This window comes from Filobasidium floriforme (assembly GCF_021052385.1).
Source record: "Filobasidium floriforme strain CBS 6241 chromosome Unknown HD553scaffold_23, whole genome shotgun sequence".
NCBI classification, from domain to species: domain Eukaryota; kingdom Fungi; phylum Basidiomycota; class Tremellomycetes; order Filobasidiales; family Filobasidiaceae; genus Filobasidium; species Filobasidium floriforme.
In genome coordinates this window covers 494,924-623,289 of record NW_025763644.1, presented here as the reverse complement: position 1 = coordinate 623,289, position 128,366 = coordinate 494,924, and the positions used below count along the sequence as shown (strand labels likewise).

Genomic DNA, 128,366 nt, shown 5'->3' with positions numbered 1-128,366 from the left:
ACCCTAACCCCTAACCCCTAACCCCTAACCCCTAACCCCTAACCCCTAACCCCTAACCCCTAACCCCTAACCCCTAACCCCTAACCCCTAACTCCTGATGAACTCGACGACCTTCGCATGTGCCTGTTCAGTCTCGACCGGTGACTCTTCCTTGCCTGAGTACCGCAACCAATGGTCGACCCCAGGAACCGCCACCAGTTCGACGTCGACACCCGCCTTCTGTAGCTGATCCCTGGTCGTAACGGATTCTTCGAACGGGACCAGCTCATCCGTCGTCCCGTGTACCAACATCGTCGGCGGGAACCCCGATCCCATTCCGAGTCCTTCAAAGTAGATCTGGGGGAACAAGCCGTGATGCTTCTCGGGGACGACCTCTTCAGCCTTCTTACTGTCCGATCTCCCCCAACTTCCTCTTAGTTCACCTCGAGTGCCACACAACGTATCCGATAGTGTCCCACAACGGTTCCACCAATCCCAAATCGGCTCCCTCTCTAGATCGTTCTCCCACCCTTTCAAGCGTTTCTCCGCTGGGTAAGGCGAGTCCGAAATCTCCCCCCTTGCATATAGCCGGCTTATAGTATCAAAGATCTCAGAGTCCGTGTCGTTGTCGTCCCCCTGCGGTCCTTCAGCCCGTATCCATGGACTCTTGATGACATCCCCACCCATCCCGAAATACGAAAGCAATCCTACGCATCCGAGCTTCGACTTCCCCTGCCCAGACCGAAGATTCCTCTCGTGCAACTCGATCGCAGCTAGTCGAGCGACATATCCTCCTCCCGAGAAGCCCGAGACCAGAACCTTGTTCAGATCGGGGTTGACCCCGGCAGGCAGAGCGGCCAGGAATCGATCGGATTCGAGGTAATCGAAGAACGACCTGATATCCTGCAAGATTTCGTGCCCGGACGTGGGGACGAGCAGACGGTGTCCGGGTTGTACGAGGATGTGGCCGTCGTCCAGAATAGCCTCTATTACATTTTAACCCCTGAACGAGTGAGACCTCGAGCACCCCATCGCGAGAATCGCCAACATACCTGCGACTCACGTTTGACGGTAGGAAACACGAAGTCCATATCCCTCGACCCAGTAAACATCCCACCCGGATGATAACTGATCACACCTCCTCTCTGCCCACCATCCGCAAGTTCAGACCGGCATTGAGGCGAATAATGAAAGTTGGCAAAGAGTTCCAGACCTGAACGGGTCGTCGCATATCGATTGACGTGGATGATTGTGGTCGAGGCGAGCTTGTTCATGCTGCGATCGTGCTTGCGTTCCCGTCGTGGGCTTTTACGAGGTACAGGACGTATAACGACTAAGATGCACTGAATGCTCTGCTATTATCGTTGTGTAATCGTGAGCACGATTTTATACTGGCAAGTGGTGAGGTTACTTGTATCTTACATACTCGTCGGCGTGATCCTGCCTCCTTCGAGGTCGACCTCGCGCTGTAACTTATCGATGGACCTCGACTCTTACTCTCGATGCACTCCAGCTGTCCAGACTCGTCACATCGCCATGCTATGCATCTATATCGGAACATACACCATAATAGCACATTGATCACTGTCGACCATCTCCTCGTCGTTCCTGCTCCTCTGCGTAAGTCAGCAGGTCGGTATACCCTCGCGGTCCAGCCGAGTAAAAAGTAGGTCGATCGTAATGATTGACAGGGAGACCTTCAAACACCCTCGCTGGCAAGTCCGGGTTGGCAACTACCAGTCCACCCGATTTCAAGTCTGAATCTCAGTGACCTTCGCCTTATCTTTCACACGGAAACCTGTAGCTCGTCGGACTGACTGAAATATCGACCAAACACGGCCACATCTCCGGTGCGCTCGACCCATTCGGCGACATCCTCTGGGGTATGTCCCGAAGCCGAGAGGATCACCGTCGGATTCTCCTCAGAAGGACTTTCTATGCGTGGGCTGGACCTGGCGTAGTCCGATGGACTCGTAAAGGCCGAAGTGTCTTGTCGACGTATGATGGCTCGGAACTGGGTCGACACCGTAAAAAACCAGAATCCTCAGATTTGGCACTCGGAGTCGCTCGTTCTCGTTCGAACGGAGGATATGATACGCACGATATCGTTGCTCTCTACGATACCCTCTCCGACATTCTTGTCAGCTTCCATGCCGGACCAGGAAGACTGTGCTTCGACCAGGTGGATGTACTGGAAGACGAAGTGCGAGTTGAACGCAAGTGATTCAAGGCGAATCTTATAAGCTATAGACTCGGAAGAAAACGTCAGGTCTAGAATGTCCAGACTCACACCGAGCTCGGGATGTTGTTTGACGATGGCCTTGACGAACGGGACAAAGGTCGCATACGGGTCCTGAATGAGAGAGAGACACGATTTTGGCAGGACTTGGTCAGCTTGGAGGTCCTTTCTAGAGATCGACTCCTCGATCTCGAAACCCTCGAGACCTCGTTTCAGTCGTTCCGGGACAAGACAAGACTCACTTCCTCCAACATGTCTTGATGCCTCCCCCAAGGACTGAGTCGGATGCCGACTTTCTCTTGTCCAAACACCTGGGCCACCGCCTCGAGTGCGCGTAATCCAAACTTGATCCTGTTCTCTACCGGACCTCCCCAGCTGTCGGTACGTTTGTTCGAGACGGATTGGGTGAACTAGGAAGCAGCGAAGGGGACCCGTCAGCGAGATCGTGGCGTGCCTCACGTCTATCACAGACGTCGCCGGGGACTTACCTGATCTATCAAGTATCCATTCCCACCTAGGATCTCTACTCCATCAAACCCCGCCCTTTTGGCATTGGCCGCTGCGCTGGTATAACTCCGCAAGTACCGTTCGATATCCTCCTCGGCCATCTGCCTCGAATCCGGCGTATCCGTCGACAAGGTAGCAGGATGAACACCTCTGATCGGGTTGGGCGACGGTGCGACGATCGGGATATGAGGGAAATGACCTCCGTTGGCCCGTCCGAGGGCCCCGAGTTGGAGCCAGATGTAACCGCCTTTGGCGTGTACGGCGTCGGTGATTTTGCGCCATCGAAAGACCTGGACGGTCAACAGGAGACCAAATTGCGAATTCAGGTTCGAGTCATTAAGAGACACGAACGTCATGGACACCATTGTCATCTCCTCGAAACCTCCTCACCTGTTCCTCCGAATAGATACCCGGCGCGTTGGGATAACCTCCAGCCTCTTCCGAGATGACGGTCGACTCGGTGATCATCAACCCGCCCTTATTCGCACGCTGACCGTAATACTCGACCGCCATGTCCGTTGGAGCCAGAGTGTCTGGGTCGTTTCGAAAACGGCTCAGCGGGGCCATGGCGATCCGGTGTACGGTGAGAGGTCGGTCGGAGTTTGGGCCGATCGTGACGGTCTGCGTGAGACGACCGGTAGGAGCGGGACGTGCGGGGTAGTAGACCATTGTATAGATGCAAGATGAGGTCGATCGTGAAGTGTCGAGTAGGTAATCGGCAGTTGGTGCGGGAAGATGCGATGTCGTGTATATGGCGAATGTCATTGATGTGGAGCGTTTGCCGCTGTTCGGATTTCCCATTCGATTATTTGCGCCAGTGACCTTATATCTGCCAACATCCTATCTCGAGGGCGAAAAGTTGCCCATGAAAACCTCCCAGATCGTCCGCAGACAGATTCGAGGATGGTTGATTGATAAGCGCGATGACGGCTGCAACTCGGTTTCATCTCGCTAGCAACTTCGCTCAGGCGCAGCAAAGGTCGGTCGGTGTTTGATAATTTGTCCAAACTCGCTGTTGGATCCCTCTCTTTTCTTTCAGTGTGTCTCTCTCCCCCTCTCTAACCACACTGTCCCTACAGCTGTCACCGCACCACTCCGTGCTTGCTAATCAAAGCGATACGAATTAAACCTGTAACTCGGGTTGCGTGCGGATCCCGCCTATAGCTCGCGCTTGTCGACGGAACCTTATCGAAGATCAGGCTTAGTAAGCCAAGACCTTACAACGTCTAGAGTTTGGGATGACGAGCTTTTTTAGCCAAATACACTGGTACAGCCTCGCTCTGTAGAACCAGGGAGCTGATGTCAGACTATATGAATACCTCGAGCGGTTCGTCGACTGGTATTTGACGTTCCGAGTCTTTTCTCTAGCCTACCTTCCATTTCTCACAAACACACATACACACGCACGCAAACCCAACCGAGCTCAACAACCCCCACGACAATGACCACAGAGTTCCCTCAGACTATTCGAGCCGTCGTGACCAACCCCAAACTCGCCTCTCTGGAGCTCAAAGAAATCCCTTTTGCGAGCAGATCAGACATTATATATCTCGGGCCCAACGCCGTCGTGGTCCGAAACCAAGCCATCGCTCTAAATCCGTGAGTCGCGCATCGAATCGGGCCAAGGACGAGCAAGCGCGACCCAATGTCAGCAAGAGACTCGTATGTCTGACTCTATCTTTCCCTCTATCGCATTTGTCTACTCAGCACGGACTACAAGGTGAATCCTCCATAGACATTTATCGTACGCCCCAGACATGTAAATCTGACCGTTCGTACTTTCACCGCAGTATGCCTATGAAGGCTGGGCGGCAGACAAGTCAGCCGTAATGGGTACGGACGGGGCAGGGACCGTCATCGCGGTGGGATCCAACGTCAAGCACGTCAAAGTCGGTGACAGGGTCTCTGGGATGGTCTTTGGTGCATCCTCCCAGTCGAACGGGACCTTTGCCGAGAGTACGTGTAGTGTGACGTCCATGGTCATGCAAAGCGCTCCAACCGCCTTGCAAGCTGACGAGCGTTGCCATTCTGGGTACAGTCACGGTATACGATGCTGCCCTTGTTTGTCGTGTCCCGGACGAGATGAGTATCGCCGAAGCGTCCGCCTTGATGGTCAGTCCACTTTGAATGGCACGACGCAGCGCCTGATGCGTGCGGACACTCAGGCGCGACCGCTGTGGGACACCACGCTGTTCAACTTGCTCACCTCTCTGGTTACCGAGTCTTCACCACCGCTTCCCCGGCCAATCACCAGAGACTGCTCGAGCTGGGTGCGGACAAGTGTTTCGACTATAGGAGCCCCTCGGTGGTCGACGACATCAAAGCTGCCGCCGGCGAACAAGGGATCTATGCAGCCTACGATACTCCCGCTTCAAACGGTTCGACGGCGAGTTGTATCAGCAAGTCGTCCCTATAGCTCTCATCGTCGAGTTCGACTGACCCTTTTGCCTGATCCCGGACGAACGTAGATTCCATCGGTCCGAACGGTGGCAGGGTCATGTCGACTGTCCCTGCAGATGCTAGCCTTCAAGCTCGACGTTCCGACGTCGAGGTCGGCTTCGTCTTGGTCTACACCATGGTCGGCTATCCCGTAAGTCTCGGCTCTCGTCTGACGCTTGGCTTGATCGCTCCATTGATTACCCATTTTACGCTATAGTTCAAGTTTGCGAACGGTTTCGACTTCCCTGCACTGCACGAGGACAACCGCCGAGCGCTTGAGTGGGTCACGCAAAAGCTTCCTGCCTTATTGGAAGGCTGGCAAGAGGGTCAGGGATCGGCTCGATACAAGCCTCAGAAGCTTCGATTCAACCACGGTCTGGACAAAGCCCACGAAGGAGTGGCTATCCTCGGCAAAGGGGCTTACCAAGCCGAGAAACTAGTCTACCTGATCTGATCGCTGTTTGATCTGTCGTGGCGGACCAAGTCGATGAAAACGCTCATTGGTTGAGAAGCGGTACTCACGACGATGTGTTTCCGATCTCAGAGTAATAAACCGTATCGCTTAGGAGCACCCGAGATCTCGCATTTAGGCAGAGTACAGGTATTATATCGTTGCACATGACCCAAGTCTTACAACCTGACGCGATGCGACATCCGCGACAGCGCGGATCACATAGTCTCTGCTTTACGACCCGACCGCCTGATGTGTCTCCCTTCTCTCAATCCCTTTCGCTCCATCGTTATGCGTCGTCGTCAACCACTTGTGCAGCATCTCGTCGACCGTCTTGGTCGTAATCGGTTTGATGAAAAAGTCGTTCATACCCACGGCGAGACATCGTTTCTTGGCGTCGTTCGTCGAGTCGGCGGTCAGTGCGATGATGATGAGATCGGACTGTTCCATGCTATTGCGGATGTGATGGGTCGCATCATAGCCGTTACAGAGCGGCATGTCGCAGTCCTGGCGAGTCGAGGCAATGAACGTCCGTCAGGTGCGGCTATGACATTCCCACGACAACGACCCATCCGGGACGCAACATAAAGACGATATCAAACACCTCGCCGTGCATCTTGCTGATCGCCTCGAGCCCATTCGCCGCAGTAGCCGCATCGAACCCAAACCTCTTCAAGATGGCCTTGGCGATCCTCATATTGACCTGATTATCCTCAACGAGCAGAACCTTGACCGTGGAAGGATCCCTCACATAATTCCCGAAATTGCTCTGATTATCCGCCCCCTGCTTGCCCGCCACGTTATTACTAGCCTGGATCTTCAGGTCAAAGGAGAACGACAACTTCCCCCCTCGTCCTCTGACTAGCTCGTCTCCAACTTGCTGCCCAGCCCCCGCAAATATTCCCTTAGGGGTGATGACCAGCCCCTGGGACATGTTTGCCGCCGCCATCAGTCTCAACAACCCTTCTGCCGAGAAATCCAGCCCGATGCCGTCGAGGAGCGGCGTTGGACGTGCGTTCGAATGGCTCTCGATTGATGACCCTGATGACGACCTCGGCATCGTTCCTCACGACGTCGACCTTCATCCGACATTGCTTTTCCGCCGAAGAGGCGATGGTCGTGGTGACCAGGTTACTCATGATCTGTTGAATCTGGCCAGCCAAGTCAGAGTCGAGTCAGCCAGCGAGCCTCTACTTGCGACACGGACTCGTGAACTCACCTTGGCGAGATCTCCCTCGAACAATGGCGACTTTGGATCCAACTCCAGTACGACCGACGTATCCTGCCCATCCACCCCCGTCTGTTACTGTCTATACTCTGCCACGCCCGTGATGACGGCCACGATATCAAACGGCATGATGTTCACCGTCCCCTGACCGTGTGACAAGGCGGCAATGTCCTGCAGACGGTTCAACATCGCCTGAAGATTGTTGCTGCCTTGTTCCAGCGATTGGACGCATAGTTTCTGGTCCGTCGGGCTCGGCTTCTTGCATCAGATCGATGGTGGCTACGATGGCATTGAGAGGTGTTCGGAGTTGCTGCGAATGAGATACGATCAGAGGCAGGCCACCCATCATCAACACACATACACACAAACACGACGACCGGGAACCATGCTCGCTCCCGCAGCACTCACATGCGAAACGATCCCTAACACCTTGGTGATCGGGGTCGACCTGATAGACTCTTTCAACCTGGCTAGATTCTCCTCTTGTATCCTATCCTTGGCCTCTTCGATGATCAGAGCTTGATCCCTGGCCGAGTACGTCTCGAAGTATCGAAAATCCCGTTCGGACATTGCCGATCGATAATGGTGACGCAGATTCATCCTCGATGTGATACATGGGGGGGTATAGTGTGAACAAGGGAGTGAGTATGATGAAGTGATATGTGTATCTTGTAGATTGTATGGGTAAGATTAGGAGTCGGAGTAAAGATATGTCCACAATCGAGAAGAATGTCAAGTTCAGGTCGATCGAGAACTTCCTTTGGCACTACTACTGTGCGAGCGCGAGCAGGATGATGTCACGCTCAACAATTGGACGTCTCGCCACCAAAACCTTTGCAAACTTCATCTTCCACCTCTGACCAGCTCGAGGACCATGTCACTATGCTGGGTCAGTTAAGGCAGACGTTTGGTTCTGATGTTCGGACACACATGCAAACGGCCCAAGATTGACGTCTGGAACGAGCGAAATTCCCGATCATTCGTACTTGCGATTTTCTGTGCTTTTCGATTACAACAACCCTGTTTTAAACGTTTGATTTTACTTGACTTGCCACCCGGACTTTTTGATCACCAGTCGAACCTCCTAACGATATACAGCGTAATTAGTGCAGCTTCAAAACGGTCCGTCCGACCTGTGATCAACAATACCCCTTTGTCAGCGATCTTTCAACGCCTCGCCTTCCGCATGAGCGACACTCACCATCCTCCCCTGATGCATATCCTCGTAGATCTGGGGCAAGTCCTCGAGCTTCTTGAGTACGAACTCGCACTTGACTTTGCCGAGCGCGGCGAGCTGGATGGCTTATCGTCCGAAAGATATAGGTCGATCCCGGTCAGCTGAGGGCAGGGCGACGATGACCTCAGATGCAGACTCACCTTCATCCGCATCTTGACGGTTCCCAACGTAGCTGCCCTGTGATTCAAGGTCCCATTGCCGCATGCGACGATCTTGTCAGCCCATCTTCCGACAGAGCAAGAGACGCCGTTGGCAATGCTAACGAGGAGTTTCTTCTCGTACAAAACCTGTCGTCGAGATCGAGAAGCCTTCATCAGAACCGCAACCTTGAAGAGCGATCAATGGTCGAACCCAGACTCACATGACTAAACACTTCGCTCTTGATCACCGCTCCGGGAGGCAACCCGACCTGCTCGAAAAGCCACCATCAGCATCGCGCACAGCTTCTCTGTCTCCCTTTGACCTCGTACAGGTACTCACGGCGACGACGACCCCACCCGGCCTGATATACCCCAAAGCCTGCTCATACCCGGACGCCTGTGCGGCCGTGACGATGCTCGCATGTGGCCCAAGTCCATCCGGAGTGGCCGACTTGATCGCCTTGACGATATCCTCGTGTTCCTTGAAATCGATCCAGACTTCCGCTCCGAGTTTCTCGCAGAGTTTCTTCTTCTCTTCGCCGGTCTACGCAAGGCGGGAACAGGACGACGATAAGCTTTGGAGTTTAGCGTCGGCTCAGCTACATGACAAAGATAGGGGCCCTACTGACGTCGATAGCGATCACACGAAGACCCTGAGCTTGAGCGTATTGGATGGCCAGATGACCAAGTCCTCCTCCCGCCCCGGCTATGGTCAAATCCCCAAGACCAAAATGACCATCATCAGCAGACAAACAGTTCTTCACCCCGAGATCCACCACACTCACGCAGAGCGATCCACTGCCCGACCCTAACCCCCGACTGCTTGATAGCCTTATAAACCGTAACCCCCGCACAGAGCACCGGAGCCGCCTCGTCCAGCCCCAAACCATCCGGGATCCTAGTCAGGTGGTTGGTATACGAGACCGCGTACTGCTGGAACGTCCCATCATGGGTGAACCCGTGCAACTTGGCTTGAGAGCAGAGGGATTCGTAGCCTTGACGGCAGTAGGCGCAGTGCATGCACGAGTCGGCCAGCCTGCGGGGGTTCCACAAAAGAAGAGAGACGAAGACGGATAAGTAAGGACATTAAAAAGTAAGTGTCCGGCGAGGAACAGATGTCCGGCTGCAATCGAGCGAGTCGCAGGTACTCGCCATTTCATCCCCACAGCATCCCCGACCTTCAAATCCGTCGTAGTGTTATCCGCAATCGCGACGATCCTACCCGCTCCTTCGTGTCCACCGCAGAGTCTGTACGATCGATGATCAACGATCAATGATCAATCAATCAAAGATCAATAACAAATAATTGATGCAGCATCGATTAATGGTCGTGTTTGTGTGTTGATAATTTGAGAACGAGGACGAGAACGAGAGCGAGATGAAAATTCAGTCGTGATCAAGCGAATGCAGATGTTGATTAGCGGTTCAACATGAGACGAGTCCTAGTAAATAAGGGGGTGTAGGGCTTACGGGAGCTTGTTATCGAGAGGCCAGTCGCCCTATCATACGATCAATCTGATAATTAGGAAACCACGAGACATTTGTTTGTAGGTGCAAAAACCCGTTGTAAGACTTACCAACAACCTGTCGAGATCTCGCCGTAATCGCATCATCGTCGTCATCGTCATCGAGACCCACAACTGAACACAGTCAGCCTCGACCACGACCTACTCCTTGTCTCCAACCAAGCCATCTTGGAAGGACTGAACTCGGGACTCACGCATGCAAATCCGTATGACAAACCCCACTATACTCTACTTTCACCAACGCCTGACCCGGTTCGAGCTCCGATTGCTGATTGACCTTGTACTCCTGGATTGATACTTCTCCTCCGGTCTTTTCGAAAAAGGCGCTGTGAGAGCGATGTAGAGGTGCACGAATGACGAACGTTAGTACTTGAGGAGAGTACAGGCGGGGCGGAGAAACAAGATAGTGGACAGGAAGGTTTGGAAATGTTTGAGGGGACTGTTTGACTGACCCTTTAGCGGTCTTTGGGATGTTCTTTGCCGAAGACATCGTTCTGCGAGTTTGCTGTGACCTGTATCGCGTATTGCGACTCGAGGACGGCAAGTGGTTCGTCGTTCATTCTCGGTCCTTGCATCTCCTTGCTATATACAACGGTGAGCCGCGATGCGGCACCGCTGGGAAAGCTTGCTGGCAGCTGGCACCTTGAGTACGAGCGGTATCTGGCGGCCGTGTCTCATGCCTTCATGCTACCATGCTCCTATGAGATCGAAGTCCACGTCAACTGACCTCCTCGGATGATGTCGACGATCAGCGGACCGCGCCGAGACTCGCATTCGGGGATCGTCGAGCGGCAGGCGCTTACGGTAGAAGTCCGGCCGCCCGTGGCAGCTGGCCCTTACGACGTCGAGGTCGGGAAGGTGGATCAAAGCTGGCAAGAACCCGAGATGATGGCGGATCAAGATGGTGACAAACCTTGCTGAGACTTCGAATCGCGGTCGATATCGCTCACGAACCGGTGAGGTCGAGGTCCAGCGGGTCTCGGGGATTTCCGTGGGATTCGATCTGGACAATCACGGCCGAGGTCTTTGAGGGTTGACAAGATCGAGTGCTCGACACGTCATCTCGGCTCCGCTTCTGACCCTCGGCAGTGTAGCGATCTATGGTCTCAACGGTTATCCAGACCAGAACCACGCTGGTCGTGTGCAAAGAAACGTCCCAGCGAAAACACGAGTACGTTCCGGTATGTTCGTGTTCTCACAGCTATCGTTGCCCGCTCGGCTCGCCACCTATCCATATGTATATCCGTGACTTTCGCTCTCGAACGAACGCACATAAGGAGTCCCACTCGAAGCCGACACGTGCGAGCCATTCAGCTCTCAGGAACGTCTCCCCAAGGTCCAATCATCGCAAAGGTCTCTTCCCCATGAAACCTTTTCTCGAGAAGAAGCCCAATGTCGACGCAAAAGAAGAAAGCTGAATCCTCACGAGAAGAAGAACAGTGCCCAGCTTACACTATTGAGCTGGAGCATGCCGATAGCAGTACAGCGGCTGGAAGTCGTCGTCCGTCCTGCTGGCAGGCCCATTCTTTCCCCGCCCTCGGCCTCGATCTCAAGGCTTCGGGTTCAACAGCCGACCTACGGCCCGTCCCCACACGCATGATAGTCCATCATCAGCTTTCCCCCGAAAAATCGTCTAGCGAGATGAGAAATCACACAGTGTGGGACCGAGACCTTACTGACCTTCCATCCCCCCTGCGACCATGACGATCTGACCCGTCGTATGTCCCGACAAGACGTCGCTGCTCATGACGAGCACTTGGTAGGCCACCTCGAGCGGGCTGGCGATCTTCTTCATCGGGGTCCTGTCGTTACGTCACGTTATTACCGCGTCATACGAGCACGAGCACGGTACGAGATCAGAGATTAGAGATGAAAATATTGATGTGTATTGTATCAGCTTGCAGATGCAGATGACGACTCCACAAGACGATGCTGTGCTGTCGACCCTCTAGAGGCAAGATAAAGATATAGATGCCCCCTATAAGAAAAACAACGCCGTAATCGAACTTGAACTCACGTCGCAGTAGCCCTCCACCTCGTCTCCTCATCCTTCAAACTCTCCTCTGCCATCCCCGTCTTCACCCACCCCGGGCTCACCGAGTTGATCCGTCCCTTAGGATGTATCTTGACGATCTCGTTCTTGACGCTCTTCACCAACCCATGCGTCAACCCCGATTTCGAGGTCGAATAGTCTACATGGCCCGCTTCTCCGAATTCGGCCGAGGTGGAGCCGATGATGACGATATTAGGAGGGGCTATTAGGATCTGATTGTGATTCCCTTCGGGGGAGATTGTAGAAGAGAGGTGGGTCTTGTACCCCTTCAAGAACGCCCGGATGAGGAGGAAAGGGCCGAAAAGGTTGATCCGCTGCGTACGTTCGAACTGTTCCATTGTCATCTCCCAAATAGGTACCGAGGGGGTTGTAAAGATCCCATGATTCACCACGAGGCAGCTCAGTGCCGGCCATCCCCCGGTCTTATTACTGGAATCTTCGTTATACAATTCGGTGAAAGTGCGTTCGACGGCCTGTTCACTAGTCACGTCCAGTGAGATCGTCCGACAAGTGTTTTTCGATTTATGAAGGGTGATGACGGGGTCCGAGTCTAGGTCGGCAGAGGTGGTGTTATACACGGCTGTGACGTAGGCTCCTTGTTCTGCACATGATCAGGTTCATCGGCTTGTCATCAGACCCTTCCATCCCAAGTCTCAGCAGCAGGTTCGGAGATGGGCTTACCGAGGAAGAGCTTGACCGTGGGTAGACCTGCGGTAGACGTAAATTGAGCCGAGTCGAATCCAAATCGTCAGCTTCATTTCAGAGCCCAAGCAAGGCGAGACCTAGTCGGACGAGGAGAGGGTTGATCGCACCTATCCCGCCGTTCGCCCCGGTGACGAGAACGTGTACGCCTTCGAGTCCTACGTCGATCATGTTCCGTATCGACGTCTGGCTGTCTATCGAATCTGTCTGTGTGGGTCGAGGAAGGAGGGAACGTGTCGATACTACTTACTGTATGCTCCGACTGTACTCTTATGCCTACATGCCCAGAGAAGCTGCAAAGAGGACGATCGAGGTTTACGGATATGCTTCCGACAATGCCTTACGTCATGTATCAGCTTCCGGGCTTTGATAAAGATAATTATCGCCTGTCCCCACAGCAAATGGCGCAAAGATCTTCGTAGCCTTGCTATAGGGCAATTTGATGACACCGTTCATTAAGGGGAAGTTGGAAAAGTATCGTTCATCATTGTGCAGGATCCAGGTACTGATCTCGTCCTGACCTGTGTACTGGAACGGTCTGAACCATTGGTTGCCATGTAGCGAAAGGCCCCAAAGAGTTCTGTCGAGCGCCTGCAAAAATCAAAGATACAAGACCAGCTGCTCAACCGACTGAATGTGGGAAAAGTACGATATCTCATGTCAGCTCGGATCGTGAGGCTGAGACAGCTCATGCCACTGATAAGCAAGACCTTGGCCCATACGGTCCTCCTCTACAACTGTTTGTTGCCAATAATAATATCATAGTAAAGAGACGACGAGAATATCCGGGTGACGGAAGAATACTAGTACCGCCAAAGGGGAACACCATGGCCTTGAATTGCTGGAAGAGAGGGGTAGCAGTTTGGCTGAAGGTTGTGAACATGTCAACGATAATAATAATATAATAATGCATACGGCAGATTTGACTACCGAGACGAGTCCGTGAATCTCTTGAGCTCGATAGAACAACTTTCTATCGCTATCAACCTACTTCTGAAGAAAAACCCAACCACGTCTGTCGGTTTCTGTTCAAGATTCTAGCGTTTTCTGACTTTTTCATCTCGGGGTTATCTTGATTTGATCGATGCGATATGGACGACGTATCCGAACGTGAGCTCGTCTATTAGCTAGTAGTAGTGAGCTGCTCTTACCGTACAGTACCCTAAGCTCTTGCGTCCTCGACTGCCCAGCTCGATGTAACCGCTGCACTCTGCAAGGCCGTCGTGCAAAAACGATCTGGGTATGAGTAAACCGCGATGTCACCCGACTCTTAGGGGTTTCAGGCAAGATTCTCCCAAAGGATGTCCAAGCTGCCATCAATCCGGGTTTTGATAAACAAACAACCAAGACCTATCATCATATCGTGCACAACGTCAACATGCAACGTGATGATACCGCATGTCTTCCAACTCTAAATCGTCAAGATAGTTTGATTCGTGCGAAGAAATAGCGGTCCCACAAAGTCAGAGTCGGTCGAAGAGCAGAGATCAGACGGTCGGCATACAACCCTCTACAGCGACCAACGACCTTCCTTTCGCTCGCTTTTCAACGTCGACGCAGCCTCAACGACAGCCACATCTACGCAAGTCGACAAACCAGATTATAGAGGTGTCACCTATCGTCATGGTGCAGTTCGAAGGTCGTCCGAGTAAGCCCTACCCTCTCCACCTTTCGCGGTATTACCGGGAAAAGCTGGAAGAGATCACATCCATGAACGAGAATCTCGCAAGCTGACCCACGACCACCATCGTCACCTCCTTTATACCTGCCATTATCATCATCTTGAATTTCCGCCTCGACCGATAGTCTCCGCCCACGAACGCTACTCTCTCACACAAGACAACCTCGCCCAACCTCCTCTGATCACCTACGTGGCCGCCTTCTGTACCCCCACATCCACATCCACTTCCACTTCCACTGCCGCCTCAGAAAAGACAGGGAAGCCGTTGCCGAGTCTATCAGGATTACAAACGGCTCTAGATGAATCGGTTGGGGAAGAAGCGATCTTGAACGCACGGGTTGTGGGGTGGGAGACAACCCAAGCCAGGTGGGGTCCTTTGGATCTCGAGGTAAAGAGAGAGGTAGAGGCGGAGATAGAGGGAGAGTTCGAGAATGGCGAACGCAGGAAGGTGGGGAGGAGGTGTGAGACGGTACTCGACAAGCCACTCTCACTCTCCGAGTACGGTATCTCTCCCAATACCGTCGCCGAGATCAACACCGACGAGGATAAGCCGGACGACGACCACGGGCACTCTGACGTGGATCTGGAGTCGGAGAAGCTAGGGAAGGTCATGTCCCACCTCCTCCACCAAGAGACCGAAACCGCCCGGAGGGAACTGAACGTGGAGACCGGAGATCTCTGGCGTATCGTCCGGGTCCTCGCTCCCAACCCCACCTCCAACTCCAACCCCAACCCCACGTCCAACCTCAACTCCAATTCGGATAACGAACACGAGGTAGACCAGACCGGGTTCGTAGTGCTCGTAGTTCATCATATCATCACCGACGGGATGGGAGGGTTAGAGTTCTTCTCGCAGCTTTTGCAGCGGGCTTTGCGGTATGATCAGGAGCGGGAGCGGGTGCGGGTGCGGGTGCGGGGTCAGGTCGAGGGCGAGGGCGAGGGGGATATGGAATCGCAGCCGCTGTTACGTTCGCAGTCGGAGTCGGAGTCGCAAAAACAAGCGCGATCGACCGAGCCGACCGTTTCGAACAAACCGACGACCACGAGACCCCTTCCTCCAGCGCTCGAATCCACGATCCGCCTCAAACCGGCCCTGTCCACCCTTCTGCGTGCGGTCTGGTACGAACTCCTTGTCCCCAAGTTTCCCGGTTGGTTGCAGAGGTTCTTTGTTGATGAGAACGCTACCAAGGTGTGGATCGGGCGGAGCATCGCTGGAGGTGATGACAAGCTCAAGGTCAATGTCAAGGCGGCGAAACGGAACGGAGACGAACTTCAAGATCAAAGCGACCTCGACCTCGACGTTGAAGGCGGCGGGCAGAGTGTTGATCTAGCCACTTTGCCTTGTCGCTATTCCGTCGTCCCGCTCCCCGCCGAGCTGATCGGACGACTCGTCCACCTCTCCGCCGCTCGTCATCAAGCCGCATCGAACGCACCTAGGGTCAAGTTGACCTCCCTGTTGATGGCCGCGTTGATGCTAGCAGTGCATTCCACGCTCGACGAGCAGACCCTCAAGGACGGAGTGAATATCGAAGGCAACGTGCCCATGTCGGAACGGAACCTCGAGCTCGGCCACCCGGCGTTCTTGGGCAACTTGATGGTACCGGCGATGTACCGCAAATGGTTTCCAACCGTCGTCGAGGGTCAAGGGCAGAAGACAGAAGAAGAGAGATATTGGGATGTAGCCGAGGATCTAGCTGAGCGGTTGGAGAACGGACAGATGAGGAAGGCTGGAAGGGAGACGTGGGGGTTGTGCGCTCATATCCCCGACGGACAACGCCAAAAACTCCTCCCGCCCCAAAATCCCAGCTCTGGCTCGAACTCGACCACCACCCGTGCCCGAGGCGCTTTCACCGGGTGGGAAGAATACTTCGGCGCATCCCATAGACGCACCAAGTATTCGCATTCCGTGCAATTCAGTAACCTCGGTCGAGTCCCTCCTTCTTTCCCCAAAGTCGACGCGGTCGTCTGGGGTCACCCTGCGGCTTGTTTCGACTCTCATGCCGTCGAAGTGGATTGTGTCGGGTTGGCCGGGGGCGAGGTCTGGATGAGCGTCAACTGGAGGGAGGGGAACATGGTAGACGGGGTTTTGATCGGAAGGATCATCAAAGAGATGAAGGGATTATTGGGCAGATTGGTCAAGGGCTCTGCTTGAATCGAAGGTGATACGATACGATACAGGACAGGATTTGGGTTTCTTTTTCGATAACGATCTCGCTTACGTCTCTTTAATGCGCTCGAGCTTTGATGTGGTTAATGATCACGATTATAGACATATAATTCTCGCATTCGGCCTCCCCGCCAGTTGGCTGTCCCGAAATGGGTCGATCGAATCAAGACGAAGAATGATGACGATCGAGTTCCGACATCGGTATCCAGGATCGCGCTCCGTTTTCGCTGTGGTCGGTCTGGCCGGGCTTGATGCGGTGTGGCGAAGATGCGGCCGAATGCGAGGTAAAGGCGGCAAATCAGAACTCTTCCATTGAGAAGTGCTGCGCCTGGTCTCTAAGTGACCCTGTCGTCAAGCTGGGCCGCGTCCCCGTCACCGTTTCCGTCCATCGTGGTCGTTCAGCGATGCCGAGGCTTAGGGGTCATCAACGGCAGTGTTCAGACAGGGTATGTTGTCGTTTTCCGACTCGCCTGACTGCACCATCTACGAGTATTCTGGTTCGGTCCGAAGGCGGGACTAGGCACAGCCGACCAAACACATGGCGTTGTTGTTTCGCAGGATGTCCACGTCGATGACATCGTCGGAAAATCCTCGAAACATGAACGTCCGACATGTGGTGGTGCGGATCGTTATCCCCCTCGGTGCGGCGCGGACAGTCGACACAACGGGGCCCGTAAACATACGAAAAACCCGGCGATGCCAAGTTTATCTCTAGTCGAGAGACAGGATGAGCGCCTCGGACTAGGCAGGACGTCCAGCACGGCGTTCCCCAGCTTGTCCTTGTCGCCCGATGCCGCGCATATTCTGGGCAAACGTCAAAACGTACAGCCCGATTGCCCCGCATGCGAAGACGAAAAACCACCCGGCGTTCAAGACAGACATGTGTTTCCGTTGCCGCGCAGCATTTCCTGCTGCAGAGCGTGTTTGAGTGGGGGAGGGGCCGCTCGGAGTGCCGCACTGAAACAACGGGGCAACGAGGTTGAGTTGTATCGTTGAGGGGGCGTGATTTGATATCGCTTGCACGGCTCACAGTCGAGCGCATGCCACGATCGTCCTGTATCGCAAAGGGCGGGAGCGAGGGCGAGAGGGTCCCAAGACGAAAGAACGGCCATCAACAGACACGCAGGGTGTCGTCCTTCGAACTCCGGGTAGCACAGACAAGGAGAAACAGCGATCCCGCCCGAAACGAGAGTTCCGAAGGGATCCATATATACCCATCGAGGTGGAGTTGGGGTCGGAATGTACCCCGCTTCGGTCACCGTCAAACGACCCGACCTACCTCCACCTCCACCTCTCCACCACTCGAGTTCAGCTTCTCAGCTGTTATCTTATCAAGAAGAACTAACATGTCCGGAATAACTACCAGCACGTTTGCCCCTGGGACTCACTTCTCGACGTTACGGAACAATGTCAGTCGGCCGCATTTTTTTTACCGCCATCGGGTGCCACGAGCAACAATGATGTGGAGAAGCTAATCAGATTTGGCATCTCGATCGTTTCTCTGTCGCTTCTTTGCGTCACAGGCGGCGAGCTCCTGGTGGAAAGACCCTGGGATGCGAAGCTTGGCCGTAGCGACTATCGCAGCGTATTGCGGTACCGGTGGGTCATTCACCCACTCTCGTCTTACACGTCCCAGCCGAGGGACTGATCGAAATCTTTGCGGCCCGAACGCTTCTTAGTCAACGCCGGGTACGATGGATCCCTCTTCAACGGTCTTCAGACGATCGACGGTTTCCTCGGCGTACTTGGGAACCCGGATGGGAACAAGCTGGGGATCATCTCCGCTGCTTATGCTCTCGGAGCGTGAGTCTTCAAGTCCGCTTCATCATCACTCGCATTCGCCCGATCGAATAGGCAGGACAGGAAGACTGAGGTCTACCGTTTGTACTTTGACATAGGATCCCTTCCCTTCTCCCCGCCGCGTGGATCGGTGACAGGTTCGGTCGAAAGATCTGTATGGGTACGTAGAAACTCATCCCACCCTTCGTCCATTCGCAACGTCTTCCCAAGCTGAGCTCGTCGCCATTTCGACACACTAGCCATCGGCGCGCTCCTCATCATCATCGGTGCGGTCGTACAAACGTTTACCAAAGGCGGTGATCCCATGCTCGCCGGTCGATTCGTCGTCGGTCTCGGAGCGTCTTTCGAAGCGATCGGTGAGCCTTCCCATTCGCCTGGTCGGATCCTCGATCTCCTCTGAAAAGCGCAAACTGAGACCTCTCCTGTTTGGCCGATCGCTTTTAGGGGCCGCGCCTTATGTCACCGAGATCAGCCATCCTCGAAACCGGCCTCAAGCGACCGCATTGATCAACACTTGCTGGTTCAGTACGTCATGATGTCCGTTGCCGATCGTTTCCCCAGCGCTTCGATTGAACCAGATTTCTTTTTCCTTCGATCCCTTTCGCAGTCGGATCGATCATCGCCGCGTGGACCTGTTTCGGGACCCTGAACATCAACGGGGATTGGGCTTGGCGCCTCCCTTGCGTAAGTCTTGGTATACCTCGTTGTCCGACAATCGCGCTGGGGACTCATTGACCTGACCTGGTGTCCGTGTTTCAGCTCTTCCAAGTGCTTCCCTGTGTCGTCCAACTCCCCCTTCTCTGGTTCATCGGCGAGTCCCCCCGATTCCTCGTTAGCAGGGGCAAGAACGAGCAGGCGCTTCGTACGCTGGCGAGGTACCATGCCAATGGGGACGAGCAGGACGAGCTCGTGCAGTAGGTCCTTCTCTACCGCAGCCTAAACTCGCTGGCATCTATGCTGACTCGCCCTATTTTCCTACTGCTTGCAGATTCGAATACCAAGAGATCTGCGCCGCGCTCGAGTTTGAGAAACAAGCTACGGCTGGGATCACCTACATGAGCTTCTTCAAGAGCCGCGGCAACCGACACCGACTGCTCGTCATCGTCGTGAGTACTCTGAGATCCCGGTCATGTCGCTGCAACTCCCCATTGTACTGATTCGATCTGGTGGCCCGGTGATGCAGCTCGTCGGGTTCTTCAGTCAGTGGGTTGGGAACGGAATCATCTCGTACTATCTGGCTCGAATCCTGTCCAGTGTCGGTAAGCATACACAAGAGTTTTCCCAAAGTAGTCAGCGAAAGAGCGCTTACCAAGATCCGTTGAACTTTCAGGTGTCAACAACTCGACGCAACAAGCCGGTCTCAATGGAGGTCTTCAAGTTTGGTCAGTCGCGCCGGTAGCCTTCTCCGATACATGCCCATACTGAGACGTTCGATCCGATATAGGAACTGGCTCTGGGCTATAGGCGCCGCGCTCCTCTGTGAAAGGCTCGGAAGACGACCTCTCTGGTTGACCTCGGCCATTGGCATGCTGATCTGTTACATCAGTATCACCGCCTGTTCCGCTGTCTTTGCTGAAAAGGGAACCATCGGAGCCGGTTACGCCGTCATCGCCTTCATCTTCCTGTACAACGGCTCTTACAGTATCGCTTTCACCGGATTGACCCTGGCCTACCCCAACGAGATCTTGCCTTTCAACCTGCGATCGAAAGGAAACGCCATCTTGCAGCTGGCCATTCAGATCGCCCTGTTTTTCAACCAATACGTGGGTCTTCCAATATCGGCTTCCGGCGACCGTCGTCTGACAGATATCCGCTTTTCAGGTCAACCCCATCGCTCTCGATGCGATCGCCTGGAAATACTACATCGTGTACGATGTCGTCCTAATCATCGCTATCGCCTGCAGTGAGTCTCCGTCACCCCAATCTTTCAATCTGAGTGACAACCGCTTACCTTCGTCGCTCTCTACAGTCTACTTCCTCTTTCCCGAAACCAAAGGCAGGATGCTCGAAGAGATCAGTGAGATCTTTGACGGCCCTAGCGACCACTCTGTCAACGCCTCGGCTCAGGAAGCTCTCGAGCACGATGACAAGATCGGTGGTGAAAAGAAGACCGCGACCGGTCATGTAGAATACGCTGCCTAGATTGAACGTTGTACAAGGAGCACGGATCGATGCCATGGGTATCGCTCGACTATATAGTGATGAATCGATTATGGTGCCAAGAACGGGAACAACTTGTGATTACCAACCCTAACGGCTTGATCATGCGCTTTGTCAGAAGGATGATCAAGCAAGACGTCCAGCGCGCTAGTTGAATCTGAATGTCGTCATGTGAACCTTGAAACGTGTAGAGTACATATGTAGACTTGGTATACGACCGTAAAGGTATCGGTTCGTGTAGCGGCCGGGTCTTACTTGACAGCCGGTTTCAGGTCGACTTGAGCATCACAAGATTGAGATGAACCGGGAACAACAGAGCATCCTCGTCACCGGCGGGACAGGTTATCTGTAAGTGAAACTTGCCGTCTGCCGCGCTAAGCGCAGAGTTTCATCACTCAATCTGCATGCGTGTTTCCACAGCGGCGGCGACATCCTCGCTGAAATCCGAGAAGATTCGAGGTACGATGACGTCGCCATCTATGCGACGGTTCGCAACAAATCATTGTGGCCAAATTTCGAAGCGATACGTATTATCCCCGTCGAGCTGGATCTCGGCAGCCCTCAGGACCTGGATGCTTTCATCCGCGAACGCCATGGTATGTACAGATAACTCCTGACACAGTTATCGAGCTTGAAAAGAGCTGAACGCTACCGCTTCTTCCAAAAGTCAAACTCGTCATCGAGACGACGGATTCGGCTACTGACAACATAGCCATTCCCTGCATCAAGGCGCTTCAGGCTAACAATGGTACTTACATAGCGGTATGTCTAGGTCATCGACGAGCTCAACCTACCTACATATAATTGAACCATCACTGATATCAGCTGCTGTTGTACCAATTCCAGTCAAATGGTACCAAACAATGGTCGATGTTCGCTGGATTTGACCCGGAAAAGGCTCTGTACGACGATGATCCAGATTTCCTTCCGACCGTCCGACGATCTGTCGTCAAGGCCGATTCGTATCCTGTGGTGAGCATCAACAGCAGGAGGACCCTATGGGTGAAATGCGGAGTGCACTGACCGATGAGTATTGCCGGTTTAGTGGCTGAAAACCGCCGCATCTGCGACCGAGAACATGCTCTCGCTGGGCGAAGAGCTTGGGGTTGGTGTTCACGTCGTCGCGCCTTGCCTCGTACAGTAAGTATTGACTTACTACATCGTTCGCATATCGTACTTGACACCGCCATCGATTCACCGAAAAATAGCGGCCCTTCGAGATCTCTAGGGAACCCGCTCTCGATCCAGGTTCCCGCTCTCGTCAAGATCGCCTCAAAAATGGGCAAACTCTTTACGTTCTCCGACGACCGAGATGGCGGGAAACAAGAATGGACCCAATGTCATATCCGGGACACAACCGCGTTGTACAAGCTCATCATCGACAAGACATTCTCCAACGAGACGATCGAGAGCGGGGTCTATTTCGCTGAGAACGGCTTCTTTGAATGGAAGCGTTTGTACGGACTGGTCACCGATGTCCTTGGGTTGCCGAACGCGCTTGCGGAACCCTCTCAGGAAGATGTAAACCAGATGGCAGAGATCCTGTCCGTTCGACCTGACGAGGTCGCGGCACAGATCTCTGGAAGGCAAGTCTTACCATGCGATCTCGATCGATCTGATCGTGGCACTGCCAATTACCGGGATTTGTGATACTCTTGCAGGGTCAATGCACAAGGTCGCAGAGCCCGGAAGCTTGGATGGAAACCCAAGTACACCGTTACCGATATGTGGGACAACCTTGAGCTCGATATCCAACTAGTCGCTAGCCGAGATGTTTAGCTTCAGTTGGAAACCGTATACTGGCCGCAGCTATGCATAGAAGCGGATCTTCATTGATCGCGAGACAAAACTCGAAAAAGTTCAAATTGGCATCGTTCTCAGAACTTCACAGGGCAGTCCTCACCGGGGACATCTGAACTCAAGACAAAGAATCAACACCTACATATCGTATTTATCAACTACGTAATGTCGCGTACGAGTAGATTGAAGACGATATGTATCTATGCTCTGGCCGTTTACAATCTTATCTCAAGCATGTCGAGCTCAGAGCGATACCACAGCTGGAGAGACACGATCAGTATCACACGTCCGAAGCCTCACTCTATCTAAGCACATGCAAATCCCCCCCCCTCCCCCCCCCCCCCCAACCCGACATCTACGATAGATTGTGATCGAAGCGTCAACGAGAAGATGCAGTATCCCGTTCCGTTTGCAAGGTACTCGTAGATTGTTCGCCAGACGTAGCGCCACTGGTGTCATCAATTTCAGCGAGGGCTTCTGGCGAGTAATGCAAGGTAAAGACGTAATCTAAGACTGCCTTCTCCACCATGTGTGTTGAACATCCTTGTGGAAACTGGCCGCCCTTAGCGTATAGAGTGATTTTCACTTGTACTTGATCCTTGTCCATCTTGCGCTTGGCTACCTCTTCACCCCACGATTCTACTTTGGGCGGGGCCTTCTTTTCACCGGACAAAACGACGAAATCGGCCTCGAACACCACTTTGTCCTTTTCTTCAGCCCCAGGAGAGACTTTGATATAGTACGGCGGGAGAACCTCGTGCGTCATGTCGCGGGGGTTGGAAGGGCGCGCAGAAGCAAGAATCGAAGGTTCTCGGAAAGGGAAAGAAGGATGCTCGTCTGCGAGAATCCTGCTAGCCTCCGATCGTCCCACTGACCGGCTTGCTCATCTTAAGCATATATATACATATACACAACAAAGGAGGATCTTTGGCCACGGGGTAGCTCACACTCGTCATTATTCGCCATCTCGTGACTATTTTTGCCACTCTCCTAACGCCTTCACCAGCGCGTGTGTCAGCCTCCCTCCTCGTTTCAAGGGATCGATCAGATTGTGGTTTTCTAGGTTCTCTCCAAAGCTTCAAAGGCAAGAGAAAGGGAGAAGATCAGCAGTGAAGTCGTTTCATCAGTATACTCCTAGCCGCATCTTCACAAGCCACAAGCTATGTTGCTGATCAGACACGAACTATCTTCACAAACGATCAATACGGAATCATGCATGACGTCCGAAATCGTCTCCACAGTGATACAGCATAGGGGACAGTCAGTCTGACTTGTATGCATTTCATGCTCATGTATTCAAGTACAAAGGAGGCATGTATAGGCAAGCGATAACATGGCGTTTCTGATCACACTGAGATCATCCATCCAAAGGTCTGCACGAGGCAGCCGACACCTCTAGAGTGGATTGGGTCATCGCAGATGTGCCCGACCGCGACGCCTCGGTATCATCTTCCTCCTGATAGGGATTCTTCTTGATATACCGGCAAGCCAAGTCCACAAGGTCGTTTCGATCCTCATAAGACTCCGTACCGCGGCCGAGCATTTCATCTGTGGCGTAAATTTTGATTTCGAGGGTGATCGTCTTGCCATTGATTCTAGGAAAGTCCGTGATGACCGTGTAATGACGGAATGGTTTTCCTTTGACCTCGAGCTTGAGAGTATACTCCTGCTCTTCGGGACGCTTGGCGTAGGTCCAAATCAAATGCGGTTCCATCCTTGCTCTACCGTGACTCGTGAGTGGGCTGGCGAGGAGGTCTGAAGGGTAGAGGTTGAAGTCGTTCCAACAGGTGAATGTGAGCGAGAAATGGAGATAACAACCATATAAATCGATCATTCGAACGTGGATCCCAAACCAAATCGGGGCAGGATATATAGTCTACGAACGGGGCATCGTGTAGCCCCTACCAGATTAGATGTACAAGTCTACAGGATAAAGGAGGTGACACGGAGAACCCCAGACGTTATGAGGTCTCTCGCCACCTTCCTTGCGGATGGTTCTTGCGCCACCTGTCCTCATCTGCGCCTCCTCGAGCTGGGAGCTTCTGGCAGACGACGACGACGATGAGGATCATTGAGACGACCTAGACCTACCTTTGTACTCGAGATCAAGATGAACATCATGTCACCTGACACACAACATGAAAATAATAGCTTCTCCATTACGCCGTCGGCTTCAGTCCTGGTATAAACCTTGGCCATTCGCAGGCGCGATCGCACCTTGTCCCTCTGAATTAATGTCAATCTGACATGAACAGTCTCCCAAACTTACCTTGGGTGTGAGTCGTGAAGCGCCACCTGGAATCTGAAATTCTCACAATGATGACGTCCCAATGGTAACGAGATGGACTGTAATCCCCCGTGCACACCCTGTCCCGCTCTACCTTCTTCATCCACGTTATTCTCGTCCCTATAACCCAGCTCCCTACAACCCGCGATCCCGCTCGCGTTTCGTATCGCGACCTTATCCAGGATCATTTGCGCTTGGCAAGGCCACTCCATTCTGTGTCCATTTCGACGGCATCGAGTCACAATAATGTATGGATTTGTCTAGCATATCTATTCCACGATTTCGCCGCTTTTCGACTGAAGCCCAAGTATTAACAATTCCCACGGGTCCAACATATCAACCTTCTTACATCACACCTCTTGCGCCTTCTTCCCCACCTTTGCCCGCTTGTGCGGTTCCTGCTCCTACTTCCCCTCCCCAGCCCTCATCCACTCATCAATCTGACCCTGCTCGACGCCCTCTAACCGATGTTCCAAATAATCCACCTCGACATCCTTTGTGAGCGGGATAACCCAATCCCGATAAAGCTTGACCACCTCGTCCGTCTTGATCCTCCCTTCTCCCCTCTGATCTTCACCCTTCAAGTTCCCCTGCGCGTCCAACTCGGCCCCGAAAAGCCTGGCCTTGTTGCCCAGACGAACTAAGAGGGCGGCCTCGACGGCGGGTTTGGTGATCAGCCCCGCCAAGGCTTCGCGGTTAGGTGGGGTGGAGAGGATGTGCGGGATGAATTCGTGTGGAGCTTGACGGAATTTGGATTCCGAGACGAACATGCCTGCCGAGAGCGGAGCACAGGTCGAGGTCGGTGCGCAAACGCGGTACAAGAGAGAGCGTCTTGTCAGCGTCATGTCGTATAGCGTGTCAATGGGATCATCTGCATGACCAGAGCCGTAGGAAGAAGAAAAAGAAGCTCAAACAGGTCCCGAGCAACGACGGCGAACTTACCGAAATGGATCCTCCTACTCAAAGCCTGCAAGACCTCGACATCCCTCGTCGCGCTGCTCCCATAATTCCCATCGTCCCTCCCGTCCTCCCCCTTTGTATTCCCATTCCCATTCCCATTCCCATTCCCATTCCCATTCCCAATTCCACTTTCATTTCCATCCCCTCCCTTCACCATAACTCTGACTCCCTCGGTGATCACAGGAACAATCTCCCTCACATAAAAATCCAAGATCCGATGATTAACGTTCGTACTCGGATGAGCCGTCGACGCCGGATGAAGTAACGAAGGGTAAGTTTGGACGTTGATTATCGGTGGAGGGAGTTTGTGGATGGGTGTGAAGGGGTATTCGTCCGGGCTTTTTTTGGGGATGGTGGTGATATTGTAGTATTGGTGAGAATAGAATGGGATGTGGGATGAGGTGGAGATGAGGTTGGGGGCGAGGTTGGAGTGGCGACGATTAGGATGTAGGACGAATTGTAACGAGTTCGAAATTCGAGTTCGAAGTGGAATGGAGTGGGGTATTGGTATGGGTATCATATCGAGTATTTATATAAGGAAGAAGTCGAGTGAGGTTAGCAGTCGATCTTGAATCAACTCATTGAGGCCTGGAAGAGATGGGAAGATTGGACTCACCTGGTGTACCGTCTAGCCCTCGCTATAACCAGAAAAGCGGAATGCTGTTTATCAGCCCTCACTCACTCTCCCACATCTCCAAGTCCACAAACCCTCGAAAACCAAGAGAAAACCCAGAGAAAACAAAGAGGAAAAACAAGAGGAAGAACAGAGCCGAGAAGCAAAGAGGACTCACCGTGAAAACATTCAATCTCGAACAAGAACCACTGCAACCAACTCCCTTCAAACCCGAGCTTTTCCAGCTCTTCAAATTCGCCTGGTCGGTAGATCTTGGCGTTCAGTGCGAATTGGGCTCTTTCGATCAGGTCTAGCGTTTCGTGTTGATAGTATATTATGATAGTCAAGACCGTGACGTAGAAGGAAGTTGTTACAGGTTAACAGGATTAGTCATCGAGGTATTAGAAGACGAGCGAAAGAGCAAGAGAGCTGGGCGGAGTTCGGACTCACAGAAGATGATGGTATCCTCCAACCTGATCAACGTCCCCCGGATAGAATCCAGGCTGAGCAGTTCGTCCGCCGATGAGGCCGTAAAGTTCATGGCTCTCCCAGTTTTCCGTTCACCTGTGTCTTGTTTGGTACCCTGCCCTGTGTTTTTGTAATCTATTAGTGGCAGAGTAGGTGGTTGAGAATTCGAAGTTGTTAAGATGAACATATGATGGTCAACTTGTGTCGTGTCGACCCTTATCTCTCGCTCGAGGTCGACCTCGGGCGCGTTTTTCGGGTCCGAGAGAAGCGACAACTTGCAACTTGGGGGGGACCATATATAGACGCGTAAAGCCGTCGACAACGTCGACACAGGATCATACAGATGCGTCCGAGTACAAGGTATAAAGACTTAGGATACAGTATTCGTACTAAGTTACAAGCCACCAAATCCAACCGACCAAACGGACGGGAAACAGAATCCGGACCAGAGAGTATTGTAGACCCTTAGGAAGTGTCTACAACTTGCAACTTGACCTCCCTTAACCCAAATTCAGATTCAAGTTCAAGTTCAAGTTCGACACCTCGGCCGTATCAACAACAACCTCGACCTGTTCCTGCACCCCCGTCTGCAGAGCATTCTCTACGGCCTCTTTCAGACCGCCTTCTAGGCTGAAGATCTTGCTGCTGCTCTTCTCTGCTGACGTGCGGGCCGTAGAGGAGATTGAGGAAGAGAGCGATTCTAAGATCGTGGAAATCGAAGGTGAGATCAAGGTGGGGTGTAGGTGGGCGTTGGGAATAGGAGGAACGGGCGGGCTGGCTACGTGTAGCGAGGATGTGGGAGTGGAGCTCGTCGTAGATATCGGGTGGGCAGTCCCGGTAGGAGGATGGACGGCGGATTTGAGGTTATTATTAAGTATCTCGAGGTGTTGAGCGACGTTCGTCCGGCCTGTAGCTTGTAGTCATAGTCATAGTAGTGTTGTTGTTGCCCATAAATCAGACCGAAAGATCAGAGGGTAGAGAACGGAACCGAGCGAACGAACAAAGATCAGCCCAGCGCTCTCAAGTCTCTCAACGTCTCCCGAATACCGGACGTGAAAAGAAAGAAGAAGAAGAAGAAGGTGAAGAGACGGAGAAGAAGGACTCACCCCCTGCCACGCCCTCCTCAGCCACCCCACCTCCGACCCTGCTCACCGCCAACGGACTTTCTTTCACCGCCGCCTCCCTGACAGCTCCTATCCCCGCCTCCCTGACCGCTCCCATTCCTATCCCTGCTTCTTTGACGACCGCCTCTCTGACAGCCATGCCCATCCCTGCGGCTGAACTAATAGATGATGTAGAGACCGACTCGGCCGCGGCAGAAAGGAGACAAGTGGTCTCTTCTTTGATTATCTGACGCATCGGTGCTGCGAGTGCTGCCATGACAATTTAAAGATGAATGATAGTTCGGGAGTTGATAGGGATGTCGGGATGTGTTCAGGAGCGGCGGTAAGTGTGAGGCTTGCGGGGTGTTATGAGGTGTCAAGAGGTGTTAAGAGGTGTTAGATGGTGAGAAGAGGTTTAAGAGATCGAGATGGCGATGACGATGATGAAGACTAGCGAGACGATCCCCCAGCCGGAGTTGCGTCGTCAGGTTTCGATATAAGTTATGAGCGTTGGGACTAGGACTAGGACTAGGACTAGGACGAAGAAGACTATGAACACAATAATGATGGCTGCGAGCAAGGGATAGATACAAAGGGTAGAGAGGCGAAAAGGGTCGAGATCGTAACCAGCTGGCTGGTCGGAGTGTGGAGCGGGGACATTTCGCCCGAGGGCCGGCGCGATAGAGGCGCGAGGAGATGGGTGGCAAAAACCCTTCCGAACTGGGGTCGAGATGCCCCAAGTCGATGTCGGCAACGACAAAGATCGAGTCATTAGCGACTGCGGATCGGGGCTTACAGCTCCTTTGTTCGATGGTGACCCAGGAATCTTGACAGGCTTGAGTCGCCGGGACAAATGTTGCGATCAAGAACGTGTGATCGCGAGTGATATATGGAATGGCGTGCTTGAGAACTTCGACAAGCATGAAGAAGAAGCTATCATCTCCGAGGGCGATACAAAGGTAGACCTGTATCATGATCGCACCTAGCTATTCAGCTGACGAGGGGAGCCTGAAACAAGCTGAACAATCTCATTAAGCGATATGGCGATTTCTGACGAACGAGTTAGCGAAGATCAGGTGACCCTGTGGCATAGTTTGAGCGCTTCCTTTGTCCTGGGTCGTGTATATATACCTTGGCAAGAATCTAGCTGAAGGTCTGGAGAGGTCAGGCGGTCGAAATCTTACCAGTTTTATCAATCCCCTTGCCCTTTCACACAGATCAACCGAACGACAACCGCCGCCTTGAACCATGTCGACTCTAGAGCCTGAACCCGTCATCAAAGTGACCAACCTCGATAACCGCTCCGGTATTGGCAATTACGACGTGTCTTTTGCCATTCAAAATGCTCCAGTCCAAGCGGGCAACAAGGTCGTGGAACTCATTCGACACCCTCTATTAAGCGATGGATCAAAGATCCATGTCAAAATCTCGGTCTACATCTCCCCGTATATCCCGTATGAAGCCCTTCCGCCAGAGTGGACGGACGCCGAAATCTACCAACGGGTTGCCGCTTACTTTGATCAATTCTTAGGACCCGACACTACTGATGCCTCCAGTTGGATCGGTTCTTCGTCGATAGACTCTCAGTCAACGATCTGAGGCTTGTTCACGTCTGAACCCTTGTTTTGAGGATACAGCACATCCTCGCACGGTCTCATACGTGGCCTGAACACCCTCGGTTGTTGATATACTGTAGCACCTTCATGTACTATGTTCATACAACATCTGATCGATTGACATCTCCCCTGCAACAGATGTAATGAATTGAGGCAAGAAGCATGATTCAAGTCTGCGAATCCCACTCAGCGATGAGCGACAAGGATAAAGCGACAAAAGTGGCGTGATCGACCATCATGTACACATCATCACCTGATCTTCCGGCTCACACTATGGCTTCCTTTGTCCTTCTGTTTCATATATATGTTGACCAGAAGGCGAGATCCATGACCAGCCTTGAGTCGCAAAAGGATTACTTACCGATCAAAAGCCTTCTCCGCCCTTTCGTATCATCGCGATCACTCCACTACCGCAGCCAAAGTCCCATCACCATGCCAGACCAAGAGTATCCTATCGAAGTCACGCCTGGCGAACCCCCAGTACAAAATGGGTACCATCTCTTCGATGCTGTGTTCCACTGTTCTTCTGCGTCCGATGGAAATGTGGTCCTCGAACCCAAAGAGTCAGCTCGAGCACGAATGAGCGGACATGGAGTCAGAGTGTTGTACAAGATCAAGGCCGAAGGAGACCGACTTCCGTCGAACCTTACCGTGAAGAAAATCGAGGTCCTGATCTGGGAATACGTTGAAGAACAGTACTATGGAAAGCCCGCGCCTTCAGAGGGCGGGACTACTAACGATGGCTCTTTGGCCACAACAAACTCAACCTCCTGAGCGACTTCCATGACTATACCTGTGCTTTCTCAGAATACAGCTTACTCTTGCCGCTATCGTCCGTATATCGGCAAAGTACTTTCTCATGTACTCAACTTGTAGTAGAGTTGCCCAGTATCGATCAATCGACGTTCTAACTGATCGAGAAGCTTTGCATACCCTGAGCGCCAGTTTCGCAGGGGGAAAATGTTCCGCTCTTTCATCAGGCAGCATATGAAGCATCCGATTCCATTGGTCTGCTGACTCGTTTGAGCGTTCTCGATTCTCCCTTTGTTCTCCTCCCACATATATAGCTTGTCGATAAGGAGCTTTGATCCCACCTGGGAAGAGGAAGGAAGAAAACAACATCTCGCGCAAACGAACCATCCTCTCTCATCTCCATCGCACGATCTCGAGCTCAAAGCAAAATGACCGACAATCATAGTTACAAGTACGATATCTCTGTCCCCAAAACACAGACTGCTGGGTGCATCTTGTACCACGCAGATGTTTTTATCGACCTTCCCGACGATGCCAAAATCTCGTACGACACCTGCTGCACCGGTGTATTCCGCAAGGCATCGGGGCCACGCCTTTTAGGTGATCCAAAGGTCAAGGTCAAGGTATTCATCAAGCCTTTCGCCGAGGGAGGGCAATTTCCAAGCGACCTGAAGCATGAAGACATCGAGAACTTGGTCTTCGACGAAGTCCAGAAGCTGTACCATCCGGATAGTCTACCCCGGGAAGAATCTATTACCAGCACTACCGAAAGCGCTCCCCCTTCAACAGCTCCCTCTGCTGGTACCTTCTAAGAGCAGCACGTCCAGCTTGTCTCTGATGAGCAGTACTGAGACAAGCATATAGAGCCCGTACAAACGGAGTTCGGTGTATTTAGCTAGAATCATACGTCGTCTGTTTGACGTTGTTGTAACCCGATCCCGATTTTTGACGCGCATATTTTAGGTACGACACCACTATCGACTACCTGGAAGACCGCGCAATTGGTCGACAAGGTAGCTTATTGTTCGTTTCGACCTGGTCATGTTTCAATGGTAGATGTGATAAAAACAATGCCACGCCGAGTTTCCTGATACTCAGCGCTATGAGCACCTGATGGTAGTCTATAGCATTTGAGAGTTCGTTGGTGGATGCCAGTGGAGGATAGGGGTAGCAGCGATATGCTACGTGAGCAGCGCAGTTTGACTCGATGGTTGGCTGTCATGATCATATAACACATGACAATTTGTGTTCGCCTTGTCAATGGGCTTGTACTCGTACAGGTAGGATGTTGGCGATCATCCCAAGATCCAAATCGCGTCGAGGAATGCGATATCGATAGTAAGAAATGCCTGTTGTCCAATTTAACAGGCCGATCGAGGTGGGAGATCTGAGGGAACCAGATCACGAAGGCTACATTATGATCGATGATAACGACATGCCTGCGATTGAACTTTTGCTAACCCTGGTTTGACGGAGAAGCTATGATTCTGAACGACAAGGGTAGACTGCTGACTCTCAACTCTCTGTCGAGCCACGATGGCTAGAACATTGCTTGAGGCGCGATGGGCTGGGCGGCCAATCAACAAATTGAGTGTCCGATCGCTGAATTTCGGTGATAAGGTGGCAGAAGCTTATGTTCATCGATGCATATCGACCCATGTTAAGTCCTTCCTTTGTTACCTTGTTCGCCTATATATACTCGTGGATGAAAAAAGTTCGAAGTGGAGAACGCGAGCAGGCCTTCAGAAAACTTTTGCGCCAAGAGCAAACGATTACCTCCGTGTTTCACCGTCGCCACACCCCTGCAAGCAAGACTATCGCTTCGCGATGACATACGAATACACTTACGAAATCCGAGAGGCTACTCTTGGGAACGGACACACTCACAGAGTGAAATTCATCGTCGACAATGTCGAAGTCAATGAGAGCAACAGGGTTCGGGACCACTTGTTCACGCTGCCTCGTGATGGCCCCAAGCTTTACATCGTTCCCTACGCCGAAGGAGGCAGTCTTCCACCGGGTTTGAATAGTTTTCAGATCGAAAAGCTTTGCTTTGCGGAAGTTAAGAGGCAGTACACGAGGGAGACAGAAGAGACTGACTATGCACTCTCGCAGGGTGGTAGGACATCTCTGTCCGTTGCAGTTACAGAAGCGTCCACTGTTTGAACGCCTCGAAAGCGGGCTGTCGTCGACATTGAGAAAAACCCCTCAAGCCAGACTGTGGAAGACTTAACCCTAGTAATTCCAGAACCGCTTGTACCTACTTAGAATTACAACGTCAGCTACATACGATGATGATTTGGCTGAATGCCACTCTGCCGCGAACACACACTCAAAAGATCCGCAGTTGGTATGATCTCAGTAGCAGGCTGTTTTCCGATCGTTGTTGCTGTCCATCTTGGGGACCCCTCGAGTGCGACGCTCGTGCCATGGCGATGTGTCTTTGAAGACGCCCAATATAGTAGCTTCTTAATCCTTCCCCTGCGCAAAGCTACTCAGCGAACTAATTCGCACCTCATTCTGAGTAATCCTCCAGCTTCAAGGGTCAGTCATCGCTTATAGCGGCGAGACATCTTCATCACAGGTTCATTCTACCGCACCAGCGAAATGTCATCGACGTGCAAAGAGATCAGCGGGCTCCGACGGCCATCAGGCGTGTCGTAAACTTGCATGCCACGGTTTCTGTTGGCTCCTTTCATCTGCGTCAAGCGCAGATTCCCCTCCGCAGATCTTTCAGGTGATCGAGGCTGTGGCTTTGTACTGCTCCTACTGCCTTTCACCACGTCCGTTCTGCAACACTGCTCTTTCAACTTGTGCCACGTGCCATAATCCGTCGGACGTATGACAGCTCTGAAAGCCTTCGCTTCAATCAACAATGGAGCCGACCCAGATGCTCTTTTGTCTTGTATCTGGAATTCGGACTTGTCGGAGGAAGGTCTAGCTTTATTCTAGGGGGGGGGGGGAGATTCGTTGGTATGCCGACCTTTGTGCTCACTGTTGGATCAACCTTTGTGATCGTTGTCCCCTCCGCTTTTATGCACAATGTTCAAGTTGTATTCTGCGGCGGTATTCTGAAGAACCTTTGTCTTGATAGTTCCGTTGTTCCGAGGCGGAACCCGTCGTTCTACTCCGTCTGTGTGAACTAGACATGGAGCATCTCCGACAAAATCGTTCCATAAACATATAAAGCAGTACGAATGGAATGGACGTATGGTAGTAATGTGGAAGAGACGCAATTAACACACATCGTCTTCAGCAGTTCCAAGAGATCTTCGCCAAGCCCAATGTCTTCTCAAACACAAACACCTTACACTATACAAACCTTCGAAATCGCAGGTTTCGCAGGGGATCCGACCGTGACTTACACGATCAAATTCATGGTGTCTCCATGCGACGGAAGCGACAACCGCGACTTGATCCCAGATCCCTTCGTGGCCGTTGAACGTATTCTAGGAGGGCGCTTCATCAGACTCTACGTCATGACCTACGCCCCTGGAAAGCATCGCCCTTTGTCTTTAGACAAAGACCGCGTGGATGATCTGGTCTTCGATTACATCCAGAGGACGTACTACCCCGACACGGTCAGACCCGATCCCTCTACCGATGCAAGCAGTGGAGAAGATACCGCCTCTTCGGTCACAGCAAACTCTACTGTCCAATCCGAGTGATACTTTCCACGTCGTGCGGCCGTTAGGACTCATCGCTGTACGTAGCTGTCTTGTACTGTAGATAGCTATGCATGTGGGAAAATCTGTCATCGCCAAAGAGATACAATCAGCTCGCATTGTACTGTAGAGGAATCGGCGAACCGTTATCTGTTGCCCATGTCGGAGAGGGCGCGTTTCTATCATGTGCACCACTAATCTTGAAGTTTCCTTAAGCTATGTATAGGTCGCTCATCAAAAGGCCACGCGTATTGAATCTCCGCTCGAAGCTAATGACAGACTCGTATGTATGGGAGTTCACCAATCATGACGCTGCCCTCACGACCTGTTCCTTAGTACCTGTCAAACGAAGCCACTGATTCAATGGGACAGAAAATCGAAAATCATAGATAAATGAAAGGTGAATAGCTCAAATACAAGTTCATCATATCGCGCGAGCAAGGATAGAATCCTGTTTGTCGAGCAATCATCGGACAGGCGACTGTGATGCATGAATGGACCGAGGATCGAGAAGCCTTGAACCTCTTCCGATGCTGCAGCCGTTCATATCACCCAGCTTCGGCGCTCAAGCATCGCAGCACTCGATTCCAAATTCCGCTAAACCCAAGGAGAATATAAGCCAAGATCCTTGAAAGAACTGTTTAAACCGGTGGTATGGGAGACTGACCGGTAAGAGCTTTCGCTGCATCGGTATCGCAACCGCCCTTCATCGAAGTACCGCTGAAAGAGTTCGAGCCTGGCATTCTGAAACCGACCACATGTTCGAGCTTCCAGTCTTTATGCTTTAAGAAACAGGTTCCTGTATTGGAAAACCAAGAGGCTCCCGAGCAACCTTCCGCCGCTGAGTCAGAAGTACAACAGATAGCGGTGATCAACTGTAAGAACTGCGCATCAAAAGCCGCTCAGATTGGCTCACTGCCGACCTCCTCCCGACACAAGCTGACACAATCGATGTGGTTGGCTACATTCAGTCTCTCCTTCCCTTTCGCTTTCGACCAAGTTCCTGTAGCCCATCTCCAGGTAGCATACGGATCCGTCTTGGCGGCCTCGGTGTGGCCGGGACAAAGGCCAGCTTGTACAGCGCCCAGTGAAGCGAGGGTGACCAAGGCTCCGATGATGGAAGAGCGCATTGCGTTGTTTTAGAGGATGATAGTATCTACTGGAGATACGCCGATGACTGTTTGGGTATAGCGTCGACAGCTTCTGAGCGTAACCTGGAAGGCTGGATGCTGCAAGCGCATTTATATACTGCAAGCTTAAAAGGTCCGAAACAAAGGGGATCAAAGGGAAAGTCTCTTGAGCACTCTCCCTTTGCAGTGTAGGGTTTCGTCAGTGGTTAGGTATCACCAAACGCATGTTTGAACGTCGTGACTGGAGGGGTTGGCAGGGGGTTTGTCTCAGCGGTGTGCTCTCTAACACGTAGGCAAAGTGAAGCCGATTAACCTTAGCCTTGACGTCGTCTGCTCCATCAACTTTGCTCCTTGTTAAGGGGTCGATAAGGAGCTCTTGAACTTGAAACCAGGGGCTGCGTCGCCTGCACCTTCGAATATTCCCTTTGGCAATTTGGAGACGCCAAGGAGTGACAAGACGCCGTTACAGTCGATACGCGCGGTCGGGGCTGAAACGCGGAACCAATCGACCTTGGCCCTGGAGGCCGATCGCAACGGGTGGCGAGGCTTCTGCTGGTGACACAAGGCCATCTGGGTATGATAGTTGGCGCTGAACTAGCGTCATATGTACACCAATGTATATTCCTACTGGCACGCGGGACTCTGCTATCTGCCTGTTTCGAGTAGCGAATCGGCCGTTGAGCTGCCTAGAGACCTGGCTGCACAATCTGTGTATATAAGCCTTCTCCCGTATCATGCACCGACTGCTCCTGGGATAGACATGACCACCGCCACGTCCAGTAGCACACGCCTTGAAACGGTATGGATGGCTTATGTCGCAAAGGAACAGCGATGAGTCATAGCAACAGGTGCAGTCGTGTGACATGATCTCGCTTGCGCTGCCGAACACGATCGGTCATTCAACCTTCATGCATACCGCAGGACTAGGGGCAGAGTATACGGAAGGACCAATTGAATCCGTTCTTGATTGCATACTCACCCGGACGACAGTCATGATGCTTTTTGCGATACGGTAACGGTTTAGAGACTTCTGATTCCTCAGGGGTCCCATATTGTCTGGATAGTCGGACGACCCCATATCTCTCGCCATAGAGAGTCATCCTCAGTTCGACCGACGTGCGCGACAGGATCCTGAACGCGGTAGCACTGAGCCTGGTGTTGGAGTGAGACCGCAGCGCACGACAGGACCAAAGGCTTTCATGATATGTCTGCTATGCTTAAACTGATGTGCGTTGAACAACTCATTGCTCTGGGATTGATTTGCAGAATTGCCTGTGATGTAGAGACCTTTTCGCCGGACTACGAAGCGGCGGAACCGAATCTATGAGCGAGTCAAGGAGAGGCGGGAAGGGGCAAGGGAGCAAGGGCTCATGATTCCTTTGTCCTGGGCGACGATCGCAAGGAAGCGGCCCGTTTCAGTTATCCTTTATCCGATCGTCTATGAGTGTCGCATATAAGGTAGAGCTGGTCAGCGGGATACATTCTTCGACCCCAAGGATCCACAAACGATCATTACACAATCGAAACGTAGCACAACTTCGAACTACTACACACACACATCCACACCCCGAATTTCGGATCACATCCCCTCAAGCTCTTTCTCGTCCATCCACACCCTCAAACTGCAAGTCATGGGGTTTTTCAGCTTTCATACCAAGCCAGCCCCACCGCTCGACCAAAATCATACCGTCTCTCCTGAATGGAAAAGCAATTTCCTCTCCCAATTGACTTTCTCCTGGCTTCACCCGTTTCTGCAGGTCAGTTTCAGGTGGAGTTTGGGACCAAAGACTCACCGCTAAATCACAATGTGTTCTGGTGCTTACAGATTGGGTACTCAAGACCGTTACAATTGACCGATCTTTGGAGGCTTGAGGATGAAAGATTATGTTATTACCAATCAAACCTTCTGGCACACAATTTCTACAACAAGTATAGCCACATTGATGCGGCATACTGCAAGCCTTGCTCGAATAGCGAGGGGACTCAGACCAAAACCGCCAAAGCTGAGGTTGTTATCGATCCGGATGGGGATGCATTGCAGAAAATCAGCCCTCAGGAGGAGGTTAAGACCACAGGTTCGCAAACCCTTCCGCAGATGATGCTTCCAGTGGATTGGCCAGGCACCGAGATTGATCTGACAGCCACCTCAACTGGGCACGCAGAGAAAATATCGTCGCCAAACACTGGTTGCTGGACATGGATACGACTTCTCTTTTCCAAGAAAAAGAGTGTACCAGCCTCAATATCTTCAAAGAAGTATCACAAATCAGCTGCTCGGAGCCACTCGATGCGACTGTTTTGGTCTTGCCTCTGTACAGTACGCCAGGACTTTGTGGTATCACTTGTGGCTAAACTAGTCTCACGTGAGTCTGATAATAATCTCTAGCCGCAAGGTGCGATTTGATCACCATTGCCATGTTTCCCAGGTGGGATCATTATCGCTTCTTCTGTGGTGGTCAAGGAATTGATACAGTTTGTCTCAGAATCCCATGCGTGGAGCAAAGCTACGGATGCCGAACGGGTCAACTTGCATCAACCAAAGCAACTAGGAATTGGGTTTGGCTTGGCCATTGGTTTGGCTGCCATGCAACAAGTCTCATTCTTACTCAATGGGGTGTATGAATACCGGTCAACCTTTGCCGGATCCCTACTACGTATAGCTATCATCGATCAAATCTCTTGCAAATCAATGCAGCTCTCCACAAGATCACGGGTCAAACAAACTTCTGGTCGACTGACAAGTGCAGTGGCTGGTGATGCCAGCTTTGTGGATTCAGGTAGCACCAGCTTGATCGATGTTATTGTGGAACCAATCGCCATCATAGCAGGCTGTGCGCTTTTGATCTACAACCTGAAGTACAGCGCCTTGGTTGGCGTGGGCGTACTGTTTGCATCATCACCCATCTTGACTGCAATGATGAATCAGCTCATTGGCAGTCGTCAGGAACAAATGAAGTTTATCGATGAACGATTGAGGCTTCTGAGCGAGATATTCAAATCAATCCGCCAGATCAAACTGTATGCCTATGAAGCCTTCTTTTCAGAGCGTATCATAAAGATACGTGAGAAAGAGCTTGGTCGGCTCAAAGTTAATGTCTGGAATCGAAGGTCAGCCCAGAGCTTGATCACAATCCAATGTCAAGCTGATTGACTGTACTTTTTGTCATTAGCATGGTACTTGCTACCATGACATTCTTGCCAACACTTGCTGCAGTATTATCATTCATCACCTACGGAATGTCTGGACATGAATTGAAGCCCGCAGTGATCTTCTCAGCATTTCAATTGTTCAACATCATCCAAACACCGCTACAGAACCTGCCAGCGTCCTTTGCCAACCTGACTGATGCGTGGGTTGCGCTGACACGCCTCTCAGATATTCTCTTGGCTGAAGAGTATGCTGGACACAACAGAGGGCACATCACGAGTAACCCACATGCAAAGTTTGCAATCAAGGTTGATGGGGACTTCACATTTGAATCTTCAGAGCAATCCAATAGTAGCAAGAAGAATGAAATTGCAGGCAAGGATCGGAAAGCTGAAAAAGAGGCAAAGAAGCAGAAGGCTGCTGCCAAACAGGCTGCCAAGGCAGTGAAGGCACAAGAGAGCCGGGGTTCATCTTTAGTGGATACAGAGGAACCTACGGATCAACAAATGCTTCACTCCCCATTCACGTTGAAGAATATCAACTTGACCATCCCACGAGGAGCATTTGTCTGTGTGGTTGGCCGCATTGGGTCTGGCAAAAGTGCTCTCATGGCTGCCTTGATTGGTGAGATGCGACAGACAAAGGGCACTTCAGAGCTTGGAGGGACATTGAGCTATGTAGCCCAACATTCATGGATACAGAACTCTACTCTAAGGGAGAACATCACATTTAATGATGAGAATCCAGATGAAGCAAGGCTTGCAAATGCCATCACATGTTGTGCTTTGTTGAGAGATATAGAACAGCTGCAAGACGGTCTGGAGACTGAGATAGGAGGTGAGTGAAGTGCTTAGGATTGTCTGTAGCTAGGAATCACCTGACAACACTGCTTGAACACAGAGCGTGGAATCAACTTATCAGGAGGTCAAAAGGCTCGAATTGCGCTTGCACGGGCAGTGTATCATGACGCAGACATTGTACTGCTAGATTCCCCACTGGCTGCAGTGGACAGTCATGTTTCAGCTCATCTGGTCAAAAAATGCATTTTAGGACAAGGAGCACTTGGAAGCAAAACCCGCATCCTTGTGACACACCACCTGGAAGTATTACCAGATGCAGACCTGATTTTAGTCATGGAAGAAGGACATATAGTCCAGCAGGGAACATACAAGGAGCTGTCCAGCACTCGTGGTATATTACAGAAGCTCATGGCAGACCATGGAAATGGACAGGCGGACAGTAGACTCAAAGAGACCACCGACCTTGATACTGGAGCAGCCCAGGTCCCTGACAACCAGCTTCAACACTTGCCCTCTACCACCAAATTGATCATGGATGAAGAGCGGAAGATTGGCAGTATTTCATGGAGAACATACATTGCTTACGCACGCGTAATGAGCAAAGAATGGTGGTTCGCCATATCAATCTTTACCTTGATCTTGGGCGAAACATGCTCTGTGTTGAACACGCTTTTCCTGGGGTTCTGGAGCGGGCAGTCAATCCCAGGATTCAGTCAAGGCAAATATATGGCTCTATATGCAACCTTTGGTGCAGCGAATACACTCTGTACTTTTGGATCAAGCTACGCACTTTTCATTGCTGGAATCCGGGCCTCTTTCATCATGTTTGATGGTGCACTCACAAGTGTTTTGCGCTCGCCAATATCTTTCCATGATGCAACACCTGTTGGCAGGATCATCAATCGCCTCACAGAAGATGTTGAGAAGCTGGATGATTGGCTCACCTATCTATGGTACTCCGTCTTGGTCAACTTTGCCGCAATCATGGGGACATTTTTCTTAGTACTTTATACTTATCCGCTCTTAGGGATCCTCTTTCTACCCCTTGCACTCATTTACATCCTGGTTGGCAAATTCTTCAATCGGTCCTCCCGTGAGATCAAGCGCTTGGAATCACTACAGGAATCACTAATCTACAGCTCATTTGGTGAGCAATTGGACGGGCTGTCAACTATCCGGGCTCATGGTATGCAGGATCAATTCCTCCAAAGGCTCCGTTTGGCAGTGGATCACCACTTGCGCACAGAATATCTCATTGTGGCTGCTCGCCAGTGGCTTGTACTGAGACTTGATAGTCTGGGCGCTCTTCTAGTCTTAGGTATTGGTCTATTTGGGGTAGGATTGAGGAATCAGGTGGACCCCATCAAGCTTGGAGTTGTTTTGACATACTCCATTATAACGGCTCAAGTCTTTGGCCAGATGGTGCATTATGCTGTCCAGGCCGAGCAAGATATGAATACTGCTGAGAGGGTAAGTCACTATGATCCTTGATCGATCTTCAACCACTCATAGATATCTGCACAACAGGTTCTGCATTACATTGACCTGAAACGTGAAGCAGCTTCACGCTTGGAGCTTGATCCTCCAGCAGAGTGGCCTCAAAAAGGACATGTTGTCTTTGACAATGTCCAGATGCGCTATCGACCTGATCTGCCACTTGTTCTGAAGGGTCTCACCTTTGAGGCTCAACCTGGGGAAAAGGTAAGCTCTTAACTCACCTGATTTGATCTCTTGTTGATCCCATGCTACAAAACAACGTACAGGTGGGGATTGTGGGGCGTAAGTCGATCAAACCAGCTTAGAAGATGGCAACTAGAAGCTGATACAGTTGCTCATGATACCACAGGAACTGGAGCAGGCAAGAGTTCCTTGGCTCAAGTGTTGTTTAGAATTGTGGAATTGTCAGAGGGAAGCATCAAAATTGATGGATACAACCTTAGGATCATGGGCTTGGACACACTGCGGTCCCAACTATCAGCACTACCACAGAATACTCTTCTGTTCTCTGGAACAATGAGAGAAAACCTGGACCCCACAGGGATCAAAACAGACTCAGAACTTCACGAAGCTCTGCATCGCTGTGGTCTGGTGCCATCCACTTCTCAACTTCGAGCTGGATCAGATATAGAACGCTATAGGAAGTTTCAACTGGATGCAGTGGTCAATGATGATGGCGAGAACTTCTCGTAAGTTGAGTAGATACCAGAAGCATTGCTACTGCTCATTCAGCTGTCTTGAATCTTATCAATATTGATAGGGGTGGAGAACGTCAACTTGGTGAGCTCCTTGACCATTGTGTAGCATACAACCTTGGCTAAACAGCCAAACAATTCAGTTGCTCTGTGTCGGGCGCTTGTCAAGAATTCACGTGTCCTGTTGCTTGATGAAGCTACCAGCAGTGTGGACCCTGAAACCGATGCAGTCATTCAAGGTTGTATCAGGAAGGAATTTTGCAATACAACCCTGTTGTGTATTGCTCATCGGCTATCCACTATTGTGAATACAAGATTAGTTCTGCATCCAAGCCAGCCTCTGCATGCTGACTCATTTCAATTTTGATGGCCAGGCATTCTACGACAAGGTGTTAGTGTTGGATGCAGGCCAGATTGCTGAATTTGACCACCCACTTTGGTGAGTCTCCCCTTCAAATTCTGAGCTAACTTTGGCTAACCAGACAAGTGATTCAGTCTGTTTGACAAACCCAACTCAGTGTTCCGTTCGATGTGTGATGCAGCCAATCTGAGCCGTGAAGCTATCATCCGGATCAGGGCTGGAGAGAATCCGCAAGATGTTCAGGATGAGGGGGATACCGGGTTGGATTCCACGGTTGCCCTAGTGGGAAAGGTTTGGGACAAGCCGTACAAGCTTGAAGGGTTCACCGGTGACAAGTAAGAGGCTGACAGAATCGCTACAGTTAGCCCAATTCAACACCATACCGCTGACGAGCAGAGTAACTGGAGAGATGAGGATTAGGGTGGTACCATGTGACTTGTTTTAGCTCTTGGTGCCTCGTGGCTGCATTTTCTGGGTGGCGTCGACTATCACAACTATCACATTGATGTCACCTGAGTTCATCGTATTTTTCAAAGTGGCAATCGTGGCATTGGCGGAGATAATTTGACATACTGTGATCGCTATGGCTGACCACAATCCGATCATCTCGTGTCGAGCGGTGCTGAGCCAGTATATCGGATTGCTCTTGAAGAAGATTGCCATAGTTAGATCGATTGCATACTTGTACATCGCAATCAAGCTAGATATCTTCTTGACAGCTAAGCATGTGAGCAGACCCCTCATTCGACGAAATGCATGAAGCACATCCTCACTCACGAACGGATATCACATCCCTCGAGAGATCGCGATCTTAAGGCGCTGCATGTTAGTACTGTAATGGCGCGCGCCATTCGAGTGGCAACTGTACTCTGTCGGTGCTGACCACACTTTTGGACCTCTGTCCGCTCTGCTGTTTAGATTGATTATACAAGCAGCACAATAATGGAGCAAGGGAGGAGGGTATAATCAGGGAGAGATCCATATTATAGTGAATCTAAGGGTCACGATCGATGCGGCGCGAGAAGCAGGAAAAGCTACATAATCCGATGACCTTAAGGGTGACCTAACGACGAGCGGGTGTCGGCCCACCTGGATCTCTGTCCCGAGATACCAAGACTGATCTGATCGCTCAAGATAAGAAGGGAAAAGGAAGGCGCCTACTGGGGGTTATAGGGGACTAGAATCGCACAGCGAATATCGATCAACAGAATCGCGCTATGCATTCCGCTCGCGCGTCTCTTCTGACGAGATTGCAAAAAACTGTAATCACACCAGGTGATCGTTTGCAAATCGGTAAAGCGGCAACTGGTATAGTAATGAGATCGCACGAGACAGGCACGACAAGCCGGTATGTATGCGAACCCAGACAGATCGATTGATTATACCATGACAAGCGTACCAGGCTACAATTGTGCGAGTCGAGCCTGCAAACCAGCAACAGCTAGTAGAAATGGCTTGAGGAGCCACAACAATGGAATTGAAACAAAGGGACTAAAACTTGTCGAATAAATGATCTTTATTCGTAGTCGAGAGTCATCACATACCATATCTCCGCCTATTCCCGCACAAAGTGGAACAGACACCAGTGAACCCTTGATCGCTTGTTTATCGATCAAGAACGTTATATGATGTGCTCTCTCAATGCCTATCAGGTGACTCGACTACTTGCGAGGATGACTGGCGTTGCACCGTGTCTCATCTTCCTTTGATGAACTCAAACAGCCCCCTTGTCGCAGCCTACTATCATAAGCAGCAGGGCCTGCGGGCTGTGTGTATGGCGTAATTGAAACAAAAGATCACAGCTAAAGTTGCCTTCGAGAAGCATGATCGACACCTCTCGCTTTGCTGCCTCATGTCGCGTAAGATTGGCTTTCGGAGCAGTATATATGGCGAGACCGTAGTATAGATAGTACACCACACGTCCTTGTGTATTCAAATTATCGCAGGAATTCGCAATCCAAATCGAAAGTGTTCGACAAATCATGCGCACACACAAATACCAGACGGACTCCAATCTGGGTGACTCCCGGGGCCCGATCGCCCACATGTATATGGGGTTGGACGGGGAAACTGTCTCGAACAGGTACCTGATCTATCTTGAAATCAGATGGCCCGGCAGCAAGCAGGCTTTACAAGCCAAAAATGCAGCGGCGAACCCCAACGCTTTGAGGATTGACAAGGACCTGGTGTGGCGATTCGATAGGATCACTTCTCTCTACCAGGTCACCTTCATTATGGAGTCCAACACCTCCGGAGACAAGGATAGCTTGGAGAGGTGGATGTGCCTCCCGGTCGTTGAGGAAGCCCTCAGATTGCTCGTCGTTCATCTTGTGGACCAAGCTTGTGAGGCAGGGGATGTAGCCCCGTCGCTTACAGGGTCGTCTCAGGGGGGAGAAGACAGTCGAGAAGAATCTGAACTTCAGAAGAGTCTGGGCGGAACCAACCCGCCATCCACAAACACCAATGATTCGAAGTAGAATGCTATATCGACGAAGCGCAGTCGCAAAGACTTGCCTTTGGTCTTGATCCGCTGCATTCTACTGTATGAGTTCTAGACTATGGGATTGTTTTCGAAATATGTCCTTTCCATTTTCTGCTGATCTAGTATTGTAGCTTCAAGCAGACCTGTAGAGAAACCACAGACTTTGATGCACCTCTTATTTGCGGGCTCAGTGTTATCCGATTTGATTATATGATATCCCCGTGCAGTGGATGATGGCGCCACGGCGAAAACTTGACCACGCGTGATTCAGAGATAAGAAAACGTTTCTTGGCTGGAAATCAGGCCGCTGACCTTGATGTCGAATCCTATTGTTCTCCCGCACGTCTATTGTTCTCCCAGAACAATAGACCGCATGGAACAATAAAGCACATCCACTCTTCGCACCTTTCCTTTTGTTCTCGCTTAGCGATCTGCGACTCGCTTAGCAATCTGCGACCACTGTCGCAAGTTGCGACCACAACCGCAAGTTGCGACCGCAAACCGCAACTTGCGACCGCAAACCGCAGACCGCAAACCGCAAACCGCAGCACCTTGCCACCTACCAGAATAATATATATAGCAGACCATTCTGGTCTGATTTCATGATCCCCTCTTGTATATTTTATCCTCATGCAAACTATACAACGGTGATCAACTCGATATCCAACACTTGAATGGGCATGTGACGAAACCCTCGCCGGCCTCGTTTCACCTGGTCACGTGCGGGTGGCTTTTGTGTGGCAAAGATAGCGAATGTTGGGGGAATCCTACGATTCATTGGGGATATTCTGTCGTTCAAGCACGACGACATAGCTCAATGGCCTTTGACAAAGCCTTTCGATAGATTGATCAAAGGGTGCAATGGCGTGATAGCGCCGAACATCAGGACTTCGCCTTATGGCGTGAAAATGAGAACCTGGACGCAGCAGCAGCAGCAGCAGCAGGTAAATCCAGATGACTTTGTTCACTACGTGAAAGGAGGGAAATCTGGTCTTGATCCGCAACTCGGCAAGAACGTACTCCATTTCAGACAACGTATATATGCAGTATACACCACTTCTTGCAGGCGGACATACTGGGTGTGACTGTACAGTACTTACTGTAAATCAAATACTATTGCACGGTTCTATCGAATTTCCTTCGGCGGACATCCTCTAGCCAATACAATGTCGACATCTGGAAGCATTATCCAAATTACACACGATGCTAATCTGCTTGAGGATACTCCTGGAGAATTCATTTCGATTACTTACCAATCGATGCACAGACAAAAGCCACACTAAGCTATTATGGCACGAGGGATTCATTCAAACCCTACAGACATAACATAAAAATTGATCTTGGCGGTCGTTCTGTCACGGAAGCTTATGACAAGGACTTCTTACCATACCTGGTGGCCATCGAATTCACACGTGGATTGAATGATGAGACCATCGATCTTTTCGTCTGGATGGACAAAGAGCACGTTAGAGCCTCGTTAGCTATCGCTATCAAACAGCTGATCGAATTTCAAGGGCTTTCTGTGCAAGGGCAGCAAGAACCCTCCGGACCTTCTTCTCAGCGCACAGACGGGCCGGATGATTCATCGGATCGTGACCGAGGCGGCTCAAGTGCTGTTACAGGTGACATATCGTCTCTGGTAAACACTCTTCGTGGAATGAGCACGTGATCTATCTACACGTACTTGTGCGCCACCTAATTCTTCGACAAGGTGTGGCATCTTTGATCGATGGATCCCGTTTCAATGAATCTTGAATCCTGTTGTAGACAGCATGTAGCGAAGTCCAATATCACGCATGCAGTGAAAGATTGGAATTAGAATGATGATGTGTGTACCGGGGACTGATCGCGTTCGACAAAGTCAATGAACCACAGCTCTCTAGACATGTCTAAATTTGCGCTTGAGACGATAAGACACGCATAATGGTTAATTTCCCTTTTCCTAACGATGTCCAGCCGTGTGATCTTGTAGAAGCGTAGAATCATCTGACCAATCAGGATCATCAGTCAGCAGGTCTCACTTTGGACAAGTCAGTGTGGTATTGAACCTGGGGGAACAGACGACAACAACTATGACGAGGCTGTTTTATCGATAAATTTATCGGCGCAATTCCGTTAAGCTGCCAAGAACAGTTGTGCTTCTCTTGCGACTCTCTCCACATAAATCTGTGTCTCGGTCGGGCACAAGGTCACCGTAAGACCGTTCAAATTCCAGTCCGAGAGATCGCTTCGCATCAGTCCTGACCAAACTGAACAGTGTCAGCCATCGGGCAAATCACCTGATTGTCTTTTCGAGCCGGATCGTCCATCTACCTCATGTCATGATATGGACTGCTGATCGCTGATCGCTGATCATCCGGTCTCGAAAGTTGGCTTACAGGTTTTGCGCGTCAGCGACCAGCGCTTGAAGCACGTAATCGACATGTCATCAGATGACGATCTCTGAACCCTAAGCGCGTCATTTGACGACATGGAGAAGCGGACCTGGTGGAGTCGGCTGGTATCGTCCGACCTTTCCTTTGTGATCTCTGATATTCACGACTCAAGAAGCTCGCAGATCAGCAAGATACAAGATCGAAGCCGCGCCGCAAACCCTGATGCCGCCACTGCGGCTACCTTGCCCTCACGATCGAGCAAAGCCACCAGCTCTGATCCCACCCGGATCACTTCACGATTACGATGGGGGTCCTGGTGCTACAAGTCAGGACGTACGTACGATGATGCCGAATGATACTCCACTGCAGTCACGACATGAGGAAGCTCGCCATGTCTCCCTTTCCCCCCCTTCGCGACATCACCTTCTTTTATCCCTTTACAAGCATAATTGACGTGATCACGCTAAGTTCGGTCAATCTCATTGCTATGTGCGACTATAAAGCCTCCAGAGTGATCTGATCTGGTCGGCCAAAATTGTGTGCGAGAATCGCCGCGCTTGGACTAGTCTCGACTCACGATTTACTTCCGTTGCTCAACACCATGGCCAGAACTCCAGTCTGTAGGAGGGTGAGACCATCTCCCGAAGCCACATGCGATCTGACTGACCGTGGCGAGATGGATCCCGACGATCCTGGAAGATATCAATTAGAACTCGTTCTCGGAGGAGGAGGATTTCATACTCTGACGATCCTCAGGGAATTTGAAGGACATCGAGTGCTCCTCATCGTCAACTCCGATTTTGACGATGTTTCTCAGGTTGATGAATGGCTGACCCGCCGCCAATTCGATCATTACCTGACCATCGCCGTCAAAGAGCTGATCGACCTTCGACCGGGCCAAGCGCAACAAGAGCCGTCTGCTCCTTCTTCACGGTCTACATGCATGCCGAATGGTCCTGCAGATCCTTCTTGTGAATCCTCAGACTCCAAAGTCGATGACACACCGAGCTTTCTAGCAAGCGTGACTACCGCGGTACGAACTGTATTGGACAACGTTAGATGATATCAAAACTATCGACTTGCGGAACCGAACGGTTGATATTTTGAAATGAAAATCTTGATCCCTGACTGTGATTTAAGGCGACCTTCGAAATGTGCTTCATAGACTGCAGATACATTTGAAGCTTGCGATATGGGCGGTACATGCCGTCCGCGTTCAGTGGGCATTTTGTCCACGAAACGGGGTTCTACAATATCTATGCAACAAAGCCGGCAGGGGCCGTATGAGTCTCGACATGATGTCTTCTTGCAGAGCATGGGACAAGATACATATGTTTCCTCCTGACCATAGGGTTTAGCAGCTGTGATTCGGCACGAGTACCAGGTGAATCGTTGACAAGCGCTTGCAGAGGCGACACAAGATCCTGTTCAGCTCTCTTATTGGAACGAGCGCCGCCGCTCAGGGCCAGGTGACAGAGGTCTCGACACGATAGGAAGCCTGGCCGTGACCGATCTGCGTTGAAGAGCTTGAATGTGAGGTCCGATGGCGTGCAATGTCGTATCAGGGATCAAAGGTATGATGATGTGCCGAAAACGTTTGCTAAGCTCATCCCTTTCGTCTTGTCACGCTTGACGTCACGATTTGTCTCCCTTTGTCCTTCTCCTGAAGGCGTGCTTCGATTCCGTAAGAGGCCCTATGGACCCAGTCCTTATACGATGGGTGATACCCGTCAACCCGGATCGAGGCGACCAAATGGGTTGATGTCTGTGTTCCAATCCTCTTCCCGAAGACCTCAACTTCTCGATGAAAATGACCGCCCCCAAAGTATCCGTTCACCGCGACATCTGCGCCACCCGCGAGACACCCGTACACGACGTCCACATCATCGAGAATCCCGAAGATGGAGGTCCAATTACCGTCACTAAGACTCAGGTGTACGACGAGACTTACCAAGGCAGTCCTCAGCACTACCACATCACCTACGAAAGTCGTGCAACCCAAGACGGGACTGACAATTCCAGGCGTCAACGGAGTGATGCTGAAGGGGCAAAGTTGGCACTCAAGGCGACTTGGCCAAAACGAGCCCTGGCCAAGCTTCGAATCAGCATGAGCGGAACCTGGGATCGAATGGCAGACAAGACAAAGCAAGATGCGATTGAGGACAAGTAAGTTTGGACATTGCTTACGTAGGAGATAAATCGTTGTCATTCAGGTAGTGGAACCATAGTTTGATTCCGAAATACGTGATTTTCTTATCTGTACACATGGCGCGCTGTAAGGCCTGTGGCACGAAACGTGCTTGGGGCAGATCTTGACGTCCCGATACACACGAGGTAGGAAGAGGGAGGATCGTCTGCAAAGTTCAGATTCATGGGGCAAGAGACGTCAATGCAGTTTCTATCGAGTGGCTAACACAGGGTATAGCGTGTCGTGAACGGGAATATCTGAAACCCTAAGCGCAAATAGCTTTCAAACATGCCTGATCGAAGGATACATATGTACCGATTGCTGTGATCGATACAGCATGATCTATCACCGAGATGAATCCAGAGATACGGTCAAAAACCATCGTGACCGCTGTTACAGCCCACCAGCGTGATGAGAGGAGACGCGACAAGATCTAATGACACCATACATTGATAGCGCAAGTGAGCACCGAGCGCGGCCGGAACGCAACTCTTGCATGCCCATCAAGCTTGGGACAGTGGTCGGCGCACGGAGAAGGATCCCATGGCAGCAGGGGATGTTGCCATCACGACGATCTCTCGCTGCAGGCTCAGCCAGCGCAATGGGCTCCTTTGTCTATCCTGAAACACCGGTCGCGCTGATACATGGCTTACTTGGCCGGAAGCTAATTCGATTGCTCTAACAAGCAGATCTTGTTTCGAATTGCAGCACGTTCACGTTGTCAACGGGAAACCTGAAAGCTTGAACTTGGGGCTGTGGCTTTCAGCAGTCGACCTAAGCCAGTGATCTGTCTCTTGCATTCTGCACAAAGCTATTCACTCGAGGTACTGCAGTAGTCACCTCGGGTCGATCTGAACATCAAAGGGAGAGCATGCTCCGCCGCTAAAGGCTTTTGCTTTGTCAAATCTGTCGCTTGATTGGCAGAGCTGAGCCGGTCCACGTAGAGGCAAATCCATGTCTTGCCAGTGAGATACCGGCTCCTTCCTTCTCGACGTTATTGACGCTGTTACGGTCAGATCCCTCGACCGCTCTGAAGACCAGATAGACCCTGCGCGATATGTGCACACGTGATGTTGGTCACCCAGTCTCATCAGCGTTCTTTTGCCGTCGCGAACTGATATCTCGACATGTTCAGACCACAGATGAACCCGTGCAGATACCTCTATGTATAATGACCATATACAGTAGTCAAGAAGACTAGTCAATCGTATAAAAAGACTACATATCCCTTTCAAGCAGAAATGCTGGCTTTACCTTGATCTTCTACTATCCACTCTTTCTTTACGATACCCCTTGTTTTGCTCTTCCGGTGCAAAGCTTGCCAAAGACCTGCAGGAGAGCAATGAAGGAACTTGCATACAGCAGGCAGAGTCCGTACGATAGCACAGCTCACTACCTGTTCTTCATACTCAAAGTCGGTCCCATCTGCTCGTTTCACAAGGTACAATTTTGCATTTGTAGAACTGAGTGATTGATTTGCACGGGTTGTGTCAGAGACAGCATGGTGGAGAAGTCTCTCCTGCATCTTCATCCTAGTAGCTAGCGAGACTGGACGACCTGCCCGCCTTTTGGCTTTCAGTGTTGTTGCTTGCCCATTGCCATTTATATCTGGTTGGAAAGACGATAGCAGAGGTCTAGTTGTGTGCTGAACAGTATAGGTTGATCTAGAACCGTGTTCTGCCGGGAGTTCCAGGCTTATGCAAGGGCTCTCATCGCTCAAGCTGAGACTCTTGCCAAGATCACATGTTTGGCTTGACTGATTATGGCTACTTTTTTGGTCATGACTTGGCCATGACTTGTTGTAGTCTGTCTGAAACAGGCTGGATGTGGCTAGAGTATCACTGTATCCCTTCTCAGCCTGGTCTGCATGACCTCTAGGAGTTTCTCTTCCTAGATACATGATCTTCCATTCACCCCATTCAACGTACGTGTTACATTGAGCACGTCCTAATGCCTTTTTGCCAATCCCAGTGATAGTCCTGACATTTAAGTTTGTCCTGATCAGAGCATAATACATGGACTTTCCTTCCAAGTCAAACCTTGTCTCATCAATCCGTTCAACACGATAGAGCCGTGCGCAAGGACCATGTGGTGAGCTCTTCTCGTTGCACTTCAATGGAGTGAATTTGCCTTGCTCGGCAATGCGTCTTTCTGCTTGGTGACCAAAGTGCAGATTGCTATCATACAATTTCTGCCTAGTCTCTGCTGGGCGTATCTTGCTGACATCAGACAGCTCCAGGTATTCAGAAGAGACAGCTTCGGTGATTACAAGGTTGCTAGAGGCAAGCGCTTCATCCATAAGTATCGGGTCCGAATTGTCCAGATTGGTGGTCTGCACTGTCACAGAGCCATTTGTTTCGCCATCATACCGCTGTAGCCAGTCCTGATTTCTAGCTTTCCTAAGATTCTGAACCTGACCATTCGATGAATGACAGGACTCTCTCAATACTTGATGTAACTGTTGGTTGTACATATGATTCCCTGCTTCCGGCAGCTGTATCAAACTCTCATCCTGATCAGAATACGTGAGATAGGCACTTAGATCCATTTGCAAATGCGTGTCTGATCTATATGATACCTCACATCCCTCAGCATCTGTTTCTATAGCCCCTTCCATCTCTGATTGTTGCTGAGCGTATGACATTCAGAGTACTCAACGCAAAGTCCTGTAGTGAGTGTGAACCGTTGCCTTTCCTTTGCTGAGAAAGATTGTGTGGAATGCTTGGATGGCAATGCATGAAACATCGTTAACCGAAACATCGTTAACCCGCCTGCTACCCTTGCTATGATACGTCTATATGTATCCTTACTTCGAGTGTGTGTGCTTTTATATATGCAACAAAGGAATACAGTTGTCAGGCAACAAGAAGGCTTCTCAGTACACGGGTCCAGCGACTGCGTAATAGGCTGTATATAGAGACGGCACGGCGAAGCAGCCGTGGGTATAGAGATGCGAGCTCGGTTGGGGATGAATCTTGACGATAGATCCCAAATAATAGTTATGTAACGGCACAGTATATGATAACAACGACTCCGATAAACAATACAATGCCAAAGACAAGCATATAGCAGACGCATGTATAGAGGGTTTCTGTACGGTGTACGAGTACAGGTGTTTAGTTTCCTTAGATGTGGGTTTTTTGTTACGATGTGTTAGAGCATCATCCGGGATGGCGAGTATCGACTCTACATATTTACAACGACACTTACCCTTAGAAAACCTTAAGTCACGCTTCTGATAATTTGTCAACCTCAAATATTTGTCAGACCCGTAGTAACACTATAGTGTGCGATATATCATGAATACCCTCGTGGGCTGCTTCATTTTCCCTCTCTCCCGTGACACTGTTGAACTGATAAGACGATGTGTTCGCATGCTATGGAGGGGTTGCATGAATATTAATCGTCGCTGCATTTTTCCATCCTTTGACCACACCGTCTAGCGAGTCAAAGCCGGCCTGCCTAGTCCTGGTTGGAGCCGCAAGTTCGCGCTGTTCTTTCGTCCGTACAAACGCCTCTTTGATGATTCTGCCAGGAGTGGAAGGGCGTCCACATAGCTTCGGTACTTCGCTTGAAGTCTTCGACTTCCTTTGTCTTATGTCAGACTATAGACCGCTCGGCCAGGGTTCTCAAACTTGTGTTTGGAAAACCTGAATAGCGGGACATATCGATGTCGTTGTATAAAGACCGGGATCTTCGTCCTTGATCATACGTCCTGCTGGCCCCCTACAACACTATTCCTCCATCCCAAGTGATACCCTTATTCCAGGTGAAATTCCTCCAATCGTCATGTCGGGGCCTCACCAAGTTGAAATTCATGAAATCGGTCCACATGAAATCACGGCTTCCGTACTGGAAAGGCCGGATAGAGGCGGAGACGTCCGAAGATACCAGACGTACCAATTCCTGGCCGTGCTTGGAACCGACGTCAAAACCATTGTGATCCACCATGATGTTTCCCACGGCGATGCGAAGGAAGCGTTCCGCTCTGTGCTGTGTGCTGAGCAGCTTGAGAGGCTCGTTTTCAAAAAGCTAGTATCGTCACACGAGTACTTCGATCTGCTTAATGACGGGACCGTCATCAAGTCACTCTCATCTATTAGTACTACCGAGTTCTACTCCATCGGTTCAAGATCGACCACATGACAGGTTCGGGAATTGACCCATCGCGAAGCCTGCTGCATCGTCATATATCGCTTGCATCGATGGGTCTTGAGCTAAATGGGGTCAACTCGAACTTGTCACTCGATGACAAGTTGCAAGGTACCCCAGATCGTGTTTGAGTGCTATGACGGCTTGTCGACCATTCAGAATGGCTGTGCCGGCAACGTTACCGGCTTGTCGATTGAGTCTCAGCCGTTTCTCGCTTGTAACATAGATATAATCATGCCATCCATGCTTGGCACCCAACGCGGGCAGTCTGAAGCCGCTTGGCGCAAGATCAGTCAGCCGGTACGATAGGGTCCAGTCGCCCGTCGCGGCCGGAACTCGCGCGTTTCACGTTGACTCCGCGTTTGATCCCAGGCGCGTGAAACAGGGACACAAAGGATTCGCAGAAACCCCTGAGACAAGCTCTGAAACAGAGAGGCCGGCTGTAACGATTATAAGAGGCGGCAAATACCAGCTACTCGAGGTAAGTCTTCGACCGTATGTTGCACCAGCTTTGAACATTGTTTGAACACGCTCTCACTTAGCACCACGCTCTTTCACCTCATCGTCCTTTCCACCAATGCTCCTTCAATCCACTGTTTTCCTGGCCCTTGCCGCTTTGGCCCGAGGTGGGTTGAGCGAGATGATTTTCACGAGTCATTCGAACTCTCATCATTTCTCTCTTATCAGCCGCCCCCCAGCCTGTGACTACGGTTACGATTCCGAATGCTCCCACCGCTACTAATAATGCTCAGCCAGCGGTCAACATTGGCGTCGTTACGGCCGCTGCCGGCGCACCATGCACCCAGGTCGTCGCACCTGGTACGACGCAGCCGATCGTAGACGGCCAAGGTGTGACGCTATCCTGCGATCGATCATCATACGCCCCGGTTCCGACTACCACGGTCATCAAGACCAACCTAATCACTCAGACCGTCAACGCCACTGGTAACCCTAGCGTTGTAACCCAGACCATGGTCAGCACGTTCATCCCCCCCGAAGCCTCGGCCAGCTTGGCCATCGCTTCGGCAACCTCCAAACTGAACGCCGCGATGGCTAAAGCCACCGCTGTAGATGACAAGTTCATCTGGCGAGGCGCTCTTTCTATCGCCAGTGACTATAGCTTGAGCGAGGCGGCTAATGTCGGTGAGTAGGCGTAATAATGCGCGGTCAATGATCGAAGCCCCTGTGCTGAAGCGCGATATCGAACAGGCGAGGAAAAGAGTCTTCGTCGCCGACTTTCCGAGGTCTGTGAAGCTCAGTTCTACATCAGACATGAGTGGACCGCTATTCAGAACTTTATGGCCAACAATACCGGTTACAAGATCGAGACGACCAATCCCGAAGAATGGGCCAAGATCGTTAGCGGTGAGGACACCTCTCGTGCTCACAGCATGAAAGCTCTCAGGCATGAGCAGGATCTTTACGCCACGGTCAACCTCTGGCCCGGGTCCCACCCCTTGCTTGTCAACACGAGCTGGAAGGATGCTGACGCCAACTCGACCAACAACAACCAGTTGTGGAAGAGCGCCATCCTGAGCACTCTTGATCTGCCCCAGGTCAAGCAGAGGCTGAAGGAATACCAGTTGCCCGAGAACATTACGCAGGACACGGCTCGAGATGATCAGCTGTTGGTCTTGTTCGGCATGGTATCGGGACAAAGACCGGTCAAGCGGATCTTCAAGGACGACGCTGTCCACGGCATATCCATCGCCCTCGATGCTGCCGCGCCGTTCTCCAACCTGATGCTGGTCCAGACCAAGGATTCTACCGACGAGAACCTCATCCGAAAGGACACCACGTACGTTGTCACCAACGTCCGCCAGTGTACCGGTGAGAACGGCCAACAAGTCAAGTGCGCCGACGAAAAGGACCGCACTGTGACCCTCGGCATGAACATCGGCGATCCTCAGGTGGAGAAGAACGGTTTCGCCGCTCAACTTACGATCGAACAGCTCGAGCAGAACATGGCCTACATGATCCACCCCGAGACCCCCTCCATATCGACTCAATCGTGCGGATGGACTGGAAAGGAACCGAACAAGGATGCCTGCTACTGGTGAAACGCCTTTGCCTGATCTTAGCTTTTTGTATATATGAGTACCCTTTCCCGACACCCGTTGTACCTCTGTACATACTTCACCGCCATTTCATTTCGATCATTCTAGTCCGCAGCCGTCAGCTCTGATAGACAAGTACGATGACGCAATGAGCATAGGATAGATGATGGAAAGGAGTACAAATGCTTTTTATAAATGTGCTGACGATGATTGTATGACGGACTGATGTTGACTGTAAGAGAGGAAGATGATGTGTCGGAATGCTAATAACGGAAACGAGACGAGAAAGGTAGATAGAGAAACTGCGCCAGAGATCACGAAGACAATGACGAGAAGAAGAGGAAAAAGTCGACCTGACTAGCTCCGAGACCCTTGGAGAAGACAAAGTCGGAGGCGATCTTGACACTCCAGAGAGCACGAAGGTACTGAAGCGAGCGAAAGGAAATCGTTAGCCCGGCACATCGATTCAAACACCAAACGATCTCTGACTCACCGGCTCAGGGAGACGTTCGAGCAACTTGTCGAGGCCGACAAAGTCGATCAAGGTCTTGGGGAACGCCCTGGCCAACACGTTCTTGCGGCTTTCGACTTGCTCGTACAGAGCACTGGTCTCGAGCTCGGCTTGAAGGTTGTTGAGAGCGCTGGCGAGTTCATCGGCGATCCTGGTTCGCAAGACCTTGCCGTTGTGTCGAGCGTACTCCTTGTTGAGCGCGACAAATTCGGCCGAGGCGTTACGGGCGATCAATGCCTGGATGTCCTTGACGTAAGCCTCGTAGAAGGGCGTAGGCGCGCCGTCCTTGAAGAGCATGTTGGCAATGTACTCCTCGTCGTTGAGGGCGAGACCGGCCAAGACTTCTTGCGAGCTCGAGGTGACTCCTCCCTTGTTGGCGCTCGAGTCCTTGTAGAGCTCGATCCCCTTGGATTCGAGTCGCTCACGGGCCTCTTGGGTAATGAACAAGTTGGCTCCCTCGACAATGTACTTGAAGTGGCACTTGCCCTCGGCGTCGAAGAGCTGGTTGACGTTGGACAAGTTGATGGCCTGGGGTCGACCTCCACAAGGCACAAACATGTCGGCCTTGAAACGGAGGTGGGCGGTGTTCCTAAAGGTCAAGCCATCGGCAATGACCTCGCCGGCTGTAATCGCGAGGACAATGCCCTGTTTAGCGCTGACCAGAACCGACTTCCACGCACGATAGGCACTCACAAGGCAAAACGAATCCCTTGTCCTCGAGCAGGATGAGGTATCCACCGGGTCCAATCTTGGCTCGGTCGACGTTCGAAACGGTCTGTCGAGCCTTGGCGAGACGAGTGAGCTCGCTTCGGTCGATACCGTTGGGGTCGTGCAGGACTCCACTTCCGTCGACGATAGCGCTGTCGAGCAGGCGGGCCAGATTGAGTATACGTCTCGACACTGAACGGTCAAAGACATCCACTCACACAGTCTTGTCGTTGCTCAATAAGATCTCGTTCGAACCGAGATCACCGTCGGGTCCTCCGATCTGAACCTTGGTGACGTTCTTCTCCGTAAGACCGTGCGTTCGGTAAAGACCGAGCAAGTATTGTCGGACGGACAATGAGGTCATGCCGTACACGTCGTGAGGGATACCACCGAGAGCCGAAGCACTCTTTCCGGTGGTGAAGGACTGTCGAGACGGACGACCTATGTTAGCAAGCCGATCATCGATCACCCAGGACGACCCAACTCACCTTCCACCACGGGGCGTTCCTCTTTCGAGCGTGGAAACAAGCCCAGTCCATGAGGCCGGCAGTGTTCTCATCGGGACCGAAGAACAAGACCTCCGGGTCCTTGCGTCCGGACAGATCGACAATCTTCTCCTTGATGCCGGGCGATTGACCGGGAATGAGCAAGTCGATGACGGCGTCGACAAAGTTTTCGAAGCACAAGGTAAAGTTGGCGTCGAGGTTGGGCAAGATGGCCGCCTTGGCACCGCCTTCGACGATGAGGCAGTTTCTGCGGTGCACCGAGTCAGGGTCAGCAAGCCAAGCAACCGACCTTCGTGCGATTCGGAACTCACTTCTTCTGCTGGGTGCTGGCCAAAGCGTAGGCCTCGTCGAACAAGGTCCTGGCGTTCTTGGCATAGTCCTCCCTGCCTCGCGATCGCACGACTCGAACACCACCTCGAGCGACGTCCTTGAATCGAACGTGGAATCCACGGAAGTCGGATCCGACGACGAAGAAGATCCCGAACGGCGTCAAGGGGTACTCGATCTGGGGCAAGAAATCCGGCTTGAGTCGGAACGAGAGGGCGACCTTGGTCGGCTGGTAAAAGTTGGTCTTGAGCACGTGCTTGTTGAAGACCAACAAGGCCTCGAGGATCTGGGCCTCTTCGTCATTGCATCGCTTTCGGATCTCCCTGACGAGCTCGGCCTCCTCCAACGGTTGCTCGGTCTTGAGTCGTTGGAAACTGAGCGTCGGGGTGAGCTGGCTGGCTTCGTCCAAGGCCGGGTAGTGGGTCATAGCGAAGTTGATGTAGCACATCCTGACGAGCTCGGGGTAGTTTTGCAAGGTCTCCTGGATGAATTGCCGGGTAAAGGTCTCGTCACGGAGTCTGGTCTTGATGCTCTGCAGAGCCTCGGCGTGGGACGGGTTGTTCTCGTCCAGGACTGGCGGGCGGCGATGGCACGTCAGTACCGGCTACAACACGAACAACCAACGTCCCAGAACTTACGGTTCTTCAAAGCGATATAACTCGCCCCAAGACGGTTACAAAAGTGCTGAGCAAAGATCCACCCGACATACGCGTACGTGGCCTCTTGCACCGCGTGGTCCCGATCCGGGTTGGCCTTGACAGAGAAGAACGGGTTGTGGGGCAGACAGTACAGCAGCGAGGTCTCCTTGATGACCTGATGGATCGAGTGCTCGATGGGAGGCGCTCGCGAGTTGGGAACCGGGTTGAGGTACATCGAGATGATGGTGATCCCGTTCGAGAACTGCTCGACGTACTTTCGAGCCGAGCTACCGGGTACCAATCTTGCATTAGCACCGACCCCTTATGCAGATATCCAGTGCCTCGAAGCACGACTCACTAGAGACCGTAAAAGTGGTAAAGATCCGACAGGGCCGAAAAGAACTGCTTGGTCCCGCCCATCTTGTAACCGATGACGACCCTCCTCTCCCTACTCTCCTCGACCTCGAACAACTCGATTACGGGCCCGCTCCTCTTCCTGACCTGGTCCATGACATGCTGATAGATCTCGAGCGTCTTGTCCGAGGCCTTTTCCAAGAACGACCTGTCCGAGACGGTCTTGATGTCGACCGGCTTGTCCGAGTCGAGCGAGGGCGGGTTACCCTCGGGAAAGACGCATCGTTGCAGGAAGTAGCATCGGAGTTGTTGACGCGAAGCCGAGGAGATGGCCCCGGTCGATCGGTAGGTCTCGAGTCGGTAAGCCTTGTCGATGGTCGAGTTGTTCAGGTAGTTTTCGTCGATCCTACCGAAGGTGGACCGCGAGGTCAATGTCATTAGCTCTTAGTCACATTCCAGTTCGGACGCGACGACGACACTCACTTCTTCTCGACCTCGGCCCCGGGGCCCTCGACCGCACTGATACCCGGCTGACTCGTATGAATCCAAACCGCACCTTCCTTCTTCTTCCCGCCCGTAGCCTTGCTCATCTCCTCGGTAGTCACATTCTCCAAATCGATAGTCAACCTGTTGGGATCATGTTTCGTGTACGCCAAGACCTTGGCCGCATAGAGCGAGAGGATAGCCTCGGCGATCACCGTCGGGGATTCGTTCAAAAAGTACGTGTTGTCGATCCCCAGGGATTGGTAGTACCAGTTGACTTCCCCCGCGATCAAGGGCTGGGGGATGAATCCGAGCTGGAGGACGATCCTCTCGACCTCGGTGCGTTGTTGGTCCTTCTGAGGGAAATCGGTCGTCTTGTAGCCGCTGCAGCGTTTTATCGCCAACAAGTCATCTCCACGTCAGTACTTGTGACCGCACTGAGAAGCTCATGCCTCAAAGCTCGAACCCCGACGCCGGACTCACATGGTATCCTTCCTCAACCTCTGCGGGGTGGACGTCCCACTGCCCCCGTTCTGCGCGGCAACTCCATCAGGCCTCAAGGCCGAGGGCAAGACGTTCCCACCGGCTTTCAACAACTGCGAGGGCAACGGCGTAGCATAGCAAACAGCGGGATGCGTCAGCTCTCTTCCTCGTGTTCACCTTGGGTGATTATGAAGGGAAACTAGATACTCACATTCTCCATCTTGGAAGTAACAGCGTCCATCTGTTCTTGGACGAGGGTCATCGTATACAATCGAGATTGAGTTCGAGCGTAGCGTATCGGTCGTCAGTGCTCTGCTTTCTATGATGCGACAGGCTTGAAGGTAGACTCACGCTCATATCTCAACAAGCAACGAGCGTGTGCTTATATCCTAATCCTGATAATTCCCTCCTCCTAAGACTAAGACTAGTTGGGCAAGTCGGAGCTTGAAATCCCGAAAGGTCTTGATAGATAACGATAACGATCGAGAAGGTCCTTCACCAGTGGGTTTGGGCTTCTTGCTTTGATCTGAGTTGATGTGACGCGGGTGCGAGAGCGAGCGATGCGGGGGACGATACCGATGATCGAGCGGAGAGTGAGTGTAAAGGAAGCGTCGTCGGTCACAAGTCGCCAGCGGGTAGTCGTTGATGATGACGATAGTTGCAGGTTGATGGGCGATAACAGATATGTGAAGATGTAAGGAAGGTCGAAATATGGTCGATTGAGATAAACAGTCGAGAAGTTTGACGGGTGACGGTGACGGTGAGTTGACGGTAGTTGGCGGTGAGTCGGTAAGTGACGATAGGCGATAGGCGATAGGTAAAGGGAAGCAAGAGATCCAAGAGATCAAGAGAAGAAGAGGAAGAAAGACAAAGAAAGAGATAAGCTGAGTCCCAATTATATACAGCAACATCCTTTCGACCCAGAACCAAAAACGACCACACCACACCACACCACGCTACGCCATGCCATGCCATGCCGAGTCGCGAGTCGAGTCGAGTCGAGTCACGTTACGTTCTCCGTTTCACCTCCCCATGCGAGTGCGAGTGCGAGTGTGAGAGGGCGAGGTCACATCACCTGATGCACCTGATCTTTGATGCACCTGATCGAGATAGCGATCGACGATGGCGATGTGCCGGCGGCCTCGATTTCGGTAATCGGTATTGATGATCCTTATCAAGACGACCACTCCGCAGCCTCGAGAACTCCGCCGTAGCTTTGACTTGGGCTTCCTTTTCGGAGCCCGGAATGATCCCCGTCTACTGTAGCTTCTAGCTTGTCTGGGATCTGGGATCTCGTGATCTCGTGATCGATCACACCGGACGCTCCGACGCTGCGTATTGCGTCCTGCATGCCGACAGAGGCCACAGAGGGCTGGCTTCTATCTCTCTCTTGCTCGCTTCCTCGCTTTCTCGCTTGCTCCCGGCTGGTGCTGATGCTGAAGGTGGTTGAAGGTGGTTTTGATGGAACGTCTTCCTTCCCATTCCATCTCATCTCATCGTTCCATATCTCGATATCTCGTGTTTCGTCGTGTTTCACAGCACTGCACTGCACTGCACAGCACTCGTCTGCTCTCCCTTCAGCCTTTGGCCAATCGACGTCGTCACGTCCCGTCTACCATCCTTCTCGCCAGCTAGCTGGTGCTGTTATCTCCTAGCTATGCTGAATTCGCTTCGCTCGATGCTCGACCTTCCTTTGATCCTTTGACCCTTCCACGAAACCACACGTCCACAGCCCACAGCCCAGAGATCGAGAGATCGAGAAAGGACGCAAACAGAAACGATGAACTCACCTTTTCAAGAACTAAGCTCAGGTCGAGTATTCCTCCTGATACTTGTATGTTGTATGCTACAGCGACTATCGGATGTCAGAATGAAGATGTGTTGCATGTGTTGTGAGTTGGATATTGAACGTCGGAATGATGAGATCGTGATTTTGAGGTTATAAGGATCTTGGGCACATGACTCACGATGATGCGATGAATGATAACACGAAGATACTCGGCGGAGTTAACGTGGACTTAAGCAAAAACGACCAGATCACCTCACAACGACATCGTACAATCGACCTCGTCTTGGTCCTGTGGGGTTCTTATACTCATTCCCCTCTCCCCCATGAACCCCACGTAGCCCCAGCACAAAAAACGATGACGGTGACGGTGAAAAGTGTTCGGTTGGCTGGCGAAAAACACTCTTGCGGTCCTGCGAGTTCGAAATCGTTTCACCTCGCCTACCTCGAGAAATTGCGCGCGTTCGAAATCAACATCCCACCTCGCACTGCGCGGGACCTCGGGGTACGTTGATTTCGAACTGAGCGAAACTGGCTCCCCCGCAGTCTCCCCCACATCTGAAGCTCTGGTGGCTCCCCCCCCCGGCTGCCGGACCCAAAGCACAAGACCCAACGTCAACAGACGGGCGAGCGCTTGTCTTTTCGAATCCGCGTCGCATCCCCCCGTCCCGGGTATACTTGTGCCAGCAGATCACGTGCAAAATAATGCAACGTCGCTGTGGTTTGCCATTCTTCGGACGGTCCGAAACGCTTGTGCACCTCGAGTGCGACCCGTACAGCAGAGTACAAGCGGGCCAGCCAGCGATCCAGCGACAGGGTGAAAGGTAGGAGTCGAGAGGTAAGAGTCCTTGGTAATGGAGGCTGCCGGGTGTCATTCGAACTTTGGGGCTTTGTGGGGATCCCGGTACCGATATCCATTAACCAAAAGACCAGCGGGCAGCAGGCAGCGTCGATGGTGATTTCGATTAACTTTTTCGGTTCCGGTCGACAGCGAGAAACCGCCTCCCGCTCTCTGCGCTAGGTTTGAGGTTTCGGACGTGTTCGGCCATCGTGCTCGACCTCTCGTTTCGACGTCTGAGATTCCAGTCCGACTCGTCTGTTCGATCTGTTCATAGCTCCATAGTAAATCGTAGATCATGGTGGCCGTCATTATCAGCCTCAGGATGTAAGAAAGGAGAATTGAAGTAAGTCGATTCGGTGTGCATGGACAAGAAAGACGGGCGTCGATGAGCCTGGACTCAAGAATGAGCGCAATCTGAATCAGATCAAGTCGAGGTTGAGTTGACTATCCAAGTGGCGTTCAAGTCCAGATCATTCTTCGTCTATGAACAACTCTACACCTACTGCATAATCTGATAACACAATCGATCCGACATAGCAGACCTTCACTTCATTACACTGTCTTCGATCGCTGGCGCTGTCCAACATATTGCATTGCATCGCAGCACGTCCGCGACCGCTGGCAAAAAGGGCGCAGTGAGGACGCACCTATCGATGATCCCACACCCATACTGTATCCAGGTACCTTAGGTCCCCTTATCTGGTACATCGGTGACTTCCTCTTGAGCAATGCTCGATGAGCATACGTGATCGACCATGTAGCTGAAGAGGACTACTACGACAGAGAGCAAGGCAGCACTGAAACCAGAGACCAAACGTCTTCATCGTTCCCATACATTGCAAGGCCTTCTCAATCCCTGCCATGATACCTCAGTCAGTGTCGCATCTACCACGGCTTGTCGGAAGCCCGACAGTCACCGGGCGTCCAAAATACAACCCTCGACCGAAATGCGACCTTTGTTTGTCACACGACCTGTTGAGTTGCTAGAGTCCAATGATTATCAGAGCCCTGAAGGTGCAGTAAAGGACACCTAAAGACTATTCACTGTTCAGTTGGACGGAAAAATACAACTCGTCAAGGCGTCCTGGGAATCGAAGGATATGGCCGAGGATGGCTATCTGAATCCGTGATCGTTGCGCTCCTCACAGCGACGTTTATTTCCGGCTTTCAATCTAGTTGGAGTCCCGCCTTTCATGTTCTAAGAAACTAGGTGGTAATCCCTTCCGCTTGACGAGTTGGTGGATCTATTTGCTTTAGGATGCATCGCGTCATATTTTATGATTATGGGTGATTACCTCAATCGTGATGGACAATGCGATTTCATAGTTTAGGCTGATCAAGTGACAGTCAGTGATGTCGCGACCAAATACCAGCGAGTATCCGGGACTGGAACCAAGGGGACGTGTTCCCTGAGCCTTCGCCTGCCATACTCGTAGACCCTAGCGAGCAATGAATAATTCACCTCAGTGGGCTGTAGGAAATGTGACGTTACCAGCGCTGAAATGCCGAAGAGGACCAGTATCATTTCAGACAAAAAAGTATACGCGCTCATACAGAGGTACACAATAGATCCGATCTAGATCGAACGGGTCAAGACGGTGCCTTGCAGTAGCAGGTCTCGCAGCGAGTGCTGGCGCGCGATAACAAGAGCTCATAGCTCATATCGAAGCAACGATAGCAAAGTCTCCACTGCGGCTCTACAGCACTTAGCGATTCGGTCGGTATCTTCCGGAGCTCCACCGCTGGATTTTCTGACGAATCTGGATCAAGAGGGGGATGCCACCAGGCGATACCGCGGGATCTCGCATGCGAGACCCATGGCTCGAACCATCTTGGTATCTCCGTGCGGCCTCTGAAATGTTCCTTCTCTTTGAGCCTCTGTAAGAGGATTGCCGCTTCCGCTGGTACCTCTCGATGCCCCTCTGAGCCTGTTTGTGCTGTACTGGTTCGACTGGCGCAAATAAACTTGCAGAAGTTGGAAATCACTTCCTCATGCCAGTGTTGTGCCGATTTGACATGGTGATGTGTCTGTTGGCTGGAGGTAGACTGCTCTGGAAGAGTCCCCATGCTGATCGCAGAATCAAGTTTCAATTCGCTGCCGCTTGCCGGTCTTTCTTGTTCAAGAGTCCCGGACCTAGCCTCCGACGAGGCAGAGAGACCCTTCGAAGCCGAACTGCGCGCTGGACTTAGGAAACTTTTCCTTCGAGGCGTGGGTTTCCGTAGCCTACCATGGCAAATCGCTGCGACGGTCCGTCCATTCATAAGTTTCCGACTGGTCGCTGGTGTAGTCAGTCGAGGTATTTGCTGGCGATATACCTCGCTCAGAGCTTCAGGCGCTTCAGTAGTAGTACGATCGCTCGAACTGGAACGCCGGTCTGAAGATGCGAGAGTTTCAGGGTCCATAGCTTTACCACTCCCATCTTCTGCGTACGTTACGACCAACATCTCGCCCAAACCAGGAAACAAAGAAAAGCCCCCTCTCAAGTCGAGATCAACTGTGTACATAGATCTTCGCTCTTCAATTTGATCAGCCATAGCGAGCGGCGGAAGTGTGAATTGATCAGTTGGCGGGATTAATGTGGCGTCAGATTATGTTGTTGGGAAGGCAGTAACAATTTTTCCTAACTACTAGAGGGCACATTGTGCGTATGATCACAAGGCATTTTCAGCCGTTGTCAGGTTACATGTATATATAGATACACAGATACACGCAAGACAAAGGAACCACCTCGTCTCAGTCACCGTCAGTCACGCGACCAGTCAGACTGTTTCAACTTGTCGCTACCGCCGAGTATGGCCGCGCCATCGTATTCATACAAGCGCGTTCGCTTGGTCGCGCCGACAGACCTTGTCTATCTCTGATTGCGCTCGCGCTTGACCCATCAACCATGCATAGCTGATGGCCAGCAGATGTTGTGGATTGTGCATCCCCTCGCTGAGACAGTCGCTTGTTTCTGGAAGGTGGAATTTTCACCCAATCCTCCGAAGGAATACCTCACAATTATTCTCAGTCGCACTCATGGAACATCTGACGTTGGTTATTAGGGGTCCGAATTGGAAGGAGAACCCCAGCTTGACATTGCATGCAGCCGCATCAGGAAACATCCCAAATATGTTCCTTGCTGAACTTTGCCCTGAAGGATGACTTTCCCGACGAGATCTGCTGTAGAGCCAAAGGGTATGCATGTCAGAGGAAACATGTCGATACCACCATTATATAAGCAAGAACGGGCGAGAGAGGCTGCGCTAATGAGACCTGAACAGCGAGATGTGAGTCATACCGCTGCTTGATAAAGCTGTATAGGTGCGAGCAATATGCGCACTCGATTGCCGGAAAGATTAGCGTGTTTGATATGATCAATGAATCACGTAGACCGATAAAAGAGATACGTAATAGAAACATTTCACTTCTTTGTTGAAACATTGAACAGTTTCACAGACTATCACAACACTATACAATCAGGAAAGTCACGAAGGCACATCGCAATAGCATGTAATTTCACCTGTGCTCGCGCGGGATGGCAAGAGCTCGCCTTTATTCTTGAAGCAGGTCTCACAGAGCTTCCAGCGGATCTCTACGATAGAAACAAGTTCTGGTGGTGTCTGCTTCAACTTCTCTGCCTTTGCTGAACCTTCCGGTAGGTTAAGAGGGGGATGCCACCAGTCTTTTCTCTCAGATCTCAACTCTTCTACCCAATTTTTCACTTCCCGGAAACGTGCTTGCAGAGTCCTACGATTTTTGTAGATGGCGATGTCACGATACTTCCGTTCCACCTTGAGGTTTCGCTCTTCATTTGACATCGATCCTCCAGAACACAACACCTCGCAGAGATTGCGGACAAGTTCCTGATGCAAGGCCTCGGCCGACTTGAAAGGTTGCCTCGTCCCATCTGCCTTTATTGCGCTCCCCTTGAAATCCGGCTGTGGAGATCCTGCCGGACGATTGGGAGCGGCAGAATTCCATTCGCTGACGGCAGAGAGTTCGAACGATTGTGGCCATGTATGTCCCATACTGTTCGAAGAGTCCGTCTGTTCTAATTCACCGCTTTCGACCCTAACAAGGTCAAACGAACAAGCTGTTGACGACGCGGCGAGACTGCCTGCTCTGGTACGATTGACTATCGCTTTAGACGTCGGGTTTCTTTGCTTAGACTTCTTGATTCTGGCTCCAATCGTGGTTTCGAGAACGTTGCCACTTGATCCTCGCGGGGGACTGGATTCTCTTCTCGCTTTGCCTTGCCAGGTCGAAGGCACGAGGAGGTGCTCCGACGTCGAGTCCGAAACTTCAGGAGCTTCATGCCGATCGTCAGCTGAGACATTTCGTCTAAACAATGATCGGTCTTGCTCACTCGCTGCAGATATTACATTGCTATGCCTACCGTTACCTTTCCCCAGTCCCGCGACCTTATTACCTCAAGACCCGGCAGGTCGGCTGCCAGGCCTTATAGAATAACGGATGTCTAACTACTACAAGGTACTAGTTAGACGTCTACGAGAACATCTCCTAAAAGGTCTCCGAGAGAGTCCCCGAGAGGGTCTCCGAACGGGACCCCGAGGCGACGCGCACCGTAGGTCGCGCGTCACGTGACACCTATAATAGATACATGTGCTTTATGAATGAGGCAAACCTTACTTGGGGCATCGGCTTGTCCTGTGTGGTATGCAACAATGACTCGTAAGTTGGGCACATCTCGAGAGGTATAGAGGCTACATTTTATCGTGCGAAGAATTTCCGCTCATAGGATATATCATCGGGACTTCGACCAACTTGGAACTATCAATACGCTGCCATCATGCCAACCGGCAAGGAAGTTCATCCAAAGTCCTGGACTCGTTGCATAATCTGCATCAAACACATAAATATGATTGCAATAGTGTGCACACAAGACTCAGCCAGACTGAGGCGGGTTTGATAGACCTAGATCCTCAACCTTGAAAGTTCTCTTGACGACACCTTGCTTATCCCTGAGAGCGATCGAAACGGTACTCTTGGCGGCTTTAGTGATGGCAGCTACCCTCTCGAGACTCTGTACAGTAACGGAAGTCACTGGTTCCCCATCGACTCTAAACGTTCCCCCATTCTTCTGTGTGACTCGATATCGCTTTCCATTTCCAGTGTGTTCCGATATCTTAGCGCGCGCCTCGGGGGACATGATTCGGCCCAATGCCGCTTCTCTGATCTTCCGCTTAGTGGTCTCCGAACGGCGTCGTCGAGGTCTTTCAGATAGGGCCATCTCTTTGTCGGAATCCATTGTCTCGCGCGCGCCTATTGTTCCACAACAATAGATCACGCGGGACAACAGCACATCCACTCTTCACGCCTTTGTTCCCCTGTGTTTCATCTCGCTCGCTCGCTCGCTTTGTCATCTCTCGCCGAGCTCGCTTGCTTTGTCGCTTCTCGCTGTTAGGCGTCGAGAAGGCTCCAGGGAAGACCGGCTCGATGTATACCTGCGAGGACATATCCGGGAGTAATGTAGAACGTAGGGCTAGGGTATATAGATGTAATATCAGATGAAAGACTATATACTACAATGCTGATACAAAGTGATACAATACGATATGCTCCTTGAACAACTCCGCCGGAGTTGGTACGACTCGAGTCCGGCGCACGCGCGCGTCGCTATAACACTCGCTTTCCGCTTTCCGCTTTCCGCTTGTCGCTTTGTCGCTCGCTCGCTCGCTCGCTCGCTTCGCCGCCAACTCCTATTGTCCTGAACAATATATATACTGGCCCTTTTCAATCCCCTTTCGATAGATCACCTTGTAATTACATCTTCATGCAAACTATACAGCGGTGATCAACTCGATATCCAACACTCTTGCGTGTGCAGCTCGTCCAGACGGATAGAGCCAGAGCCGTGTTCAGTCAGGATCGGCCCCGATGACGTAGGCCAATCGTCGCGAGGAACCATTGACCCCCCGCCATGGTACAGTGTCAGCAAGCCAAGATTCTGTTGATCTTGACTTGATTCAGCTTCTGAAGAACCAGCGCCGACACGAGTTCTCGGATCTGATATAGGGCTGGTGATCGGTCTTCGAGCCTCGACGACTCCCTGGTCGGCCTGCAAATCCTTTCCGCACTCAAGTGACTGCGACGTGCGTTTAGTAGCACCGACCGCTTCTACCCGGGCATCGTCTTCAAGCGCGCTCGGGGTGAACTCAGTACCTAGATGCTCGTACCAGTCTACCACGTGCTCGGGCCATATGTATCCCGACCAGATGTCTCCTTCCGCATTGGTCTGAGGCCAATCATCTGTTTCAGGCGGTTGTCGTTGCGAGTCTGACGACATTCTGGAGTGTAGATAAGGGGTCAATCAGTGGAAGTTGCAAGGCAGGCCGTCAACGAGGCTGTTCAACGTGAGTCGAAGGTTCAGTGATGGACCTTATGAGACTGTGTGCAGTCTGATCGAAAACAAAGGAGATCAGCTATGAATGATTCCCGGAAGGATTGTTAGAACTCAAGATATTGCTTTATCAATTGGCATGTGCTATTAACCAATACAAAGGTACTGACCTGTTAGAACTCAAGATATTGCTTGAGATCTAACAGTCAAGTGGTGTATATTGATGATCTAGTTGTCCGAGATTTTCATCACCGGGGTGAGGTCCCAGCTTGGGTGATGCTGACTAAGCATCACCCCAGTCCCCAGTAATCCTGGGGAAATAATCCCAGTAATCCTAGGGAAATAATCCCGGTAATCCTTGATTACACGCGCGCGCACCTACTTTCTACATGATCGATCCGGGGGTCGTGCGCTGAGCTTCCGTGTGGGGCTTGACTCGCGACTACGGAGTAAGAGCTACTAGCGGGTTAATGTCCGTCGAAGCTTTTAATGACAGGTATGTAGGAGATCCGGCTGACCATTCAGTATGATCTGGAGACTGGTGAATATTTAGCACGAGCAAGACGACACATTCCGTAAGGGGAATCTGTCAGCCGCATACAAAAAGAGCATTATCCTACATGGAACTATGATCATTCTGACTCGGCATTACCCCTGGCGGAGCTGTTGAGCTCGAGTCCAGACTACAGTAGCATGTTGGTAGACCGGTACTGGCATCCGACGGTAAAAGTTCAGCTCTTGCAAGAAAGCAAGGCTCGCAGATCTGCCAGTTCGTCTCCAGTTCCTTCAGGTTTTGTTTTGGCAGACGTCTCGAATCATGTCGCAAATCGGATTGCGCAGATTCTGGAAGGCCCAGAAGGGGATGCCAGCATATTTTCTATCACCAAATCTCCCGTGGCTCTTCCAAGGTACACCAGTACCCAGTTCTATGGGGATCCACCGCAATACTTCATTACCTTTATTTGATCTGCAAGTCCAGATCTCTGACATCTATAATTTTATAACGGATTGAAGCGTTACAAGTACACTGGGCCTACATCATAGCAGTATCATTGACATATAACTACAGTAAAGTCGCGAGGGCTTCATGTTTCGCTTTCGCCAAGAACTTTGATTATCCACGTCTTCTTGCATTCAATCGTCGTCTTGACCTTGAGGGCCTTTTGAACCGTGCTGACATCATGCTTACAGAATTCAGCTGCTTTCTTGATTGACGATAATACCACTGAAGCAACGGAGTTTCCCTCATCAGTCTTGAACTTGGTCCCGTCCACTCGACTCACTCTGCATCGTTTTGCATTATGAGAGTTGGCTGACAATTGTGCGCGTTCGGCGTCTGTGAATACGCGACCTCTCAACTTTTCACTCAACTTTTCGCGAGTCTTTCCTGAGCATGGCTTGCCATGTTTATACATCTTGCCATTCACTGCCATTCTCATCGTATGAATGGCAAATTTCTCTTGGCTTGTCGTACCTCCTGTGCCCGCTGGTTGGTACGTACCTCCTGTGTCCGCTGATTGGGGTTTAATCGACGGATAGGCGGTACTTGGCTGCGTGTATGTTGGGTCATAAGAGGATCCTAAATCATGATGAGGGGCACCTTCATTCCAAGAGGACGATTCCAGTGGTTGATCACCTGTCCCTGGGTTGTGTTCTGCTACCCAGTCCTGTTTGAATACAGACATGATCAAATCAGACTGCATGAATCGGCACGCACGTGCAGATCCAACCTGACCTACAATTACATGCCGCATCCCTGTAGGGATATCGTAAGCAGACTGGACCCCGCCATCAGGTACATCATAGACCGTATGCAACATTGAGGGATCGTATGGGAGAGACATGGAGGGGAACCCAGCATCAAAAGGCAAAGGAGAATACCAGTTCTGACCGTCCTCGAAGCCTACCGATCCTGTTTGACCTCCTTGACAGGTTTCATCCATCGATCCATGTAAATCAGACATGCTCGGGATTGGTACATGGTTGTTTCCCTAATGCTTCTGATGAAGGTGAATATGCAAGGTGTGATAAACACCAAGGCTATACCCCAAACGATATATTTTTTGTTGCCCTCTGTGACCCAGGTATATATATATCACACGGCAAACAAAGGAACGCTGCTGTCCAGTGTAGTGTCACTCGGGCCTTCCCAACGATGGCATCATTTACCACCTTTGTTTGTACAACCCCGATACCAACATTATGAGCTGGGCGAGAGCTTCGGATGAGCACAAGATTAGGGTGATCTTCAGTCGACATCCTCGTCGCGCAATCACACTATCAATCCGGAGCTAGATGGCCTCCTATGACAGCTATAGTGTAAAGCGGGACCCCTAAGCGACAGGCACGCATTGTCGAATACCGATCTCATTCGTATAATTTTCTGCGCCTGTACGTTCACTACCCAACTGTGTGCGGTTCAACACTCGTCGACAAGACGGCTGCTATATTCTCCGGTCGTAACAAGGCTCCCGCCGCCTTATCCATCGAACGGAGCGGCAGATCTCTCTTGTGGAATTCGGCAGGGAATCACCCAGCATAGCTCTTTCAGCTTTGATACACTTCGAGATCCCTTCGTATCACCTGTGATGATATTTCCCAAGGAGCGCTGGCGCTGCGAGACCTATCGTTGTTACCGATTGACCATACCGTGCAACCCGAAACCCGACCGAATTTTCTTCCGCGCCGGTCGACACCGAGGCATATTGCGCGAGGGGGTACAATGGCGAAGATCCCTTGACATTACCTCGAAAAGGGAAGTACCGCAGGCAGGTCAATCATCTGGAGGCGGGATGTGTCATAACAGGAGGGAAAAGATTCATCAGTCTTCTCGTGCAAGAATTAAATAAGATCGCTCAAGCTCTCGCGCGTGTCTTTCCTATCGTTGCCGCGCTTCGACAAGGCCACTCAGTCTTAACGCCACAATCGATACTACCATTAGTGTACTGGGATATTAGCATCAGCAACCCCGTCTTGCAACGACGAGCGTGGCGTCGACACAGATCCCGTCCAGCATTGCTTTCCTATCATATGCAGGATCTTCTACATAACTCACTCAACCAACAATAAAGGACATCGATGCGTATACCTTTCTCGATTGATCAAATCGATCAGAGAGCGTCGACCCTGCAGCATCGTTTCCAACACGGGTAGCTCTCGATAGACTACAGGATCTATAGGGTTCCTTGGTGTGTGTGTGTGACCCTGTCGTAAGCCTCAGTGAACATTTCTGCAGCAACCAAGGGACTCCTATGTCACATTCCGAATTGAGCTATATCATTCGCCTTCCTGTTGTATCATTTACTTCGTCAGAAAACAGTCACTCTGACATACATATACTATATTACACAACCATTGAGAACTATTTGGTCACTCGCCAATTGTCGTGTACATCCGCAACAAGTCGAAACCATAACGACATATCTTCAAGCCCAACTTATAAGGAAGCATTCGATTTGGTGATTTTCTGGATTTCCCACCCTCCCTCAATGGTAACTCTCTTGTCTCCTTTACCTTTCAGAGCCTTCCAAATTTCGTTGTTAGAGCAGTTAAGAAATCCCGCCAGGGCTGAGCAGCCCTCTACTATTGTTGACCATACACGTTTCCCGGCTCTATCCCAGAAGGGTTCGTAGCTGACCCGCCGCACATCGTACCATATTGCTCTGTGCGAGGCGGCTGAGAGTCTTTCACGCGTTGCGTTTGAAATGGTAGGTCGGCTCTGCCCTCTGTGCCTCTGTTTCCATGTGGTTCTGTCCCGAACAGAGTGCTGCTCCTGCTGAATGACTACTGAATCAGCCCCAGAATGAGTGTTTGTTGTGGAAAGGTCTGGTCTCTATCGGTGATATGGCTCTTGTTGCTTTGCTCGCTGGGTTCTTTGTGTCCGCTGATTGATGGCTGAGGTCTTGAACAGCACGGATCGCCTGACCGGGAGGTTACCTATAGTCGGAAAGAGCGGACATTGCGACTATGTGTTCATCAAAGACGCCCAGACTGAAATCTGAGGGAACTGAGGTGGAGCGCAGAGTCTGCAGCGATTGCGACTGCGATTGAACACTGGGATCGCCATCTAAATCCTGCTGGGCGCACACTGATGGCTAAGATGGTGCTCGGTGACCTCGATCCATCTGTTCCTGGGAGATCAATTCTGCGCAATCAGAGTGCTGAAAAGGTGTATTCGAGGTCACGTTTGTGATGTAGGAAAACTTCCCTCTGCTTCTATCTTCAGCCCATATGGATATGCCAACTGGTCAACAAGAGTATCCCCAGCATGCTGCGAGACGAGCGGCTCGATGTGGACCTTCTCGACCACCTTTGTTAGTTTTGCCTCACTGACTTCAGCAAGAGGCTGTGGCAAAGACCAAAAAGATACTGGCAATCATGCAATCCAGGACTGGGCCCAAGGTTGACCAACGATCAGATTGATGTAGATCAGTTGCTAAGGGATGAAAAAGGACGGGAAGTATTCTGGAAGTTGAGAACGGGATGTCCCATATGGGATTTGCAGATGCAGCGCTATCCAACAAGTTGATGCGGGTCATAGACGGGGCTGTTGATTGGCTCATCTTCGATAAGGAAATCATACCAAAGAACATTTGTGGGAAGGAAAGCCGTTACCCTTTGCATTCACAACCCATGGACATTGGACAAGGAGGACTTTGATTCCTTGCATGTAGGGGTCTGGGCAAATTGGTACAAGACTTCGCTAGATATGTCAGTCTGACATCAATTCAGTTTTATAGCCATCACATGACGCGTCACTACATCCGCAAGAGACCCCCTTTTGTAGGTCTGATGGGAGATACCCGTCAAATATCAGATGTCAAGGCTGTTAAGGTAGCCAACTTCTATTGGGATATGGGTTCAGCTTTCCAGGTGATTGGACAGCTTTTCAAATCGATCGACCCCAAATTCTTTCATCGATATGAAGCGATTTGGGAAACACTAGCCCACAGGTGTGGCTTAGTTCACTTGGCAGGATGGTAACTATTCCGGGTATCACTCGCATACTACTATCGTACGCCTTTGCAAATGACAACCCCTCCGGCAGATCCAACATTGCCAATTGATTACATTCAATCGTGCTCGCCATATCTTTATGCGTCAATGGCTTGTCCCCATATACCAATCGCTAAACCAACGTCCTTGTGGCAATAAGACATCGAACACATGTTCAAAACTTGTACAATCATAGGGTCATCCATAATCAAACTGACATATAGATCAAATCACTAAGAAGCTACGATTCTAATCACCCAAGTCCCACTTTTTGTTGTCACGCTGGCTGCTTTACCAGCCTCGATATCTGGGAAAGCCGGCTTAAGCTTGGTGTGGCTACAATTGCAGATAGAGCCTACCTGGGTCAGACTATATACTGTTGCAATTTTTAGCGGCTTCCCACTAAGCTTGAAGCTTTTCCCATCTTTTCGCTCTACCAAGAATCGAGTTGACCTCAATTTCGATCGCGAAGCGCCACTTCCGCCCGAGGTAGACTTTCCTTGGGGCTTCGATGGAGGCGAACCAGAGGGCTCGGCGAACCTATGGAGCTCTGATGACCGGGGAATACAGGAAGATTCATCAGGACAGGGCAGTGAGTGATCAGGTATCGGCCCGGATTTATGATCTAGCAGCAACAGAGCAGGATCAATTCCAGCCGGACCCGATCCAGACTGGAAGGTATCGAAGTCGTATTCGCGCTGATCGGGATAGTTGGAGGGATACGCAGTCGGCAGCGATCGTTGGTCAGATTGTCCCTCGACTCCGTACTGACCTTCTGGCGGCAGCCCCGTGTCGTAGACATAGCCGGTCAAGGCATCGTACGCGAACGGGTCCAAGGACGCCGTACCATCATATTGCCCAGTGGAACCCCCCGTTTGATCCGGCTGAAACAAAGTCCATCGCTCGATATTCTCTTCAGCACTTCTGTCGATCTGTTCGTTTGAATTGTTCATTGCTGATGTGTGTGATGGATGGGGTCTGCGCAGCTGAAACGTCGATGTCTCTCTCTGTTTGAGGCAATGACACGAATCAAGGCGGGACAACTGCAACCCCGCCTCTGTCGCCTCAATCCTCTCACCGTCTATATATATACAAAATGATGAACAAAGGAACGACCATGTCATTCTCAGGTGGTCACCTGATCGACCTACGGCTTCCCTAACGATTGCGCAATCGGATTCTTTTGTGCCATGCGAGAAACCTCATGGTCGGCGCCTTTGCTCGACGTCATAACCTTTCATCTCTCATCTCTATCAAATCCTCCCACAATGTTACAGTACTGTGCCACTTGTATGTCGGCAATCTATCCATCAGTCATGATGGAGGGGGATCTGCGGACGAGAAAAGAATGACACGAAGGCGTGACTCGCATATATTACGCTGTCTATTCTGTCTCCCGTTGAATGTGACCATGCGCCACGTTGCTGGGGGATACCGCCTCTTGTCCGATCTTGAGCGATTAACCACTTTCGTAGATACGCTTGTATAGGACGACTCGCCTCGACTGCCACAGGCAAAACGATCGAATGTTTGAACCTCTACTTAGCCATCATGTGTGTTTGAAACGACAAGAGTGTCGAAACTCGTGTTCCGGAATGTGGCCGAATCGCTCTGCCTCTTTGCAGAGCATCCCGCAAGTCGTCTGCAGCTCTGTCTAAAGAAGTAGAATGATTTATCCTGTATCTTAAGGCAAACGTCTTCATGGGCCAGACCTGTCAGAACAAAGGTGGTGGCGGTTGGTTTGTGGTCCGAGCGATCTGGACCAGCGGAGCAGGAGACTTGTGGAATGCCACCAGGCGATATAGTCGTTCCGGCCTGTGTACGTATAGATCGACGTAATGTCCATGTGGCGTGAACATCTGATAAATCTGGAGCTGTGTGGTGGGGTCCGCCGGATCTCGATGTGCTTCTCGAGTACATCGCGCTTCACCGGGGGTCACAAAACAACATCATGGAACGCCGTTGTGGTCCAGCGACGACGAGCGCCATCGCCCAGCACCATCCTTAAACCAATCCCATGAACTCTAGATCCCAACAACCCCATCCCCTAAGCAAGCGCTTCTTACCTCAGTCGCCAAGATCATCAACACCAACCCGAAACCCGACCCGACACCGAATTTAATTCCGCGCCGGACATTACCGGAAGCATATCCTCTATCGAGTAGAATCGCCAATCAACCAAAGAATCGCCAATTAGCACGACCTCGACCATTCACAGAATCGCCAAACAACCACACAACATCGACATAGACTAGATAGACTACGTCGACCACATGGACCAGCCGGGGATGATTGGCGATCTCTGAACGGGACGGAAGACGGGATGACTCGACGGGACGGATGATACGAGCAGGGACTTGGAAGACGACCACATATATATAGCTGGACTACCGGGAGCTCGATAGCAACTTTCGATCTCTGATAGGGTCTACTCTTCACCCCGCTGCAAAGTAAGTGATACCACAACCTACGGTCTTCGAGATACCCTCAAGCTTCAAGGAAAATGTCAACCATAATAATCGGCAGCGGCATAATCGGCCTAACAACCGCCATCCGCATCCTCGAATCCCAGTCCCCTAACTCTAACAAAGAGGTCTTTATCATCGCCTCCCGCCTCCCGACCGACGAGAACCTAACTAAAGACCCCGAATATGCCAGTGCGTGCGCGGGGGCTCATCACTTGAGTTTCGCTGCGGATGACGATGAACGTCAAGCTCGGTGGGATCGGAGGAGTGAGTGAAGTCCCATTGTCTACGATGACCACATAACACTGTGGATGTCATGCGTACTCGGTGTCCTCGCAATTCCGTTGTTTCTCTGTCACCCCTGCACACAGGTAACCTAGCTGATACGATTCGGGTTTCTTTGTACGTGGTCGTTGTAGCGTTCGAAATCATGCAATCCGAACTCTCTTCTGAAGGGGAACAAGCGACCGGCCTGATGTCCTTACGCCAGACCGAGTATTTTACTGGGGACGAGAAGCACTTGAAGTTCTTGGAAGGGTATCCTGAAGTAAGTCCCAGTCCCTGCCCCAGTCCCTCTACCGTCTTCACCCTAACCCAGAGCGCCAATCAAACATTACTGACCTAACCTGATTATCATCATCATCATCATCATCATCATCGCTCTTTCTGTGCACGCAGTTCCAAATAACCCCCCCTCACCTCCTCCCCCCCTTCAGCACCCACTCCGTCTCATTCCGTTCCTTGACGATGACACCGTCGACTTACCTCTTACGTCTCACTCGGCGGATCTTAGAGCTGGGAGGGAAGATTTGGAGGGGGAAGTTGGTCGGTTTGAGGCCTTTGGAGATCGATTTTGGGTTCGCCGAGCAAGGTCAGGAGGAGGATCAAGACCAGTCTATCGGGCCCGAGGGCACCGATAATCTCACCACCACGATCACCACCTTCTCCTCCGAAGGGAACCCAAAAGCCCGCCCTACCCTTCCTCTCTCAGCCCTGGGGAACATCGCCAACCTAATCCTATGTGTTGGCATCGGCGCTTCCTCCGGCCCCACCCATCCCACCTCCTCCTACAACCTCTACGGTATTCGTGGTCTCTCCGAAAAGGAAAAACAAAAAGTATTCCCCGTGACCGGACAGGTGGTGCGGATCAGGGCTCCTTGGGTGAAAGAAGGGTTTACTAGGCAGGTCGGGAGTCTGGGCGGCAGCCGTGGATCTTATCAAGACAGCACGAAAGAGCTCAACAAAGAGGAAAACAAAGAGGAAAACGAAGAGGAAAACAAAGAGGAAAACGCAGAGCTCAACAAAGAAGAACAAACAGACAGAGAAGGCGGAGAGGGCGGTCAACGGACTTATATCATCCCTCGGTCCAATGGAGAGGTTGTTTTGGGTGGGACTCGGGATATCGACTTATGGTGCGTTTCTGCTTTCGCGTCTCGTGCATACCTGCAAGACCGGGACGAGCAAGGTCTTATTGAGCATTAGTATAGAAAAAAAACTGACATGGCGTGTTTCATCTTCTCTATTCGGCCTTATTTTTGTCATGATCTGTAATGTGATCGAAACCTCGAAACCTCGAAACCATCAATCCATCCACAATCTACAGGGACCCAACCCCAAACCCCTCGACGACGGAAGATATCCTCCACCGCTGCCTGACCATCCACCCTTTCCTCCTCCTTGGTCACCCTACCACCCCTCTCCCCGCCTCTGCTCCTATGGCGGAGAAGATGGAGGTCTTAAGGGGGTTGGTGGAGGAGGTGGTTGTTGGGTATAGACCGTCCAGGGAGGGTGGGCCTAGGGTTGAGCGGGGGGTCGATATCGACCTTGAAATCGATCCCGAAGACAATACCGACGCCGACGTAGATGGCGAGTTTCAGAGTGCAGAAGAAAGGCAGAACGGGAAGAGCTTAAAAGCGCGCAAGGTGAAGAAGTGCAAGGTCAAGGTGTTCTATAACTACGGACACGGAGGAGCGGGCTGGCAGGCTTGTTGGGGAGCTGCGGAGGAGACGAGGGACCTTGTACTGGCCGCCGAGGGGAATTGATTGATAGGTTGTGGTTGTATGTCAGAGGTTGTTGTACGTATCGTCATCGATTTGTCGTGAATGTCTGTCTCCGTTTGTCCGCGTCATCACTCGTTGGAGGACGATGACATCGGCCACCGAGACGAGCGTCAATGAGAGCATATTCATGTGTTCATGTTCACCTCTCAACCTCACTCTTCCTGACATCAAACCTCCTCCTACTACATCGAAACAGCTCTGATAAGCTGACCAACTAACGAATTCGCCGCAACCATGTCCGACCAGCTCTCCCCCGAAGAGCGCTATGACCTCGCGACCAAGCTCATCGTCCAATCCCCCCCTGGACAGGTGAACGACGTTATCGCAGGCAAGTCCCCCCCAGGTCTCCTCGCTGCCTCCCCCTTGGTTGAGCTACCTCAATTGACGAAGTTGTGAATGCTGATGATGACCTTGTCTTGATATGATGACGATATTCCTGTAGCCATCCAGATCATCGTCGACGACAACACCCCCGAGTTCAAACAAAAAGTCTTGTCCAGACTCCGGGAATACCATCAAACCCAGCTCCAGAGCGTTACGCTGGACGGTTCTTCTTCTCCTGTACGTCCTCTTTCTTTCTTCCTTCTGGCCTGTACATGCTTCTCTTGCCACTCAAGCTCATACATTACGTCATTTGTCGGAAATCGGTATTACCGACACGAATAGACCTTGATCTCCACCGCCTCAATCGCTCTCTCTACCTCTACCACGGAGGAGGACGATGGGAAAGAGGACCGTTACGTAGACCCTCAATCTAGACGGTCGTTCAAGTTGGACCATTTCACGCTCGTACGTCCCTCCCCCCCTTCTCTTTCCTTATCCTGCCACACTGCTTGTTTCTCTTTGGCCCATCCTCCTTGGCCCATCCAGAGGCCAAAGGGAAAAAGGGAAAAAGGGTCCTGCCCTAAAGTAGCAGTAGCAGTGGCAGTGGCAGGATCGTCTCTGCAAACTGCACTGCAATAGATTAGATGGGAAGAGCTGATCGATTTGATCTTGTTCCACCTTTTACTGGGTATGGGTATGGGTATGATGGGGGGATCGGGGGATCGACTAGAAAGCTACGGATTTCCTGCCTTATGAGATCAAGCCGGAGTTCGAGACGTTCCGGTAAGCTCCCCCTCCCCTCCCCCCCCTCCACCCTCTTCAAATCCCAAATCACAATCCAATCATCTGTCGAGACAAACCATAGCTAAACCCCAATTGATACGGTCTGACCATCACATCACATCACATCACATCACATTCCTCGTCCTGCAATATACCCGTATAACTCGTCGCTCGCATCGCACCGCAGGACCGACCTCCAAACCGCCCTCACCCAGTATATCGCCGCCCACTACCCTTCTTCCGAAGCTGTGGGTAGCGTCTTTTGCTCGGCCCGACCTATCGCTCGAAAAGCACCTCAGGCGGAAGTTCAGGTTCAGGATCAAGCTCAAGCTGTGGGTGGTGCGGAGACCGGGAAGCAGGAACAAGCGGAGGGGGATCAGAAAGAGGTTGAAGATGACAGCAAAACCTCGAGGATTGCCGCTACTCAGGTTGAGGACAAGAGCGACCCGGACCTTCCCGCTGAGGCTGAAATTGGCGAGGGGGTCGTCCAAAAAGAAGATTCGACCACTGTTCCAGACCCAGCCGCAGAGAGTGGTGTCGATACCCAGGCTGGGACACCCAACGCAGCTTCAGCCGAACCGACCGTCTCTTCTGCCGATCCCGCTGCTGACCCCAGCGCCTCCACCGGAACCGGAACCGAGACGAGTGAGACAGGTATCCTCGCCGCAGCAAACTCCGCCGTAGCCGCCGTCTCTGAGACGGTGGAGACGGTCAAAGAAGCCCTTGTCGCTGAGGTACCTGTAGGAGGGGTAGCTGGGTTGGAGTCGGAGAAGCCGGCTGTTGTCAGTGAGGGTGAAGACACCAAGACCGAGAACGAGAACCCTGGACAGGAGGTGGAGACTAAGGGCGAAGCGGCGGAAGAGCCCGTACAAGAAGCGCAAGAAGAAGAAGAAGAGCCGAGGTACACAATCTGTATCGTTAGCAACAAGTACAACACTAACAATTTCTGGTGAGCCGCCTCTCTCCACGTTCTGTTTTTCACAACCTTGCCGGATCTCAACTGAGAAGTTTTCCCGCTCCTGTTTTAGGACGGGCCGATGGCGTTCGACTTGGACGGTCGATACCAAAGCGGACAAGCTGCACGGCGAGGTTTTCGTCGACGTGCATTACTTCGAGGCCGGGAACGTGAGTCATCTCTCGCTTCAGAAAACATGAATCTTGCCCTAAAACCTTTATGACCTCCCCCTTGAATCGGCAGGTCCAACTATCTACCACCCAATCCTTCGACCTCCCTCTCCCACCCGCCGAATCCGGCCGAGCAGGGAAGATCGTCAACGGGATCGCCAAGCTGGAAGCCGAGTACCAACTCAAGCTCGCCGAGACGAACCAGCAATTCGGGGACAAGGAGTTTAGGTCGTGAGTCGCCCCTCGTCTCGCATCGACAAGATTTGAAACGCAGAAAAGCAGGACTGATTCGTGAGGTGTCCTTCGGACAGGCTTCGACGTGCGCTGCCGATTACGAGGACCCGGGTCGATTGGGACAAGGTCTCTGCTTATCGACTTCGTTCCAAGGCCTAGGCACGGTTTCGCCCTCGTTTGCGCCGTTTCTGCACAACCTGAATGGGTGTAATGTAATGTGGTGTATCTAGATATCTCCCCCTTTGTTCATCGTTCCGTCTTCATCTCCATGTCATATATCGTGAATACATATACCAACTCCCCCGCCCAAGGATCGATTTCTCAGGAGCCTGTTCATGATGTATAAAAAGTGCTGCGTCCCCATCTACAGCCCCATCTAGACGGCCTGGGCGGCGGCGGCGATCGCTCCTTCCCGCTCGGCTCGTCGCTTCATGATCTCCCTGACGATGTTGCCCTGCAAACGTCCCAAAACAATGTCAATATCATCGGTCTTTCAAACTCCCAAAAAACGTCCCGAGCCGGGTCCGTCACATTACAAAAACTCCAACTCACCTTATTATCATGCGTCTGCGCCCTCCACCTCCACCCCTTCGCCATCTTCATCAAACTCCTCTTCCGTCCCTTCTTTTGCGCTTCGACCATATAAACCTCGTTCAACCATTTCTCCCTCCTCTCTTTCCCCTCTTTCGCCTTAACTCGTCTGGTTTCCACTTCCTCTTTTAACGCTTCCAGCTCCGCGGAAGGGAGTTCGGGGTGGGTAAGAGGGGAAGGAGCGGGTTGAGAAAGAAGCGAGTCCAGCTCGGTGGTATCGTCCGGGTAGTGGAACGGTTCATGAAGGCCTACGACGGCGCGTTTATAATTCTTCTGAGACCCTTTGATCCGGCGTTGTTGGAAATCCGTCCCTACCCTAGCTACGGGAGCGATATACTGGTCCGTCCTGATGAACGTCACATGCAGCCCATAAACCGCCAACAAGTAAGACCTCAGATCATTCTTCGTCATCGAAGGGGGAAGGCGGAAGGTAGCTGTGTAAGGGTCGTAAGGCTGCCCAGGGGGGGTGTGGTTACGCATAAGACGGATCTGGATGTTGGGGAGGTAGATCCGTTGGCCGATTAGGGTTTCTGCGGGGGGTTGAGCGTGGGGGGTGGTGAACCGTGTCATCTTGCCCCCTGAAGGGGAAGAAAGACTCTCCATCCCCTCGTCGATGTCCAAGTTCTCCATGTCCGCAGGGAGTTCTTTCACTTGCCGATACCCCCTAACCCTACTCCTCCACAGATCATGTTCCTCCAAAAACGCCCTCCTCGCCCCCTCTTCATCCAAGTCTCCTCCCAACTTCCCTTCAGCCCTCAGAGTCTGGAACCGGATCTCCTGTGCCGGGGTAAATTTCGATTGGATGGTACCGGACTGAGGGAACTTGGCTCGTCTTTCCCTGACTGCCTTGGGCAGGGTGGAGGTCTTGGAAGGATCTTGGTCTTGGTTGTGATCATAGTCGGCGATGGAAGCTAGGGTTCGGGTTTGGAAGGGGAGGGTTCGGGCTGTCGATACGGGTGTTCGAGGGAGGGCGAGGCGGAGTGATGAGAGTGAGATAGGCGGCATGGTTGTATGAGTGGATGAGTGTGGTAGATATAGTCGTCGTTGGGGATGTTTGAATGTGGTCGATCGACTTGATTGACATGAACTTGAACGTCCATCCACACCCTCGAAAGTCTCGAGAAAACCCAAATCACTCGCGCGCGCGTCGACGAAGAGTCTGAGCTCAAAAGTACGCAAACCTAGTTGTATCGATGAGATTGATTGCTATCGTCTTATGCACCTTGAGCTGACCTCCTTTTCTCTCTATCAAACTTGTCTGAAACGTTTCCGTGACAGCCGCATGGAGTCGGTTTTACGGACCCACCATCAAGCTCGGCGCATGACCGCTGCATCACATCGACTCTTCAACTGATCTCAACGACAATTTCCTCTTCAGATCATAAATCGCTTAAGATGACCGCGCTACATCTTCTCGAGAATAGCATCACATCATTTTCACTCCACGCCCTATTTCCCAATAATCTCAGTGTCCGCCGAATAGAATCCCCTGTCCGGTTCGCTACCTTGTAGCTTGTATTGTCTCTGCATGAGCGACCATCCGTCCTTGATTTCGATCTAATCGGGGTACAGTTTCCCTAGCCATCGACAAAACAAATCCAATCAATCAGCTCTCCTCGAACTCTCTCTCTCATTTCCTCTCTCTTGTTTCCTCTCTTTCTCTCTGTGGAAAAGAAACCCCCAAACACCTAGTACACTATAAGCGAAGACTTGACGTACCTGGGTTCAAGATCCCCTTCGGATCCATAGCCCTCTTCAAGCGTTTCATCACCTCGACCGTCCCGTCTCCGAGTTCGCGCCGCAAGTAGCCCTGTTCGTCGTGTTAGACAGGTAGTAGACGAGTAGTAGGTAGGTAGTAGATAGGGAGTAGATAGGTAGTGGATAGGTAGTAGATAGGTAGTAGGTAGGTGGCAGATAGGTAGTAAGTAGATGGGATACAGAAGCAGGATCGTCAGGACAATGGAAGATAGTGATGTTTGTGATAAGGCTGGGAGGGAAATTCGCTTACCTTTTTCCCGACCCCAACTCCATGTTCACCTAAGTTGCGACCAGCACCAAACAAAAGTCCCACCATCCAATCAGCCTTCATATCCCGTCATTCTTACTTCTCGTATCACGTCCTGCCCAGCGCCTCAAAAAAAAAAAGAAAAAAAAAAAGGAAACGGCTCGATTCTCTCACCTGTACAAGTCCCACCCAGCGCGATGGCCCTATCGACCATCCGATGGGCAGCCTCGTCCACCTTCTTAAAGTCTTGCGGGAGGAAGATCAGGCCGCAGTGAAAGTTTCCGTCGCCGACGTGTCTACCCGCGACGATAGTATAGCAGAATTAAATTGAAGGAAATGGGGTTTTAGTTTTTCAGGTCAAGATTGGGGCTGTAGCGAGGAGCAAAAGAGAAGAGGGGCTGAGACGCACCCCAGGAGCGGACCGACGATCCCGTTCGCTTTTAGGTCGGCTTGCGTCTCCGCACACAGTTGTGGCAACTTGGAGACCGGCACGCAGACGTCTATAGAATGGAAAGTAAGATTACCAAGATCCTTCACACACAGCGCTGGCTGCACCGAGATCAAACAGTTTCGATATCTCCGCGACTCACCGGTCGAATACGCCTGTCCACCCTCGACGAGCGCCAACATGCTCCAATGCGCATTCTTCCTGATCGACCACAACTCCTTGCTTTCCTCTTCGTCTTTGGCAAAGATCATCTCCCCGCCGCCGTGTTTCTTTGCGATGGCCTTGGTGAGTTCCTGAGCTTCTTTCATCGCTTGCGGGTTGCCTTGAAACTTGAAAAAGATTGAGTCTTGGTGCGGGAGTTCCAGTGTCAGGCCCTGCGACGGGGTCGTTGCCTTGAGCGCATGGCACGAATGTTTCCAGATGGCGCTTTGACTCACACCGTGATCCCGAAGTGCCTTCATCGTGAGTGTGTCACACAGCTCGACGCATTCTGATTTCGGCGATTGACCATATCAGCCGGGAAGTCAGTAGCTGTCCTCTCCGGGACTCTGGTACTTTTTGTGCCCAGCCCAAGCGACTCACGGATAGGTACACCTGAGTTGATCACCTCTCCGACGGCCTTGACGGCGTGTTCGACGCTAGGGAAGCCGGCGATGGCCACCGTCGTGGGTAGAAGCGGCGCTAGTCGAATGGTGGCTGCGAGTGGATCAAGTTCTCGTCAGCGCGGATCGTTCTTCAGCAGTAAGCCTTCGGGGGAGTATCGTGCGAGCCATGATGTCGTTACTGGATGCGGATCGGAAGCAGCGAAATGAATAAGCGCAACTGACCTTCGGTAATGATTCCCAAAGTCCCTTCGGCGCCGACGAACATCTTGGTCAGGTCGAACCCGGCCGACGATTTGCTATATAACCATGATTCCAGGTAGACCATCGTGTCATGAGCGACAGGATCTGCGGGGAAATCTACGATGAATCGCAAAGGTGGGAGGAGGACCTACCGCGCTCGTTGACGTGTTTTGATGACCTCCCCGTCTGCCAAGACCGCCGTCTTCCCAGAACCCAGATCCCACCCGTCAGCCCATTCCCAATGTGCCTAAACCACCAATTTGTCGTCAAGCGCGCGCAGACTCACCACATTCAGCACCCACTCCCCCCTGGCCGTTCCATACCGACAAGCGTTCGTTCCACTACACCCCGTCCCGATCATCCCTCCTATCGTCGCCCCCGGGCCCGGGTCCAGGGGGAAAAAGAGCGGATGAGACAGGGAGGCGAGGTGCGAATTGATCTCTTCCCAGGGTACACCGGATTGTACGACCATGTCCGAGTCTTCGACTGTGGACCGGTGGAGTTGGGGAGCGGGGCCATTGTCAAGTTTTCGCGGCGAGAGGCAAGTTCGTAAGAGGAGGAAAGGAGTTGAAGAAGACCAAGACAGGCAGGATCCAGCGCGGATAATGATACCGCATCGTGCCGGTCGAGTTCAAGTCGTCCAGGAGACCCAAATCCAGATCGGAGCAGAATAGCGCATTTCCGTCAAAGACCCGGTAATCCCCGACGATACCACAGATTAGGACAAATAACAACGGGAAGAGTGGAATTTCAGCATCGGCTTTTCTCTTTCGCTCGAAAGACGACAGTTGAACAGGGCCGGGTGAATCGTCGTATGATGGGATATGGCGTGGCCTCCGGATTCCCAGTAAACGGTTTGAGTTGGGGTTTCCCCTCGAAGAGTCGTGGCGCAGATTCCCCACGCGGACCGGAGAACAGGCAAAAGTTGGGGGGACCGGAAATAGGCTTCGAGCGCTCCACTCACGGTTCAACTCCAAGATCTTGTCCATCCGGCTCAGATCGATACACAACCCTCCATACGGCGCGGTGATGTGTCCCTCCAGCGATGTGCCGCCTGAAGGTTTCGAAATCCGGATTAAGATCCCGTAGGTATAGATATCGCCACCCGCGTCCGAAGTTTCGTTGACAGCAACATTTGCACCAAGGTCGTATCAATCCGTTCCGATGGATCCCGAGAGGTCCAGATTCGGTTCGACCGGATTGAATTCGATTTCGTGGGAGGATAAATATCGGTTTCGACAGAAAAGTATCGGCCGAGGCGTCGTATGAGAGGTATATTTCCGAGAACGTCAGGTAGGCCAGTATAAATCAAGTGTCGCGACAGGGCGGAGCGATTGTCGTGTTTCCGTTCGTTTACGATTACGATTGCGACGATGTACGTGATCGTGCGCAGCCAAGGGGGTGCGGTCGATTATCGGAGGAGACATGTATGACGCCATTTTACATTTCATCGTGTGTGGTTGATTCCAGGGACGCATTCGATTTATCCCACCATCCCATCGAAGAAGTCCACGAATGCCGAGAATGTAGAAGAAGTCGAAGATGTCGAAGACGTCGTGGATGCCAACAACGGTCGAAGCATGTCGGGTGTAGTAATTCCAGGCGCATTCGCATCCCAGCGACCGGTCGGCGAGTTCCACCCAGCCAGATGGGAAAGCAAGGAGGAACGAAAAAGAAACATAAACAAAGTCGAATCAGTCATCCGCTTCTTAGTCCGGCTTCGCTGCAGTTCGGCGAACATCCGATTTTTTAAATCGTCGTCTTCGAGATCAACCTCGAGGCGATCGAAATCAACGTCAAAGTCGCTTCCAAGCCCAAAAGCCGGAAGTCGAGCTCCTCCTCCTCATCGTGACTAACATCGTCCAGCTCGGATCTTGGATGTTGGGAGTCCTCATCTCGGTCTCTTCGCTTGGCGCCTCCACCCCACATCTTTGTTATCACTTGATCCTCATCCTTGCCCTGGTTTCTCGACCTCGATCACATTCATCCTGAGAAACACGCATCAACGCCATTCCCCGGCCATTTTCGTTTTTCCGATCTTTCGCTCTTCGCCCATTCACATCCTGATCCTCGACATGTCGCATGGCATGCGCAAACCCATCCTCGAATCATCGTCACCCGTCCTGGCGCATCCTCGTACGTCCTCGTCTTCGCACGTCCTCCAACATCTTCAGCTTCACTCTTTCTGTACCCGAGACGCAGATCCCGTACCACGCAACCCCCCACCTCAACCCCAGACCCCGTCTCACCAAACCCCCTCAAACCCCCCAAATCACCCCCCTCCATCCGAAAAAAATTCACCAGAACCACACCTCGTCCAAAAAGACTCAAACTCACCAGAATAAGGAACGACCGGAACCCCCCACTCCCCCGCCCACCTCACACACTTCTGCACATCTTCCGTCGACTCCACGTAGACTACGACGTCCGGGGTGTGGGGGTGGTGGTGCGTCCCACCGGCTTGGGCGTGTGAGAGGAGTTCGTCTTTATTAACGCTGAGTTGTGATTCTATTGTGCCGGTTGTGGGGTTTGGGTGGGAAGGGAAGAGGAGGCGGAGGTCGGCGATGGCTTTGAGGCGGGTTGAAGGGGAGGCGTATCGGTGTGCGTCTGGGTATTGATCGTCCTTTGAAAGTTCAGAGGTCTCGGAGGTGGAAGTTTTTGAGGTGGAAGTACTGGCATCGGAATAGTGGCCTACTGCGGTGGAGTCCGTATCCGCATACACAACATTAACAGGAGGTATAGAGATTGTGGTGGTAGTATAGCTATAGGCTGTGGCGGTCATTGTCGTTCCGATCACCAAAGCTACGGCGAGTGCAAGAAGACCTTTCGACCTTGAGGCCGCCTTGTCGAGCTTGTCGATAGGCCCAGAATTAGAAGCGAAAAAAGACGCATCGGGAGAGACCCGTGCCCGTGAGGTAAGGTTCCTGGTAAATGAGAAGTGTTGGTGTTGGTGTTGGTATAGTTGTGATCGTGATTGTGATTGTTGTGGTAATCGAGGTGGTCTTCCCAATAATGGCGATTGCGTCGAACGCCGGAGGACGGACGAGATGGGTACGGGTATGTGTGTGCGGGTCGACCACATGATGCTCAATCGTCGTGCTCAGGAAGATCAGGTGAGAAGCGGTCTCGCTGGTCTGGTTGCTGGTTGACGAGGACGATATCAGATCTTACAATCTGGTTGCTGGTTGACAAGTCGATCGAGGTCGTCAGACGAATTCATCTCGGAACCCCTTTGATGCCCCATCACCGTCACCGTGATCACGCACGAGCACACCATCGGCCATCACGGCAAATACCGGTCCGGCTCGGCCATTTCCGACCATCCTCAGCCCAGCGGACATTTACCTAATCTTGATGCCCATGATCCTGCCGAACAGAGACACGCCAAGACATTGCTCTTGGCAGAGGGTAACGTCACCATGCCGTCATTCCCCTGCTCCGCAGTCTCATGTGCTGTGGTGACGGCATGCGTGGGACCTAATTATAGAAGGAATCTCATCCCTGCCCGCGGTTCGCCTCCCCCTTGTCCTTGCATGTTTTGGCTGACGATTCCAAGTGGATCACGACGGAGGCAAGGGATCAAGCTAGGAGTGGGTTTTGTCTTCTCGATATCTTCATCGAGTGTGAAATCACAAACGATTTGGTTGCTGAAACCTCGACCAACTCGATCGAGGTCAAAGGACATCTCCCTTCATCCCTCCATCATCCAACGACAACACCACCACCTGGTCAGCTACGACGACGATACAAAGTTAGGCGCAGGAGGAGGAAGAGCGAACATCATCCCTCCGACCTGGAACCCACCGAGTTACCGTACGGTATACGATATCAACCATCGCCATCGTCTTTTGATTCGGACGCCTCTCACGACAGCCTAAAGCTAGATTCACGACCACGTTCATAGCTCATAGCGATACAAGTACTACGTGCTACCTATCTAGCTAGCTCACTTGTCAACTTCATCATCGATTCGGAAACCCACACTCGCAACAGCATTATTCTAACCCGGGACGATCTCTTTTACAAACTACCTACAGTGCTCGACCCGCTATACTACTATATACTACTCGCTACCCGACCCCGTCAACATCGACATCAACGTCAACAACAACATCTCAGCCATCGGACCATCAGCTATCAGCTATCAGTAATCGTCCCGAGCATCACGGTCACGGTCCACTCTACACTTTCTACTGCTACTCGCTACTCGAGCTACTCGAGCTACTCTATTAGTTCACGCCACGCCAAAACGACAAGGTCGAGACCGAGGTCAACACCGAGGGTTACGAGAAGAGACATCATAGCGTATCATATCATATCTTCGCGATAGCGCTAGCGATAGCTATAGAGCAAAGCAAAGTCAAGCAAACTAAAGTCAAGCAGGATAGCTTGTTCAAGAAGAAGAAGAAGAGGACGACAACCAAACCTCTGAGTCGAAAGTTGAAGGCGAGAATAAAGCGCATCAAAGAGAGAACAAACAGAGAGAATAAAAAGGGATGGCCTTTCACCCGTTCGAGGTCAACGCACCTCATCTGGTCTATGCGTTCTTAGGGGGGTTTGTCGTTATCGTGAGTCTCCTTCCTGTCTTTCTTTTTCTCTTTTTCTTGCTCGCATGTGGTTCGTGGTCTTCGTTCTTTCTTCTACTCCTCGCTCCCTCTTTTCCTCCATCTTGTCTATCTTTTCTAAGACTCAACTCCGCTCGACTCGACTCGAAACCTACTCTCGTATCATCCTTTTTGCTCTGGCGATCTTCGTCATCGTCATCGCATCTCCACGAGCTGGATGAGAAAGAGTCTTGCCTTGTCAAGGAAGCAAAGAAGTCACTTTCGCAAGCAAGGACGCAAGCAACCTTCGCAAGCAAGGACGCAAGCAAGCAGGAGCAAGCAAACAAGCGAGCAAGCCAGCAGACGCAAGCAAACAGAAGCAAATTGAAGCAAACAAGCGAGCAAGCAAGCCGGAAAATGTTCAACTCTGCTGTGCTATGCTCTAGTCGCCTCGATCGCGATCGTGTGGTGGTGGAAACATGCGGCAATGATGATGACAATGGATACTATAGGGGCAAGACGACCGGGATTTAAAGACGGTTCTCGGTGTGGTGGAGGAGACGAGACGAACCGGTCGAGTTGGTGGGAGGTAGACGGTGAAGTTGACGGATGAGATGAGAGTGTTCTTTAAAATCGGCTCTTGGGGAATGGATAATGATCGAGATGGTCATCGAATTATCGAGATCGGACGAAGCATCGAGATCGAGTTTAAGGCGAACGCTGAGAGAAACGCATCGGGATTGAGTTTGGGTTTGAGATTGAGATCGAAGCAGGAATACACTGATAGAAGGCTGATCATATTTCCTCTCACACGATACTTTCATTGCGGCCAACTCTGAAAAACACACAACATTTCATGAATCGAACAAACGAAATTGTGCGATTGAAATTTCGACCACGATCAACAACCTCAATTTCCTCGTTACTCTGCTTCGCTCGGTCGCTATCGCGATATCGCAATGGTGAACGTGTCAACAGTTCGGACTATTCTCCCTGTTCATCAAAGAACGGTTATATGTCGGTGAGGCTGTTATCTCGACCGTCGTCGGAATCGCTATCGGTGAGTCCATGCACAAGCGCTACAGTTCAACTCATTGGGTGTGGGACTGATCCTTCGGTCTTCACCTTTCGCTCTTCCTTCTTTCTGCGCTTCTTTCCAACATCACGACGAACCCGCCCTCACAGGACCTTACGCGATCGACCTGGTCAACCCCCATGCCTGGGGAGGCGGACACGAACAGAACAATGAAAAGGTCAACGAGATCACGCTCGAGGTGACTCGGGTCGTCCTCGCCATCGGCGTCTTTGCCATCGGGGTCGAGTTGCCGAAGGTGAGCCCGCGGTCGTCTGTTCCGTAGTCAATTCAAGGTGGATGGCGTTGAGTTGACTGACGGGTTTTGGGGACGATGGCAGACGTATTTGAAGAAGCATTGGAAATCTCTGGCCATGCTAATCGGACCTGGAATGGTCGTGAGTGGCTCATCTCACAGCTTGTCTGGAATTACCGTCACTGACAATATAACGCAACGACCCGTGTCGCGCAGTGGGGCTGGCTCGTCTCGGCGCTGTTCGTCTGGGCCATTTTCCCGAAGATCGAATTCCTCTCCGCCCTGGCCATCGCCGCTTGCCTCACCCCGACAGATCCCATCTTGGCGCAGGCGGTAGTCGGAGGAAAGTTTGCCGACAAGCACGTGCCGGCGCATATTCGACACTTGTTGCAGGCCGAGTCTGGGTCGAACGATGGGGCCGCGTTTCCTTTCCTCTGTGCGTCTGCGTCGTGTTTTGCTGGATTCTGGTGGACGTAAGCTGATCTTGCTGTATCCGCAGACCTGGCGCTCTACTTGATCATCGACAACGACGACCGGCACGCCGTCGGAGAGTGGTTCTACATCACCTGGCTGTACGAGGTCGCTCTCGGAATCACCATCGGGACGTTGATCGGGTTCACCGTCCGCAAGGTCATGAAGTTTTCCGAACGCAAGGGGTTGATCGATAGGCAGAGTTTCGTCGCTCAATACGTCAGTTTGGCCATCCTGACCATCGGTGAGTCGGGTCTGGTTGAACAGGCGCAGTGATGAGATCGGAAAATCTGATTATGCTGGATGGCTAGGTGTTTGTACTCTACTGGGAAGTGACGACTTGCTCGCTGCGTTTGCTTGTGGAAGCGCTTTCGCCTGGGAGTAAGTGCAACGTTTCGCTCTTGATCACGACCTATCGCCTGACCACGCCGAAACACTCTCGCAGCGGATTCTTCAACAAGGCCACCGAGGATAGCATGTTTTCCAACGTCATCGATTTGCTGTTCAACTGTGCTTGTTTCATCTATATCGGGATGGTCATTCCGTTTTCTGATTGGAACGACGCTGCGACATCCGTAAGTCAGGCGCCTCGTCCGTAACCTTGCACGTGCTGATCAAATTGTGTCGCGCCGCAGATCAACGTGTGGAGGCTCTTCCTTTTGGCCATTGCCATTCTCCTGCTTCGACGCCTGCCATTCATGCTCGCCGCCTACCGATGGATTCCCGACATCAAGACGTTCCGAGAGGCCGCTTTCACCGGTTGGTTCGGTCCTATGGGAGTCGGAGCCGTTTTCATCGCCACGCTGGCCAAGACCAAGTTGCCTGAGCCCCACGAAGACGGACCGATTGGTCAGGCAGAGCTCTTGAGCGCGACCATTCAGCCCATCATCTTCTTCATCGTCCTTGTGTCGACACTGTGTCGTAAGTCGTGTACGGACGCTTATCATATGCGTCGTGTATATTCTGACATTCACCCTGCTCGCAGACGGACTTTCGATCCCCTTCTTCTCGTTGACCAAGCGAGTCCACTCGATCTCACGAACCTGGTCGAGGCAATCGATGGGTGACGAGCCTGCCTGGTCATCGCATGCCCGTCGTATCCAGCCCGGCGAGTCGATCAGAGTCAACCGGGACGACGACGACAGAGAAGACGGAGCCGGTCTCGACGACGGGACCGCCGATCGAGGCGGTGGCCTCTCCGAGAAACGTCGCTCGTCGAACGAGATGGCCACCACCGATACGACCGATTCGGGGACTACCTTGGCCGGAAGCCGACAATACGACGAAAAGGCTGGAGAACGGGCCGACGTGGATGCCATGGAGAGGGGTGAATATACCGGCAACGATGGCGAAAAGCAGGGTCAGGTAATGAATGAAGAAGAGCAGAGCCAACGAGACGAAAGGGAGACCCCCATCCTCGCCGAATACCGTGAGGGAAATCATCTCGTACGGGAACGTCTGAAAGACGGAGAAGATGAGGTGAGCGATCGTTCTGATGCAGTGCAGATGAGCCTTTAGATCGGATCGACTGACGCTTCCGCTTATTGATACCCGAAGGTCCAAGTCGAGGTCATTAAGGACTATTTCCACGCGGAAAAGCCCAACGAAAAGTCCACGTTCTGGCACCCTCAACCTCTGCGCCGACACGAGGTCGACAAGTTGCACGAGCACGTCGATGATGGAGCGGAGCATGCGGCTAGTACGGTCAAGAACGGGGGCGAGGAGCAGGAAGATCCCTTGGGACGTGAGTCCCCATTCCCTTCATTACAAGGTCTCGCACGAAAGACGCTGACATCGTTCCTCTTCTTATCGTTTTCAGTGGGTCTGATGGGACCCAAAGCGCGTCGAGAGAACCAGAGAGAAGAAGAAGAAAAGGAAGAGGATAACAAGAAACGAGAGGCCGCATTGGCCGGTGCGGGGCATAAAGAACAGAAGCGGGCGGCTCATGAAGCTAGACGGGTGGACAGTCGACGTCACGAGGAAGAAGATCGAGAGGTCAAGGCGGAAGCGAAAGAACAGCAGCATCAGCAAGCGAGGGATATTGCAAGGGAGGATTCGAAGGTGACGACGAGGGGGGAGGCGCATGAGCAGGCGAGGGCGAATGCGATCGGTCGTGCTGGACCCGCGGACGGAGATGATCGATCTCAGCAAGACGAAGATGAGGACGCGTATGAGGATGTGGACGAAGACGAACAACCCGCTACCGCCAGCCGACGGGGCAGCGGATCACACTTGCCAGCCACACAGAGGTCCCACAGGCAGAACTCGAACAAACCGTCCACGATCTTTATCCATTCTAGACCGGTTGGGAGAAGGAGGGAATCGGTCAGGCAGCAGGTATTTGGTGGGGCTCATCCCGGTGGTACGGAGGTTAAAGGCGGAAGGCAGAGTCGATCGGGTTCTATCGCCGATCCGAATCACCTCGCCCCGCCTGGAAGTGGGAGGAGGGGACGACCGATCTTGAACGATACGAGCCGGGAAGGGTCTGCTGTCGGGTCGATCTCGAGCGCCAAATCCAGATCTAACCTCAGCAATGCCAACACCAACTTCAGCCCGAGATCGAGGGACGTATCTCCAGCTTCCCGGTCTCGAGGACTGAGGTTCGCAGAAGGAACTGCAGAATCCAGTGAAACCGCTCCAGGACCCAGCTTCTATAAACGACCGGCCAATCATAACCCGGACTTGGCGATCACCCGCACGGCGAGCGTGCAAAGTAACGGTGGTGGCGCTGGAGAAGAAACGCCCAAGGGACAGACTTATTACAACAACAGACCTTCTGGGGGTTCGGGCTTGCAGATGTACAAGTCTCGGAGCATCCAGAGTGGCCTTGGAGGAGATCGGAGCGATGGGGAAGAAGAGAGCGGGAAGGGCGGGTTCTTGAGTCGGTTGAAGCGACGGGGAAACTAGTTTCGGTGGGGTCCTGCAGAGTTGGGTTTGAAGCGCGAAGAGAAGTCCGATCGTTATGACATGTAGCCTATATTCTGGAGTCAGATTGATAGCATGTGTGGTCTGATGGCATCACGTAACCTATAATACGATCGCCTGGGGACTCGAAAGATCAGTGCAATGATGGGCTCACATGGTGTGAAGAGAGCCAAGACATCAAGCAATGAGTTGGACAGCCGATGGGCCAGGGGCCTAGCTCTGCCGAGATGCTTCGCTCGTACGAGGCACCTCTGAGTTGTTCGTACGTCATCTATCATTACATTTTGGTACAACGACTGTCTAAGAGATTGTCCGCGAATGATCGATTGAGAGATCATACAGTACATCAAGCCAAGAGACTCTGGATGTTTTGGGAACACAAACGCGTGAATCAGCTGTCGACCGAGTCGATAGGTTTGTGCGCACGGAGATGAACAGAGTTCTGTGCATACCTGAAGACTTACCAATACACGTCCCGCTCTAGCGATATGAGTGCCGGGAATCGTAGGTACTGCCGGAGCCGTAAACGGACATCTTCGCGAAATGCTCACTGAGATTCGCCGGCAACCCCTGGACCGATGGAGGATTTGGTACAGCGGCGGTAGCAAGACTACTAGTAGACGGGCGAGTCGAGTAGCTTGGAACCCTTGTTGAGCTTATCGATGGCCGCCGAGTAGACGGTTGCTGGGCGCCGGGATGATCATTGTACCGTGATAGCCTCGGATCTGGAACCGAAGATCTTGTGTGGCGGACAGGAGGCTGTGGAAGCAGCGGCGCGCCCGGCTGAGGATACGGCTGACCACCAGACAAATGATATCCTGCATAAGGTGGATGATTGTAGGATAGTGGAGGTGGCCGTCGGGATGCTTCGTAACTGGCCGGAGGGGAAATTGCATACATGCTCGAGCCCTCAGGGTACTCAATCCGGCCGTCAGCCTGTTGAAGGGGTGCAGGCCTTGGATACATTGTCTGCTCGGGTGGATAGGTCCGGTCTGTGTACGGCTTCGCAGAAGTATGTGACATCCTGCGCCTTGCAGATGGGTCCGGGGTATTGGGCCTGTCGTAGAGTTCAGCGAATGAAGCGACTTCTGACGGTGAAGGGACCCTACTAGGAGGTCCAACCAAGCCATAAAACGGTTCGTCGAGATCTTGGCGATCGCTGGACTTGCAGAATGGATCTTCTCTGCTGCCAATCGATCGTCATCAGTGACATGATCCGGACTACATCCGTAATCGACTCACCGGTTCTCCGGGGGAACGACTAGCTCCCGTAACATGTTGCGCAGACGATGAAGCCAAGTGTTTCCTCGCCTTTCCTCTTCCGCATTCTTAAGTGCACACAAACGTTGGAACCGATCTTGATCCAACAAACTTCTAGTAGCAGAAGGCTGACTCGCCAGGTATTCGACCTCTGCTAGCTCTTCGCAGGATAGGACGATACTCAGACGATCCATCCAGCGCTCCACCGGTACATAGTCGACGACAACTCCACCGGGTCCGCACACCCTTAAAATCATAGCTCGAACCCGCTGCTGGTCTTCCATGAAAGACAACCAGGATTCTTCAAAACGGGTCGCTTTCATCTTGTCGCAATATTTGGCTATGTGCTTCTCCTTCGCGACATATACGTCGCGTTCAAGCCGACGCCTCTCCTTGCTGGTTAACTGTCCGAACTCTACAATGGTCGTTCTGTCCATCGTTCAGATTCGAAAAGTTTGATGATGATGACTGATGAGCGACATAAGGAAGGGTTCTTTTTTTCGCGGACGATAGCCGCGCCCTTATGAACCTTTTAATACAGCCCTCGGATAGAGTTGGAGATAAACCTCCCTTTGTTCAGATTCCGTCACTGAGAGGATCCGTAATCAGTCGGCGCTGTGGAACACCGTCCGATCCGCCACTTGTTCAAGCCAAGCTTCCCAGTTGATCTTCCTTTGTTCGATAGCGCATTCGGTGCTATTACCGTACCGTGGCGAACCTTCCGGCAGGGTTTGTTTTGGATGGGTGTCGTCTGCATGCCTGTCGATGAAAGGAAGCCACTTGGTATGATCCGGTATTGTGATTGTAATCACGAGCTGAATGGTCAGTGGGCAACTCAGGACCTTTATCGAAGATCATCAAAGGCCACGCAAAGCGATCCCATTGCACTTGACTGAGTCTCGGCGCGAGAGTTCTCTTGAAGTTGGACGTACACTAGTACAACTGCAAGACGAGTGATCGATCTGGTCATTAGCGCTTTGCATACTAGTGTGTCGCATCCTTTTAGACTTCCGTCATTGCATATACAAGCTTCTTGGTGACGACTTGTTACCACTTGCGTCAGACATCGACCGATCAAACGCCTCATCAGGTGGCGTTTCGCGCTAACGGGTCTTCAGGTCAGGTGAAACGACATCGCAGACAAAGGAAATTGCAGTCAATCCAAACTCGTGATCAGGCGCCGAACCATGAAATCAAGGGATTTCTCTTTAACGATCACGAAATCTCGATCGATGATCTCTCGCTATTCCGTGAGGCACCTGTTGGACAATCCTGTGAATCCAGCAGTGAGTATCGGAAGTGCATTGCTTCAGGCGGCGTTGGACGGATTGCATACAGTGTTCTGATGATCGTGATGACCTATGGAATGATGGCATTCCGCCATGCTACCTAGATTGTCATATCAATCGCATACAGATGGCCGTGAAAGGGCAAGCCGGCAAGTAGCATATAATAATTTCCCTTGCCATCATGTCGATCATCCGCGGCCGCGGCGGGAACTGGTTGAGCGCATGCTTGTTGCGCAAATACCGCAGGTACAGAGCACCCTCATGGTCACATACCTGGCTGACTGCTGGTAGGCCTGCAGCTGAAATAGTCTTCCGATGTATGTTATTCGCGATATAATATACAAGAGCGATATATAAGTGTCCTTCGTTTACAATCCAGTGTCCGTGAATCCTTAATCGCCGAGGATCCCCTCAAAGACTTGCTGATTTCAACTAGAGAATCTGATATCCAAGCTTGGCCACATTTAGCCTGACCGACATCATTGCCCTTTCATTAACGCTTCAGAAAATCTTACTCCATCCGCTAATAGGGACCGCCGTGTCCGTGATGGGACATAGACAAGTGACCGAAAGAACGTGTCAATTCCCTGGTGTCCGGGCTGCCACGGGTCAACGGTGACCGAGGATTTTGACTGATCGACGGCCGCCTAGCGGAGGGCAATTGTGAGTAGCTCTCTGGCGCACCCCGAGACGCTATGGTCTCGCTGGGATATCTAGCACTACCCGTGACGGCCATAGACGTGTAAGATCCTGTATGCAACCCGTATGATGCGTGATATTGTTGGCTTGGCGAAGGCCTCACATTGACCCCATACGATAGGGGCGGATACCCGCTGTATGTTGGGAATGATCCCGCTGAAGGTAGCGGTGCATAGTGTGAATAGTGTGCAGACGGCGGATCCTCGTATGATGAATGGGGGCGGCCTGAAGCTGTAGAAAAGCGACGCTGTCTTGAGTCTATCGGTGATGAAGTTAAAGCGACGGGGCGAGGAGCGCAATCGTCAACAGAATCTATCCCTCGGGTTGAGCGATACTGGGGCGCATGCGGCTGCGTATGTCGAGGAAACGAGGCGGAGCGAGAGGAAGAGGATGTCCCTGGCAATAACGCTCCGCTTCGAACAGTCGGCGTTCGAGATACGTGGCGTAAAAAAGGTGACTCTTGAGCAAAGGAGCTTTCATCTTCGTCAGTATAGCTTCCTTCAGTATCGTTCTCAGAACTGTCGTCTCGCATGTGTTCTCGTACTTCATCAGGAACAACCCCCTTATGCTTGCTCTTCCTCCCCTTCTTTTTCTTCCGTTGTCCTGTAGGAAGTCGAGGTCGTATGGGTGTCACCCGATCTATCCCTAGATATTCGAAGTCGGAGCGATCATCAAGACCTACATCAGACGGTGGGGGAGTGGACCTTCTCTCGAGTGGGTCGAGGCTGGGTTCGGAATCTTCCAACAAGGAGGCTGATTTCGGTAAAGTTTCCAGCCGAGATCTCCATTCAGACATGAAACCTAACCATTCGAGATTCCTCCGACCCTGACTGTGACCATATCGCCTCAAGGCCTTCAGCAAGTCGATACGCTCTGTGCGATGTCCCGTTCTGATCTCCTGTTGCTCCTCCACAGTGATCGCTAACCCTCTCCTCATGGCCTCATACGCTACGAGGTCTGTCAACTCTCGCTCTGAAACGGCACCGTAGTGATGCCGGCAGTAATCACGCAGATCATCGATGTAGGCTCGATCCATGTTTTCCAACCACTGGGTGCCCACATACAATGGATGGCGATATTCGGCTGGCAGGTATTCCCAAGCACGCTGGATCGCCAGGACGAGAGTTCTACGTTCCTGGTTATCCAGTTCGATCTTACGAGGCAGGAGATCCGTCATTGTTGAGACTCTAAGGATGTAAACGATTTCTATCGCGAGTTAACGAGCTCAAAGGGAAGTGATCTGGTCAACCAAGGGTTGAGGCACTTGGTCTGCCTTTAATAGTATTCTTGGACGGAGCCTTCCTTTGTGATCCTTGACCTTGTAATCCTCTGCAGTGTCTCTACGCTCCCATCTCGGGGCATCTCTCGATTCTCATCGTTGGACAGTATGTTCAGTCTGACAAGACTCTTCCTTACGTTCTATCTTCCCATAATAAGCAGGAGACACGACCGTTGCGATGGAATCCTTTGTTCTCCTTTCGGATGAGAACACCAGACACAGCCACATTGCAAGGCCGTTAAGGTGCGGAAACTGGCAGTGGCATCGGGCTTTGCCCTGTCGATGTCCACTGATGCGCCGAGTGTCGTCACAAGATCAGATAAATTAATCGAATTTCGGATAGCTTCTCGCCGCTTGTCTCCCTGGCCGAAAGGCCGTATGCATAGAGTACTGCACATGGTGATTCCTTTGTTTGTATTGTCAGTCCAACATTCTCAATCATAAGCGATCATAAACAGATCGTGTCAGCTCGCCTCCCTATTTCATATCACTGTTTGATCACATTCGCAATCTTCCCAGACGAGGAGAGATAGAGAGGATCGATGCTTCTCGATTCATCTATCATGACGATCCCTCGAGATGAATGCATCGCTCGACTTGATCGACTCCAGTGAATAGCCGACGCCGGTTGGATGAGTCTCATCCGCGTCTCCTTTCAACCTGAATTCCGTATGAAATTACGACGAAAAATTGCGAGCGCGATATGTAACTCGGCATGTACCGCTCATTGCTTCAACTCTCCCTGTTTGCCGATAAGATCGTCAGTGATGTACCGATAACTCGGCTCGATCAGTAAAGCGATCGGCAACGGTCACCCTCATTGATACATACAAAGGAGTGTCTACGAATCATAGATCATGAATTGAAAGGCTCTCGACTCTATCGATCTCGATCTTGGCCGATCTCGATCGGTCAAGCTATACACCCTGATGTTTCGCGCTCAAAGGTCCAAGGCAAGCGCAAGTGAAACGCCGCGACATGCGCGTGGAACCGCCTCACTACGGACGAAGGACTTCCAGCTGACGAGAGGTAGGTCCCATTTGACAGTAATCCAACAGAGGGAAATGGAGGAATGGCGGATGGTTTTGAGCATTGGCATGGCTGCGCTGCGATACGATCTTTAATACTCTGGCTTGATCGACAATGGTCCGAAAACGCGGACCACCATTCAGCAATGCTGCGGCCGCATATCGATCATGAATGTGGTTGTAGGGGACACTGTATCCACACACTGTTCCCTTGGTTCGAGTTTGACTTGCAGACTGTACTACAAACGGAACATCATCAAGCAGCGAGGCATCGAGAAAGTTCAAATTTTGATAGCAAAATTTGTAATCGTCCGCGTTTCTAGCTATGTTACATTTCAACAGTAATCGATCGAACACAATCTGACATTTCCAAGAAACCTGACAAGTTGCAAGTGAGGCACAAAAGCTTCGATCAGATGTAGCCGAGGACTGGTTGACGAGCTCCATAACGTCTTGTTGCTCTATCAATGTGAACAAGTCAGACCAATGATAACGTTCCGGTATACCACTTATCCAACATCTCTTCCTTACCCTTTGTTTCACTATGGGAGTGGACCCTATTCACTGAGATGGTTTCTTCTCCAGAGACGGATCTTTGAATTCGAATCCCGCGAAGTAGGAGCTTTCAGCTTTCATTCGATCATTCGGTGGGGTGTTTAAGGTGATCGAAGGCACACGGTCTGAATAAAGACCATTCGATCGACCATCCGATTCGCTTCCATCACTTTTGATCGACTCCGCAGGCGATCTCAATGACTTCGTGGATGGGGCTACTGCGGAAAGACCCGGAACAGTAAGATACTTCGCTTCTGATCCTTCCATCCTCTGCAACTTCGCCTGAGTGGTGTCCTCGTCACTTTCCGAATCAGTTCCCGATGTAACCGAGTTCACATCCGCACAACTGCTGGGGCCAGAGCGATGGGTCTCGAAATACTCCGGCTTCAGTAGCTCATGATCATAATCCAGAAATCGAGGGATTCTACGCAATGCAATCCGAAGTTAGTACAGATTGCGAGAGATTGCGAGGCACACCATCAACGACTCACTCACACAACTGGTTTGCGTATCTCTCTCATGCGCTCTAGAATCTTCTCGTTGTGATCCACCATGCTGAAAGCATGTTCTTCATTCTCGGGTGCATTCATTGGCTGCCAGTCATTAGCCAGGTCGGCTAGCGCTCGGCTGTCAGGGTCATCACGTTCATATTCTTCTCTGGTAGGGCCTATACACAGTTTCTCTACCTCCAGCTGCATTTGATAAGTAAAGTTGGCTTTTTTCTTCTTGACTTGGTTTCCATGGCAAAACACTCGAACTATATCAATGAGCATAATACCGTTGACTACCTCATCCTTGACTGCCATATACCAGGGGCTTTGCTCGCCGCATTCTTCCTCGGCGCCCGGAGGAGAAGAGTTCTTGGCGGTCTCGTATTTCTTCAGCATCTCTCTACGAGATGCCTCGTTTTCCGCTGTGAGCTTGTTCACGTACCCCATTGTCTGATGATTCGGTTCAGTGAGATCTTGCGTTCCTGAAGAGTAGGCGTTGAAAACTTTTGTCTTTCTAGCCGTTAAGGAGCTCTTGCAAAAGTGTTAGACTTTATACTCACTCGCGAACAGGCTGCAAAGGGACTTCTTTTGTTCTCTCTCCTTACTTGATGATAGTCAGCTGCCATCTACCAGCCTTCTCAAAATGGCGTAACTTCGAATCGACAATTGATAAGGTCACCTGTATGCCCGCCCTATGTCCCCTCTTCCCTGCTACCGGGGGGCCTACAGTGACGCCAGAACTAATCAACTCGCCTGTATGAGTACAAAGGTAGCTTAATGAACTGTGCTGCAATTGGGACCGAGGTCACCTGATTGAGATTGAGAAGCTCGAATCATGGTTGGTGGAGCAGTGTAGGCGTATCACTTCGCGCATAGTGTACCCCGGGAATGGAGTATCTTGATTGCGAACCATTCCGGCTTCTCTTCCACACTCTCAGATCCCCATCATAGCGACGAAGACAGTGATCCTGATAACGGATAAAACCGCGCCATCTACGCAAAGGATTCTCCCATAATAATCAAAGTCTGTTTCTCGAAGATTGCGCGATCGCTCGATATCACGTATCACAAAGGAGTATCCGAGAAGCTACATCCTCGCGGCTGCAGTAAGCTAGGGGCAATGCTAATTTCTTTCCACTTCTATTCTGGACACTAATCAGAGAGCCTTGCCATTCCCGATAGGCGAATGCCGAGAGATCGATCAACCATCGCTCACTATGTGATGCCTTTGTCCGATCAACAGTCGAATCTTGGCCTCTTGGAACTATTGCAGCACTCGTCAATTTCCCCAAAGGATCTCTTTGTGCATGAGACAGTGCTGGTGTTTGGGGATCCACATGCACGTTGCACGGGCTCAGAAGAAGTGAATACGGAGCCAGGCGTACCGCCGTCAGCAGAAAGGGATTCTGTCATCGCCCGCTCGAGCTCTCGCAACAAGGGGTCTGAGTCGATTAGCTGTCTGGCAGTGGGGTAAGCTAACTTCACCCGCTGCAAAGGGGTTGGATTGTAGAGCTTAGGGCTCTTAAGTCGGGTCGCGCGAAGTGAATGCTTCCATAGTATTGAGCGAGGCTTTGAATTTTTCCTAGGATTTGATTTGTCCCGTCACCTTCGAGCAAAGGCTTGTTCGCTTCGTTCGATTGGTTCGGCGTCATCGACATGGTGTACGCGGCTATGTCTGTCTATCTTCTAGACAGAGTAGTCTATATACCCGCTTGAAAAGCTCAAAAGGGCAAGATTACTCGAATATATCAGCTCGTGCTGGTATGCATCGTCTGCAGCGACACACGCGACCCCTAGTCATCAATGGAAGGGCCGTTTCAGCCGGAAGGCGCGTGATCTCGCCTGGCGCTCCAAACCCGTGGTTATCCACGCAAGCCACTTGCTGCCGATCATGAGCCTAGTTCATCAGCTAGATCATTCCCTTCTCCAAGACAGGGTGGCACGCACATTGCCGCAGCGAATAGTGCCTCTGACCGAATCTGAGCCGTCTACGGGTGTCCGTGAAACATCGGAACCAATTTTGGTGGATAAAATAGCCATCAAGCGCAAGCCACGACAACCGGGAATCAACCGCTGGTTCAGACTAACAGTGACCGGTGTACAGCGCTCGTGATAGCTATCACGAACTTCTCTTGGTCTTCATGGCGCAGGTTTACAACCGCCTATCTTACGATGAGCAAGAAATCTTCACCCCGATATATCATTGAACCGTCAGTCAGGCCGCCTGCCTACAAATATCGCTACAACGAGGGTTATCTGAAAATCCCGGGTTGCCAGGTTCTTCGAGGAACACCGACTACGGGATTGCTTGCCGTCATCAAGTGCTGCTGGAAGGTTGGAGTGTCTATTGAGATGGTTGTGGATGAGTGAGATATTGGTCTGTTCTCCACTACGTACGCTTGCAGCGAACATGGCAAGCTGTCAAACGTATCTTGCTGCTTGGGATAGCTTACGATCTTCATCTGACCCTTGCGAGCATACGAATGATTTTCAAAGTGCGTTACCGCTGCATTACAGGAGGGGAGACAATACAACCGCATCAGCTATCCATGAACCAGAAAGGATGGGAAGGAGGGCCACGGCGGACCCTGTTCGAAATAGTTGTGCGGCTTGATCATTGTATAGTAATGTATACTCAAGGGCCCACAGACAAGATCATACACATCTGTTCAAATCGGTCTGAAGACAATGACGTGGTAGACACGATGTTGAACCATTAGTGTCATCGATCACAATCAATAACGTCATTTTCAATCGGCCCTTTCTCAAGGGATTTTTATTGCAGGCGTGATACAAGGCAACCATCTATCCCCCCCTATCCCAAGGTCATTTCTTCCCAGTAGAAGATCCTTCACTTCCATGAGCTGTAGTGCCCAACGACTCTTGAGTCTCGCTCCCCTCGGCAAAATAACGACGTCTTTTCCTTCGAGCCAGTAACCTTTTCCTATTGAACTTATACGCCTCATCCGTTTTCTTGTGATTTTCGTCAGCACACTGGCTAGAGTGCCCGAGATCCGAATCATCAGCGTCAGATGCATCACTGAGAAGCTCAGACCCGTAATCGTCGATTTCCGGTTCATGACTGCGAGGGCGTTTAGAGCCCACAGATAGTGTGTCGAGCGATTGTGTTATAGCGGTGAACATTTCATCTTCCGGCTGGCGGGTATCGCTTTCCTTGTAGTCGGCCGAAATCGAGGTTCGGAGTGAAGAACTGGTTTGAGGTGGCTTCCGCTCTCCCAACCCTCTCGACGCCCTGTGTTGTCGCGCGAATATCTCGGCAGCCATGGTGGACGGCTCTGCTTGCGACATACTGATGTGCCGATCGATGTGTGGATTGCTTACTTAGACGAGAATGAAGTGCGTAATCTGTCTTGCGCATCGAAGCTCAAGATATATATGCATCTTGGCGCAAGGTGATATTTCAATGCTCGAACCCACTGGCAGTGGGCGGTGTTCACCTCTACCGAAGATGAAAGGAGACTCTTTCCTTTCGAGACCTCCTTACACTTGTGGCATACCGAAAACTTCCTTTCACCATGATCCTTTGTTGATAGCTTGTTACGGTCGCGCTTCCGTTGGCTTGACAACAGAGAGATTTGTCGACGCATAATGTGTATCGCTTAGATCTCGGCCAGGAGAACGTTCCGAGCAGGGATGTTTAACCGGGTCGTGACGGAATACCATCGCTTCAAGCCTGGATTGGATGTAAATGACGGCATCCCCTTTGGCAAAGCTTGACAGCTGTTATGAATCTATCGGGTAGGCGAAACATCTCAAGATAGGTTCCGACCGCTTGAATCGTTATCCCTGACTCAAAAAGGAATGAGGTCATCGCTAGCTTCTTCAAGGCAGAAGTTCACGTTCAAAAGGTTCTTGTGAGTCATGCAGAAATGGGCGTACTGCTCTTCCGCCGAAGCTGTTTTGGATGGTGTATTGGGAATCTGTGATTTTCCACTTCTAGCACGATAGACAAAAGCTCTATGCGCTGAACATCAGGGTGAGGTACCAGTACAGTCAGGGTGAGCGCGTATGTTTGCGACGTCTAATAGTCCTCCATCACGAACACCATCGCTTGTTCCCAAACTCAAGTGTGACGCGAATGTGAGATCAGCCGATCAGGAACTCCTAGGCCGACGAGACTATAACGGTCATCATTACGTATCTGATATGATATACGTGTCGCCAAGCGGTTATACATGCAAGTGATACCCAATGAAATTCTTCACTCGTCTTCATCGGAATGAATCCCTGCAAAAGCTACTGAGTTGAGCGGTCTTTTCTTAGGTGCCCGGTGGTGCCGATCATCAGCCGAGAAATGAGTCGCCGACGAAGTCTCGTGACCTGGGGAGATGTACCTTTTACGTCGTTTGCTGCGGTCAGACCAGCGGCTGCAGTTTCTGAATAGGCGATCGGTCCCGTCGTCCGTCTCATAGGTTTCCTCTTTGAACAAGATGTTCGTCTCCAAGATGTCGGGTTGATGCTTCCCTACTGTGGTATCACCGAGACGAGAGGGATGTCCGGCAGGCGTAGAGTCACGCTGTTGGGGATCCGGTTCATCGTCTCGTGACACGGCCTCTCCGTAAGTACGTTTAGTATGCCGAGACAACGACTGAGAGGACTGGCTGCCAAGGTCATCCGAGTGTACAGACAACGACTGCATAGGCGAAGTAATGCTCGTAATGTCTCCTTCGAGCTCGGTTGGTTGAATGCTAGAGCCTTGCCCGTTGGTGGATTCCGCGTTTCGGGGCCAGGTCACGTCATGACGTGACTTGCGTCCGCCCAATACTTCCAATTCCCTGGGAGATCTATCGGTTCGTGCCATTATGCGAGTGGCCAATGTTAACTGTTGTTCCGATATATCGAGATCGTTCAGGTAAATTTAGGTCTTTTGCTTACGCTTGTGCTCTCCTTGTCTAGGTCTTTTGCCCCGCCGCCACAGTCGATATATATAGGCGCGTAATTTTTGACAGGCAGGTTGGTTGAATAACAAATTTCGATCGATGATATCAGACCATCACTTTTACCCCTTACAAGCATGAAAGGGAACTCATCCTCCTAAAAACCTCCTTATCGCCGTCCTTGACTCTGCGCCTCTTGTTGCATGCCATAAACGTTCCTTTTCTCAATACTATCATTAGCAACATGGTCAGGCTGTTCCTCATGTCGATATACAGCTTGCGGGCGTAAGCGGGTCATTTTCTGTTTCGCTACTCTTGTTTCATTGCAATAACCTATCTTCGAATTCTGCCCCGAAGCTGCGTCGAGGACATAGCTGTTCGAAAGATCGATCGATCGATCAGATCGACAACGGTGTATCCGCTTATCACGCCGAGAAGCATCGTTTACCTGAATTCCTTTGTACCCATTCGTGGGATTTGGTAACGAAACTATCCTATGTTCCGTCGCGAGTCAGGAGTGCAGTCTTATGGCACTTGACATGACGACTCCAGGTTTTTCCCAGGGCTTCCCTTACATACAACGGGTACGGCAGGGAAACACACGCTCGTTCATCCCAGAGGACATGATCGACTGGTAGAGAAGTGCTACTCCCAGTCGAAAGCGGAATATGTACCACGGGCGTATCAGCCGTAACAGGAGCAGACTAGGAAGTGAGACTATCACTCTACATTACCGCATTTCACATGCTTAGAGCGATGTATCTGATTCGCAACATTACCTTCAAAGCTAAGATGGCTCGATCGTTACATCCAGGAGTGATGAAGTCAAGCTGCATATTGACTACAGCTTTCGAGCCTCCTTTCATCCTCTCAACCGAAAGATCAACAATCAAAATACCCATCAATCCAAGCCAACCTTACTTGTTCTCCACAGCGCTTCGTGATACAAGACACTGACTGCCTGATTCCCCACTGATCCTCCAAGATGGGCCATAAGTCCTTGCACTTTCAGTATTTTCCAGATCGTGAGTCACCGCTTCTGTCCGACACAAACTCCTGCTCAAATCCACCTCTTCGGACGATTCGGCAGTATTAGTGAACGCTACAAGAGTACAAGGTCGAGAGCTCGTAAAGCCTCCGGACGTAGCCGATCGATTCCTCACGTCTTGATCGAAAAGAGCTAGATCCATAAAATCAGGTCGCACGGGTTTAAGGGTCAATGAACTGCTTGAACGTCTCAGTATGGGGGTCGGGCAGAATAGTATAACTTGCACTTACGAGGACGAACCCAACCACTCCGCTTATCCATCTCGATCAACTCGGCCTGAGCCGGACTTCGCACCAACGACCCCGTCGTAAAAGGCCTAGGCAGCTCTTTCCGAAGCTTTGATAAATCCGCGCCTCGCAGCCACTTAGGTATATCCTGATGAACTGGGACACGGGCAAAGGTGACACCATGACGGGGATCAGTGAGGACGCCAGTGTTCAGCGGCTGGACAGGAGCAGGAAGTAACACTCGACCTTCCTGCTGCAGATTTTTACTAAGATCCGAAGGCATTGCGCGAGATGGGCGGGAAAGACCGTGCTTGAGTACTCAAGAAATCTTGCTCGATGCAGCAGACAATCTCGCGGGAAAGGCAACTATATATGCTAATATCTCGTCAGATCTGGCACTATAGAAAAGTCCAGGTCGCGCTTCTGACACGTAAAGGACGACATCATGTACGTTCTCCGCCCTCACGAACGTCCTGCGCGGGGAGTGAAACGAGATACCACAGAGCGCGCGTCGAAGGGTTGACGGCCCAGTGCAATAGCAAGCCACCCCAGCGTGATTATGGTCATTGCAAACCCTCCTCATTTAAAATACCAACGGCTGCCACTGGTGCCGATCTGCAGAAGAATCTGTTGAGCGATTTCACCTACACGCCGGAGCATGTGGCAGTATCGATTTCAGCATTCATTCTAGACATAATTTTGGAGTGCATAATGGCCTCAATAGAGAGAAGCAAGACATAGAAGTAGGACAGCGGCTATCACGATGGATCAATACCAGATGTACCGTGTATTACCCCCGTCACGAGTCAATCATTCTGATGTTGCGATACTACACGAACATCCCTGAGCGATGAAACAGAGCAGTAATCCTAGACTTGTGTGTGGGCTCACGGGTAAAGATCAACCTCCGGGTCAAGATGATTGTCAGATTCACCAGATGATTGTCAGATCCATAGGGATGATAGGGCCCGTCCATGTAATGTGGGGGATCTCGTGTCACTCGATCGTTGACTCCACAGTATAGAGGATCGGATCTAGGGTGCGTTCGCGACGTCGACATGCGTCTATTATACGTCTAGAACAGGCCCAAACGGGCAACTGGCTAGTTTGATACGCCGACGCTAGTGAATTGTTACCGATTACGTATCGCTCAGACCATGTGGCATTCCGTGTGATTATAGTCGCCGAGAATCGACGCTCGAGACCTGATTTTTTGCGTCTACAATTGCGGTTTGGGTAACCCAGGGCCGGCTAGTGTTTTGGTAGGGGAGTTGGGGTTTGTAGAACCACGACGCAGAACACGAATTGTACTTACGAACCTCGAAATACCACGATATCTCCCGATTTCACCTCCCAAACGACCTATACCGACGCTACGATGTACCCAGACGTTATTGCTAGTGATTCTCAGCGACAGGGCGTCTCCCGACACCCAGGAGGAGGTAGTCGACAACCGTTAGGGAGGGGAACGACGTCGTTTGACGATATGTCGATAGTCGAGGTGATTTCGCTTGAAACACCCCCTTCGATGGCGACGGAAGGTTTCGAGGTGACGCAGGTCGATAAGGGAGGTCCTGCTGGTACCGTAAAGACCGAGGGAGGTCGTAAGAACGCTCAGTGGACGTTAGCGGACGATCGTTTGATGTTAGAACTGCTTACGGAGGAACAACGTCGAGGTCGACGGGCCGATAACGGTTTCAAACGAGGTACGTGGGCGTCAGTCGCCGCTGAGGTGAACAAGATACGTAGTAAGGGTGGGGAGAAGGACGAGAAGTCAGCTAAGTTCCGTTTTAACAAGGTACATCGCTCACAACGTCGGTACCGAATAGCTAGAACTGACGTACGACTTCCGACGACCTATAGCTCAAGAACGACGGGTGGAAGCCTTGGAACACGCTGTTGAAACGCTACAGCCAGTCAGGTGCCGGATTTGACGAAGAGATGAATACGTTGAGCCTCCCTGATGGTGCGTGGGACGAATTGAAGGAGTCTGGAGTAAGTACAGCGTTCGATAGATGTTTGACGATGTATGTCGACGTGTCGAACGTTCTTGACGTCGTTCGAATATGCGTACGATCACCCTTACGTAACCTAAAAATCTGCGTCGTCGAAGATCGTCTGCCCAAACACAGAGAACGATCTGACTTATCAACCGTTATATCTCGCAGATGAAGGACAATCTAGCACTCTACGCACTGCGAGGCCGGAGTAATGAACTCTACCTATTGCTAGATGACCTCGTTTCAAAGACTACCCCCGACGGTCGTTTCGCAATCGACCCTTTCGCTATCGACCCTTCTCAAACACCCGGCGGTACATCGAAATCGGCGAAAGCGATGGGGAAACGGCTGTTAGGCGTCGAGAAGGCTCCAGGGAAGACCGGCTCGATGTATACCTGCGAGGACATATCCGGGAGTAATGTAGAACGTAGGACTAGGGTATATAGATGTAATAACAGATGAAAGACTATATACTACAATGCTGATACAAAGTGATGCAATACGATATGCTCCTTGAACAACTCCGCCGGAGTTGGTACGGCTCGAGTTCGGCGTACGCGCGTGTCGCTATAACAGGATCCCCCCGTTACGGGCGAGCTCCGAACGCCCTAGGCATCGCCGTACTCCTCGAAAGCAGGTTTTGGCTTGTTTGGGTATCGTCGATGATAATCCAGCACCGCTTGGTCGTCATGGTGGAAGTCCTCCGGATGTACCCACTCGTTATACTCATCCTCGTAACCTTCCCACCGCACCAGATATTGGGTACGCGTCTGACGTCCCCGCTTCCTGCTCCGCGAATCTACGATCTCAGATACTACCCACTGGGTGTCACCGTTATCCACTACCTCTGGAGGAGGAGGCGGGACCTGTTCCCGCGAGGGTAGCTCGTTCCGCTTGTACGGGATCAGCATCGAGACATGGAACACGGGGTGTACCCGCCGCAGTTGCTCGGGAAGCTCCAACCTTCGCGCCATCTTCGCATCTCCCACGACCTCGGCGATCTTGAAAGGTCCGAGGGTCTTGTAGTCCAACTTCTTGTTTGGACGAACCGTCTTGATGTGGTCCGTAGACAACATCACTTGATCCCCGACCTCCATTCCCTCGTCGGGAACGGGTCGCCTCTTTCTGTTGGCGTATTTCGCCATATCCACCCTTGCTTGCTCCAATGCCCGGAGTACCGACTCGTGGATGTTCGAGAGTCGCTCCCTGAACTCATCCGCGCTTTCATTGGGTACTTCGGCCATCCGGATGGTGAACTTGTGGTCAGTCCCCTCGGAGGCCATGAAAGGCGACATCCCTATGGCGGAATGCTTGGAGTTGTTATAGGCGAACTCCGCCAGAGGCAACAACTCCGCCCAATCATCTTGCTGGAAGTTCACGTAACTCCGCAGGTACTGCTCCAACGTCGAGTTGCTCCTCTCCGTTTGCCCGTCAGTCTCCGGGTGGTATGCCGTCGAGAATCTCCTCTCGACACCCGCAAAAGCACATACATCCCGCCAGAAGCTAGACATGAACAATGTTCCTCTGTCCGAGATGATCTGATCAGGGAAACCGTGCAACTTGACGTAGTGGGAGAAGAATAACTTCGCCAGGTACGAGGCGTTGTTATCCTTTCGACACGGGATGAAGTGTGCCCGCTTACTGAAGCGGTCGACGATTACCAGGATTGCATCCTGGCCCAATGACTCGGGGAGGTCCGTGATGTGGTCCCAAGTAATAGACGACCACGGCTTCCTCGCCGCAGGTAGAGGGGCCAATTCTCCGATCGGCTTTTGTCGGGGACGGCGGTTCTTCTGGCACGTCAAGCATGAGGCCACGTAATTGCCTACCCAGTCTCTCATTCGGGGCCAATAAAAGTCTCTCGAGAGGAGGTCTTCCGTTTTGTCTCGCCCGTAGTGCCCCGCGAGCTTGCCGTCGTGAACGTACTTCATCAGTCGGACCCTTACCGACTCCACATCAGGGACGTACAGGAGTCCCTTGTAGATCAGGAACCCCTCGCCATCCTTCTTGTAGGGACCCTGCTCGTTGGGCTCCCTCTCCATCTTCTCCAAGATGGCCTTGACTACTTCGTCCGCCTCGTAACCTTGCAACAGGTCTCTCCGGAGGTCCTCGCCGGGAATTGGCAGGGTACCGTTGATCTGTAGATGCGGAGGAATCTCCCGCGCTGTAGCCGAGAGATTCATGGGCCGTAGCATCGTCTCGGTCTGTCTTGGTTCGCTCTCTTCTAGGAGCTCCTCCTTCCGACTCAAGGCGTCGGCCTTGCCGTTCATCACCCCCGGCTTGTACTCCAGGGTGTAGCTCAGACTGTTCAACAGCTGAGACCATCTTGCTTGTCGCCTCGACAGTAACTTCTCCGTTCGGAAGTACTCGAGGTTCTTGTGATCGGTAAAGATCCGAATAGGGTGAGGTCCCTCCAGGTAGTGTCGCCATATCTTGCAGGCGTAGACGATGGCCAGCATCTCTCTGTCGTGAACGTCGTAGTTCCGCTCTGCGGGAGTTAACGACTTTGACATGAACGCTACTGGTCGGAGTTTTCCGTCCGAACCTCTCTGCGACATCACTGCTCCAATCGCTCCGGCCGAGGCATCCGTTTCCAACGTTACCTCTGCATCTTCCTGGAAATGCGCCAGTATAGGCGCCTGCGTGAACGCCTTCTTCAGCGTTACGAACGCAGTCTCTGCAGCTTCGTTCCATTGAAACCGCACTCCTTTCTTCAGGAGCTTCGTCATCCCCTGTATCTTCTGGGAGTAGTTCGTGATGAATCTCCGATAGTAGTTGGCGAAACCTAGGAACGACTGTAGTCCCTTCAGGTTTCGAGGCGCCGCCCATTGTTCTATGGACGACACCTTGGAGGGGTTCATCTTCACCCCTCCCGGAGACACGTCGTATCCAAGGAACTCCGTGTCTGTTGTGTGGAACTCACACTTCTCTGCTTTGGCGTACAGCCCATTTTCTTGTAGCCTTCGCAGCACCTCCTTCACGTGTCTCTCGTGCGTAGTCTCGTCGGGAGAGAACACGAGGATGTCGTCCAGGTACACTACGACGGACTCGTCCAGAAGGTCCCTGAACACATGGTTCATCCACCTTTGGAACGTCGCCGGAGCGTTCGTCAACCCGAACGGCATCACCAGACACTCGAACAGTCCGTATCTAGTACGGAAAGCTGTCTTCCATTCGTCCCCTTCCTTCACTCGTAGCAAGTTGTACGCTCCTCGGAGGTCCAACTTGGTATAGACCTTCGCTGTCGTTAACTTATCGAGCGTCTCGGAAATCAGCGGTAACGGGGTCCGATCCTTTGTGGTAATGGCGTTCAAACGCCGGTAATCAATACAGAGCCTGAGCTCTCCTCCCTTCTTCGGGACAAACAATACGGGACTTGCGGCGGGTGACGTCGAAGCCCTGATAAAACCTTTATCAAGGTTCTCCTTGATCCAGCGCTTCAATTCGGCGCTCTCCTTTTCGGAGTGGTTGTAGAGTTTTCCGAAGGGGGGTACTTTCCCTTCCTCTACGTCGATCGAGTGATCGAAGTCTCTATGTGCCGGCAACTCGTCGGCCTTGGTCTTGGAGAACGCTCCGAGGAAAGCGTGGTACTTCTCCGGTACCACCTTCCGTAGCGTCTCCATATATTCGGGAGGGTCCAGGTCTCCCGGGAAACTCTCCGCTGGCTTGTCGTCCCAATCCCATAAGTCGGGACGCCTCACCCTCTCTTCTTCTTCATCATTGGCCTTGAGATAGGCCACTACTAGTTCTTCGGTGACCCCTCCTTTGATTCGGTCCGTCGAACGTAACTCCTTCTCCTCCGTTTCGTAATCCACGGGGGAGTATACTATTTCTTTTGCTGGTGTACATCCGTTCTGGACGCACTTATCTTCGAACGCTACTGCGCTCATTTCCCAGTCAATTCGGGGGTTGTGCTCCTTCAACCATGGTAGGCCGAGCACCGTTGTAAAAGTTCCGAGGCTACATACGTAGAAGTACGCCGTTTCGGTATGTCTACCGATACGTAGTCTAGCTTGTACCCGGTGTGTAACTGCACCGGAAGAGATCTCTCTCCCATCAATGACCAGGAGTGGTCGGGGTCGTTCTAAAGGAATGAGGTCGAATCCGTGTTGCTCGACGAATTCGGTGTCTATAAACAAACTGGTCGCTCCTGAGTCGATCATCAAGACCGTCTCCGTCGGAGTACCATTCGGGTAGAAGGTGCCGGTGACCGTAATATGAGCCTCCGGCCGAGAGGGAGAACCTATGCTGCTCAGCACCAACGGTTCTCCAGTTGCTACGTTCAAGTCATTACTCGGGGAACTCGGATGATCTGTTATTCTGTTAGGCGTCGAGAAGGCTCCAGGGAAGACCGGCTCGATGTATACCTGCGAGGACATATCCGGGAGTAATGTAGAACGTAGGACTAGGGTATATAGATGTAATAACAGATGAAAGACTATATACTACAATGCTGATACAAAGTGATGCAATACGATATGCTCCTTGAACAACTCCGCCGGAGTTGGTACGGCTCGAGTTCGGCGTACGCGCGTGTCGCTATAACAACGGCCCAAACCGGAATCGGATGATTCTAGGTTCGTTTTGAGCCTGAAGCGGGTGTACCGACTAGTACTCAACAGCCAAACACACACAGCACCGAATCTTCAGGCCCCGAGGTCCAGGTTACCCCCTCCCGACGAACTCCCACCAAACGTCAACGTACTTCAGTTCAGGCTGATCTAATCGAACGACTAGATCGTTTAGACGAACGCATGGAGGACCTAGCTAAACGAGACCCGGAGAAGCAGATGGAGAGGGTGTTTAAGAAGCTAGCGGACGTTGTTACCAAACTCTCGCTCAGCGACGTCGATTACAACCGTCTCGTCAATCACTTCACCGACCGGCCTGTTCGAGGTATCGCTTTCTTGGCTACCCCCGACGTACTCCTCGCCAACAGCGTAAAACGTATGGTGGAGATGGAACAGCGAAGGGAGGAAGACGAAGAGGCTAGCCGACAGCCGACACGATCTACGAGAGCGAATCCACGTCGATAATAGCCATACTACATCGATCGATTAGTTCCGACCGTTGTTATAGTCGACGTATTCTCTATACATCCTTCTCGCTATCCTCCCACGCCTCTCGACAGCTAGCCTATCTTCTTCCGGTGGCGGACGTCGTTCTCGAGGGGGTGGGGGAGGTGGTGGTACGTTGACGTCGACCTCGCCTACAACGTTCCCGTCGTCGTCGTATTCGGTACCGTCTTCCCCGTACAATTCGATGATATTATGGAGGGCGAAGCAGACGTAGATGATCTTAACCTGCGTGGCGATAGGGTAGACCGTTCCGTATTTGAGAACCTATAGTAAACGGTAGCGAACGAGACGACTCGGTAAGTTTCGAATATGCTGATGTACGTCGATATCGCGGGCGGAGAACGTTCGTTCTCGGTCGACGACGGCAGAACGATAGCTACGAACCTTATAACGACTCTTGACGATACCGAACGACCTCTCTATAATGTTACGGCAGCTAGAATGTCGAAGGTTGTATAGTTCCTTCTCGTTTTGGGGTGATCTAAACATCCGACGAAATCGTCAGCGTTTTCATCGACCCGAGCGATGGGGTTGGCCTGAGAACGAGCTGTCACGTTTTGGCTGGTGTACTCACCCGTTCTGTGACTGCGACCACTCCTTCAAGTGGTATCTGACCCCACGGAACGGGGTCAGTAGATTTGAGCTCAATCCGTAGCCGGCGTCGGCTAGTAGGTGGTGATTGTTCGGTATCTTCAGTCCTCGTTCTACGGCTGCTCGATAAACGTTACTATCGTGATCACTACCTTCCCAGCCAGCTAGTATGAAGGTGAAGAGACCGTCGAGGCCGACGCAAGCGAGAACGTTGAACGAGAGGTACTTCGCTCGATTTCGACATCGAGCGGAGTCGTCGGAGGGAGGTGTCGCTATTATTTGCGTTCCATCGATCGCACCGACGCAGCGTTTGGTAAGGTGGCGGTATTTACGGTCTGTGTACTTGTCTACATGGAGGGGAAGGTCGTCGGCTGTCGGTTGTTTGACGTAGCGGCCGTAGAATCGAACGTCGAACATAGCGTTGATAACTTCGTGAAAATATCTAGATTTGACAGTATTGATCAAGTCGTCGGGCGAACCGGCCGGCCCCACTTCGCAGGCACTTACTTACTGATACTGGCCTGCGAAATCTGCCAGTATTGCTGGGTCAGACGGTTTGACGCTGCCTTGCGTAACATCCATAGGGTCATCGCAACTTTCGCTTGTAAACTGACGTTATCGGTGGGTTTGATGCGATGTAGCTGGTCGATATCGTCGGTAATTCGTTCGAGACAACTGGCAGACATTCCTATAGCGTTGTGGCAAGCCATAGGGTGTCCGCCGACCGTCTGAAGAAGGATACGAGCCGTTGAGAAGGGACTATGTATAATAGGTCGGAGGGGGGGCCTTTCGAGGATACCTCGAACGATTTGAACGTAGGCTTGCGAAGCGGCCGTTAATAAATCTACGGTGGCGGAATTAGCGTCTATGAGGAACTGGTCCTCGTCCTCGTCATCTGTGCTGTAGTTCATAGCTATATTTATAGTTCGTTCATGAGATATTACAGCTACAAGACGTCGACCTAGGTATGTCGACGTTCTTGTCGACCTCCGATGTCGACTTCGAATATTGGTCGAGAAGTCTCAGCTCAAAGTAGACATATCTTCGTCACGAACGGTCTACTTTCGAGTGCTTGCGTAATTTTGTTTGCTGCCGAGTTTTGCTAACAATTCACTAGCAAAACGTGGCACTCTGAAAAATAGACGTATAATAGTCGAATGATCGCGAACGCAACCCTATGCTAGGGACAGGAAGGGTTTGGACGAAGGTAGCATTTGTTGCATCGAAACATACGTTCGGCATACAAGTTTGCCACCTCCTACAGAGTCGATCATGCAGAACACTGGCTGTATGACATTGCTACTTCGTTCTTTCTACATGTCCGTCTGTTTCTGTCCCTGCGAGTCACGTGCATGCTATCCAGGTGATATCGTAGCCTAGGTATCAAGAAGGCTTCTCGACGCACAAAAAGAGCGTTCCTTTGTCGATCAGCCTTTATATATATATATTGATGGCAGGAAGAGGGGGTGCACAATCGTACCATGAAGTAACGGTTCGACAGCCATTGCTCTTCTCCGGTCACAATAAACAGGGAAACAAGATAGACTTGGCAGTCAACCATCGCATCATTAACCTTTCCCAACATATGACAAGATTTCCGCTAGAATCGAACATGGATGGATGGACAGAACAGTATACTGAAGGGTTTGATCTGTCGATCGATCCCCAGTTCTATCCACCATCGATATTGAGTGATACAATGGGAGGACCGTGCCTGTATCAGCCGATGATGTCGCCATATGAAGGTCTTTATCAGCATGGAACAGAAGCTGACGAACAGTATTCGACTGTTGGTCTGGATCAGGGCTTACTGGAATCTGTTGACCCTATGCATGCTGGATCCGCTCCGTTCATTTCAGATCGGTACTTTGCAGGAGAACAAAACTGGGACCTGGGTCACATGGGTCATTAGCAGTCAATGCAGACCCAAGATTGCAACTTCACAACATCACAGAATGAAGGTCTGGGATCTGTTCATGATCCCACAGTCTTGGACATGACCTCCTGTCAAGATCAACAATTCTTGTTGTCCATTGGAATGGAACGAAGCATACAGTTGATTGGCCCAGAAATTTCACAATTGAGCCTTCAAACTCAAGGACCTGGTCTTGTGGAAAACACACAGGCTCATGTGAGACTTGCTGGCAACAACACACAGGTCCATCGACGTATCAGATCATTTCGTGTGAGACGAGTCGGCGAGGAGAGGTTCGTTCTGGCTGGTCAATCATTGCAGTCTGCCATAATACACACCAGAAAGCTTGTCTCTGATCTTACTGGAGTCAGTATCATGGCCCTTCAGCATGCCAAGGAAGAGACCGAAATACGCTGGGGTACATGGCTGGTTACAAAATTGAGCAAAACAAATCCTTCATGCCATGCAGACTCGGGTCTGCGTCAAGTAGCTGATATCAATCGAGCCAACTCCCAAACAACTGTGTGCGATCACATCAAGACGACATCACACCATGATTTGGATACGGCTTATGTCGAATCAACGCATTCAGAATGCAGCCGGACCCATGAACACCGATATCATGGTACAATCGTTCATCATGAGTCAATGCTTGGTGATACCAGCGCTTCTGGGATCGATATTGTATCTGCTGGTCTCAATAGTACTGTGTCTGGCCCTCAATCCTTGAAACCCAAGGGATCAGAAAAGAACGTTGAGGAAGCATTGCTATCTGCAAAAAGCCAACAGCACTTGGAGGCTGAGCCAGTATTTTCATCAACAAGGCGGAGTGAGGCTAATAATAGACGAGGTCCTGTCTCGAAGTCAACCAGGGCTAGACAATCATTCAGCTCTGCAAATGCAAAACTTTACCGCGTGGAACGATTAGATGATACCTGCTTCAAATACAATGGGAAGTGGGTGAAGTCTGCTACTGTACAGACAATAAAGCCTTTGAGTATTCTCATCGGCTTTGATGTCAGCAGCATCCGAAGGGCTTTACGCAAGAAGGGCATTTTGAAGGGTGTTGTCAACAAGGATTGGAAAGTCAAAGATCTAGGCAAGGTAAACCCTTCTGCTTAAGTTAGTTATGGATGACAGATTCCTTTCAATTGTTTCTTCATGTGGTCAATTGTACCGTAGATATGAGGGAAAGATCAGGTCATGTGTATAAAATTGGTAGGTGAAGAGGCGGCCATTTGCAAGTGACAGCCACTTCGAGCAGCTGAGAAGTGAAACGCCTCGGAAAGCTCTAGGATCCCCCTCTCTCTCTCACGTGATTATCGATTCCCGTTATCGGCCACAGCCGCCAAGCCATCTTCCGTCCCCCGAAATCTATGAGGCGCCAAAAGGACCACTTTACACGTGACTTAGTAAATCTCGTAATCGTTTAGTCAGCAACGTTTAACCCACAACGTTTATTCGTTTACTCGACAACGTTTAGTATCAAGCTCGACATCGTTTAATCCTTTACTCTACATCGTTTTCATCGAACTTTACGTACGCTACATCCATCAGCCAACAATCTACCTCTCGACATGTAGGGTCAATCGTTCAGGCCGTTCCATCGGCCGACTCCAGTTCATGAACTTGTTACATATCAATAGTCACATCTAGAATCCTCACACGTACTTTGCCATTCAGTACCTATTCTATTCGCTCCCCCTTACCATGCCTCAACACAACGATTCACACCAACAAATCACCATAAGTCAGGCCGACCTGGCCGCTGCTATACAGCAGGCTGTACAGACAGCTTTACGACAAGCTGCACCGCCTCAGGTACCATCTACACTAGGCCAGGGGTCGTATAGCCCCATGATACCCGGCACGACCCATAATACCGCAAATAATGATAATACAGGTCCTTTTCATAATCGATTTCCTCCCGCTCCTTCCATTACCCACAGCCCGCATAGCTATGGTCAGCTACCCCAACATAGCACCATTTCTGCTCTGCAAACGCTCCGCAACATGCCAGGGCATACCCCCCCAGCAATTAGTCGAAACACCATCCAGAACTTTAACTCAATCCACCCCTCCACCGCTTCGTCTTCGTCCCAGAACATCCGACCGGGCTCTCCTTTCGCTTCCTATCTCACCAGTGGCCGCAAAGGGAAAGCTCCGGCCCGCCAAACACAGATTACACCTGGTCCTCCCGTCTCAATTTGCAAAGAGAAGGAGACAATTGTCAGTGTTACCTGAGTCGGCCGGAGTCGGCCGACTGTCGGTCAACTTGACTTTCCCTTTCCAAATCGACTGACCGATCTTTGCATCTAGGTGTACTACCTCAAATCCTCGGCTGTTATTTCGGACCGGCTGACACTTCGCAAGGGTGCAGAGGCGGTCAAGGAGTGGTTAGCTGCTGAGGGTTTTGGGAAACCTCTCTGGATATCTGCAAACGCACATGCCTCCGCTATCGCCGCAACGGTTCAGGAGCTCTTCCGGCGTGAGGGTATCAATGAACAGTGGTGTTGGGCCAAGACCAATCCTCACAGCCATCGGTTCGAGCCTGCCACATGCCGACCATCGTCGAGCTCGTTCAACCAGGTAAAGGCCCTGTTTGAACGTTCTGGCTGCGCCTACATCGTCGATGGACATGTCAACGATCGAGATTTCACCTACACCGCCCCGGACTATACCCACCAGGAGGAAGTAGCCTCCCGGCAGTTCTACACGACCATCCGAAACCTCCAAAACACTGCATCGGGCAAGGACGATGAGGACGAAGACGTTGAGGATGATGACGATATGTGGACCTGCATCGCCTGTGGCAAGTCTGTCAAGATGATCTCCAAACGTCGTCATACGGGTCACTGTCAACGTTACAAGATTTACCGCACTGAACGGAACGGTCGAGACGGTCGAGAATCACCAACACCGTCCGTTTTCACTGAAGCATCCACTCCCCGGCTGGTACCGACCCCTCGTCTTGTCGATGCCTTTCCAGATGCTATGCCGGTCCCCAGGGCTCATCAGTCGGGTCCCTCTACATCCAGCAGCACTGGTCGAACTTCAGGGATGGCGGACATGTCCCTCGAGACTGCCGGTTTCGTTGATCGCGCTGAGCCACTGTTCTTCACTGACCAGGCTACACCAGCTCCATCTCCCCTGGCGTCTACAGCTACACTCCAGACTCCTAGCATGGAGGATCTAGCCGGTCCCCTACAAGAGGATCTCGCCGCAGTGCGGCAGAACCGATGGAATGATCAAGCTGACGAAGGTTGGAGTGGATTCGACCTTGACGGACGTCAGGCATCTCTCGAACGAGAGCGGTCGATCGACGCTGACGTCTTAGGTTTGATCAACCTGTCCCAGGATGAGCCGCCCAGAGGTAGCCAGCCTCGAGCTCACACCCCCGAGGACAGGCAGGCTGTCCAAAGCGCAAGAGACCGACCAGATGACCGACCGGTCGGTGAGGTCGTCGGTGAGGTCGCTCGAACCGAACATAGCCGTCCAGATCGTTTGCCAAGTCCGATTGAGGAGAGCCAACGGACTGTCAGGGATAGCCCCTCTCCCGGACCCGCCACCCCTGCGCAGAGGAGTATTCAGAACGCCTCTGGCAGGACAATTGCGCAACCTCAAGAACGTTCCGTGACTCCCGAAATCCAATACGCGGGAGAGACAGGTCGGCCGATAGCGGCAAATCCCGCCCGACCACAACCTCTGGGGGGTAGACGACGTGCCATAGAAGCCACCCTGAGAGATATGCAAGCACTGTTGCAAGGTCTTGATGAGGGAAGTCGCGCTAGGGCGTTATCGGCCATCCAGCAGGGTGATCCTCTGCTGGCTTCACGTCACATCCGTAATCGGTTCCGGTCGGGCAATCTGGACAACCCAGAAGGAGATGTCAATGATCCTGTACCGCCCTATGCAAGAGAAGTCCGTATTGGGGAAGTCCTTATGCAAGCAGGGCCTCCCGAGGGATTCGGTCTTGCAGCAGAAGCCGGGATGACGCCTCCGAGGGAGATCCCGCACCAAGTCGAGCCTGTCTCTGTCCCGGGCGTTCCTCCCCCGCAGGACGAACGTCCAGCTGCGTACTCAGACCGCAGTGGTCCGGTTCCTCCGTTGCCGCCTCCAGTCAGGCCTGCAGTTGAGCCTTCGGTCGATCAACCTCCTCCTCCCTCTCTCCCTGCAAGGGGACGAGGCTATCGCCGACGACGATCGCCCAGACCTCAGGAGGGTCGCCCTCGTCCTGAGCCTGCCACTGAGCCTGCCACATTGGCGAACAGGCGTGAGCGCCGTGACACTGGCAATCGGTGTTACCGCCCAAGGTGCAGCTGCGATAGTGAGTCTACCCCCCCAGTTTGCCCGCCAGTCGGCCGAGGGTCGGTGAAACCCATGGGAGAGCTGAATCGGGCTTTCCTTCTCACAGAACAACATTTGTAGGGGTCGGAGTGGACCGTCTGAGAGGGGGAGAGGGAATCGTGCTGGAGAAGAGGGTGGTCCGAGGATGCTGTCGGGCGTTGGGTTAGGGCGTTGAGGGTGAGGGTGGTCCGAGGATGCTGTCGGGCGTTGAGGGTGTTTGCCGATGTCGACATGGGCGGGTAGTTCTGGGATGTTGTCGGACGTTCAGAGTGTATGCTGATGTCGACATGGGAACGGAAGGGAGTCGTTCGAGGGTGTTGTCGAACGTTGAGGGTCGTTCGAGGATGTTGTCGAACGTTGAGGGTCGTTCGAGGATGTTGTACTCATACGTTGCCGCCTGTATAGTTGCCCCTTGATCGTCCCATGCGAAGTTCATCGTCCTGCAGCGCAGGGGAACGTCTTGGCCGACCATGTGCTTGTTCTTCAGTATCGTAGCGCTTGGTCACGTTGGGTCGGTGCGCCGATCATGTCCAAGCGGCAGTCAGATAGGTGTCCGTGACCAATCGCAATCGGATTATGTGCTTGAGCGTGCGCAAGTGGGTATGCAGAACAGATGATGAGAGATTAGGCGCACCCTGGAAGAAGTACTGCCCTTGTAAGCCGGGGATTTGGGCGAGGGGTTCCGAGCGAAAGACAATGGTCGGTGACATTGGGGTGCAGGCTCGCGAAACCGTTGGTGTTGCCGTCGGTGTTGCCCTGAGGTAGAATGCGCCCTGGTCGAACGAGCGAACAGAGGATTTAGGGGATATGGTGAATATGAAGAAGTACCTCTTGTTGATGTCCAGGACTTGACACCGAAGGTTCTTTCGTGCCGTCTTCACCCACGCCCGTCGTCTGAGTCGAGTCCGTTCCACTCACCCCGCAGTTCACTCCCTCAACGACCGCCGCAAACTACACCGACGGCTTCGACCCGCAATGCTTCTTGCTCGTCGATGTCGATGTCGATCCTGCCCTCGTGGCAATCTTCCAAGTTCTCGGCGATCGCCACCATTCGGTGGTCGGGTCAGTCATCCACCCTCCCCAGGAGCGTTCGTTACTATGGTAGCGGACCCCCACCACCCCTACGAGGGTCTCGCTGACGATGATGAATATCTTTCGAAGGATCCTTGATCTAAAATGAAATAAATAGAAAGAATCTGAGTCTTAAACCCTCTCGGGGTAGAATACAACCTATCCTATAAGAACAAGAACCGGAGGCGTAGACCTTCAAGGTCCTACTGTTCGTCCTCCTCCTTCTCCTCCTCCTCCTCCTCCTCCTCCTCCTCGTCCTCCTCGTCCTCGTCGTCAGCCTCAACCTCGATGGCGGCGGCAGCGGTCGACCCAGAGGGACCACGGCGGAGGTCCGCGCTCACGGCCGAAAACTCCTGAATCCGCTCGGCCAACATGTTGTTGGCTGGCTCTCCAAGAGCAGTGGCGGCCATCGAGTTCAGGACTCCGAGACCCACCTCCATCCCTCCGATCGCTCGGTCGAGCCGGGCAGCCAAACCGTTCACCCACTCCTGGCTCAGCCCAGTTGTACTGGGACCTGCCGCGGGCGGGTCAACGTGCCTGGGCTCGTCGTTGAACGAGCACTTCGCACGAACCGCCACGCAGTGGGAGCAGGAGCGCTCCTTCTTGGAGTTTGGGTTTCTCCAGCAACCCCACCACGGTTCGTCCCCACCCTTCGAGGCTCCGAGGCTACGACAGGTGTCGCACCTCTCGTCTCCGAGAAACTCGACCGCACCGGGATCTTCTTGGCGCCGTTTCGCCTTCTGAGAGAAGTCATACAACAAAGATCAGCTCCACCAACTCTTGACCGACCAGTCGGGGAGGATCGGTCACTTACCGCGTGGTTCAGGAGCGTCCCCGCACTCGGCTCCTGCTTGACCTCGGGCTTGATCTCAGCCTTGGCCTGGCCCCTACCACCCTTGGTGGATGTCGCCCTACCTTTACCCTTGGTGGGCGTCGCGGCAGGGGACGAGGTGGCAGGCTTGGGCTTCCTGCGAGGAGACTTGGCCGGGGACGAGGCGGCCGAGGTGGCAGCGCGGTTGGCGCGAGTTTGAGGTCCAGGACCAGCCTGGGTGTTGTTGTCGGGGCCAGCCCGGGTGCCCTGCTTGGTTGGGCTGAGAGGATTCCGGGCGGGGACCCTCCTGATCCTCTTCGTCGGCGTTGGCCTCGCCCAATCCGAAGCTAAGTAGATAGAGGCATACATAGTCATCATCAGCAACATGAACGGTGAAAGCCATGTGATGAGTCCTAACTTACACGCTTGAACCGACTCAAGCTCATCCTCCTCCTCCTCCATTCTCGCCCGTCTCTGGGACCGGGTCCCCCAATACCCCGCCCAGATCTGCCCTGCCTCCCGTTGGTCGGGATCGTCCGACCCTTGTCGAGCCTCACGTCTGGCTCGAGGAGATGTCGCCGACCCAAGAGGGGCGATCGGCCGGGTGCCCAAAGGGGAAGGACTCTCGGGACGCCGAGAGCGACGGCGCTGGTCAGCCATCTTCCTGGACTTCTTCAGCCACGCAGCCTTCCTTTCCGGCGAGATGGCCGGGGCCGCCTCCTCTTCCGCCTCGCTTACGGCTACGTGACACAATCATCCTATTCATTAGCAAAACGAACTGGAAAGAACAAGCGCAAGCAAGTGAAACATGAACATACCATCCTCCCCAGCCAACTCCATCTCGTCCATCACCCCTCCATCATCATGCCCCGCCCTGCCTGGCGTTGGCGTCCTGACGGCCAGAACGTCCTCCTCCATCGGCACATCGACGTCCTGTTCGAAGTCCTGTTGAGGCCCCTCCATCCCGACATCTTCGAGGTCCCTTTCGACAACGGGCTCCGCCTGTTCTTGCCCGTTACTCTCTATATAGCAAAGAAGCAATGACACAATCGTTTGAATCAGTGACATATACAACAGCGAATAAACAGAACCAAACACACCCGCCGAACTCGTCCCAATCGAGAGCGCCCGAGTCGCTAAGCTCATCAGACCAGCTTCCTCGTCACTGATCTGCCCATCGGCCACAGCAGCCGCGATCTCCTGGCCCGCTCGAGCACGTCCCTCATCGACTTCCTCGCTAGGTTCTCTCCGTATGGGAGAGACCGACTGTAAGGCCCGGGAGCGGCCCCCGGCGGGGATCCCCCTGGACAGGCTGACGGGACGCAGGAATGAGGCAAGGTACGGGTAGACATCTAAATGTAATAACGGATGTAGAGCTATTACAGAGGTACTAGTTCTACATCAGAACAACAACACCGAGAAGTACCCCCGACGGGAGTCGCATACGGGAGTCGCGTACGGCGCGTCCGACGCGTCACGTGATCGCTATAACAGGATCCCCCCCCTAGATGCGGACTCCGAACGCATCAAGCGTCGGCGTACTCCTGTCGACCGGGCTGCGGTAGATGGGGGTAGCGCTTGTGGAACGCCGTGACGACCTTGTCGTCGTGGTCGAACTCGGCGGGGCTAACCCACTCGTTCGACTCGTCCCCGTACCCTTCGAATCGCACCAGGTATTGGGTCTTCTTCCCGGACCTTCCGGATCGTAACGCCTTCGAGTGTACGATCTCGGACACAACATACCCCAAGTCGCCGTTGTCGAGGACTTCGGGGGTAGGTGGCTCAACCACCTCTCTTCCCTCCAGCTCGTTGGCCCGATAGGGGATAAGCAACGACACGTGGAAAACGGGATGTACCCGGCGTAATTGCGCGGGGAGTTCCAGCCTCCTCGCCATCTTGCTCTGGCCGACGATCTCCGTGATCGGGAAGGGCCCCAGCGTCTTCATAGAGAGCTTCTGGCTGGGACGCACCGATGTCAAGTTCTTGGTGGATAACATCACCAAGTCTCCTACGTTGTAGCCCTCGTCAGGGACGGCGGTACGCTTCCGATTTGCGTACTTTGCCATGTCTTGTCGCGCTTGTTCCAGCGCCTCCTTCACCGACTTGTAGATCCCGTCGAGTCGGTCTCGGTACTCTCCCGCCGACTCGACCGCCTCCTCCCTAGTGCCGGGCACCGGTAGGGAGAAGGTATGTTCTCTTCCTTCGGACGCCATGAATGGCGACATCCCGATGGCAGAGTGCTTCGCGTTGTTGTACGCGAACTCCGCCATGGAGAGTAACTCCGCCCAGTCGTCCTGGAGGAAGTTGACGTACGACCGCAAGTATTGCTCCAAGGTGGAGTTACTTCGCTCGGTCTGACCGTCCGTCTCCGGGTGGAACGCCGTGGAGTAGCTGTTCTCCACGTTCGCCATGCGGCACAGATCTTTCCAGAAGCGCGAGGTAAACAACGTACCTTGATCTGAAATGATCTGTTTCGGGAACCCATGCAAACACACCCATCGGTCAAGGAACAACCGCGCCAAGAACGTGGCGTCGTTATCCTTTTGACAAGCGATAAAGTGCGCCCGCTTGCTGAATCGGTCGACGATCACCAGGATCGAGTTGGACCCCATCGACTCGGGCAGATCCGTGATGTGATCCCAAGTGATCGACTCGTAGGGCCCTGCCGGTACCGGTAGCGGCGCTAGCTCGCCGACAGGCTTCATTCGGGGTCGCCGGTTGCGCTGACATATACTGCAGCTAGCGACGTATTCCCCGATCCACTTCGCCATCCCAGGCCAGTAGAAGTCTCTACTGGTCAGCTCCACGGTCTTGTCCCGCCCCCAATGGCCGGCGGCTTTCCCGTCATGTAGACGCTTCATCAGCTCTACCTTGATGTTCCCTGCGTTGGGAACATACACCAACCCGTTGTACAGGAGAACTCCAGTGGGGCTCAGGCTGTATCGCTCATTCGCCAAGGTCCCCGCCTTGAGCTGCGCTACGAGCTCTTTCGCCACCGGATCGTCCTGCGCCGCCGGTATCAGCGCTTTCACCATCCAATCGCCCAGTGCGGGGATGGTGCCATTCAACCGCAAAGGCGGTCGCTCAACCGGACTACACCCCTCAGAGGGTGCGTCTTCGACAGGCCGGAGCAGAGTCTCCGCTCGCTTCGGTTCTGTCTCTTCCATCAACTCTTCCCGCCGACTCAACGCGTCGGCCTTCCCGTTCTCCGTTCCCGGTTTGTACTCCAGGGTGTAGGAGATCTGATTCAACAGCTGCGACCATCGCGCCTGCCGTTGAGACAATACCTTGTCCCTCTTGAAGTACTCCAGGTTCTTGTGATCCGTGAGGATCCGAACGGGGTACTTGTTGTCGAGATAATGTCGCCATATCCGACTGCAATAAACGATGGCCAACAGTTCCCTGTCGTGCACATCGTAGTTCCTCTCGGCGGGCGTCAGGCTCTTCGACATGAACGCTACCGGGTGGAGCTTCCCATCGTCCCCTACCTGGGACATTACCGCGCTGATCGCTCCAGAGGAAGCGTCGGTCTCGAGCACCACTTGGCGCTCCTCGTTGTAGTGCGCCAGTATAGGCGCCTGGGTGAAGGACTCCTTCAATTCCCGGAACGCAGCGTCAGCGGCTGCCGTCCAGGAGTACTTCACCCCTTTCTTCGTCAGGGCCGTCATTCCCTGAATCTTCTTGGAGTAGTTCTGAATGAACCTACGATAGTAATTTGCAAATCCTAAGAAGGACTGCAGTCCCCGAATGTTCTTCGGGGGGGCCCAGTCCAAAACGGACTTGACCTTAGAGGGGTTCATACTAACCCCCGTCGGGGCAATATCGTACCCCAGGAATTCGGTAGCCACCGTATCGAACTCACACTTCTCCGCTTTCGCATACAGGCCATTTGCCTGCAGCCTCTTCATAACCTCCTTGACCTGACCATCGTGGGTCTCCTGGTCGGAGGAGTAAATAAGTATGTCGTCGAGGTAAACGACGACGCACACATCCAAAAGGTCCTGAAAGACCTCGTTCATCCACCGCTGAAAGGTAGCGGGGGCATTGGTCAAGCCGAACGGCATGACCAAGCATTCGAACAGACCGAAACGTGTAGTAAACGCGGTCTTCCAAATGTCTTCTTTTTTACGCGTAGCAGGTTGTACGCGCCTCGGAGGTCCATCTTCGTGTAGACCTTCGCGCCCTTCAACCTGTCTAGCGTCTCTGAGATGAGGGGTAGGGGCGTCCTATCCTTCACCGTAATGTCGTTAAGGCGACGGTAGTCGATGCACATACGCATCTCGCCGCCTTTCTTCGGTACAAACAGTACCGGGCTCGAGCAGGGCGACTTCGACGGCCTGATGAACCCCTTCTCCAGATTCTCCTTCAACCATTTCTTTAGCTCCTCACTCTCCCGCTGGGAGTGGTTATAGAGCTTCTGATACGTCGGCGACGTACCGGGTTTGAGTTCGATCGCATGGTCGATCGATCGCTTCGGGGGCAGTGTATCTGCCTTCGTCTTGGAGAACGCTCCAAGATGTTCATGATACTTCTCCGGTACCATGTCCCTCAGCTTCTCCATATATTCGGGAGGGTCCAGGTCATCCTGGAACGAGTCTGTAGGTTTGACGTCCCAATCCCACAGGTCCGGGCGCCTCGCCCGCTCGTCGTCCTCCCGGGTCATCTGCATTTGTGCGACGACCAAATCCTCCGTGATAGACCCCTTCATCTTCTTGAACGGGTCGATCCCTCGTGTCTCCACCTCTACTTCGTCCAGAGCATACACCGTCTCGGGCCTCTTGAGACATCCCGTGCTGATGCAGACATCCCCGAACGTCACCGCGTTGGAGTCCCATTGGATATGCGGATTGTGTCTCCGCAGCCAAGGGATACCTAGTATAAGGTTTGCCAGCAAACCTGAATAGTAACACACGGGACTAGAAGGTACGGGTAGGGTAATAAATGTAATAACGGATGTCTAACTACTACAAGGTGCTAGTTAGACATCTTCGAACACATCTCCTAATAGGTCTCCGAGAGAGTCTCCGAGAGAGTCTCCGAACGGACCTCCGTACGAGGTGAAAACCTACATCCCGCGTGTGTACGACATGCGTACCGCGGATGCCTATAATAGGATCCCCCCCTTAGGGCGAGATTCCAGATTGCCCAAAGTAGCCGAGTAGTCCGAGGCTAGAGTAGACGTTTCATCTTGAAGTTCTTTGTTCCCTCGAAACGTCCAGTGTCTGTACCCCCGCGACTCTCCTCGTGCCTCCGCTCTATTGTCCCCGAAGAGATCGTCTAGAACCTTCGATTTGTACGCCCAGGTACACTGGTTCTTTCGGAAACACTGCTCGGCGCCCGCGGGTGCTGCAATGAAGAACCTATTGTCTATCGGTGTCGTCGACCCGTCTGAAACGCCTAGCCGACGACGATGACGCGTCGCGCGTCTATCTTCTATTGTCTTCCCCACGGACATTGCAACATGGCCCTGTCCGCGGTATTGTTCGTTGATGTAAACAAAGGTGATGTCGTATGTATCGACGTCCTTTCTAACCGATATCGCTGTATTCTCTTTGTCGTGTTCGAAGTAACGACTTCTTGCTTTGTCCTAGTAGCTGCTACCTAGGTCTCTTTTGTCTTGTTCTCGAAATGTGAAAGGTATAAGACCCCCGAGGGAGTTTGTCGACTTGATGTTTTTCGACGTACGTATCCTCTCTCCTTTAGCAAACCTATAGCTTACTATCTCCCGTATCTTTCCTTCCTTCCTTTCGTACCATGCCTCCTTCCGCTCCCCCTACTCCCTCGAAAGCTCGCAAGCGCAAGGCCGCCACGGACTGGGTCAACGACGCCGTGTATGGCTACATACGCGGTAACAACTGGGAGGGCTTCGAGGTCAACGAAGTCAACGCCTTACAGAAGGCGAAAGAACGATTCCGAGGAACCGTCCCGCCGGAGGTAATCTCCGCTTGGATGAGAGGGGATGTGGATGGCGTGAATGGGTTGCTGGTAAGCCTTTGATATTCTTCTGTTTTCGTGTCTCCGATAGGGTCTCCGAGAGGGTCTCCGACTGACCCTCCTTTGATATCTGATTTTTGATCTTCAGGCCCAATTCTCCGGTGGTTGGCAATGGTGTTGCCAACGTTGCTTCGACGGTGGCAAGTTCAAGAGCGTCACTCCCGCCGACTTTGTGACGTACAACCCGGAAGACGGCACGTGGTGGGACATGATCAGCGTCGAGGGTCTCTTTTTCTGCCGCCATCTTATCCACCCGCCGCACACCGCCGGCAACGTCACCAGGTCCTGCGGTCGGTGCGCCCCGAAGAAGCTCGGTTGTGCCCCCGTTCCCCGAGAGATGGTTGTCGTCTTCGACGACGATGAGGATACCGAGACCCGAGTTCGAGCGGGGTTGGTCTTGTTGCGCGCCGACAAGATGGCCTTGGGGACTCGGGATGAGGTCGCGACCGAGATCGAGAGGCTCCTCGATACGGTTGTGAGTTTGTTTTCTTCTATTCTTTTTCTTTTTCTTCTTCTTCCACTGACTCCTCTTGCATGCTATCCGACATCCAGATTGTACCTCAACTCAACCGTCGGTCCGGGGTCTCCGTCATGAGCGAACGCGGGGCTCTCTACAAGGCCATCGCCGACAACAAGGAGGAGTGGGACCACCTGGACCCCAACACCCGTCGCGGTTGGGAAGGGTTCGAAGAGGCCCGCAAGATCACCTTCGATTTCGCCGAGGGTCAGTACAAGCCTCTCCCCGTGTGGCCCGGCGAGGAGGACGCCATGGATGTGGACGAGGAGGAGACCGAGGTCCAGATCGTTAGTACTCTCTTTCTACGTTTGCGTTTTGAGCTAACCCAAGTTCTCCTAGGCTGCGCGGGAACGAGACGCTCGTCTCGCGGCCGAGAAGGCCGACGAAGAGGCCCGCCAGAAGCGGCTTGACGCCGAGGCCGCCAGCAAGGTCGCTGAGGACGCTCGTTTGGAGTACGAACGGGCCCGGGACCGCCTCGCCGCCGTCAACCCCCTTCGGTTCCGTACTCCCCCCGCCGACCCGCCCCCCGCCAAGGACGCCGCTCCCCCTCCCGTCCAGGACAAGCAGCCCTCGCAACGAGGTAGCAGGGCCAGGTCCCAGCGCGAGGGGACCGCGACCGAGCACACCGCGGACCGCAACGAGGGTGATGGTGGCGATGGGGGCGGCGATGGCGGTGGCGATGGCG

The 128,366-nt window shown here is 52.1% G+C and overlaps 34 protein-coding genes across 34 annotated transcripts; 13 read left to right on the top strand and 21 right to left on the bottom strand.

Annotated features, from left to right (window-relative positions):
• Window positions 1–87: 87 nt before the first annotated feature.
• On the bottom strand, window positions 88–1,362 carry HD553DRAFT_362758 (Alpha/Beta hydrolase protein; the record flags this gene model as incomplete). Its single annotated transcript, XM_046184002.1, has 2 exons — window positions 1,043–1,362; window positions 88–965 (listed from the first exon to the last, which is right to left on the bottom strand). The coding sequence occupies exons 1-2, from the start codon at window positions 1,251–1,253 to the stop codon at window positions 88–90; spliced, it is 1,089 nt and encodes a 362-aa protein (XP_046033796.1). The 5' UTR covers window positions 1,254–1,362.
• A 132-nt stretch (window positions 1,363–1,494) lies between these two features.
• On the bottom strand, window positions 1,495–3,394 carry HD553DRAFT_352465 (NADH:flavin oxidoreductase/NADH oxidase; the record flags this gene model as incomplete). The annotated part of the gene is made up of 7 exons (XM_046183702.1): window positions 1,495–1,712; window positions 1,798–1,993; window positions 2,081–2,170; window positions 2,270–2,332; window positions 2,461–2,628; window positions 2,707–3,015; window positions 3,116–3,394. The coding sequence occupies 7 exons, from the start codon at window positions 3,392–3,394 to the stop codon at window positions 1,561–1,563; spliced, it is 1,257 nt and encodes a 418-aa protein (XP_046033795.1). The 3' UTR covers window positions 1,495–1,560.
• A 609-nt stretch (window positions 3,395–4,003) lies between these two features.
• HD553DRAFT_300390 (chaperonin 10-like protein) lies at window positions 4,004–5,766 on the top strand. Its single transcript, XM_046178633.1, has 6 exons — window positions 4,004–4,324; window positions 4,433–4,445; window positions 4,516–4,786; window positions 4,843–5,115; window positions 5,194–5,315; window positions 5,382–5,766. The coding sequence occupies exons 1-6, from the start codon at window positions 4,167–4,169 to the stop codon at window positions 5,616–5,618; spliced, it is 1,074 nt and encodes a 357-aa protein (XP_046033794.1). The 5' UTR covers window positions 4,004–4,166; the 3' UTR covers window positions 5,619–5,766.
• Window positions 5,767–5,849: 83 nt separating this feature from the next.
• On the bottom strand, window positions 5,850–7,539 carry HD553DRAFT_352463 (CheY-like superfamily; the record flags this gene model as incomplete). Its single annotated transcript, XM_046183701.1, has 6 exons — window positions 7,252–7,539; window positions 6,968–7,153; window positions 6,835–6,897; window positions 6,656–6,766; window positions 6,175–6,540; window positions 5,850–6,122 (listed from the first exon to the last, which is right to left on the bottom strand). The coding sequence occupies exons 1-6, from the start codon at window positions 7,441–7,443 to the stop codon at window positions 5,850–5,852; spliced, it is 1,191 nt and encodes a 396-aa protein (XP_046033793.1). The 5' UTR covers window positions 7,444–7,539.
• Window positions 7,540–7,946: 407 nt separating this feature from the next.
• HD553DRAFT_329837 (GroES-like protein) lies at window positions 7,947–10,236 on the bottom strand (the record flags this gene model as incomplete). The annotated part of the gene is made up of 10 exons (XM_046181941.1): window positions 7,947–7,976; window positions 8,045–8,145; window positions 8,221–8,257; window positions 8,442–8,489; window positions 8,561–8,764; window positions 8,850–8,926; window positions 9,006–9,256; window positions 9,373–9,468; window positions 9,941–10,072; window positions 10,199–10,236. 10 exons carry the CDS (start codon window positions 10,234–10,236, stop codon window positions 7,947–7,949), a joined length of 1,014 nt encoding a protein of 337 aa, XP_046033792.1.
• A 1,014-nt stretch (window positions 10,237–11,250) lies between these two features.
• On the bottom strand, window positions 11,251–12,740 carry HD553DRAFT_127941 (NAD-P-binding protein). Its single transcript, XM_046176564.1, has 5 exons — window positions 12,612–12,740; window positions 12,481–12,507; window positions 11,764–12,400; window positions 11,427–11,548; window positions 11,251–11,321 (listed from the first exon to the last, which is right to left on the bottom strand). Exons 1-5 carry the CDS (start codon window positions 12,670–12,672, stop codon window positions 11,296–11,298), a joined length of 873 nt encoding a protein of 290 aa, XP_046033791.1. The 5' UTR covers window positions 12,673–12,740; the 3' UTR covers window positions 11,251–11,295.
• A 1,231-nt stretch (window positions 12,741–13,971) lies between these two features.
• HD553DRAFT_127920 (uncharacterized protein) lies at window positions 13,972–16,565 on the top strand. Its single transcript, XM_046176563.1, has 2 exons — window positions 13,972–14,149; window positions 14,308–16,565. The coding sequence occupies exons 1-2, from the start codon at window positions 14,125–14,127 to the stop codon at window positions 16,332–16,334; spliced, it is 2,052 nt and encodes a 683-aa protein (XP_046033790.1). The 5' UTR covers window positions 13,972–14,124; the 3' UTR covers window positions 16,335–16,565.
• On the bottom strand, window positions 16,555–17,744 carry HD553DRAFT_127916 (uncharacterized protein). Its single transcript, XM_046176562.1, has one exon. The coding sequence runs from the start codon at window positions 17,389–17,391 to the stop codon at window positions 16,774–16,776; it is 618 nt and encodes a 205-aa protein (XP_046033789.1). The 5' UTR covers window positions 17,392–17,744; the 3' UTR covers window positions 16,555–16,773.
• On the top strand, window positions 17,696–20,291 carry HD553DRAFT_345359 (putative hexose transport-related protein; the record flags this gene model as incomplete). The annotated part of the gene is made up of 14 exons (XM_046183086.1): window positions 17,696–17,758; window positions 17,873–17,948; window positions 18,029–18,152; window positions 18,248–18,309; window positions 18,389–18,505; window positions 18,594–18,674; window positions 18,757–18,833; window positions 18,909–19,063; window positions 19,138–19,255; window positions 19,333–19,408; window positions 19,480–19,531; window positions 19,594–19,912; window positions 19,971–20,052; window positions 20,119–20,291. The coding sequence occupies 14 exons, from the start codon at window positions 17,696–17,698 to the stop codon at window positions 20,289–20,291; spliced, it is 1,575 nt and encodes a 524-aa protein (XP_046033788.1).
• A 316-nt stretch (window positions 20,292–20,607) lies between these two features.
• On the top strand, window positions 20,608–21,959 carry HD553DRAFT_352458 (uncharacterized protein; the record flags this gene model as incomplete). The annotated part of the gene is made up of 6 exons (XM_046183700.1): window positions 20,608–20,657; window positions 20,730–20,905; window positions 20,977–21,071; window positions 21,135–21,281; window positions 21,355–21,449; window positions 21,518–21,959. The coding sequence occupies 6 exons, from the start codon at window positions 20,608–20,610 to the stop codon at window positions 21,957–21,959; spliced, it is 1,005 nt and encodes a 334-aa protein (XP_046033787.1).
• Window positions 21,960–24,512: 2,553 nt separating this feature from the next.
• HD553DRAFT_318136 (putative chorismate mutase) lies at window positions 24,513–26,670 on the bottom strand. Its single transcript, XM_046180840.1, has 5 exons — window positions 26,420–26,670; window positions 26,148–26,279; window positions 25,973–25,994; window positions 25,339–25,694; window positions 24,513–25,168 (listed from the first exon to the last, which is right to left on the bottom strand). The coding sequence occupies exons 1-5, from the start codon at window positions 26,622–26,624 to the stop codon at window positions 24,801–24,803; spliced, it is 1,083 nt and encodes a 360-aa protein (XP_046033786.1). The 5' UTR covers window positions 26,625–26,670; the 3' UTR covers window positions 24,513–24,800.
• Window positions 26,671–26,719: 49 nt separating this feature from the next.
• On the bottom strand, window positions 26,720–28,052 carry HD553DRAFT_318132 (uncharacterized protein). The gene is made up of 2 exons (XM_046180839.1): window positions 27,544–28,052; window positions 26,720–27,350 (listed from the first exon to the last, which is right to left on the bottom strand). Exons 1-2 carry the CDS (start codon window positions 27,815–27,817, stop codon window positions 26,938–26,940), a joined length of 687 nt encoding a protein of 228 aa, XP_046033785.1. The 5' UTR covers window positions 27,818–28,052; the 3' UTR covers window positions 26,720–26,937.
• A 736-nt stretch (window positions 28,053–28,788) lies between these two features.
• On the top strand, window positions 28,789–29,930 carry HD553DRAFT_326329 (uncharacterized protein; the record flags this gene model as incomplete). Its single annotated transcript, XM_046181696.1, has 2 exons — window positions 28,789–29,126; window positions 29,573–29,930. 2 exons carry the CDS (start codon window positions 28,789–28,791, stop codon window positions 29,928–29,930), a joined length of 696 nt encoding a protein of 231 aa, XP_046033784.1.
• Window positions 29,931–30,337: 407 nt separating this feature from the next.
• On the top strand, window positions 30,338–32,075 carry HD553DRAFT_362721 (uncharacterized protein; the record flags this gene model as incomplete). The annotated part of the gene is made up of 4 exons (XM_046184001.1): window positions 30,338–30,710; window positions 30,873–30,922; window positions 31,037–31,094; window positions 31,648–32,075. The coding sequence occupies 4 exons, from the start codon at window positions 30,338–30,340 to the stop codon at window positions 32,073–32,075; spliced, it is 909 nt and encodes a 302-aa protein (XP_046033783.1).
• A 1,086-nt stretch (window positions 32,076–33,161) lies between these two features.
• HD553DRAFT_326327 (uncharacterized protein) lies at window positions 33,162–34,704 on the bottom strand (the record flags this gene model as incomplete). The annotated part of the gene is made up of 7 exons (XM_046181695.1): window positions 33,162–33,221; window positions 33,275–33,358; window positions 33,479–33,660; window positions 33,700–33,724; window positions 33,897–33,913; window positions 34,242–34,373; window positions 34,491–34,704. 7 exons carry the CDS (start codon window positions 34,702–34,704, stop codon window positions 33,162–33,164), a joined length of 714 nt encoding a protein of 237 aa, XP_046033782.1.
• Window positions 34,705–36,335: 1,631 nt separating this feature from the next.
• HD553DRAFT_329833 (multidrug resistance-associated ABC transporter) lies at window positions 36,336–42,714 on the top strand (the record flags this gene model as incomplete). The annotated part of the gene is made up of 19 exons (XM_046181940.1): window positions 36,336–36,461; window positions 36,530–36,932; window positions 36,962–37,048; window positions 37,131–37,457; window positions 37,482–37,766; window positions 37,794–37,841; window positions 37,919–38,689; window positions 38,753–39,838; window positions 39,878–39,923; window positions 39,948–40,029; window positions 40,072–40,122; window positions 40,180–40,353; window positions 40,416–40,431; window positions 40,499–40,838; window positions 40,910–40,929; window positions 40,988–41,148; window positions 41,219–41,283; window positions 41,340–41,465; window positions 42,600–42,714. The coding sequence occupies 19 exons, from the start codon at window positions 36,336–36,338 to the stop codon at window positions 42,712–42,714; spliced, it is 4,329 nt and encodes a 1,442-aa protein (XP_046033781.1).
• A 2,788-nt stretch (window positions 42,715–45,502) lies between these two features.
• HD553DRAFT_326324 (uncharacterized protein) lies at window positions 45,503–50,867 on the bottom strand (the record flags this gene model as incomplete). Its single annotated transcript, XM_046181694.1, has 17 exons — window positions 45,503–45,673; window positions 45,709–45,757; window positions 46,066–46,090; window positions 46,315–46,381; window positions 46,404–46,425; window positions 46,640–46,680; window positions 46,730–46,754; window positions 46,919–47,102; window positions 47,192–47,309; window positions 47,409–47,588; window positions 48,014–48,101; window positions 48,250–48,416; window positions 48,600–48,683; window positions 48,904–48,928; window positions 49,091–49,412; window positions 49,505–49,601; window positions 49,644–50,867. 17 exons carry the CDS (start codon window positions 50,865–50,867, stop codon window positions 45,503–45,505), a joined length of 2,889 nt encoding a protein of 962 aa, XP_046033780.1.
• A 2,112-nt stretch (window positions 50,868–52,979) lies between these two features.
• On the top strand, window positions 52,980–54,462 carry HD553DRAFT_345346 (uncharacterized protein; the record flags this gene model as incomplete). Its single annotated transcript, XM_046183085.1, has 3 exons — window positions 52,980–53,028; window positions 53,090–53,545; window positions 53,612–54,462. The coding sequence occupies 3 exons, from the start codon at window positions 52,980–52,982 to the stop codon at window positions 54,460–54,462; spliced, it is 1,356 nt and encodes a 451-aa protein (XP_046033779.1).
• A 218-nt stretch (window positions 54,463–54,680) lies between these two features.
• Window positions 54,681–59,001, bottom strand: HD553DRAFT_127817 (glutamate dehydrogenase). The gene is made up of 12 exons (XM_046176561.1): window positions 58,821–59,001; window positions 58,681–58,710; window positions 58,470–58,582; window positions 57,987–58,370; window positions 57,508–57,909; window positions 57,150–57,436; window positions 56,496–57,084; window positions 56,167–56,431; window positions 55,897–56,102; window positions 55,664–55,830; window positions 54,953–55,593; window positions 54,681–54,884 (listed from the first exon to the last, which is right to left on the bottom strand). The coding sequence occupies exons 1-12, from the start codon at window positions 58,824–58,826 to the stop codon at window positions 54,774–54,776; spliced, it is 3,201 nt and encodes a 1,066-aa protein (XP_046033778.1). The 5' UTR covers window positions 58,827–59,001; the 3' UTR covers window positions 54,681–54,773.
• A 3,267-nt stretch (window positions 59,002–62,268) lies between these two features.
• On the bottom strand, window positions 62,269–63,631 carry HD553DRAFT_326320 (uncharacterized protein; the record flags this gene model as incomplete). Its single annotated transcript, XM_046181693.1, has 3 exons — window positions 62,269–62,340; window positions 62,392–62,535; window positions 62,837–63,631. The coding sequence occupies 3 exons, from the start codon at window positions 63,629–63,631 to the stop codon at window positions 62,269–62,271; spliced, it is 1,011 nt and encodes a 336-aa protein (XP_046033777.1).
• A 506-nt stretch (window positions 63,632–64,137) lies between these two features.
• On the bottom strand, window positions 64,138–67,386 carry HD553DRAFT_326319 (uncharacterized protein; the record flags this gene model as incomplete). Its single annotated transcript, XM_046181692.1, has 5 exons — window positions 64,138–64,259; window positions 64,600–65,406; window positions 65,730–65,803; window positions 65,996–66,362; window positions 66,900–67,386. The coding sequence occupies 5 exons, from the start codon at window positions 67,384–67,386 to the stop codon at window positions 64,138–64,140; spliced, it is 1,857 nt and encodes a 618-aa protein (XP_046033776.1).
• An 840-nt stretch (window positions 67,387–68,226) lies between these two features.
• Window positions 68,227–69,404, bottom strand: HD553DRAFT_326318 (uncharacterized protein; the record flags this gene model as incomplete). The annotated part of the gene is made up of 5 exons (XM_046181691.1): window positions 68,227–68,430; window positions 68,630–68,665; window positions 68,724–68,827; window positions 68,942–69,107; window positions 69,180–69,404. The coding sequence occupies 5 exons, from the start codon at window positions 69,402–69,404 to the stop codon at window positions 68,227–68,229; spliced, it is 735 nt and encodes a 244-aa protein (XP_046033775.1).
• Window positions 69,405–72,533: 3,129 nt separating this feature from the next.
• Window positions 72,534–73,388, bottom strand: HD553DRAFT_326317 (uncharacterized protein; the record flags this gene model as incomplete). Its single annotated transcript, XM_046181690.1, has 3 exons — window positions 72,534–72,648; window positions 72,670–72,771; window positions 72,889–73,388. The coding sequence occupies 3 exons, from the start codon at window positions 73,386–73,388 to the stop codon at window positions 72,534–72,536; spliced, it is 717 nt and encodes a 238-aa protein (XP_046033774.1).
• A 1,279-nt stretch (window positions 73,389–74,667) lies between these two features.
• HD553DRAFT_318120 (uncharacterized protein) lies at window positions 74,668–77,102 on the top strand. Its single transcript, XM_046180838.1, has 4 exons — window positions 74,668–75,167; window positions 75,320–75,447; window positions 75,579–76,312; window positions 76,504–77,102. The coding sequence occupies exons 1-4, from the start codon at window positions 74,939–74,941 to the stop codon at window positions 76,940–76,942; spliced, it is 1,530 nt and encodes a 509-aa protein (XP_046033773.1). The 5' UTR covers window positions 74,668–74,938; the 3' UTR covers window positions 76,943–77,102.
• Window positions 77,103–77,115: 13 nt separating this feature from the next.
• On the top strand, window positions 77,116–79,717 carry HD553DRAFT_318116 (F-actin-capping protein subunit alpha). Its single transcript, XM_046180837.1, has 8 exons — window positions 77,116–77,288; window positions 77,403–77,521; window positions 77,627–77,749; window positions 78,015–78,067; window positions 78,255–79,016; window positions 79,096–79,192; window positions 79,266–79,423; window positions 79,504–79,717. Exons 1-8 carry the CDS (start codon window positions 77,195–77,197, stop codon window positions 79,583–79,585), a joined length of 1,488 nt encoding a protein of 495 aa, XP_046033772.1. The 5' UTR covers window positions 77,116–77,194; the 3' UTR covers window positions 79,586–79,717.
• On the bottom strand, window positions 79,718–81,081 carry HD553DRAFT_352452 (uncharacterized protein). Its single transcript, XM_046183699.1, has 2 exons — window positions 79,979–81,081; window positions 79,718–79,880 (listed from the first exon to the last, which is right to left on the bottom strand). The coding sequence occupies exons 1-2, from the start codon at window positions 81,020–81,022 to the stop codon at window positions 79,803–79,805; spliced, it is 1,122 nt and encodes a 373-aa protein (XP_046033771.1). The 5' UTR covers window positions 81,023–81,081; the 3' UTR covers window positions 79,718–79,802.
• Window positions 81,082–81,277: 196 nt separating this feature from the next.
• On the bottom strand, window positions 81,278–86,543 carry HD553DRAFT_318113 (FAD-linked oxidase-like protein). The gene is made up of 13 exons (XM_046180836.1): window positions 85,653–86,543; window positions 84,280–84,369; window positions 83,602–83,801; window positions 83,468–83,517; window positions 83,298–83,371; window positions 83,053–83,166; window positions 82,908–82,960; window positions 82,613–82,844; window positions 82,432–82,522; window positions 82,197–82,318; window positions 82,026–82,054; window positions 81,737–81,827; window positions 81,278–81,594 (listed from the first exon to the last, which is right to left on the bottom strand). Exons 1-13 carry the CDS (start codon window positions 86,395–86,397, stop codon window positions 81,575–81,577), a joined length of 1,911 nt encoding a protein of 636 aa, XP_046033770.1. The 5' UTR covers window positions 86,398–86,543; the 3' UTR covers window positions 81,278–81,574.
• A 972-nt stretch (window positions 86,544–87,515) lies between these two features.
• HD553DRAFT_127620 (putative Na+/H+ exchanger AnNHA1) lies at window positions 87,516–92,706 on the top strand. Its single transcript, XM_046176560.1, has 12 exons — window positions 87,516–87,883; window positions 88,838–88,919; window positions 89,045–89,190; window positions 89,273–89,329; window positions 89,404–89,623; window positions 89,687–89,902; window positions 89,970–90,039; window positions 90,104–90,233; window positions 90,294–90,579; window positions 90,644–91,137; window positions 91,216–91,402; window positions 91,478–92,706. The coding sequence occupies exons 1-12, from the start codon at window positions 87,812–87,814 to the stop codon at window positions 92,563–92,565; spliced, it is 3,048 nt and encodes a 1,015-aa protein (XP_046033769.1). The 5' UTR covers window positions 87,516–87,811; the 3' UTR covers window positions 92,566–92,706.
• Window positions 92,686–94,280, bottom strand: HD553DRAFT_326313 (uncharacterized protein; the record flags this gene model as incomplete). Its single annotated transcript, XM_046181689.1, has 5 exons — window positions 92,686–92,700; window positions 92,738–92,854; window positions 93,048–93,094; window positions 93,135–93,766; window positions 93,826–94,280. 5 exons carry the CDS (start codon window positions 94,278–94,280, stop codon window positions 92,686–92,688), a joined length of 1,266 nt encoding a protein of 421 aa, XP_046033768.1.
• Window positions 94,281–94,687: 407 nt separating this feature from the next.
• Window positions 94,688–97,008, bottom strand: HD553DRAFT_326312 (uncharacterized protein; the record flags this gene model as incomplete). The annotated part of the gene is made up of 2 exons (XM_046181688.1): window positions 94,688–94,785; window positions 95,817–97,008. The coding sequence occupies 2 exons, from the start codon at window positions 97,006–97,008 to the stop codon at window positions 94,688–94,690; spliced, it is 1,290 nt and encodes a 429-aa protein (XP_046033767.1).
• A 1,691-nt stretch (window positions 97,009–98,699) lies between these two features.
• On the bottom strand, window positions 98,700–102,493 carry HD553DRAFT_326311 (uncharacterized protein; the record flags this gene model as incomplete). Its single annotated transcript, XM_046181687.1, has 11 exons — window positions 98,700–99,117; window positions 99,189–99,698; window positions 99,790–99,937; window positions 100,095–100,177; window positions 100,670–100,863; window positions 100,971–101,066; window positions 101,132–101,257; window positions 101,356–101,412; window positions 101,638–101,690; window positions 101,772–101,849; window positions 102,040–102,493. The coding sequence occupies 11 exons, from the start codon at window positions 102,491–102,493 to the stop codon at window positions 98,700–98,702; spliced, it is 2,217 nt and encodes a 738-aa protein (XP_046033766.1).
• A 782-nt stretch (window positions 102,494–103,275) lies between these two features.
• Window positions 103,276–104,063, bottom strand: HD553DRAFT_318110 (uncharacterized protein). The gene has a single exon (XM_046180835.1). It carries the CDS (start codon window positions 104,004–104,006, stop codon window positions 103,407–103,409), a length of 600 nt encoding a protein of 199 aa, XP_046033765.1. The 5' UTR covers window positions 104,007–104,063; the 3' UTR covers window positions 103,276–103,406.
• Window positions 104,064–106,735: 2,672 nt separating this feature from the next.
• On the top strand, window positions 106,736–107,819 carry HD553DRAFT_345336 (uncharacterized protein; the record flags this gene model as incomplete). Its single annotated transcript, XM_046183084.1, has 3 exons — window positions 106,736–107,155; window positions 107,221–107,352; window positions 107,526–107,819. 3 exons carry the CDS (start codon window positions 106,736–106,738, stop codon window positions 107,817–107,819), a joined length of 846 nt encoding a protein of 281 aa, XP_046033764.1.
• A 7,203-nt stretch (window positions 107,820–115,022) lies between these two features.
• HD553DRAFT_326309 (uncharacterized protein) lies at window positions 115,023–122,214 on the top strand (the record flags this gene model as incomplete). Its single annotated transcript, XM_046181686.1, has 12 exons — window positions 115,023–116,045; window positions 116,598–116,904; window positions 116,962–117,170; window positions 117,261–119,214; window positions 119,255–119,268; window positions 119,356–119,450; window positions 119,694–119,803; window positions 119,902–120,032; window positions 120,214–120,350; window positions 120,637–121,374; window positions 121,676–121,821; window positions 121,940–122,214. 12 exons carry the CDS (start codon window positions 115,023–115,025, stop codon window positions 122,212–122,214), a joined length of 5,139 nt encoding a protein of 1,712 aa, XP_046033763.1.
• Between the last annotated feature and the right edge of the window lie 6,152 nt (window positions 122,215–128,366).

Coding starts and splice junctions, on each gene's coding strand:
- HD553DRAFT_127817 (XM_046176561.1), bottom strand. Junction 57,437..57,507: donor TACCACTTTTACGGTCTCTA/GTGAGTCGTGCT, acceptor GGTACCCGGTAG/CTCGGCTCGAAAGTACGTCG. Junction 56,432..56,495: donor GCCAGCACCCAGCAGAAGAA/GTGAGTTCCGAA, acceptor GGTGCACCGCAG/AAACTGCCTCATCGTCGAAG.
- HD553DRAFT_300390 (XM_046178633.1), top strand. CDS start 4,167: ATGACCACAGAGTTCCCTCAGACTATTCGAGCCGTCGTGACCAACCCC. Junction 4,787..4,842: donor CGGTATACGATGCTGCCCTT/GTTTGTCGTGTC, acceptor CTTGATGGTCAG/TCCACTTTGAATGGCACGAC. Junction 5,116..5,193: donor TTCAAACGGTTCGACGGCGA/GTTGTATCAGCA, acceptor GGACGAACGTAG/ATTCCATCGGTCCGAACGGT.
- HD553DRAFT_318110 (XM_046180835.1), bottom strand. CDS start 104,006: ATGGCACGAACCGATAGATCTCCCAGGGAATTGGAAGTATTGGGCGGA.
- HD553DRAFT_127941 (XM_046176564.1), bottom strand. CDS start 12,672: ATGATCGACGTAGGACTCGAAGGCGTACACGTTCTCGTCACCGGGGCG. Junction 12,508..12,611: donor CGGGGCGAACGGCGGGATAG/GTGCGATCAACC, acceptor CGTCTACCGCAG/GTCTACCCACGGTCAAGCTC. Junction 11,549..11,763: donor AGGTGGAGGGCTACTGCGAC/GTGAGTTCAAGT, acceptor ACGTAACGACAG/GACCCCGATGAAGAAGATCG.
- HD553DRAFT_127620 (XM_046176560.1), top strand. CDS start 87,812: ATGGCCTTTCACCCGTTCGAGGTCAACGCACCTCATCTGGTCTATGCG. Junction 89,330..89,403: donor TAATCGGACCTGGAATGGTC/GTGAGTGGCTCA, acceptor CGTGTCGCGCAG/TGGGGCTGGCTCGTCTCGGC. Junction 91,403..91,477: donor GCAGGAAGATCCCTTGGGAC/GTGAGTCCCCAT, acceptor TATCGTTTTCAG/TGGGTCTGATGGGACCCAAA.
- HD553DRAFT_318113 (XM_046180836.1), bottom strand. CDS start 86,397: ATGTGGTCGACCCGCACACACATACCCGTACCCATCTCGTCCGTCCTC. Junction 83,518..83,601: donor GGGAGTGGGTGCTGAATGTG/GTGAGTCTGCGC, acceptor GGTTCTGGGAAG/ACGGCGGTCTTGGCAGACGG. Junction 82,523..82,612: donor TGGACAGGCGTATTCGACCG/GTGAGTCGCGGA, acceptor TCCATTCTATAG/ACGTCTGCGTGCCGGTCTCC.
- HD553DRAFT_318116 (XM_046180837.1), top strand. CDS start 77,195: ATGTCCGACCAGCTCTCCCCCGAAGAGCGCTATGACCTCGCGACCAAG. Junction 77,750..78,014: donor AGTTGGACCATTTCACGCTC/GTACGTCCCTCC, acceptor GGGATCGACTAG/AAAGCTACGGATTTCCTGCC. Junction 78,068..78,254: donor CCGGAGTTCGAGACGTTCCG/GTAAGCTCCCCC, acceptor ATCGCACCGCAG/GACCGACCTCCAAACCGCCC.
- HD553DRAFT_318120 (XM_046180838.1), top strand. CDS start 74,939: ATGTCAACCATAATAATCGGCAGCGGCATAATCGGCCTAACAACCGCC. Junction 75,168..75,319: donor AGCTCGGTGGGATCGGAGGA/GTGAGTGAAGTC, acceptor TGGTCGTTGTAG/CGTTCGAAATCATGCAATCC. Junction 75,448..75,578: donor TCTTGGAAGGGTATCCTGAA/GTAAGTCCCAGT, acceptor CTGTGCACGCAG/TTCCAAATAACCCCCCCTCA.
- HD553DRAFT_127920 (XM_046176563.1), top strand. CDS start 14,125: ATGGTGCAGTTCGAAGGTCGTCCGA. Junction 14,150..14,307: donor GCAGTTCGAAGGTCGTCCGA/GTAAGCCCTACC, acceptor CTCGACCGATAG/TCTCCGCCCACGAACGCTAC.
- HD553DRAFT_127916 (XM_046176562.1), bottom strand. CDS start 17,391: ATGCGCTCGACTGTGAGCCGTGCAAGCGATATCAAATCACGCCCCCTC.
- HD553DRAFT_318136 (XM_046180840.1), bottom strand. CDS start 26,624: ATGTTCATCTTAACAACTTCGAATTCTCAACCACCTACTCTGCCACTA. Junction 26,280..26,419: donor GGAGGATACCATCATCTTCT/GTGAGTCCGAAC, acceptor ACGAAACGCTAG/ACCTGATCGAAAGAGCCCAA. Junction 25,995..26,147: donor CGAGATTGAATGTTTTCACG/GTGAGTCCTCTT, acceptor TTCTGGTTATAG/CGAGGGCTAGACGGTACACC.
- HD553DRAFT_352452 (XM_046183699.1), bottom strand. CDS start 81,022: ATGCCGCCTATCTCACTCTCATCACTCCGCCTCGCCCTCCCTCGAACA. Junction 79,881..79,978: donor CGCAGACGCATGATAATAAG/GTGAGTTGGAGT, acceptor GGACGTTTGCAG/GGCAACATCGTCAGGGAGAT.
- HD553DRAFT_318132 (XM_046180839.1), bottom strand. CDS start 27,817: ATGGCAGCACTCGCAGCACCGATGCGTCAGATAATCAAAGAAGAGACC. Junction 27,351..27,543: donor TGAGGAGGGCGTGGCAGGGG/GTGAGTCCTTCT, acceptor TATGACTACAAG/CTACAGGCCGGACGAACGTC.